The sequence below is a fragment of the Dermacentor andersoni genome, chromosome 7 (assembly GCF_023375885.2).
Source record: "Dermacentor andersoni chromosome 7, qqDerAnde1_hic_scaffold, whole genome shotgun sequence".
NCBI classification, from domain to species: domain Eukaryota; kingdom Metazoa; phylum Arthropoda; class Arachnida; order Ixodida; family Ixodidae; genus Dermacentor; species Dermacentor andersoni.
The window spans coordinates 102,885,699-103,029,877 of NC_092820.1; the positions used below are offsets into that span (position 1 = coordinate 102,885,699).

The 144,179-nt window shown below is 46.6% G+C and overlaps 2 protein-coding genes and 1 long non-coding RNA gene across 3 annotated transcripts; 2 read left to right on the top strand and 1 right to left on the bottom strand.

The window, feature by feature from the left end:
- The first annotated feature begins 7,485 nt into the window (after positions 1 to 7,485).
- Positions 7,486 to 54,340, top strand: LOC126534012 (uncharacterized protein C19orf47). The gene is made up of 9 exons (XM_050181225.3): positions 7,486 to 7,710; positions 12,537 to 12,739; positions 15,044 to 15,095; positions 15,508 to 15,621; positions 19,516 to 19,740; positions 21,064 to 21,152; positions 37,064 to 37,229; positions 39,145 to 39,321; positions 49,061 to 54,340. Exons 1-9 carry the CDS (start codon positions 7,689 to 7,691, stop codon positions 49,306 to 49,308), a joined length of 1,296 nt encoding a protein of 431 aa, XP_050037182.1. The 5' UTR covers positions 7,486 to 7,688; the 3' UTR covers positions 49,309 to 54,340.
- Positions 54,341 to 64,615: 10,275 nt separating this feature from the next.
- Positions 64,616 to 109,055, top strand: LOC126534741 (protein spaetzle-like). The gene is made up of 4 exons (XM_050181986.2): positions 64,616 to 64,752; positions 86,551 to 86,819; positions 103,496 to 103,717; positions 108,536 to 109,055. Exons 1-4 carry the CDS (start codon positions 64,651 to 64,653, stop codon positions 108,756 to 108,758), a joined length of 816 nt encoding a protein of 271 aa, XP_050037943.2. The 5' UTR covers positions 64,616 to 64,650; the 3' UTR covers positions 108,759 to 109,055.
- LOC126534016 (uncharacterized) lies at positions 79,961 to 81,706 on the bottom strand. Its single transcript, XR_011895495.1, has 3 exons — positions 81,324 to 81,706; positions 80,649 to 80,793; positions 79,961 to 80,500 (listed from the first exon to the last, which is right to left on the bottom strand). It is a non-coding gene; the product is annotated as an uncharacterized lncRNA (long non-coding RNA).
- Positions 109,056 to 144,179: the final 35,124 nt, after the last annotated feature.

A 144,179-nucleotide genomic window follows, 5' to 3' on the forward strand; every position in this document is an offset into this window, starting at 1 on the left:
AGACACAGCAGGGCAAGGTTTTGTCGACAGTGATGTGTTTCATGCAGAGGTGATATCCTTGTTTCTGTCAACGGGGGCACATTGGTATGACATGGGCATAAAATACAGGTATTGTTGTATATACAGTATAATTGTAACAGGCGGCATTTAGTTTATTCGTCTAAGCAAAATACACTAGTTAACCAATCGGGATGTGCAAGACTATTCACATGGTTCACATCTGGAAAAACTACCTGTGCATCCCTCTACCCGACAATATAATTTTTTTTTTCTGATGTCCGTGCCTCATTCAAAATAAATTGTAACTGTGGACGAACCTTCTGTGAATGTAACCGCTGCCAGAAAAATTGGAGAGAATGTCTAATAAATTCTTCAGTTGTTCTTGTCAAAATGTCCATTAGCCAACTCTTAGCGTAACATTAGCAGGGCTTACTGAAGTACTTTTAGACGCCCACAGCTATAAAATGTCTTGATCAACACAGCTACTAGACCTTTGAATGATCCGTTCAAGACATCTTTTAGACATCAAATAGCTGCTTCCGTGTTTCGTGGGTAGAGCAGGGTAGTAAATTATTCAGTGAACGATTAGGACTTTATAGCGTTTCGCATCGTTAAAGCATCACCAATGCTAATCCTGTTGCGCCATGAGCTAACAAGTAATCAAACCAGTTTTATGACTTGGTGCCGGAACTGTAGTCCGAGCAGCACGAAAATAAATAACACCCGCCGTGGTTGCTCGGTGGCTATGGTGTTTGGCTGCTGAGCACGAGGTCGCAGGATCGAATCCCGGCCACGGCGGCCGCATTTCGATGGGGGCGAAATGCGAAAACAACCGTGCACTTAGATTTAGGTGCACGTTAAAGAACCCCAGGTGGTCGAAATTTCCGGAGTCCTCCACTACGGCGTTCCTCATAATCAGAAAGTGGTTTTGGCACGTAAAACCCCATAATTTAATTTCTTTAACAAATAGCCAATCTCAATAATTCCGACAAAACATACCTAATAATTGGACCTCAGCTTGAAAGTAGACGTAGCGATGACGGATTTTACCGCTTGTATCATGCTTACAGGGCGGAGTAACAGTAACAGGCTCGAATTCGGATCGAAGCGGGTTGTGGGCACTGTATGGACGCTGCCATTTTGCCACGGTTAGCGTGTATATTTACGGTTACCGGCGGTAACTGCCGCACTAATTCTGAGAATACGACCTGTATGCGCAAAGGTCCTAACATGTCACGCGTCGCTGTACCGTATCATGTAGCGAGCAAAAGTAAAACGTTCTAGTGTAGCCGATAATCAGCCAGTTACGCCCGGAACTATATACCGCTGCGCAAGGATATTGCCTGTGTACGCTTCGCACCTTCGGCAGTGCTGCAACCGGCTTGTCAGATGGAGGTGGCGTTAAAGGTCCTCTCCTTTGGATGGGCCGAACACTGGTCTATGAAAAGCGAAATCTGTCAGTTCTTTGCTGCCATTTTCCAATCCACATTTTCCAATCCAGGTTCGTGAGGAACTCACTGAAAACATCTGCGGTCATCCACACACTTTCTTGTTCCCCTTATACAAACAAGGTAAACGTCCTGCCGATCGGAAGCGTCTCGGCTGTTTGGACTTGCCCATAACGGTCAGCTGCATTTTTTCTGAGCCGTTTGCATTCACGCAAAAAAGCATGGTCACTCTTTGTTTACTTTTTTGGCCTGGCAAAAGCTGGCAAGCCAGGCCCTTCATGCACAAGCTCCTCTCCGGCTGCAAGCTGGAAAAGAGCCCCACTTTGTGAGCGTTAACTACGTCGCATGGTGCGTAGTCCGAAATCAGCGCCGGCAGTGTGTTAAGCCAGTCGCTGACGGCTGACTCTTCCACTTTCTTCCCTTCTCGGCAAACAACTCTGTAGACATGTCCATGCATTTCTTTAAAACGATGCAGCCATCCCCCGGAAGCTTGAAAATTTTCAGTTCCAAGGGAAAGTGCAACGTTAGCTGCCTTCTCGCGTAGCACTTTGCCATCCACGTTGACGCCGGCCGCAGTAACTTCACGAAACCATGTCAGCAGGACCTCTTCCAGCTTAACTTGTGTAGCTGTCTTCACCTCTTTGACGTTCACACCGAAGTGCTGGGCATTCTTCAGCTCAACGTCTCGCTGCCCAACAATGATGCAGAGCATCGACGGTGCTATGCCTAACTTCTTTGCCAACTCAACACGTTTCTTCTTAGGGTTTTCGTCAACCTTCTTGAGGATTTCAATAGTCTCCTTAAACGAAGCGGGGAAGGGCAAAGGAGGCGAAGCTGTCGGGCAGGACGAGGGTAGGAGGAGGCGCGCTGGATTGACCTCCTCTGGCAGTTGCTAAGGGTTCTGTGTGCGCTATGTTCGTACCGGGTTCCTCTCGTGATCGAAAGGCCCAGCGCCGAGCAACAAGGACGGAGCAGCGACGCAACCGGCGGCCGGCCGAACGCGAGTCGACCGACCCCGAAGTCGTCGCCAAGCGCCGGGCACGGGCTGAACAAGTCCGGCAAAAGGCGCGGGCTTGGCTTGTCCAGGAGACTCCCGATAACTGCGACAATGCAAACATTCTATACGTGCAATGCACAAAAAGGAAATAGTGCCTATACGCTTGCGCGTAACCCGAGTTCACGAAGTGAAACGTTATTGAATATTTAAAAAAAATTTTAGTCAAGTATCTTTCCAAAATATGCAAAATAACCGGCAGTATTGGGCCTATAATTAATTTCATTCGTCTTCCCTTTCTGATACGGGCGCTTTACTACCAGTACCTTCAGTCTGTCCGGTATGATTCGAGTACTTACTATACCATTAGTTAACATCAGAAAATCTTCCTTCAATTCGTCAAAGCTACAAAAAATGATCCTTAGCCTAATCTTATCCATGCCTTAATTCTGGTTTATTGCTTGATATTCCTTTCACAATATCCCAAAGCTCCATTTCAGTTATTGGTAGTAAGAAAACCGACTGCAGCGATGACGTAAGCTCTGCTCTATCAACCATGCTGTCTTCTATTTAGCTTCTAAGGTCATCTTCAGAATTAATATAATGACTATTCAACTTCCGAGCTAGATGCCAAGCCTCAAGTCGGCCTTCAAAAGTTGATATAATTATCTGGTCATGGTCTTTCCTTTTTTGCCCCATGCATTGGCTGAATACCTACCACGCGTTCTTCGGATTCATTTTGCTGTCCCATAAATTATTTCCGAAATAACGATTCTTTGCTAACTGTAGCTTGGCTGCAATTTTGTTGCGCATCACTTTATATTCTTCTTTAATATCAAATTATCTAGATTTTTACAGCATTGCTTCCAGAGAACGTCATTTTCGTTGCTTAGTTCCATCCTTTCCCTATACAGGGTGCCCAACTGTCATGCACCAAGATTTAAAAATACGCAAATGCCACGTAGCTGGACAGAATCAAGGTAATGTTGTGTGCCGTCACTTGGAGATACTTCCGAGTATTTTTGCACATTCCGCCTAATCACATAATTAGTTTTAATTAATCTTCAACATTTGAAATAATATAATTATATGAAAAGTGTGAATGACAAAATTGTAGAGAAGCATGAATAGCTCCCGATACAGCTTTCTGTTGCTCAATACCAGCAACATAAAAGTGTTTTTCCAAGCGTGAAAGAAGCCCGCGAATACACGCAAAGTGCCTCGAGCGGCCAGTTGCGCGACAATACAACAAATTTATTTTTTGATAAGGATAAAGTAAAATAGAGTTGTACTGACTCGCCACGGGTATATAAATTTTATTAGTAGTTTTAGTTCAATGAATCAAACTGTGCATCGGTGTATTTAAAAAGCGTTTTTTTTTTTTCAATGTTTGTTTCATCCTCACATAGTCGCGCTTCAATCGCTGCTTCCATACCACCCTTGCTGATTTCAGCAGCAATTGGTTCTGAATCGCTTTTCACCCGAAACTTCGCGACCTGTTTGGATGGACTTTGGCGTACGTCCTCATTTTTCAATGCGGTCCGCCAATCGCTCGTGCCTTATTGAAGTTAATGTTTAGAAGCAAATTGCGGCAGAAATGCGTATATTACGACTGAGACGCAAGCTGCAAACATGATAGCTTTGGATTGTAATATGAATATCCGAGAAAATGTTAGGCGAAAAGTGACAGCATACGTAGGCTCTCCGCCTGGCATGTGCATTATTTCAACTAATTGAATTTCTCAAGGTAAAATGTGTCAGAAAATGTGTAAAGTATGACTTACACAAATCCTACAGAAATTATAGCAACGGATTGTAATTCGAATATACGGGGGAACATAATTCTGTGACGCGGAAACTCAAACACAAGCACCTTTTCCAACTGCCGGTTATGGGGAGAGCACGCCACGAAAAATCCCGACCAACTAGAGGCTAACAGCTCCGCATTAAAAAGAAAAAAAAGGCCTTTTGCAAAACGAGCGTTTGCTGTGTACAAAGAAAATGTGCGGACACGGCAGGAAAAACCAGCGCAAGCAATCGGTGAGCTCCACATGGACACGTACGACCTCCGCAACAACCATAACTACTAATCCCGGATCCCGGAGGCTTCGTGCTGCACCATTAAGGCTCCGCTTGCCTGCAATGATTTCAGGCTGCACCGACAGATGATGCTGCAGTAGACATGAGTGCTCCAGCACCCCAAGCTGTCACCGCGAAAAGAGACACGTTTTCGCTCACTACTTTAGTACAACATAATATTCCACGGAGGAAGGAAGGCGTAGCAGACGCTACGCAGCTGCTCTCGCTGCGCAAAGGGACACGGCACACTGTAGTAGCTTCGACGGGGGGGCCGGACGCGGGACCTACGGTGTGAGGCCTAACGGCCTGGTGCGAAGTGCCGCAAAAGAAGAGCCGGACTACTCGAGCCGAGGACCCCAAGAGAGAGAGAGAGTCTTTATTAGAAAAACGCAGATTTTTGCCGGCGCGTATACAACCGCTGGCATGCTACTATGTATAAGGATGGGGAATTGGATTAAAAGATTCCAGAGGAGAGTAGGAAAAGAAGAGAATAACAATAAATATGAACCAGACAAAGAATACGTTGATTCCGGTGAGGGGAAAGGAAACACATCAGGAGGAGTATTCTGTAAGAGTCCACCTAGTGGACTGTCCATTTCGGCCGCTGCTGATTGGCTAGGGCCGCTCGTCTCCTCCTCTCTCGTACAGCTGCATCCAATCAGCAGCGGTCGAAATGGACAGTCCACTAGGTGGACTCTTACAGAATACCCCCCCCCAGGGCGTGGCTTTGTCAGGGCACACTAACAGCGTTAGCCGCGGAGTGGCGACAGCAGTCATAATCATTCGAAACCGAAACTGGATACCAAAACAGGATATACACCGCCTCTCCCTTGAAAGAATAATGCGCCACTCGCTCCCCTCGCGTGAGAAGCAAGAGTCATGACTTGCAGAAGAATATAGAAGTGTAAGCAGTTATACGGTGACCAACGTTTTTAGAGAATCTAAAAACGTTGACGGTGACTAAGGTTTGACTTATGACCATGTATCATTTATACAGTTTTGTTGGCGTTGGCCAAATGAAAAAATAAATGCAATGGAACTGCGGCACAGTACATGCTATGTGTGATTAACTTGAAATGAGTTAGGACTAGACACCACATGTACGCACCGTAACACAAGTGTTTGGTGATGACATCTTTATACAATAGAAAATTCAACTACATTTACATATCACAGGTATTTCTTTCTAAGCAGACATCTTTGGCTTCCCCATTTTTAAAGGAAAGAAGCATACAACATGAAGACACTGAAAAGGAACACAAGTTCATGAACACAATTGCATTGAAGTTCGGAAAACACCTGTCTTGGGAGGACAAGAGGTGCATACTTGGACATACACGTCATACATGATAAGAGTTCACTGAGTACAGGAAGCAATGCAAACATCTGTGTGCCCCCTTGGACAGTACTGATGGGTGGCTCATTCGCTCTGAGCCTGAGTCGAGACGGCACTGAGCTAGGCTGTCGTGGATCGAAGACTGTGCGTATAAGGCACTTTGCACTGCAAGAATGTTGGGAATTCCCCCCGTGAGGATACGTACTACTTCTATACTATTTACCTAACAAGCATGTATAAGGAAAGACTTTTGGCGTAAGAACCGAATTCGCATGGGAGTATTGAAACCTCGTAGACAATAAACCAAGGCAGAAAGCTACTTGGAAACATAATCCTTAAACCGTACCACAGGTTGTGTATGACGTGTAGACCTACGGAGGACTGGTTCGGATTGTAGAGTAGGATCAGAGCTAGGAATTGTTACTCGTACAGGAACTGGAATGTGTGTCGGTGTCCTGAGTGCCTTCAGGAGCTGTGACGTCCAGGAGACCTTTCTACATGGGGTGATCGAACCCGGTCACGATGGTGAAACAGTCGTTGTAATAAAGTGGATGCAGCAGGAAAACAGATACCAGTACGAACTGGAAGAAAAGGTGGAAAACTATCATCAAAGGATGGATGTGCAGCCATGGAAATGACTCCTTTCATTTGTCGTTTTATCCTGACGTACTGTGTACTTCACCAGTTTAGAATCATTCCAACGCTTGCCATTTTCAAGCTGGAAAGTACTTCGACCTACTTTACGATAAATCTTGAACGGACCGGAGTATTTAGGACCAGATTTCCGTGAGGTAGGAACTCTAACAAGATCGCCTGGCTGAAACTAAGGAAATTTGGTTGCGCGAGGACAATTTACATACCTTTTGGTATTTTCCTGTTTTTGACGTACTCTACTCTGCACTTCCTGGCGCAACTTCGGAGAAGCAAATTCAGGATGAATTGGAGGCACGTTTGCGACGTCAAGACGAATTCGTGGTTGACGACCATGAAGCAGCAGTAGAACGGCAAAGGCAAGTAGCAAGTAGAGCAAATGGTCCCACCCGCGTTTCCAGTTTGTAGTAGCTTCGACGGGGCGGCCGTACGCGGGACCTACGGCGTGAGGCCTGCCGCAAAAGAGCCGCACTGCCAGAGTTGGGGGTCAAACAAAGAATGCGTTTATTCCAGTGAGGGTAAAGGAAATACATCAGGGAACACTTACATTTCAAAACCGAAACTGGATACCGAAACAGGATATTATACACACCAACATAGCTGCACTTCCGGCTTCAAAAACATGACGTCAACCTCTGTCATATTTTCTTTCTTTCCTCCATAATAATCATGATAATAAATGAAAGACGTAGTTTTGAGAGTGCTATTGCGGGATCACTCAGATCACTAGAACGAATTGCAGCGTAGCACGGAGCCACAGCTCGTGAAAGGGTTCATTTATCGAACGTACCTAACGGTCCAACATGCTCCCGAAATTGCTTCCGTCGCATTCAAGCAGCAAAAGCATAGCCTTTAGGATCCGCATTTTAAATGCAGAGGGCGTCATCGTATGAAGCGCGGACTTGTGCAAAGCTCTCGCGATGCCAAAGCTTTTTTTCTAGTTCTGGTCCCAGTTGACTTTTCGGCCACAAACGTTGGTGTGGCAGCGGTGCTCAAAAAATAACAAGTAACAAAAACTGGCGTAGCGGTCTAGCGTGGTGGGAATGGACTGAACGTTGTGAAGTTCGCCCGTTTTTACTAAACGGATTCATTTAGCCGCACGTTTCTGCGAGTGGTGCAAGCTCTCCGATTCTCTAGTTGGAGTGGACCAAGACGCTCCACGAGCAATTGAAACCAAAGCATGTCCTCCAAATCCGAAATGAGTACGTATCCCGTCTTACATTCGAGGCTCCCTGAGTTCTAAGAATAGGCTTCTCCGTTATTTTGCTGTGCTCTGCCGGTGAAGACGCACCGTGAAGTCAGACAGTTTATGATAACGTTTGTTTGTGTGCTGTTTCCCCCCACCCGCTGTCTGTTCGTACGAAGCGAGCGGCAAGTCTTCCGGTTGCGAGCGTAGCGCTTTGAGCAGCGCGACATGCCGCCGTATGAAAATGCACGATAGTGAGCAGTGCTGAACTCGTCCTGCAAATCTGACAGCGGCGGATGAAGCTATTCCTGCCCCTGTGTGCTGCGGAAACAGTCTTGTTGACGGCTGCCTTTTAGCGTATGTAATATGACACGGCTTAGCCGACAGCACTCCTCAGCGCAGTGATGGGATCTGAAAGCGCTTAGGAGCCGCAACAGCGGCGTTTAAAAGTGCGAGACGAGCCTTGTCGACAAAGCGCTTAGTGCGTGAGGTTTTCTTCAGTTGCTTAGTACGACTCATGGCTCATGACACTGAAAGCTAATGCGATGCTGTCGCGCTCATGCTATTTTCTATGCGACACGCTTTCGGCTTTTGTGGCGATTTCCAGTGCACTTCGCACGGGATAGCGCACCAGGCCTGCTACTGTTGAGGAGTACGCCATGCGTCGTTCAATTCAGTCAATCAATTTTCTTATTATTAGACATTTTTGACAATTACAAAGGAAATGTAATACAGAAGGAGGCCCCAAAGTAAAAATTGTCAGGGGGACCTCCTGTTATAACACGTATAAAGATATAGAATATAGGATTGGCAACGAAGGTAAAAACAGCATGAAAATACAATCAACATATTAGAAGTAATTAATGAAACATCTGGTAGTTCCAGATTACACAGAAATGAGCAAGAATAATTCTATATTGAAATACACATGAAAGTACGAACATTACAGTAACTGAATAGGAGTATAATGATTATGTGACAACAGTGCACAATCCAGCAATGCCACAAGACTAATTTACAGATGCCTAATATCTATGAACATAAAACGTGGCTACACAGTAATGAATGTGTACACACACACATTCCATTCCGTATTTCAGATTTCTGTGTGCTGTCATCGGCATGGCAGATTGTGGGTGCGAAACAATGTTAAACCGTGTAAAGGAGCTGAACTCCACCTATCTAAACCAGGATGTCGAACCAGAAAGAACATAAGTTCTGTTCTGGTTCAACATGCTCTGATTTCATTCTGGTTAAATTCTGGTTCAGAGAAATAAAATGATATAATAGTTTGTGAACCAGTTCCACACAGTCAGTCTTATCTTGCCTCATGGCAATAGGCTGCATACTAATATCAACTTGTCCGCATAGCGCATGTGCAAGTTTCATCAAGAGGAGGCAGTAATTTACGAATGAATTGCACAGGTATGGGGGAATTTTCACGTGCATAATAAACACCGTTTAATTAGTGCAAATCCCTGCATCAGCGTAAGATCTGTGTAGCTTGCACACTCATTACTTAGACAACAGTAGAGTGAGGTAAATTCCATTTTTCTTCTAGGTTTTACTACAGGACCGGCGAGCGCACCGTGGCATGTGATGTGTGGTGTCAAGCACAATGCAAAATCACATTGTATTACACGAATTACAACTTGGAACTTCAAGTCGGTAGTAAAGAAAGAAGCCAGCATTTGGCATTTCACTCAGTTTGTTGCTTTTTTAGAAAGCAGGTGACACCGATGTTTCTGATTGAGGCCCAAGGACAGTTTGTGCTGAGCCATACTTCTATCTTTCTTGCGCATCTGCACCTTGCATGTAGTCTTGCGCTGGCTAAGGGTGGAGAAAGAAGTCAAAAACTCGGAAGCACTCACATTACCCGTCATCGTGGCTTAGCAGCTATGGTGCTGCGCTGCTAAGCACTGTCACGGGATCGAATCCCAGCCACAGTAACCGCATTTCGATGGGTGCAAAATGCAAAAATGTCTATGTCCCGTGCATTGCAAGCACATTAGAGGTGCCCAGGTAGTCAAAATTATTCCGCAGTCGCCCACTATGGTGTGCCTCATGATCAAATCGTGGTTGTGGCGCATAAAACCCCAGAATTAAGTTCAAGAGCACTCACGTTCTGCTCTTAGCTAAGCACCAGACATGCGTTGAACCATAGCACATAACAAAAGCAGATTTTTGCGCGCTGTTTACAGCCACAATTTCCGCTCGCTGAGAAAGGGACGGCGTTCATTAGTGACCACAGCGTTATGGTTACAGTACGTCACGCAGCTGAACTACTTGATATCCCTTCTCGAGGACATGGTATTTTCCACTCTCCATGCTTATCTAATTTTACTAGTCTATCAACAAGTTGACCTAAATGCAGAATTGGGAGCGTCACCAGAAATGTTGATTCCACGGAGCCGCTGAAAGAACTTTGCGGCCGTGAAACACAACTAGCATGGCCAACTTCAAGCGTCTTTGCTGAGGTGGCCTTAGTTACCAGCACGTACCCGTCGTCCATCCTAATTATCGCGCGAAACGAAACTCGCGGGTAGAGTGCTAGTAGAGTGCTCCAATTGAAGTATAGTTATTCGAACAATCATGCCAACTGTTGAACACCCGTTGTCGCCTTATATGCTTGAACCATTTCATGCCAAACCAATAACCGTAACATTTTCCGGTTAGAGTTCCATTCGAGTTCAGGCATGTCCCAAAAATATCGGTTCAAGTTCGGGTCAAGATATGTCAAAAATGGTGGTCGGGGTCCACGTATTGGTTTGGGTTCGGTTCGATGCCCTGATTTAACCGTAAATACTCTGACGTCGCAGTATCTACTGAAAATGCTATCATTCTTTTCTATATTGTACAAACACACTTTGTGGTAACTTGATGGGGAATACTCAGACCTTCGCAATGCTGCTCAATTGCTGTCGACTGCTTGTGGTGTGACAGGAGTGTTCATTCCTTCATAAATTCATGTGTGAAGCACATGTGTGAAGGCACGTTTTCAAAGAAATAGTCTTATTTACTTAAGTATTGGTAATATTGGGGAGGGAATATTGAAGGTTTGGTGAATGTCACGAGATCACATTACAGGAAGCAAAATCACAGTATTGATTGCAAGTGGTTTAACTGTTTAAGAAAGACACTGAATAGTAAATGCAAGCTATCAGTTAAAGGTATAATCGTGTTCCAATTTCTGATATCCTAATCTTCTATCCAAGGACCTGCCACATATTTATGTTCCCAACGTCACCCTCATACCATCATCTGTTCAATCGAATTGCAGCGCAACTAACGAACACACGAGACTCCAAAGTAAATATCTTCGGATTTACACAGTTCTGAGGTCATTATCATAAGTCCTCTCTGTGCACGGGCCTCTTCTTTCAGCAACTCCTTTAAAGAAATTCCCACACTCATTCGGACGTCTCAGCCGTTCATAGGTTTTTGGCAACTTGTGTTCAAACGATGATGGCCTGACTCCAAAGCAACACTGCTTCCATGAACCAAACAGTGAAAGCTACGCTTGAGCTGGCCTATTTGTGCACTCTCCGTAACCATGGCTCCCCCACGGCTATACCTCACCTTCACCAGTCTTGCTGTTTGGCTGCATCTCCTTCGGCAACCGCTGTTCTTCTTGCAGCGGCTTTTCTTGCACAAAAACATAAACACCTTTACATGCCTTTTTTTTGCTTTCTCTCTGCACATTGCCAGCCTGCTGTGATTTGTGGCTTAGCCACTGGACAGTGATCCTGAAGCCACACACTGCACGCTGGTTTTAATGGTCATGGGAAAATAATTTTTACTATGAAAACATCACATCAGAAATTTAGAGAAGGATTAGTGCAGGTGATATGTGCAGGATAGACACCATTTGCTTTAGTCACACTACAAAATATAGCATTCACAAGTAAAGCCTCATTCATCATCTGGGTCCTGTCACTGTCACAGTGTCAGTTTTTATCAGGGGAGAGCATTTCCTTTCCGGTTTCTCAACATATGAGGCACCAGCGACGTTGGCCAATGCTCCCTATATAGCAGGTGACCTGTTTTTGAAAACAAATCTGTGAGGTAACACTCTTTCCTGACAAAAACTGATATTGTAATGGGGACAAGACAGAGTGGATGAGGGTTGTGTGATTGAGGCCCAATAGGACTAGTCTGCAGTGTATAAATAAATAAATATTCACCAATGATTCTGATACTCCCTAATGTGAAATCTGAGCGCAGCTCATGTATGTGTTTGCATTTCGCACTATATTGGTTGACGCGGACGATCTGTCTCATACAGCACATCGTTAACAGAACGAAGAGTGGCGCGACTGCCCCGCTAATCGGAAGCTCACGAGAGGCAGCGCATGGGTGACTCATGTGCATGATTCACAGCAGCTGCCGCAGACAGACCACTGCTCATGCAGTACTTTATCTCCATATAGAGTATCAGTTGACATACTTTCCACATGCCATTGGTGAACAGGCAGCAGCACACTACTCTGGTGCCACCTTGCATCAGTCGTCGCCGCAGAGCTCTTCTTGCGTTTGCGTGACACTACGCTTTCTTACCCTTTCACCATACTCTCCTCCTCCACTTCCTGCCTCATGCTTACGCTGTAGCCTCTTCCGCTTTCGTCCTCCCTCTCTCTTCGCTATTGCCGCTTTTCATCCCTCGCTGCGCTCTGTGTTTGCTCATTTTTTCTTTTGCTGTGTTTGTTTGCTCGGTTACGAGGGAAGGCGACACATGCCAATGCTCATCACAGGAACGGGCGCCCAAGAGCTGTGCTCTAAAAAAATAAACTCTAGGTTAAACTGGGCCTAGGTCTAAATTAACGTTGTGCTCTTCTGCTGCAGGCACCTCACAGTGGGTGCAGTTCTTCCGTGCTGCGGGACTGCCGCAGGATGTGTCGGTGCAGTACGCAGTGGTGTTTGGTGACAACCGCATCCAGTGGGGCATGCTCATGGACCTCACCAAGGAGTACCTCTTTGACATGGGAATCCACACCATGGGGGATGTCATCGCCATCCTGAAGCATGCCAAGTACGTCCACAGCAAGGTAGGCATGGGTGTTCGCACTGGAAAGGACATTGTCACGTGGTAGTAACGAGTGCTGGCCATCTGGCAGGCATACAGACAAAATGGAAGGACAACCTTTTTAGGGGGAGAGTTAGGGCATTCCAAGTCGAAGTGCACTCGCTTGTAAAATATTGCGTGGCACGCAAGCGCAAGGCCAGGTTTTGCAGAGCGCCATTGCCACCATCGTGTCTGTGCATCAAACCAAAGCTGCGCAGACGAAGTGGCATCTAGAGGCACGGCCTTGTGTCATCTGCTACATTCTTTGGACCTGCCAAGCCGGCGTTTCGGTGTGGAGAAGGGAACGTTCCTTTCAGTAGCACATTGTCACGGCAAACCAGCCTTGCGTATGTGTGCCGCATGTGAGGTGGTGGCTTCACCACCTCGAGCCCAGTACACTGCATCGACTAGCAAACACTTCCACCAGTACGCATAGCAGATGCGCAGCCATGCCTCTAGACACCACTGCACTTGCCTCGATGCACAGCAGATGCACTGGCATTCTGCAAAGTGCGGATGCACTCCACAATATTTTAATTCTGTGGCTGGGATAGCTATAAACACAGTCGGCGGTTGTCAAATTGAATAACACGGCTACCATGTTGTAGGGGGTGTCAGCATATATTATTGGATTACTTTGAGATAACTGTGCAATTTCGAGAATAGTAATTTTGCCTTATGCTGTGGCAGGCCTGTTTCTCTACACGTGGCTACAACGTTAGAGATGCACGAATGTTCCAGTGTTCCAGTGTTCCAAGAACACTTAAGTGTTCCGACAAGTCTCACAATGACTTAAGTGTCGAAATGCATATTGTGCTTGAACTAAATGCATGTGGCAGTATTGTGAAGAGCTACTGCAGCCTTGTCTAAATGTAGACTTTGTTTCAGTAGTGTAATAACTTTTACCTTCATAAATCGTTTAAACTTTATTATAGTCATCATTCCTGTCATTAATCTGACATTGTTATAAAGGTCATAATGTCCAATTCAAATCGGCAACACCATTCAGACTGTGGTGTACTTCCGCATGCTGACTGTTGCTGATAGGGTTGATGACATGGTAAGTCGACGTCGTGTTGTGAGGGGGCAAAAAAAAAAACAAGGACAGTGAGAGTGGCAGGGCCAAGACAGGGGCAAAGGCCGGATGCAACCTGGCCATCATGGAATGACAGTGTCCCTCAACTTAGCGATGAACAAGTGCTTCAAGGGCTACATTAGAGCCATATGCAATTAGCTGCACCAAATTGACAATTCTAAGATGCCAGCTGCTCTTGTAATCTGTACATCTTTTGTCCACCATGGCAAGGTGAGCTAATCGTGCCTTGCACGACTAATTCTGGCTGCACAACTTGCAAGTTGTTCTTGAATGCACTTTGTTGTGTCAGCATGCAGCTAATTCCGGGTAGGCATAAGTGCTAGGCATCCGGAGTGGGCCGACGTGGAAGGTAGTGGAGGCAAGATACTATGGCCAACACCAAGTGATGTGCTTTTATATCTGTGATTGGGCGTGGGTCACAACCCGAGGGGCCCACACTTGTCGACTTTATTGCCAGACTAAACAGGTGGCATTAGCTATCAAATGATAGCTAATGATAGAAGATAATAGAGGCCTCGTTCGTGGGCTCTGCCCACGAACGAGGCCTCCCACCAGGGAGCGTCCCGATGTGATTTTGTACCATTAAGGTTTATCACTCTCTCTTTCTCTCATGTTATTATGGTTTCGTCATGTGGGGTGACCATTATCCATAGTTGAGCTGCATGTTGCATTTTGGGATAAACAAAGTGTCATCTAGCTGGATTGGTGCATTACATCTTCACAAAAATTGCATCGGTAACTTTTACCAAAAGCAGACGTTTTCTATGTAAGTGTTGACATATGAAGTTAAAGAAAAAGTGGCTGTACCTTCTGGAAATTTTTTTTTACCATGTCCTACTGACAGGTTATGTTATGGCAATGCCTGCCTGACGCTGGTTAATTGTTTGAGAATGAAATATTAAGGACTTGAGATCAATTCTGGGCACTGTATAATTCAGCGAAGCAGTTGGTTTGGTGTCTGGTTTTTACCATCCTACTAGTGAGTTTGATATCAAGGGCAGTTTGATATCAAGGGCTTGGTTCCCTGTCATGGCACGAGGATGCTAACAAAACTCTGTTATTAAATTTCCGCACATCTTGAGACCTCACACATAGTCAAGTTAGCCTGGGGGCCCTGCGTTACGGCACCTATAACCTACAGCCTTTAGCTTTAAATATGTTAACCACTCAGTTGATGAATCTGCATTGCAGGAGGCGCAAGAGAAGCTGATGCGTGGCACACCATCGTCGGGGGCCCAGCTAGGTACGGACTCCACGGCCTTCTTTATTTGTTGACGCCACCATTATTAATTGGTATGCGAGTTTATTGTTACTATCTGTTGTGTCCTAATAGCAGGATGAATAATGTGTGCATATAATTGCCGTAAATTACTACGCAGAGCATAGGCTTCCCTGCTCAGGATCATCTTCTCAACAACTCAAACTTCACCATTAGGGGGCAAAGTGCATTGCCCTAAAGCCACACCATGTATATTAATGACACTGTAACTCTGTGTGCTTGCGCTGTCGGAAGCCATGCAGCTTTTGTAAAAAGCATGCAAGGAACTACACTTGTCGTAGACTTTAAAGGAATACTGTAAAGCAAAGAGCTGCTGCTTTCACAGCAGGGCCACGTGGATTGGTAGTTTTTACCCTGATCGTTTTCTCTCTAACAGCGGTCGGCATCCCACGTCGATACACGCCCGTCAAGGCATCGCCCAGGCCAGAACCACCTGTCGAGGCAGCACCAGTGAGCAGGGTCAGCTTTCAGAGCAACTATGCAGCACCTGGTGAGCTTGGAACCACATTTCCAATAGACCACCAGGGATGTAGCTTTAACTCAATACAGTCAACGTCCAATTTTTCAGACTTCCTAGGGACTGTATTTATAAATTTTGTTATTTATTTATTAAATATGTGACCACAAACACCTTGGTGCCTTTAGTGCGGTGCACTACAATGTAGATTGAATGGTGTACGTAGTAGCAACAAAAAAATTGGAAGATGCTTAAGCTTCGCCTTCAAGAGTGGAGCGCGATAGCGTTATCGTACCCCGTTCGCACCGCCCACTCAAACGATCTACGCGAGCCAAACGTCGCGATCGGCACGGACACCTGGGCCGCGACGCACCATGGAGGGGGACGCGATCATGGGGCGAGTGGTGCGCCACGTGTCGGGGCAGCGCCATACATTGCGAGGAGGGGGTCTTCTGTGTTTGCTGCAAGATGGCTCTGCATGTGCGCAGAGTGCAGAAGAAATGTAGCGGAAACGTACTTCGCTACTTGTGTAACTGCGACTTCTGTAATTTACATGCTCATAATTACTGATATACACCGCAGTATAACTTTCTACGGCACATTTCTAAGGCAACACCGCATTCACTAGAGGTGCTTTTGTCCCGCTTGAAGCATCGAACTCGTGGCTGAGTGGTAGCGTCTCCATCTCGCACTCCGGAGACCCTGGTTCGATTCCCACCCAGCCCCTCTTGCAAGTTGTGTTTTATTTATGAAGTGCCTTCCAGGATTTATCGCTCACGGCCAACGCCGCCGACGCAGAAGACACCTGCTTTTCTGCGACACGAGCTCCTTAACGCTGTCGCGTTAAAAATCATAATAGTCACACAAAAACACTCAAGAGCATAATACAGTCGCTGACTGATAAATTGGACACCGATAATCCAGACATGCTTGGTAATTTGGACAGCTTTGCGGCACCGCCAATGCCCCATAGACTTAATGTGTAAAGACAGCCAATATTTCTGACAGCCACCAGCTCTACATTAGATTATCTGGACTCCGTCTGCGGCTGTAGCGTATGCCAACTCTGCCGCCATTATCTCCTTTGGCAACCTCGACGAGACATCAAGTATGGCCTCAGAGATTACACACTAGCGGTAATCTCTGAGGCCTTGCCTTGATCGCCGCTCTACGCCTCTGAGATTTAATTGCAACTGCCGATCTTGGAGGCTTTGCCTGAATTGTGAGGTCGCATCATCATCGCCGGCGTCGCATCCTTTTCCGACCCCCACGCATGGCTCACTATCACCATTCTGTTTGTGGAGTTTTCATTGCGCACAGCGTTCTGCCACGCTGTGCTTGTTTGCTTAGTTTGTGTTCCAGACAGTGCACTGCTGGCTCCAACAAGTCCTTCTTGTGAAGTTTATAAACTAGCAGCCAGACTCCAAAACAGTCTCGAGTCACAGTCCGTATGAGTCCGACTGCGCATCTAAAGAGGCTGAACTGCCACCTACCACAACGAGCTCAAGTGCGGACATCATTGGTGACCTGCTCTGCTGCAGTGGGCCAATTCCTGCTGCCTTTGAAGACCTATTCGAAGACTTTGCAGATGTTGACAGTGCGGTTTCGTCGTGTGCCGACCTGAACGATGACGAACTAATTGAGCAAGTTCTCCCACCGTTGAACAGCGACTCTGACTCGGATGATGATGTGCCGTGTCCTCCGGAGCCTTCCACATGCGGGTCTGACTCGAGCCTTGTCCTTGCATCAGCATACAGCAAAACTCAAAACTGGCAGAAATACAGGCGGACTTGGTTGCATGTAAGCGGAAGTGTGGGCAGCAATGCATCGGCTACTTGTTCCATGTACGGGTGCCTTGAATCTTAAATAAAGTCATCTTTTTTTAATACATTAGTTTTTTTGGGCATTCGATATTTGGGGCTTATTTACCTTCCCTGTGTTGTCCGAATGATCGGTCGTGAACTGTACACGCAAGTCCTGAACGTCCATGTTAAGCTACTATAAATGATGTGACATGCATCACACTGTTTTGCAACTGACCCACAGCAAAGGAGCCCTTCTCGCTGCGTGATGAAAGCCCACTTTTAGAACCTCATCTAAAGGCCCAAGCAAAGCTCTTACCATTGTGGCAATGACAGCTTATTAAATGTGACACATCGTTTGTTCATACAAAGCACGCTCCAGAGGAACACATCTGTTTGCACTTTCTAGAACTCCAGCTAAAGTACTCTTGCCCGTAACTTTATACTGACGCATCAAAGTCCCATGTTGGCGTGTCTTTTACAATGGTTGGTCCATCATTCTCAGAGTCTGATGTTTTGCATCCGGAAACAAGTATCTTTCCTGAAGAGGCACACACAGTATTGTCATCTGTTAAATGTGTCAGGAAAAGCAACCTACCCAGTGTTATCATATTCACTCACTCTTTGAGTGTAGTAAGGTCCTTAATGTCGTTCAGCAAAAACAAAAATCCTGTGCTCAACGAGCTTTATTCACTTTCGTGTACTGCGTACATGTCAAACAAGCTTGTTGCAATATACTGGGTGCCCTGCCACAGAGGCATCGAGGGGAATGTGCTGGCAAGCCAGATGGCTACGTCTGTTAGAGCGAAAGCGAGCAACACTTTCATACCGGTCCCTGTGACAGACTTGAAGCCTTTTCTCTGCAGAAGAAATAGGACATACTGGCAGCGAATTTGGGACACTGAAACATTTGTCGAATAAGCTTAATTTTGTTAAGCCTCATTTGGGAAATTGGCAACCAACAACAAAAATACGGCAAACTGAAGTAATTCTTTGCCCATTTAGAATAGGCCATACCTATGGGACCCGCTTTTACTTGTTATCTAGTGGTGACCTTCCCGTCTGCTCTAGATGGGGAGAGACGCTGAGCGTCCTACATGTCCTGGTGGATTGCTGTGAACTGAAAGCTGAAAGAAAAAAAAGCAGTTTCCTTTAGCTTACAAACAGAATATTTATCTTCATCCAGCAATGTTCCTTCATGTCGAGTCATTCTTTAGCAGCAAATCATTTTTAAAATATTTAAATGATGTTCATTCATTACAAGTTCTACTCCCAATGGATTCGTAGCACAACCTCTGAACAGAGGTTACTGCTGCAATAGTAGCATTTATATGGCACATGCCTGCAAGGCCTTGCAACCAAGGTTTCTAAGGAGGCAGCAGTGCCAATGGCATGTACATATCTTAAAAGGCCATTCTTTCAAAATATATCTTTTATGTTCACTGGACACTTTAAAGCCATTGTCATAATTTTAATACATTTATGTTTCACGCACTGCACAGAGACTATCTTTAGGCCTATATACAGCCGTATTCCATCAATACTTTGCACTTCATTGTCTCATTAAATACTCGCTTGTACGGCACTCCTAGGCCAGACTTGACCCTTGTGCCATTAAACATCACATATCATTCTGAATAATCAGGCATGTTTAGAAAACTGGATATCCGCAAAATTGGTCATTGACTGTATGCGAAGGTCGTTGACTGTATGGTCAGCAAAATAAGTTGATACTCACCCATACTCGCAATAATTTTTGCAGGCCACTCGCTCACACTCACCTGCACTCGATCACATTCCTACTCGCTTTCCTAGTCCCTTCCATTCATATTTAGCAGCACCCACACACACTCGCACTCTCTGACAGTCACTCGCACTCGTACTAACATCAGCTAAAAATCTCCGCAACGGATATTCGTTAGTAAAACAAATGTGTTCGTTAGTACTCGCAATAACCAGCACTTACATTCATACTCGCATCATCTCGCACCCTTTGTCACTCACTAATGCTCTTATTGACCGTGCAATGAGTGCGCAAGAAGGATGATGAGTAAGTGTACTCTGAGTGAGCATGCCAACCTATGGCGATGACCCTGTGTCCTTGTGGCGCCGTGCATCTGTCCAGAGGCTGAGCCGCGTGCCACGGTGCGGCCGCTGACCAAGCGGCGTCTAGGCGACGAACCTGCTGCGTCGACCCCTGTGGCCACCAAGCGGTTGGGCATCGGCTCCTCAGCCTCTCAGCGAGTGGCGCCGCAGCCAGTCGCCCACACCGAGGGCCCCACGCTCAAGGTGGTCCTGCCCGCCGGCACCACTGCCCGCACCCGCCAGCTCCTGGCCGCCAGCCAACAAGGCAAGCGTGCATTTGAGGACCACAAGGGGTTGAGTCTGACCCTTTCTGTATGAACAACGAGTGCATACTTACAAAAAAAACGAAAAAGAAGTCCGATGACTGCACAAATTACCCACCGCTCACGTTCGAGCGACTTGCGTGCCGCCATCTTGGTCTTTGCTCCTGGCGCCTACTAAAACTTTGTGTTTGTGTACATGTACATATTCCTGACTGTGCTTGATTAGAGATGACGTGTTTGTTTCCTTCTCTTTCCCAAAATACTAATTTTGCACACCCTGCAAATTTGTTCCCGTGATTTCTCAGTAAGTACCCATTGCAATTAAAACAAGTCAGTTTCACCCAAAAGACAAAGTATCGATTGTGATAGCAGATTAGTAGACAGCTATACAAAGTAAGGATAGTATATTTATCGGCTGTGTAAAGTTGCAAACATTCACTTACTAACTAAATTAACAAGCACGGTGTCACGCGCATAGGTGAATGTGAACACACCTCGCTCGATGACCACGGAAGCTCGCTGTGATATCGCTGAGATGAAGAAGCGCGGTAGTAGCAGCGAGCGAATTGACTTTTTTGCTGCGTCTCGCATCAACGTGAAGTAAGCCATAGGAAACACATTGCAGATTGCTTTCAACTGCTTTGTCCCCGCTTTCCTCTCTTGCACCCACTAGATTGAGCCACGATTATTGCTGACTTTCAAGCTTTCATTTGCACATGCAGCATACAGCGTGTGACAACGGTGTTATTGCTCTTGGACTTTGTACGGAAAATCATGGCGACGCCAACGTCAAAGAATGCGCCTGGAGTGTCCATATATTTGTTATCACAATAAAACATAATTATATTTGCAATAATGAAACAAAATGTTTCGAGCACGTAATGTCGGGAGCAGATATCTAAAATTTGTCTTGTGTGTGACTGCTGCATGTTCATGTTCAAAACACTAGACTTCAGTGTGCTGTAAAATTAAAAAATAAGTACTCAATCATGAAAGTGCTTCCATTATTGTGTGCCTTATGCTTTGTAGTATTTATCCATGTACCATTTGTACACTTTTGTGCAGTCATTATTTGTCATTTGTGCTAAAAAAGCAAAGGGAAGTTTTCTTATCTGGTAAAATAATGAACCTGCAAAGAAATGTAATTGTATTTTTTATTATCATAAGGAGAAATTAAACAAGCCTGCCAAACTTAATCCAAGAATGAAAATGGTAGCTTTCAAACCCCTGATGCTCTAAAATGGGCATGGCTTGTACGTGCATAAATGCAGTATGTAATTTGAATGCATTCTTTCTGAGCCCCCTGTGTTGCACACCGCTCGCAGGTTTGTCAGCTGGGACACAAGCTGCTGGCAAGCGATCAGTGTTCGACCGGCTGGGCGAAAGCTTAGTGAGCAGCACGACCGACGCTAAGGTGCGTTCACCTTTGATTCATCACAACGTTTCTTTGTTTAACTCGACGCTTTCACGCATTCCTTGCTTCGTTTGTATCCAAGATGCCGCATGTAAACTAAAGGAGCAGACAGGATTCTGTGGGGGAAAGCTGAAGTGGACTTGATTTTTGAAAACGGAAAAACGTGCGACACTGAGCTTGTTGATATTGTATCTTGCATGGGCTCCGACCGAAAATTTTGACTCGACAGACAGCGCCAAAAGGTCTGAATAATCGGAAGCCCAAAATACGAGAGTCACATGAAAATAAGTGACCTTATTTCACTGGTGGCCAAAAAAGGATGGACACGTTCTCAGGTCATCACTTTCGGGGATACCTTCAATTTCACTTGACTAGTGCGAGACGCATCGGCATCTGCAAGTGACAGCATTCTTGGCAAAGTGACAAGCATGGTATCTTTCGCATGACTACTGCAAGACGCATGATGCCTTATGAGTGATGGTATTCTTAGCACAGTGCCAAGCATGCCATCTTTTGCGTGACGGATGCAAGACGCATGGTGCCTTATGAGCGATGGCATTTTTTGCATAGTGCCAAGTGTACAATCCTTTGCATGGCTAATGCAAGACGCATGGCGCCTTATTTATTTTATTTATTCAGTACCTGCATCGCCAATACGCCGTTACAGCGGGAGGGTTTGATTCGAAATACAGTAGCTTGTAGAAGGGTATTTATACACTCAAAGTGGGGTGAAAAGCATCAACAGATTTAATTAACACAACATCAGGCGGAAGAAGATTCAAGGCGCGTGCTGTCTGGACAAAAAAAGAATACCGCAAAACGTCACCCTTAAAACCAAGTTCCTTGACTTTCAAAGGGGGATCCTTTCTTAGGGACACACATGAAGGTGGTGTCACATATTTCTCTTGACTAATAATACCAGTATGGGAATGGTATGGTATGGTATGGTGAAACTTTAAAGAAGTCCTGCAGATCGTGAGTCTTCACGAAGCGGGCCGCTCCCACGTGGGAACTGGAAGGCCGAGCCTTTCGGCCGGCTGGACAGCCCAGAGTTGGTCAGCCAGAAGAGGGCTGCGGAGAACCGCCTCCCATCTGGCCGAGCTGTTAGCGATGATAGAGCGTGACCGGGCACACCGCCAGAGCATATGGTCTAATGTGGCTATATCTCCACAATCATGGCAGGTAGCGTTGGTGTAAGTATTCGGATATATTTTATGTAAGAGCGACGGATTCGGATAGGTATTCGTTTGTAGTAGACGGAGCGTTAATGCTTGAGCTCTATTGAGGCGCGGATGAGGAACAAAGTAGGTTCTACGGCTGAGATAGTAGTGTCTAGTAATCTCGTTGTAAGTGGAGGGCGTGTCCCTGTTCTCTGGGGAGTCTGCTTCCGATTGGTCGAGGCTAGCGCGGTGGGCAAGTTCACGCGCAGCCCCGTGAGCAGACTCGTTGAGGTTGGGAGGAGCACCCTTTATCTGACCCGGATGTGCCGGAAACCAATAAATGAAGTGGTGCGTGATTGCCTTGCCCCCAATAAGTCTGAGGGCCTGTTTGGAAACGGTGCCTTTTTCAAATGCTCTGACTGCAGATCTTGAATCACTATAGATGACATCCCGTGAGCTATCCAGCAGGGCTAGTGCAATAGCCATTTGTTCAGCTATTTCGGAGTCCCTCGTCCGAACCGAGGCAGCATTGGTGATTCCTTGCCGACCATCAACAGTGACGATGGTGAACGCCCGACGTCCCTTACAAGAAGCGGCATCCACAAAGCTGACCTGTCGCTGATCACTGTGTATTTGCCTAAGGAGGTTGGCCGCCCTTGCCCTCCTTCTGCCGCGATTATGATCGGGGTGCATGTTCCTAGGTATTGGCGCGACCGTGATGTTCTCACGAATTGACGGAGGAACGTCAGAGAACTCCTCCGCTACTCTATCGGGGTGATATCCGAGTTCCTGCAAGATGGATCTCCCTGCCTTCGTTGTTGTGAGGCGAGTTAGCTGTGCGCGCTCCTGGGCCTCTGCAATCTCCTCAAGAGTATTATGAATGCCAAGCTGCATTAAGCGCTCTGTACAAGTGTATACGGGTAACCCGAGAACCCGCTTGGTAATCTTCCTAAGCTGTACATTCAATTTATCCCGCTCTGCCCGTTTCCACCGATGCATGGCTGCCACGTATCTAAAGTGGCACAGAACGAAGGCATGCATTAGTCGAATGAGGTTATCCTCCTTGAGTCCATGATGCCGATTTGATACCCTCCGAACTAAACGAACAGCACTTTCAGTTTTAGCAATTAGCTTGAGTATGGGAATGATATATTTTATAAAATAATTTCAAATGCAGGTTTCTCCTGCATGTCTCCTGCAAGCGCAGGAGCAAACACACTTTTTAGCACTTGGTTCTATCTAATCTACGAATATTGTTGCGACAGTATACTAAATTTTGTGAGAATTTCATGCTGCTGGCGAAATTTTGCCTGTAAAGCACAAATAGTCACTAGACGTCCAAACTGTGCGGGAAAGACAGCCTCTCAGTCGGAAGGGGCACAGGTTTGCGGATAGCGAAGGTAGTTTTTTTTCTTATTGTCAGTGCCACTCCAAATTCTGAGTTTATTGCTTGAAAGCAAGTACAATTGGTGAGTTTATTGCTTGAACGCAATTGTGGCTGTGAGCTTACGGCCATTTGATGCGGTATATTAAGGCACAGGTTGGTGAGGACAGCTATCGGGAATCACTCAATTTTCCAAGTTAACATGAGCCAAATGCACAATGTTTTAGTATATTGGCTTACTAGTCTAACTTTGTAATATTGACAATGTAATTGCAATGTTCCAACATATCAAATTAACTCAACTTGCTAATAAGTGCATGTGCATATCATTGCTCGATATACGATTCAATATGTAAAGCTTAAGTATCTGTATTCGAAAATTTTGATATCTCAAACCTCTAAAAGATTATATACATATCTTTAAATTGCGCATATCTTGGAGGCCAGTTTAGCCTTGACTCATTCCCAGTGTTCTAGGACTTGCTTTGAGAACTGCGGCAACAATCTGCACAAGATAATAAAAATATAAAACACGTCACAATGTTCATTGCCGATTTTGTTTATCAAAGTCAAAGTAAACCATTGCCCCCCCCTGCTCCTTCACTGCAAGGGGTCCCCCATCACTTCCACCTGCTTACAAGGTGTCCCCAACACATCCATGGCCGAGAACCACTGGAGTATAGGTTCCACTGCTATGCCACTCTGGCACCCTCTTTATTTGTCCAGTTAAGGTTGTAGCTCTGTTCGTCATATATTACTGTGGCATGGAGCTGGCTCAAGGGGACTACAGAATCAAACAACAGCTTTGGATAATGTTTGATCACACATTGTTTAGGATAGTTGTCAACCATGCTGCTTAAAGATGCCTCATAATACAGTCGAACCCACTTGTAACACGATACCGGTTTTAATGACATATTGGTTATAACTATGAAAAGCTGCTGCACCGTGAACTTTTGTATGTTTTCGGTGGGGAAATAACCCGCTTACTACAACCCCATGCCGCATTATCAGTTACAGTAAAAGCTCGTTAATTCGAATTTCACGGGGACACTTAACGAGTTCGAATTAACCGAAATTCGAACTAACGAAAGTGATTTAGAAAAGGCCACATCTGATGACAAAAAAAAGTACAGCAACTCTGGGTACTTTTATTTGGAAAAAAAGTCCGTAATGGTTTTTTGCTTTTTTCCTCTGAAAGCGATCGCTGTCGCTTTATCTTCCAGAGCTCGAATGAGCCGAAAAGCATCGTCTTCGCCTTCTTCGAAACTGAAGAAAAGCCGGGCGTGATTCAGTCCGTCCATCACCTGTGCCAACAAAGGTCGTACTGGTGTTTCACCAACATCATCATCTTCATCACTCGCGTCGTCACCGTCCACGGCCGATTCTTCGTCTTCGCCGATGACTTGGGCGATGATTTCAACATCGGTCACGGCACCGCAGACCGCGGCGCAGCTGTCGACATTCACGTAGTCGCTGAAGTCCGTATCGCAGAGCACCTCCCGTACATGAAGCGGAGCGCGGACGTCCTCTTCAACTTCATTAGCGTCTGCGTTAAGGGCTCCGAAACCACAGTGGCGGAAACAATTTGCAATGGTTTCTGTGGTTACCTGATTTCAGGCACGCACAAGCACGTGCAGGGCTGTGAGCAGAGTCACGGTATAACTTCTCTCATTATCGGAGCACAGGAGCAACTTCTCAAGAATGTGATGTCTATAAAAACTCTTCAAATTCTTTATAACGCCCTGATCCATAGGCTGAAGAGCCGCGGTGGTGTTAGCCGGAAGAAAAACCAGCTCAATGGCTCTCAATTCTATTTCCACCTTGTGCGCCGAGCAGTTGTCGACGAGGAGGAGAATCTGCCTCTTGGCAAGCTCAAATTTTCGGTCGAGTTTCCTCAGCCACTGCTTGAAAAGCTCGCCTGTCATCCAGGCCTTCTTATTTGCTGCGTAGTCAGCCGGCAGCGTGCGGATGTTCTTAAAACATCGAGGTTTCTGTGACTTCCCTATCACAAACAGGGGGAGCTTCTCTGTTCCAGTCATGTTCGCCCCGAGCAACACCGTCACGCGCTCTTTGCTGCGCTTGCCGCCTGCGCACACGTCCCCCTTGTACGTGATCGTTTTGTCCGGTAAGAGTTTAAAAAACAAGGCGGTCTCGTCGGCATTGAAAATATCGGATGGTGCGTACCTGTTCAGGTGGTATAGTAGCGTACCATTCCGCCACACGGTGCAGGTTTCTGCGTCTATGGCTTTGGCTTCGCCGCACACACTGCGGAAAACGAGGTCATGCCTGTCTCTGAAGCGGTGAAACCATCCGTCCGAAGCGGCGAAGTCGGAGACGTTCAGACGTTGCGCGAAATCAGCCGCCTTCGCTACGATGATGGGGCCACTCAATGGGATATCCTGGCTCCGTTTTTCCTTGATCCATGTGAGCAACGCTGCCTCCAGGTCCGGGTGCTTAGCTGTCCGAAGCCTTTTCCGATCCTTGCCGAAAGTTTCAGCCTCGTAGGAGTCCTCAATCGTCCTCTTATTCCGGATGTATGTCGACAGCGTGCTTTTCGGTATATCGTGCTTCTTTGCAATTTCGTTCTTGCTCAGTTTCCCTGCATCAACTTCCCGCAGAATTTCTAATTTATCCTTCAACGTTTTGGCACGATACTTTCCACGTGACGACATCGCGGCACGCGAGCAGTGTCAGTCTGCGACGGACGCGTACAGAACAAAAGCGAGCAACGGCGCACTTTTAGGCTTCGACGTTCTGATCGCATAGGCGACGGAGAGAATGGCCGGTCTCGCGGTTGCCACCGAACGCACCGAGTATCCTGCTGTCCATGACGATGCGGCAGAGCATTTGCGAATAAATGCAAGTGCTGCCCCCTAAAAACACGCGATGATGATAGTGTATGTCGCGCCATCTGTCGCTTAACAGCAGAGACTGCAAGCTGGCTACGGCGGCGCGCAGTTCGAATTATCCGTGGCGGACCGGATTAGCATTCGAATTAACGAGCTTTTCAATACATGGGGCTCTATGGAGCATGGCCGGACCGTGCCAGTTAGTTCGAATTATTCGAAAATTGGAATTAACGAGGTGCGAATTAACGAGCTTTTACTGTATAACGATGAAGTATGGCTACTGGGTGTCTGTGCCGAAAATTAATGGAATGCGAAATCCTTGAAAAGAAAAAGTCAAATGCAAGCCGCTGCACGATCGCCTGCCACCCCAACTGCTGCCGTACGCTTCTCTCCATGAGAGATGCACAGCAGCTTTATGCGCATCTCTCCCGTCTCCCTTCCACCCCTCCAAGCACGAATGGGCTGTGCCATAGCCCTGCACTGTGCCACCCTCCGATATGCAAACGGACTGCGCCAGCTGTGCTGTTGGTGCTGCTCCGCAATAGCTTGCTTGGCCCTCACATTTCGTTCTTTATTCTATGCTGTCACCCTAATAAGTCACTCGTGCTTGTCTTTGTTTGTTGCGTCAAAGTCGTCCCTAGCAACATTGTTTCTCAACCTCGTCCAACTTGCTGCCAAAACAGAAGATAGCTGATCCGCTCGCTGTTAATCTGCAATACGCGATGTTGCCACTGAAAAGAAAGCGCACAGCTATAGATTTGGAAATGAAGTGCTTTTAACAAATCAGGAGATTGTCGCGAACGTGCTTGCATCGGATAGCGACAGCGACGGCCATGACGGCAGCATTGATGCAGTGGGGCAGGCTTCCTCAACATTGTCCCCGTGGGAGGCCCTGTAGAGAATGCAATCCCTCATGGGTTTGTTTTCGTGAGGGACCTTCTGCTTCACTACGTGGAGCACCTGGATGCCTTGGAGAAGGATGGCGGCAAGCTTCGCGTAAAGCAAGCGGTTTCCACGTGCAAGCCAGTGGGAAGTACGTGGTGAGATGCTTGTGGCGATCTCGCTTTAGCCTTTCTTCTGGATTTAGCAAGCTAAGATGCTGCCACGGCAACCTTTCCACATTTTTTAAAAGCCGCCTTTTGTGGCCTCCAAAGGGATGCCTTGGCCAAGTTCGTATGTTACTTGTTGCCCGTGACCCTTCTTCGCAGTTGTTATAGCAGTGCCATTCTTGAATGCCGACAGCCACGACTTTTTAACAACACATGATCGGAGCACACAGGAAACAAAGTTAAACAGTTAAACAAGTCAACACAATCAGAAGCTGGATGGAGGAAGGTGGTGCAGAGGAGAATTGGCCTCCCCGTCATTATACTTTCCTCGAAACAGCTGCGCCATCCCCTATTTTGATTTTTTTTTCATGCCACCCGGTTATAACAATCATCAATTATAACAATGGAATTTTCGTGGGACTTGAATATTGTTATAAGTGGGTTTGACTGTATTCAAGTGCCATTAAACTGATAATTGTTATAACGAGGTTGCATGAAAAGTAGAGGGATGGCAGAGCTGTTCTAAGAAAACTATAATGGTGGGGAAGCTAGCCAGAAACGGTGCCCCGAAGGCATCCAAATTATCGCGGGCATGTCCAGCCAAACAGAGCTAATATTGCTGTAACCAAGTGTAAAGCATTTTAAACATTTCAAAAGATATGTTCATGATTATGCTCCTGCCGAAAATTTACACTAACAGCAGAGTAGAGTACACTTAGTTGCTGCTATATTATATTAGCTCCGTGTTTGGTTGAGCTTTGTGCCACCAGGTGGCTACACCGAGCAGGCCATTCACGTTTGCACCTCTGTAAAACGCACAGTCCACTTGCGCTTGCGTTTACCTGATTACCGGACACACTAAACTCCATTGTGGTAGTAATCCTTTGGCTTGAAACGACGGCCGCAAACGCATAGATACTGTTCTTTAAAACTGATGGTAGCGCTAAAAGGACGGACACAAGATGAAAAGACGACACGACGACGAGGAAACGCTACTGACAACTGGTTTATTTTTTTTCGAAAAAGTTCTATATTTAAAAGAATCGCAACACATGCGCACAACCGAACTGCACCAGCCTTCTTTATCGCAATATCGAAAACATGCACGCGAAGTGAAATGATAAAACATTCGAGCACCAAGAGGTGAACACATGACCAATTGAAGACAGCCATACGTTACGGTTTTTCAAATCTCCCCAGAAGTGTGCGCTCAGCCGAGTACAAATTTATTGAAGCATCGCTGATGCACAGACCCTCCTTCTTTTGTATGTGGAAAGCTTCCAGCAACACTCTAGCTTTAGAGCTTGCACTTCTACCCAGAACCTTTGCTTCTTTAAACCGTGGCACGCACTCGCAAACCATCACATGCGAAACTAAATTCGCAAGTTTGTCTTGTTTTGTTAAGTTTTGAGAGTGTTCCCTTAAGCGGTCATTGAGGCAACGCCCAGTCTGCCCGATATAGCACTTGCCGCAGGACAGGGGAATAAGTGCTATATCGGGCAGACTGGGCGTTGCCTCAATGACCGCTTAAGGGAACACTCTCAAAACTTAACAAAACAAGACAAACTTGCGAATTTAGTTTCGCATGTGATGGTTTGCGAGTGCGTGCCACGGTTTAAAGAAGCAAAGGTTCTGGGTAGAAGTGCAAGCTCTAAAGCTAGAGTGTTGCTGGAAGCTTTCCACATACAAAAGAAGGAGGGTCTGTGCATCAGCGATGCTTCAATAAATTTGTACTCGGCTGAGCGCACACTTCTGGGGAGATTTGAAAAACCGTAACGTATGGCTGTCTTCAATTGGTCATGTGTTCACCTCTTGGTGCTCGAATGTTTTATCATTTCACTTCGCGTGCATGTTTTCGATATTGCGATAAAGAAGGCTGGTGCAGTTCGGTTGTGCGCATGTGTTGCGATTCTTTTAAATATAGAACTTTTTCGAAAAAAATAAACCAGTTGTCAGTAGCGTTTCCTCGTCGTCGTGTCGTCTTTTCATCTTGTGTCCGTCCTTTTAGCGCTACCATCAGTTTTAAAGAATGCATCACCAACTAGCCCAGCACCAAGTTTTATTGAAGCATAGATACTGGCTTCTATTGGATATTATTATGATATGCTCAAGCGATGCTCAAGAAATGAGCCGCCGCGAGAACGACGACGAAGTTGGTCGGTGCGCTTGGCGCGAGCGAGTGTCTGCCTGGCTGCCTGGCTCCAGTGTAAATAGCCTGTAAATAGCCTCTTCTGTCTGTGTCTTTCCACACGCAACATTCTGGTGGAGGTCAGCGATCCCCGTCCTCACCACGGAACTCAGAAGTGGTCGGCACACCGAGCTCGTCACCATGCCTCCCGGTGACGCGCCCACCTCTGCAACGGCTTCGGCATGTCCCACTGCTCCAATCGTCACAGTCGCCCCACATCGCGACCCAGGTGTTCTCTGGCCTGGAGGGCCAGGATGTTGACGACTGGATCAAACTCTATGAACACGCCAGTGCTAATAACAGGTGGGACCCAACGATTATGCTCGCCAATGTCATCTCTTATCTCGGCGGCACCCCACGCGTGTGGCACCAAACGCATGACGACGAGATAACCAGTTGGGACAATTTCAAAGAGAAGCTACGGGAACTGTTCGGCGACCCCATTGGGCGCAAGGCTGCCGCGAGAAAGGCTCTTGCGTCTCGTGTACAGTCATCTACGGAGCCGTACGTTTCCTACATCCTCGACGTCTTAGCTCTATGCCGCAAAGCTGACGATGGTTTTTCCGAAGCCGATAAAGTGTCACATATTCTAAAAGGCATCGCCGACGACGCTTTCAATTTGCTTGTTTTCGGCAACGTCTCGACTATCGACGCCATCATCAAAGAATGCCGTCGCCTTGAGCAAGCTAAGAGCCGCCGTATTACACACCACATCACACGGCTACCCAACACTGCTGCTACATCGACATGTGAGGGTCGACCACGTCAGACCACCACCTCTGACGACGTCACCAGTATTGTTCGCCGCGAACTCGAGGCCACCTGTTCGCCAGCTTTCTCCGCGACGCCTCCCGATCCGCCAGCAACCACCATTGCGATGATCCAGGCCGTCGTCCGACAGGAATTTCAGAACATGGGTCTGAACTCTGTGTGTTCCACGTCTCAACCCAACGTTTCCCGGTTCTCTAGCGGCCCTCTTCATCCTCGGCAGTCTTTTTCCGCCACATCTCGCCGCAACCCGTCCGATTGGCGTACCCCTGATGACCGGCCGATCTGCTTCCACTGCTGTCGCATCGGCCACGTCGCTCGTCACTGCCGCAACCGATGGCCACCAACTCCTCGGACATACACCGCCGCTTATTCCCGCACCGTTGGACCTTCCGTTCCCTATACCAGCCGCCATGAATCCACTGCCGCTGATGCTCCTGCTCCGAACCTTCGGTACAGCCGCTCGCCCTCACCTCGACGCCATCAGTCTCGTTCGCCCCAACCCGGTCGCTTCTCTTCGCCGCCTATCGCCTCCCGGATCCAGCCGGAAAACTAGGCACTGCAGCTTCTGGAGGTGAAGCTGCATTATCGACCCTGCCCTCAAATCCTCTGCTCACGTTACCCACGAACCGAAACCTTCTTGACGTTGACGTTGACGGCTATCCTGTCACGGCACTCATCGATACAGGAGCACATCTTTCAATTATGAGTGCTGCCTTCCGACGACGACTCAAAAAGCTCCTCACCCCAGCGCCGGCCCGCGTCGTACGCGTTGCGGATGGCGGTACTGTGCCTATCATCGGCATGTGTACAGCACGCGTCAGCATAGCCGGCCGCCACACTCCTGTCCTCTTCACCGTAATTGCTCATTGCCCCCACGACCTCATTCTCGGCCTCGATTTTCTCTCCGTACATTCTGCTCTTATTGACTGCTCTTCCGGTACCCTTCGCCTTGAGTTGCCGATGCTCGTAGTACCTTCTGACGCAGCCCACTGCCGCTTACGTCCCACCGGTTTTCTTCGCCTGCAGCCAAAGTCAATAGCCTACATTGAACTGTTGTCTTTCCCACCAGTTCCTGATGGCGAGTACCTCGTCACTCCTCTGCCCGACATTCCAATAAGGTATGACGTTACAGTGCCTCACAGTATACTTAATATTACTGGGAACCGCACTCGAATGCCTGTCTGTAACTTTGGATTGGCAAAGCAAATTCTACCGCAAGGTATTTGCCTTGCCACCGTTGATTGTCTCGACGACCAATACGTGGCAGCGTTATCGGCCGATGATTCTCGCGAGCTTAGCAGGCCCCTCGCGCCAGCCTCGGGTGCCGATCCCAATATAAAGAAAATGGTTGCAACGGACCTGTCCTCGGCGCAGGCTGAAGAGCTTTGCCAAGTATTATCGTCCTACCGAGATATTTTCGACATCGACGATCGCCCTTTAGGCCAGACGCTTGCGGTCAAGCATCGTATTCTTACTGGCGATGCTACGCCTATTCACCGACGACCGTATCGAGTTTCTGCGTCGGAACGCCGAGTAATTCAAGATGAAGTCAACAAAATGCTCGATAAAAACGTAATTGAGCCTTCTTCGAGTCCCTGGGCGTCACCTGTGGTGTTGGTTAAGAAGAAGGACGGCACGTGGCGCTTCTGTGTAGATTACCGTCACCTGAACAGCATTACAAAAAAGGACGTCTACCCGCTCCCACGTATAGACGACGCCCTTGACTGCCTGCACGGTTCCAGCTATTTCTCGTCTATTGATCTTCGTTTGGGATACTGGCAGATTGCTGTTGACGATATGGACCGCGAAAAAACCGCGTTCATCACACCTGACGGCCTATACCAATTTAAAGTAATGCCGTTTGGATTATGCAACGCTCCTGCCACCTTCGAGCGTATGATGGACTCCTTGCTCCAAGGTTTCAAATGGTCCACATGCCTCTGCTACCTCGACGACGTCATCGTCTTCTCGCCAATGTTCGACACTCACCTTGAACGTCTCACAACTATACTTGATGTATTTCGAAAGGCGAAGCTGCAACTTAACTCGTCCAAATGTCGTTTTGGCCACCGGCAAATTACTCTTCTGGGCCATCTCGTTGATGCTTCCGGAGTACAGCCTGATCCCGACAAAACTCGCGCTGTCAGAGAGTTTCCGGTTCCGAAGACAGCCGCAGACGTTCGAAGTTTTGTAGGGCTATGCTCGTACTTTCGTCGTTTCATTCAAGATTTTGCGGCAATTGCTAGACCCCTCACTAATCTTTTGAAGAAAGGCGTACAATTCTCGTGGGGTACTGCAGAAGCCGCCGCCTTCTCTCGTCTCGTTACTCTTCTCTCCTCACCACCCATTCTCGCCCACTTCGACCCTGATGCCCCTACAGAATTGCGTACAGATGCCAGCGGTCATGGCGTAGGTGCCGTCTTAGCCCAGCGTCAGCGTGGCCAGGATCGCGTAATTGCTTATGCGAGCCGCCTCCTCACACCATCGGAGCGCAACTATTCTATTACGGAACGAGAATGCCTTGATGTAGTCTGGGCGGTTGCGAAGTTCCGTCCTTACCTTTACGGTCGCCCTTTTTCCGTAGTAACTGACCATCATGCTCTCTGCTGGCTCTCTTCGCTAAAAGATCCTACAGGTCGGCTTGGTCGCTGGGCTTTGAGGCTACAAGAATTTTCATATTCCGTGGTGTACAAGAGTGGCCGCCTGCACCAAGACGCTGACAGCTTGTCGCGTTACCCTGTTGACGACTCTGACTCCTCTAATATTGCCAGTGCTTCTTGCGTATTCTCTGTATCACAGCTGCTTCATTTCGCCGACGAGCAACGCCGTGACGCCTACATCAGAGCACTCATCGACCGTTTTGAGCACTCTCCGGCCGATGCTACTCTACGCCTCTTCGTCCTCCGCGACGGTACTCTGTACCATCGTAACCTTCATCCGGACGGCTCTGAGTTCCTAGTTGTCATACCTAAACACCTCCGCTCCATCGTTATAGAAGAGCTCCACGACGCACCAACGGCAGGACATCTCGGCGTATCTCGAACCTATGACTGTGTACGTCGCCATTTTTTCTGGCCTGGTCTTGCCCGTTCCGTACGACGTTACGTCGCCGCTTGTGAAGTTTGCCAACGACGCAAGAAGCCTTCCCAGCTCCCCGCTGGTTACCTGCAGCCGCTCGACATTCCTGCCGAGCCCTTTCATCGTGTCGGCTTAGACCTTCTAGACCCATTTCCGGAATCTACATCAGGAAACAAGTGGGTTGCAGTCGCGGTGGACTACGCGACCCGCTACGCCGTAACCCGTGCTCTTCCGACCAGTTGCGCAACTGATGTTGCGGACTTCCTCCTACATGATATTATTTTGATGCATGGTGCTCCGCGTCAATTGCTAACAGACCGTGGCCGTACGTTTTTGGCCAAAGTCATCGACGACATCATGCGTGCCTGCTCAATACGTCACAAATTTACCACCTCCTACCATCCCCAAACGAACGGCCTCACTGAGCGCTTGAACCGCACCCTTACAGACATGCTATCTAAATACGTTTCCGACGACCACCGTGACTGAGACCTGGCTCTACCTTACATTACCTTTGCATATAACTCTTCCCGTCTCGAAACTGCTGGCCTTTCCCCGTTTTACCTCTTGTATGGCCGCGAACCAACGCTACCACTGGACACTGTGCTTCCGTCCGCCACAGCTTCAACTAGCGCTTATGCCCGTGATGCCATCGCCCATGCTGACCACGCTCGCCAACTTGCGCGCAGTCGTCTACAAGTGTCTCAAGAAAAGCAGAAGCAACGCTACGACCTCCGTCACCGTGATGTCCATTTTGTGCCCGGCAGCCTCGTGTTGCTTTGGTCCCCTTCGCGTAAAGTTGGCCTATGTGAAAAACTCCTTTCTTGTTACACAGGCCCATATCGCGTGCTCCGCAAAGTGACCGATGTCACCTATGAAATCGTTTTAGCCACGCCCACTACGTCCTCCGCTGTGACAACCAGGGACATCGTCCACGTCGCCCGACTCAAGCCCTACAACTCTCCACGCGCCTTGGATATTTATCAGCACCGTGATGGTGCTTTTGCCGCCGGGGGGTAGTATTACGATATGCTCAAGCGATGCTCAAGAAATGAGCCGCCGCGAGAACGACGACGAAGTTGGTCGGTGCGCTTGGCGCGAGCGAGTGTCTGCCTGGCTCCAGTGTAAATAGCCTGTAAATAGCCTTTTCTGTCTGTGTCTTTCCACACGCAACAATATCAACAGCCCGATGCGCTGCAGCCACTCCTCTCGCACGTTGCCTTGCAGAGGGACATGATGTCGCGGCTTGACATGTCACCGATTGTTAGATTTGCAGCCCACAACGTAACAAGGGTGAACCATGGTGCTCGCGAAAAGAAAGATCGAGACTGACACTGACCGTACAGATCGCGTCAACACGGAGCATGTTGTAACACAAGCAGACGACACTTGCTGCATGCTGGAAGTACTCGAGTGTAGTCGTAAATTGTTGTTGTGAATTCTCTTTCTATTACTTTCTTTTTACAGAAACAAATTAACCAACTTTGCAACTATTACGAACAACATCGTTTCACCATAAAGTTGGAAAAATTATCGATGACGTACCCTACTAGCTCGCCCTACTGACATCAGATGGAGGACATGCGTCAACACTGGTGGGGCAGCTGGAAACTCAGGGGAATGGCACTACTGCAGTCGGTAGGATGTACAATACGAAAACATTATAACAAATTTCACGCGTTACGCTGAGCGCTTACATGTCATTTAATCATCAGAAGGGCCTACCCTAATGACTCAGTACATTTGTACAAATCGTCAAGGCCATGCGCAGGCTTCGCCATGGCATCACTAGATCGTGTCAAGTGTTCATAGAGATGCGCGAAAGAAATGTTCACTGCAGTACACGCATAATAACTCGTTTATACGGTGGCGATACGTTGTGTTGCTATATTCATTTAACGCTAATGAATTACAGTTGACAGTGCTCAGCTGCTTTTTGTAAAAGTTATTCTACGAAAGAAAAATAAATCGCACGGTGGCGCTGTTCAGCACCCTGATCAGCACCTTGATCCCTACCCGCACTGTTTAGAGCTGGGGAGCTTAGTTGTAACCCAGGCCTAAGCATTTACAGCAATGGGGCTAATATGGTTTGTAACACAACACCGGTAGTGACCGCAAGCCTCATTCTGCCTCCTGCCACCTACTGACCAGAGACCAATTGCAGTAAGCATTGTCATGCCTCTGGTGGAGTTAATGTAGCATCGGCTCGATTATTTAGTCTGTAATTCTACCTTGCGAATAGAAATCGGCGCAATAAGGGCATACGATTCAGCAGGCTTTTCTTGTGTTTTGGCACCGTCCACCCGAGCATGTAGGGTTCATGTGTGTCTTAGCCGCATCCGGAGAAATGAGTATCCTGGGAGTTAGGCCAACACTGAGTGCTTGGGTCTTCAGGGAGCCTCGCTGGAGGCGACACACCTGTTTGTCCTCCGCTTCACGCAGACGGTGCCCACGAATTCCATAGCCCGCGGGAGATTGGTAGTTGCCGTTTCCTATCTACGTCTTCAATGATTCACTCTCACCTCTTCTTTTAAACCTGTCATTTCGGCTGTATCTCTTCAGCTGAAGCAAACAATATTCAGATATTCACATTTTATAAATGCTGCCAAAACATTGGTAAGCTTCTAAAGAATAGAAGCACGAACCAGCTGTATAGCCGGTGCACTAAGTTATGTTGTGTGGTACATGCTGCTCAACCACCGTGGATCGCTGTTTCGCTGGTTTCTTGACAGTATGAATGGGCCAAGGGAAAAGCGTAAGCGAAAGATCATCACATTGGAACATAAGGCTGCCATCCTATAACTGTCATGTCAGGTGTCAATAAGTTCCATGTGGCATACTAGAGGATACTTTTAATGTTTAATTAAAAGTTCATTGCATACATGACCATGTAACAGTTGGGCAAACTACGAAGCCATCTTTTCCTTTGCATGTTTAAAGTTGTGCACCCCACTGGGCACATACTGCAGCAGAGTGCAGCAATAGATAATAATGAAATAATTTTGGCTCCACATTCTTTTAATAAAGTTTGAGTGTATGCAATATCGAATTAATGCAAGCCAACTGCAGCGCATACATGACAATTTGGGCTTGTTGGTATGCCGTAACTAGAAGAAAAGCTTTTATTTATAAGGCTATTCTTTCTATTTCCCCGTGTGTGTGTGTGTGCTATGAGCATCTTATTTAGTTGTAACACGAAGCAGCATGCATGGTTTGAAAGGCTAGGCCTAAAAAACATGAACATGAAAGGAACAAAAAGAGAACGCAAACGTTGGTGTTTATGGTTGTCCTTTCCATTCATTTTGTGTACGTCTTCTTTATGCCTAACCTTTCAAACCACAAATCTTTACTAACTCACTGCTCTGTCTGTCGTTCAAAGCAACAGCGTAACCTAACACAATAACTTAGAACACTCTATACCTTGCCCAGCCGGGAAGCAGCACTGTCTTCCAACGCCTGGGACCAAGCACTGCCGAGGAGCCAGAAAGTGAGCCTCCAAAGACTGTGTTTACTACCAAGCGGCAGCTGCCTGCTCCTTATCAAGCCGTTCTGGAAGCTGCAGCCAAGCCAAGCCGTATCATCCAGCTCACTGCCCGTAAGAGGCCTTGCTGCACTATACATCCTCACAGCTTAACCCTCCCCTACTGTTGTCTGGGTGGCTGTGCTGTTGATAATTATATCACGAGGTGGCAGGTTCGACTCTAGGTTGCAGCAGTAACCCCATTTTGATGTCCTTGTACCAAAATACGGGTGCACTTGAAAGAACTCCGGGTCTTCATTAATCTGGAGCCCGCCATTACAGTGCCTCTCAGCAGGCACCGTGTTGCTTTGAAGCATTAAACCACATCATTCAATTACCACGACTATAACATGAGGGGCAACTTTCCAGTCACACAAAAGAAAATAATAGAACCTCGTATGTAACGCGAAATGAACGGAAAAAGAAACGGTACCTTTATTCGAGGAATTCAGAAATGAGTGCTTTTCACTCATCATTGTCGTCTCGGGTGGAGGAAGAGCTTTCCTTGGGCTGCATTCTCAACCGATCATTTTCAAAGATAGCTTCGCCTTCGCAGCATTTCGCACGATTTGGCGCCGAATGCATCTGCGACAGTGTTTCTACCACTGTGCAAAGCTCGCTATCTTTGTACACTGCCAAGAGCGCTGTGCCGTGCATTGCCAAAGAGTGCTGTCAGGCATGTACTTTGAAGGGTTCAGTGCCAAGAGAGGCAGAGTGTTGCGAAAGTGAAACTATATCCGAAAGCCATTGCCTGAGAATGTCGCCTCTTGTTGCTATCCAACTCCCAGATCCAAGTCATCTTGTGTGCCTCCAAGCTCTATTGAAATTGAGCACTTATTAAAAGAATGCACAGCCTGGAAACCGTACCATGACAAGATCCATGGAAGCTCTTTTGATTGGCCTCGTATTTAAAGGGGTCCTCCCACTGGTCCACCATCCGCCAATCATTGATTCATTGATCTTGAGCCGCAGCGGAGTTTCCCAGCTCCTCAGCCATCAAAATTGATAGCATCTTGAAGTGGTTGTCTGACTGAATGCCCTGTGCTGCCATAGCTTCGTGAATGAACATAGTCGACGCACGAAGGGCTGCAGAGTGCCGTAGCACTGTAACTGCACCACCACTCATCAGCACAGCAAGAATCGGCTCGATTCGGTTGTGACGACAAAGAAGACGGCTGACTTGTCAATGGATTGGATCGAAACATAAAGGTGCGGGTTGCCAACATAACGGTGAAAATGGGGATTTAGAATATTCATTTTAAAATAGGCAGTTTTGCTGTTATTCGAGTGTAGCACGAGAATCGGCTTCAACAAAAAAATCTCAAGAAAGCGTGTGTTACAGTCGAACAAATACGGGGGTCCCTCAGTACCAGAGTTTCCTGCAAATGTTACTGGAGTGAACTGTGGATTGAAAACATTCAGCTACCATAGGAATCATTGGTAGCACGTGGATTTGTCTAAGCTTCGCGCTTCTGGCTTCAAACGTTTTTGTAGCGTTGTTCATTAAACTTTCTTTTTTTCAATTTACAAGCATAGTTTTCTAAACACAGCAAGGCAATTAGTCTTGGTGTACATGAGTAATCATTGCGGGTTGTATTTTTTGTTATGCAATATTATGTTGAAAATGATCACTTTGCAAGGTCACAAAGCCGTTTGATGCCAAAGTTGAAGTTTAGACAAGTTCATCTACTAACTAGCATTCCTATGCTGACTGAACCCCATCATGCTTGCAGCTCCCATAAGCGCTAGTGCCCTAGTTCCCTCAGGTAATCTTTGTAAGAAGTACTACACCTGGCACGACGAATGACAAGAATGGAATTGAAATGGATCTTTACGACATGCAACCTCCGCATTCATGCTATTCGGAATCGCACGGCTTGTCATTTGTGAACCACAGCAGCTGCAAACTATGTGATTGGGTGAAGCATTGTCCCGCTTGCCTCCCGCACCATGCTTGATGCGATCAGCTTTTCCACTCGAATGTTTGCAGCTGCCAACACAGGCAGGCCACTGATGCGGAGGCAGGTCCTGCCACCAACAGCCTCGTCTCGCGGTGCTGCCATGAGCGGTGATTCTGGTGGAGGAGGAGTGATGCTGCGACGGTCGCTGACCGAGGCTACCTCGGGAAGGCTCGGGGGCTCGCAGGGACGCTTCACTGCCATTGCAGGTGAGAACCTAAAAGCAGTGTTGCTACAGCTGCTGATTTATCAGTAGTAGCTCTAATCGGTAGGCCTAACAGGTAATCGGTAGGGCTAATAGGATTAGTAGCATATCTTTCAGTGTACAGTTTACGCCCATTACAATGGACCCGCGTGCAACAGACTTTCGGATATGACGAACCATATTTCAGCCTTAGTTTGTTCTACCTATTTTACTAATGCAACGAAGTTCGCTTTTAGCGGACCACGCTACAACGGACTATCGGCTGCAGCAGACGACATTAGTGGGAATTTTTTTCAAAATCGGCCATATAAGTTAGACTTTTGCCGTGTCGATACGGGCTGACAACTTACTTGCGAGGGTCAGCCGACGATCGCGGCTCAATATCTTGCGTGCGAGGGAGGGAGGAAAGCGGGGAAGAAGCGCGCAATCTTTCACGCGCAAAGCACAGGGGCGGCCGCACAGGCAACCACATCTTGAAAGCGATCTGCGATGTGGACAAAGTGCGCCCAGTGCCGGTAGCTTCGTATACTGGGTGCTTTCAATATTTAGTCTGCGTTGAAGCGAGAGACAGCACAAAGGTCAACTCGCTCGCTACTGCTGCCGCACCTGCTTAATTTGCTATCGCAATCGATGTTTCGCCTTTCGGGCGAAGCTGCAACTTCTTTGTTTGTTTTTTACCTTGCACGCTCGTCACTCGCTCTTTGCAATAAAGTTGTTAGACATCGCGGCGAAAGTTTTGGAAGTGAGGCGTCTCGGAGATCACGGACTTCGGATAAAACGGACGTCTTTTGTTGAATTATCAGGGTCCGTTGTAATAAGTCACCTGTGTGAGATGCGGCAATGTTTTCCAAAATTTTTGGTTGTGCAACGGTACAGTGTTGCATCTTTTATGTGCATAAAACCGTGCTCACTTGTGCAAGAATTCTTTTTTTTTTTTTTTCGCTAGTACAAGAGACCCTGCATGGCACCATTCTGAAAGAAATTTAAGCTTGCTTTAACAGTGGAGCGACTGTGGTGGCAGCAGTAAAGTTTTGTGTGATATGGGCGCCTCCGTCATTGGAGGTAATGCATACTAGTTTGCCATTATAGTTTTGCTTTTATTAAAAAAAGAATGAAACCCTCAAAAATGACGAAGTAAATAAGAAGGAAGGCAAAAAGATATTTATTGTTACATTGCAGCACCTAACATCTACCCATTAAGGGAGAGGCTTCCGCGAACACCAACCATTTCGTTTAAGATATCTGAAATGTCCAAGGTAGGTTCATACCGCAATCATTTGGAAACTACAAAGTTTCAGAGCTATGTATGCAGTTTCTGAAGTTACAGAAGTATCTCAAAACATTTCACATTAGGTCTCTTAGGCAAGACCTGGAGAATTGCAAAATGTACAGGCATTGGGAAATTCATTATGGTGATTCCTGGATAGGTACTTCAAGGCAAGTCTGAGCCCTTTCTTTAGATTTCTGTAGAGAAAGATTTTAGCACATCACTAAATTTAGTGTTCTTGATTATACTTGCAATTGTCAAATATTAGTTTTTAGATACCTTTTAATCACAAATTCATGAGAAATTAATTGATAAAGCATGCTTGTATTGCCCTTGGAAATTTTATTCAGGCACAGGACAATAAGAAAGCCCTAAGATCTGATAAGCAGTTCCCGAGGTATTGTTGGCACAAGCAGCAACACTAGACAAAAAATTCATTTTAATAAAAAAGCGGCACCCACGTTTCCTGGCCTAAAATCACTGCAGAATAGCTTTAGATGTCTTTGCGCACTTTTTTCCTTTACTGCTGCTTCTTGCTTCATTTTCTGGCCTACCATATTTATTCGAATCTAACGTGCACTTTTTTTTTTCCAATAAAACGGGTCCAAGAATAGCCTGCGCGTTACAGTCGAGTACGACCCTAAATGTGTGTTACCATATCGCCATCGGCATTTCAAGTTGGCCACCTTGCACGCACTTCGAGCCTAGCTGCCATAGCTTTCTCTGTGCTGTAGTACGTGTGCTTAGGTTAGTGCATGTTTGTCTTCCCGTTTTTCACGTTTGCTCTGTCGGCATGGAAGTGCCAACTGCAAAGACATGCCGAGTTCATCACGAGGCTGCAATTAAAAGAAAAGTCACCACATGTGCAGAGACAGACAGAAATCTGGCCGCATCACGGGCGTCAAAGTTCCCGAAACTTGCGTGTGGGACTGGTGCAAACAGGAGAAGCTTTCCACTCTGGCGGCTGCTATGTACGACGTTGAAAGTGATCTGCGATGGAGACGAAGAGTCTACGCATCTAGGTGTACCGCGCTGTGTTCTCGTTGCTTTGTGCATGTAGAAGCGAGAGTCCGCACAAAAGTCAATTTGCTCGCTCCTGCTAAAACACTTCCCCACTCCAGCGTTTTGAGAAAAGATTTTCCGCGGTCATTGAGTGAGACATGTTTATGTTTGCTTGTGCGCGCGACACCACATTTGTTCATTTAGTTAGTAGGTGAATGTTTAAAAGATTATACGGCCGATAAAACTGCTATCCTTACCTTTCGTATAGCTGTCTACTAATTTGCTATTGTAATCGATGGTTCACATCTAGGGCAAAACTGCGACTTTCTTTATTTATCGCAACTTTAGTGTATTGGGAGCAAATCTTTCTTTTCAAATGAGAGAAAGTTGTATTCCTGTATCAAAGAATGAGGTGCGCGGTACTGTAAAGGACATTTTTTTTTTTAGGTTGTGGCAAACAGGTGCACGGTAAAATTGAGGGCCTGATTTTTTTTTCTTTCCTTTTTTTTTGTCACAGAAAACGGGTGGGTGTTACAATAGAGGGCGCAGCATGTTTTCTTTTTTTTTTCCCCCTTTTTTTCTAGTCAGAAAACGGGTGTGCGTTAGAATAGAGTAAATACGATAGTCCATGTGCAGGATGCGATCCCAGAGGTTTATGCGCTCGGGGCACCAGGCACACTTGACCAATGGTGCAGTAGATACTTTGCTGGCAGCGTCGACGCAATCAATATCTTGTACCAATAGAACAGAAGCTACATCGCCGGAAGGGTTGATGTAATCATTGTTGGCAGCCCGCTTTGCCAGCATCAACTTTGCCATGCAGACAAACTTCATGGAACGTTTCTGCACACCGAACCACTGAACGAAAGCGTGTAGCTTTGTTCCACGCACTGTGTCCAACCGCACATAGATTTGGGCAGACTACATGAAATTATGAAAGTACAGTGCAGTTCACTTATAATTACGGGTGTGCGAATACGGAATAGTGTGTTTTGAATCGAATATAGAATCAAGAAAAAGTATGCAAAATACTGTATTTACTCGCACAATGATCGCACTTCTCTGTAAAAAAAAAATTGATGCAAATTCAGGGGTGCGATCATAACCTGGGTTAAATTTCCCGCAAAAATTTAAAAAAGAAAACATTTTTTTCGTCCCGCATTTGCTGCTGGATGACAAGAGGTCAACAAATAGGTGGCTGCCGCCAGTGGCGTAGCCAGAAATTTTTTTCGGGGGGGGCTACGCCACTGGCCCCATGTATTTATATATATACATACATACATATATATATACATAAATACATATATATATATATATATATATATATATATACATACATACATACATACATACATATATATATATACCTATATATACATGGGGCCAGTGGCGTAGCCAGAAATGTTGTTCGAGGGGGGGGGGGGGGACACGTTGCAGCTCGTCCTCCTCCTTAAGAGGAAGCTTTAGCTCGGGTGCTCCTATTTAAATACATGTAGAAGGGGAATTCGTTTTTCCCTGCAACCACGTCACCGAATTTGAGGAGGTTTGTTGCATTTAAAAGAAAACGTTTAATTCTAGTGACTGCTGGTTTCGAATTTTTCATTTAGGTGGTCAATTATTTATTAAAAATTGGTCAAAATCGAAAATTTTCAGAAAACGACACTATCAAGTTTAGAACTCCGTGACTCAACAATGAAAAATGATATCACAATTCTGTGAATTGCATGTAATAGTACATCTACAGCGGACAAAATAGATATGTTAGACATGAATCTCAAAAAAATTTAGTATTGTGGAAATACGGCTTTTGCACAACCGTTGTACACAACGTAACCAATTCACGTAAGATACAAATTGACATATCAAACTTGTCCGCTTTCACTGTTATAATAGATGCCGTTTACAGAACTACAATATCTGTTCTTCATGCATAGCTATTAGTTTGTAAACGCCGTGCTTCTATTTTTTCAAGCTTTCGATTCTTTCAAAATATTTTAAACAAAATTCAGGCCCTAAATCAAAGTTATGTTTCCAACAGACACTAGAATTTAACTTTCTCTCTCAAATGCAACCAATTTCAATAAAAGCGATTAGCAGGATTATCTCAGAAAAGCGCTTCTGCGTTTTACAAGTATTTGAATAGGCCGCGTCGGATTGGGCCCGAGCTAAAGCTTCCTCTTAAACAATTTGTCGAGGGATCAAATACATGAATAATAACTGCATTGTCATTGCCAAAGATGCTGCAAACGAATTCTTGAACGCTACGCACTGTCAAAACAATAAAATATGTATTTTTTCATAAAAGAATATACTCGTATGTGCCAAAAATTTTGCCCAAAATAACTGATATCAATGCTTCCATATTTTTGTCTATTTATTAAGTAATGAAAATATCACACGAACTTTAGAACTATATCAGTTCGAAACCAGGAAAGCAGTGCATGCCGCTGATATGAAAAATTAAAAGGCAATGAACTGGACAAGTTGAGGACAAATATGTTAATGAAACTTTGTCATTCAAGAACTGTGCTTACATTCTTGTATGTATGCAATGGCCAGTGAAAAATCTCAATAACGCTGTCGTTTGTTCCGATGTATTACGCAGGAGTAGCTGTCCCCTGTCGTGTATCGTGAGTAATTGCACCGAAGTTATAGTCGCGACAGAGAGCACGTATAAAAAGCAGGAGTTCTGCAAGATATACGAGGGCAAGTCAAATGAATGTGAGCCAACAACGGGGTATTTTATTTAAAAGTAGTCGTCATGAGAATTTAGACATTTGTCCCACTGACTAACTAGTCGCGTGATTCTCGTCTTATAAAACTCCTTGGGTTGCTGCTTAAAAAAGTCTGTATCTGGTTCCCTTGAGCTGTTTTTTCGGTTGCCCCAAAATGTAGAAGTCGCAAGGTGACAGGTCTGAGCTGTATGGCGGATATTGCAGCGTTTCCCACTTGAACTTTGCCAGTTTTGTATTAACCACATAAGCGACGTGGGGACAGGCATTGTCGTGGAACAAGATGACCCCATTCGTCAATTTTCCACGTTGTTCGTTCTTGATTGCGACACGCTGCCGTTCTGGCATTTCACAATATCGGAAACAATTGATAGCCTCTCAAGATTTAGCCAATTCTATCAGTAATGGACCCTGACAATCGAAAAGAAAGTCAACAACACCTTTCCAGCGGAAATGATGGCCTTTGCGTTCTCTGGGCGTGGTAAATTCGAACGTTTCCACTGTAAGCTTTGCCATCGTGTTTCAGGCTCATAGTAGTGGCACAAAGGTTCACCCCCATCACAATTTCAAACAAGAAGTCCTCATCTTCATTGTGATACCCGATCAGATGAGTCAAGGCAGCGCGAAACTTCGCCGTCTTCTCGCGATGGATCAAAATCTTGGGGATCCATTGCGCGCCAAACAGCCGATAACCGAGAAGCTCATGAATTATGGCGTGAACCGAACCGTGACTGATGTTCAGACGGTCTGCCAGTTCATCGATGTTTATCCTCCGTTCTTGTTTCATCAGCTCATGAACCTTCGAAATTGTGTGGGGGGTGATTGCACGATGGTTTTGGCCCGGTCTTGGAATGTTTTTGCAACGTCCTTTGAACCGTTTGCTCCAACGCTTCACAGTGGTCAATGAAATACAGTGTTCAACGTACAAGGCAGCCATACGGCGATTAATTTCTGTTTTGGAAACACCTTCAGCTGTCAAAAACTTCGCGACACCGAGCTGTTCAATTTTCGAAGTGTCCATTATGTGACGCAACCATATTCAGCCCAGTGTATGAGAGCCTTAAAGAACATTTATCTTCACACCTGCGTGTCACTTTTGTAAATGAGACATGCCGTTCTCCTACGCGCATGCCTCGCAGATAATGAACCGAACCATTATTGCGCGGTTACAGTAGGCTCACTTTCATTTGACTCGCCCTCGTACATTAGAAATGCAAAGATACAATGGGATATACAAATGCGAAAATACGGCTTGATAAAGGACAAAAAAGTGTCACTGGAAACAAAGTTCACTGCATGTATACACAAAACCTCGCAACAAGATATTTAAGTATAAGTATAAGTCTCCAATGAGTCTGTGTATGTAAGAAAAAGTAACTGTGTATAATGCGTCAAACAAGGCAAACAAAGATGTTGCACAATCATACATTCACAGAATCCTAGATTCCGCCCCCATTCCATCCACTCTCCCCGATGTATTGCGCGCGACGGAAGGCTGCGCGCTTGCTCCCCGCTTTTCTCATTTGCGCACACAAGACTGAGCCACCATCGTCGGCTCACCCATTCCACCTCCCCTCCTACGCTTTCACTCGCACATACAGTATGCAGCGCGTGGTCACGATGTTATTACCCTTGGACTTTATACGAAACACGAGGGCGACGGTGACGGTCGGAATGCGGCTGGAGTGTCCATATCATTGTTTTCGCAATAATACAATAAACGTATCCGGCAACTGAAGCGTCCCGTCGCCCATTACTTTCCGCAAAAGAAGTATCAAAATCGAACTTTCACCATGCGACAATTCGCTGCGCCGTAACAATGTATCTTTTTTTTTTCTGTGGGGCGGAGGCACCGAAATGAAAAAAAAAGAAACGCATAGGAAAGTATGTTGGTCAGAATCGAATGCCTACTTCGGGCACCTAATGGGGCTACGGAAGGAATGCCGAAGAAAACATGAGACGCTTGGTCCACTGAGAACCATACGCATACTGCTCAGTATCCTACACCGGCGAAACAACTTTCCGGAAAGGTTCCGCTCAAGGAACACGGTGCAATCCTTCGATTCCCCACAGTGATGGCGGCGAGCGACCATTCTTTTTTTTTTCTCGTCTGCTAGCCAGAAAGCGTCCAAAACTCTGTCAGGTGAAAATCCACTCGGCCAGAGCAAACCGAACGCGCACCGTAGTGCACCGCGCGGTAGTCGGGGCCATACGAGAAAAACGTATGCGCTCTGGCTGGCTCTGGCAGCCCGCGGGTAGGGTAGCGAGAACAAAAAAAAAAATTGAAGCGGCTCAATGTGACCTCGCGAATAAAAGTCAAAGTACAAAAAATAAACAAGAACGTAGTTACTTCGGCTGGCATTAGTGTCTTTACATGGATGTTCTGGCGTAGGTTAAAAAAAATGTTGATATTCTTTTATGTGACATGACGGCACAAATGAACCACCCCAACGCTTCGTCTCATTGGACCTCACTGCGTGCTTTGCCAACTCGTCTGCCACTGCTTTCATTTGGCTTGTCTCATTGTATGTTCCGATGTAAGACTTTAGAAAAGTCAATGAACCTTTGGCGTCAAATGTTTATAACAACATTAAACCCACAAAGTTCCGCAATTCAAAATCTAAAGCACAACTTTGGAAATGTCAATGCACCTTTCACATCAAGAGCTTATGAGATTTATACCCATAAAGTTTCGCAATTGATATCCATGCGCTCCATAGATTCCGTGGCCTCAGTGAGATTCCGCGGCGAGCCCGCTCACCATCAAAGCGCCCTTGAAACTTTGTGCTCGGATGGGACTGCTTGGCGTTATGTGACTCCCGGTGTATGGGCGTGGCCACGAAATCCAGCCCGACTTCGCAATCTTCGCGGTCAGATGTCTTTTCGAGCGCCAAAAGGCATGCTAGACAAAATCCAGAGTGATTTCCGGCGCCGGGGGTCGCTTTGGTTGGCGGTCCATGGACAGCCCGAAACAATTTCGGGGGGGGGCTGAAGCCCCATAAGCCCCCTCCCCTGGCTACGCCCCTGGCTGCCGCTGTATGTAGTGCGGGACACCAAAACAAAAAATGGCAGCCGGCAGAGCAAGCTCAACATGCCGAATGCAATTTTTTTTATTCTCGTGAGTACATTTTGTGCATTGAAACTGTTTCTTCCGTATCAGTAATGAATAATATCGATAATATCGGCAAGTTTGCGGCAATAACGTTGCCATGTCCACTTTGAGGGAGCAGAAACAGATGGGCGCACTTAGCTGCCAGTGACATAGGAACACATAGCTGGCATGCTGCGGAAACAGCGGCATTTGTCTTCACTACTATCCTAATGCGGCACGTTTCCGCTAAGGGTGGGCGAATATCTTAGCTGTGTTTCAGGCGGCGGCGTATGAATAGGGTACACTTCTAACGTATCAGAGTAAACGTGGCCGCTATCGTTGCCGCTCGCGATTTGTTGCGTGCCCACGAGTGCAGATCAGAAGAACCGAAACACGCCTTTTTTGTTGTTGTTGCCCACAACCATTAGAAAGCCTACACATAATAAAGGCAAGTTTGGTTGTAGTTTTTTTTTTTGTCATGGTAGTGCGGAAAGTGATGAAAGGAATGAAATGGGGCATCTGCTTAAAAATGTTTAGCGCGTGCAGACCGCTTGGTTTGTCTTGAAGAGTGGTTCGCGTAGTATTTGACAGATGGTAAGCACAGTCATCATTAGCTAGACTTGGCACACGACATATTGCTTCGGCAAGTTCGGGGTGCGATCATTACACGGGAAATTTTAAAAAATTGAATTTTGACGACAAAATTCAGAAGCGCGATCATTACAAAAGTGTGATCATTATGCGAGTAAATACGGTACCTAATCTAACATCAAACAGTATTTCACAAAATAAATGCTTACAAATTTTGTGCAAAAAGATATGGTACTGCAATGCTCGGGAGTCTTTTAGCATTGCATAACAAGAATTTATCAAGCTAGCAAGTAGGTACATAGAAATCAACATGCACTCAAAGCTCGTTATATCCATCATTACCATTTATTGCAGTATAGTTAAACCACAAAATAATGAAGTATTTTACTTTTCATAACCTCTTGTCCATAGAATTCCATCTATTTAGAGCCTCAATATAATGAAGTTTGTATGCGATTTCAGTATAACGAAATTTCACTGCTACCGCAAAGGCATGCTGAGACAATAAATGGAAACATCTCGAGCTGCATGCACAATAAGCTGGTACGGTTTGTGCGGATGCAAAACGCATTATGTTCAATGGCTGCTGAGTCGGGGATTTCACTTTACTACTTTTAAAACGAAACTACTGTTTAAGCAGGTACGGTTTAATGAGGTTTTAGTGTAAACCCTTTTTCCTTCATTTTCTACAACCTGATGTAGGAGTTGATGGGCTTGGTGGATTCCAAGCCCTGAATGCCACCCTAGCCACGACAGCATCGCATAAAAATTAGCCAATGCAAGCGCACAGCAACGGGGCGCCGAATGTGATTGGTTCTTTGTTTGAATTCCTTCTCTGCAAATTTTATGCCGCGAAGTTGGGAACGTGGCCCTTACGCGGGTGCAGCTCTTCTACGTGTCTATATGACATCTGACAAAAGATGTGTGCTTGTGACAGTTCTTTGTAATATGTGTTACTGCATTCCTTTCCTGTGGTGTGCCTGGGATATTTTTACTGAATTTAATGTTCACAGTTTGGCATGTACACAAAAGCGAATGCCCATTTTTCCTTCCTGTTCAGGCGTCGCATCAACGAGGTTGGTTGCGGCTCGTGACCGCCTGGGACCCAAGTTGCGAACGTCGATGACAGCTGGTGTTGTTCGGACGACAATTCGCACGACAGTACCGACATCGGCTGTGGCCGCCACCCGGAAAGGAAGCGCTGTGGTTCTGACATCGAACCGTGCAGCCACGCTTTCTCGTGTGGGCTTCAGTGGTAGCACTGCTGCCCCACAGAGTGTCTTTTCTCGTCTAGGTGCAAATCGTTAGCAGAGTGCTGCTGTCTACTAATGTTACATTTTATCAACGGCACTGCTTCTCAGTTTTGCTCTCTCTCTGTCTCTCTCTCTGGTCAGTTTATGGGATTACCAAATGGCTTCTGGCCAGTTGTACTTCAATATGTCCACATGTTGATTGAATGCAAGTTATGCGGTAGGCAGCTGCACAGTTTCTTTGCATTCAATAAGCAAACAGGTCTGGTTCGTAGTGGTACATATAAATGTTTGCCATTTATTTTCACAATAACTTCAAGGCTAAACAGTTCGTTCACTCGAGGAAGTGATACTTTGGGCCAATTTGTATTGGGTAGGCACAGAAATAATCACCAGGCATGCAATGTGTACCTAAGCAGGAATGAACGTGCACAGGCTCGGTATGTCTGTGTTGTGCATGGAAAGCATGCAGATGTACCACACATCCTTGGATATACCAAACCTTTAACACCAGCACTGTGAACATTTTTTAAATTGATGCACTGAGCTGGGCATTTGGGCACCTGAAAATTTTACCAACAAACCATACAAAAGGCGTCTGATAGAAGGGACATCAGCGTCACTGGGTGCAGGTAATAAAGCTTAGGGCATTCCGAGCGACCTGAAAATTATTTGGCATTTTGCAATACGCCATTTTTCGAACATATTCTAAAATCCTAAGCATAAAGCTACTCCTGAAAATAAAACCTTTATGCTTTTATTACTAGCTCTGAAAATGTCATGAGGCCATTTTACTCCCCCACAACCTTTCCAGCTTCTGGTAGTGCAGCTTTTCCAGGCTATTGAGGCCCGATACACGCCGTTTAGTACCTTTCATCTCAAAACTTGAGTTTTCTAACAGTCATTGTACACATATTGTCAGCATAGAGTGCTGTGCTGTACTTTGTACGCAAAACTACTGCTGTGAACATTTCCGAGCCTGTAAGGCCAATCAGTGGAAATGGGTTTTCATGCATTTTCAAGCATAGTTTTCAGTTTATTAAGTATCACAGCCTATCTCAGCATGTCTGGTGCTGCCCTAGTAAATTGAAATAACTTGGCTCACATTCCTGCAAATGTGAACAGATGAATGTGACATTATCATGGCAGTAGGGCCTGAATATTGGAATGGAAAAAAGTGTATATAACAAGAGTAAGCAAGATGTGCATGGTCACGTGGCTCTTCTTTTATCTATACATCAAATTGTATGCAATTTCTTTTTTTTTTTTTTTTGAGAAGTTTGATTTCTCTGTCATTTAATGCTACTAATGGTGCATTGACGCACGTGCCATGTGACCACAAAAAGCCATCTGACCGTGCATCTTGCTTACTATCATTGTATGCACTTTTTTCCATCGCTGTCGTTAAAAAGTTGTTAGTCAGCGCTTTGTGTGTCAAATGTCTTAGTTCTCTACGTCCGTGTCGAAAGTATTGCTTTGCAACGCAGTGTTTCATCATGTCACAGAAACAACTAGCCCACTACGGCACATTATTGAAGATTGGTGCTTGGAACTTTGATCAGTGAATGCAGCATGCTCCCGGTTTCTGGTGATAAATGCTCGGTCGATTTTTTTGTATGCTAAGCAGGTCTTGAGCGGGCAGGAGAAAGCGAGACTGTCATGCATCCACCGACTCCTTCAGTCATTCATTGCATGGGCTACCATATAGGGCTTCCTCCACTCGAGGTCACTTGAAAGTAGTCAGAAATTGAAAATACAGCATGTCGACGTTTTATTGCTGCAGCAGGGTCTGTCGACCAAGAGCGCTGCTGTAACTGCAAATATGCATCCAGTGTCCCTCTCTCTCTCTACTTTTGTTATATGCATGTAATGTATATGATGGGGACAGCAAAGCCACCGATGTTGAATGACATCTGTCACAAATGTTGTGAGAGTCGCAAGGAGAGCAGAAAAGAGAAGCAGTACTTCCGACTTTTGCAGCACCACTTTTTTTTACATCATCGCGTCACATCATTACCGAGTTCAATGGAATTCCTGTTAAAACATTTCCGCACGCATTCCCATGATTGTATATGTTTTCCATATAGGCCACCTACAAATCACAGTGCCTGGCATATCATACTATCTGGATGTCGATTCACGGAAAACGTAAAGTTGCAGGGGTGCATGCAGAAATGTTTGAGCAAGGATAAGCAGCAGTTACACAATTCTGTCTTCTTTTTAATTAATTACTCCATTGATAACATGGGTGTGAACGGTGGGTGTGCCATGCGTGACTTCTTCGACGGTGTGTCGTGTTCTGCTACAATACGATTTCATAGTGTTCAGAAGAGCATCATCATTTGTTCATCAGTGTTGGGTAAAGCGGCTGTTCTTTCAACTGTGCACGAAGCAGTTCTGCTGCTTCAAAGAATGACTTTTTTTTATTTATTGCAGCAAGTGCTGTCACCGGTCTAATGTGTCCTGACTAGCATTTCAGCATTGTTGAAGTACCCGTTTAGTGCTCATTTGCACTTGAATGTGGGGCAGCCATTTTCTTTGCCTCTTAACTAAAAAGACTGAAGTCAGTTAAAAGCAGATTGGTAATGGGGAGAGGCTCACAAGATGGGTTTCCCAAGTAGGAGCAGTAGTTGACTGTCTTTAGGAGCACCTTTACAAGAAGGGATATGTATTCAATGTACAATGGTTCCTTTGCCTTGCCTCACATTAAAGGTGTGCCTGTGGTAGGCCTCCAGACCCAACACTACCATTGGGCACACAAGTACAACTTGGCTAGGATGGGGCATGTGTTTGTTTACAGGGCCCTAAAGCTTTGTAAAGATTTAAGAACTTAGGTGCAACATTGATTAACAAAACTGCAAGAGTCAACGTTACTGCTTTAGAACTCGCTTGTGCAAGTGCCAAAAGCTGTAGGAGACCGCTAGTCGCTGCCTCAATTTCTGAGCATCAATCTGTGGCTCTGGTTCGGTGGTCAGAGTTGCCTAGCAGTATAGCTTAATGTTCTTGTTCTTGCTGGGTTCACTGGTGTTGGTTACAATGCTAAGCACGCATACTGCAAGAGCAGCTTCCTGCGTGCAACTATTATCGCCGAAAGCAGCACTTTTAAATTTGACCGATGTTTGACCCATGCCCTTGGTTGGCCTCCAGTTCCTGCGCACCTTGGAAAGGTAAATTCATCGCACAATTGCACAAGCGCTTCAAGTGAGGGAATGCTTTGGACGTTTCAGCATGTACACGAGGCGCTGTGACATTTTTTAAAGGTTTCTTGCAAGAGTGCAAGCTGAAACAGTGTGACCATTTTGCTGACATGTCTTGTGCCTATAGTGCACTCTTGATATTTTATCTATCGGGCACAGTGAGGGACCTCGTTTTGTTTGCACTTTTCCTTTTTTGTAGATCTGATTTGAACAAACCTTTCGGTCTTCATAGAAGAAAAGAGGGGAGTAAAATCTGAATGCTCATGATGTGACAGTGATGCCTAAGGCGTCATGACTGATGCATGAGCCCTTCACTATGTTATTCCATTCATCACGAAAGTGTCATTGTTGTATATGTTTGTGTTGTGGGGCCCCTTCACACCTCAAAGACAAGCTCACAGCCTGGGGGTGTGGTCGTTCGATGTGTGCATACATGTCTAAGGGCTCTGACATGCCGAGGGCTTTGTGTGTGCTATAATCTATTGTCATGGTAAGTCAACTGGCACAAGTGTTTGAAACAGAGTTGTGCTCATAAATAGCATTCTGATGAAGGAGGTGCCACAATCACCAGTAACGTTAACATAAAGCCTTGATGCACTGAATTTTAAAAAAATAAAGTTAGGGAGAAACTGTCGGAAGTGAGCAGTACATTTTCTTTTTGAGTTTTGTTGCCGGCTGATTCTGCAATGTACAGTGCTACATTTATTAAGCCTCCCCACTGCATTCCCCATTTATCAGTAGCAATTTGAGTGCAACGAGTCTATTGAATTGATTTCTTATTTTGAGTTTGATGTCTCTTGTTCATTTAATTATTTCCTGCGTGCTTTAATGTGAACATCTTCAGTACACCTTAGTTTGGCTATCTCGCGAACCCAAGGCCCACAACTCGGTTGTCAGTAACTGGCAGGTTGCAACAGAGGTGCACACAGGGGTCCTGGGAATTGGTCCATGCTTGCATCTGAGGCTTGAGCCTGCAGGAACACTCAAAACAGAATACCGATGAAAGAAAGTGTGCACACGAAGTGGAAAAAATGCAAACGGAATCTACACCAGTGCAGAACTGAGACATTTTTTTGAAAGTATACACTACTCTAGTAATGGTCAGAACATGCACCTGAGGCCACTGTAAGCTCACTTGATAAAGAGAACAGAGCTTGCAGCAAACAGTTCATAGAGCAGACGGCAAAGCTTATTTGGTGAACTGAGCCCAATTCAGTGTGGTATCTGCCAAGTACTCCACACAATCTGATTCGCCTCAGTTTATAGTAGCGTGCATTGATTTTTTTCCAAAAATGTACCATTAGGCTAGTTGCTTTGATATATAAGCTATTCTCCAGTTCACAAATGGGACAACCGTCTTGTCTCGTGTTTTCTATCTGGTTGTCCCACTTATGCACTGGTAAATAGCATTGGTTGTTCTTTACAAGTGTATGTACAGTAAAGTGCATTTCTGAGTACCCATCTCACCCATTTTATGCCCCTTGTCTGTCTCTCGGTCCACATGCTTGACTGTCCAGCTGCACTATGCTCAAGTGGTAAACACTCTCCTTTGCATTAGCTGTTGCACGTCTGAAAAAAGCCGTGTGGAGCTTATCTGCAGACTTGAGGCTCCACTCTTTTCCTTTCTAGGAGCAGTACAATAACCAATTTTAGAAGAAACATTTACTATGTCTACTGTGGTTATCCAAATTGGGTTATAAGGTGTGTTGCCCGTTTCTTTATTGATAGGTCTCAGTATTCACTATGCTTTTTCTGCACATCGAGAGTTACCTTTCAGTGTGTGCCATGTGTGTGTGTGTGTGCAAGGTTGATGGAGAAACGGCCACTAAAGTTATATGCTTGTGTTCACTACATCCTTTATCGCGTTGAAAATAAATGCATTTGCAATGCGTACATGTCGTTTGTGTCTGCTCTGCATACTAATGAGGTTCTAATGCATTTGTTTATTGAGTACTTCACGCACTTTTCGGGGGCTAGGTATCTGTATGTATACGACCATTTTCCCGCCTACTTGGGTCACTGGATAGTCCATGGTCCAATGGGTAGCGCATCGGGCTGCTGTGCTGAGGGAACTGGGTTCGAAACCAACCATTGGACCAATTTGGGTCGCTGAGTGTGTGGCAGTGTATATGTATGTGCCATTCTTCAACAAATCTCTTTTACGCCGACACGGGGTCGCTAGATGCTGTACTAGGTAGGTACTGCTGCTCAGTGGAACTTTTTGATGCCCACTTGAAGCACCGGGTACGTGTCACTCTTCAATCATTGTCTTTGTCACCAGCATGGGTAACTGGGTGTGTGCCACTGGTAATGCACTGCTCTACCATGATCAAAAGGATCCCTTAAATTTCTGCGATGCTGAGTGGAATCGAACCCCACATCACAAGGGTTCCTCACAGACAGCAGCCCAACCCTTTTGCAAGCTGTGCTACGAGTGCACCGGGTATGGGCCACTTTTCAGCAAACATCGTTTGCACCGACGCATTAGCAAGCTGCACCATGAATGAGTGTGTGCTGCTTTTCAATTGACCTCTAGCGTGGGTCACTGCTTATGTGCCACTGTACGGCATGCCACAAGCGAGCGGACAATTCTTGGAGCTCACAGGCACAGGCAGGCCACGCTTCTCGTCTCGGAGGCCATGCACAGACTTATCGGCAGCAGCACCAGATGGTGCAGCGCGTCCACAAAGAAGCGGCAGAGGAGCCCCGATTGTCACATGACTTGTTTCTAAGCGTTCGCACGCACTGGAGCACCATGCGTTTTGGGGGCCGCACGTAGGTTTCGCGGCAGTGGTGCTAGACGGAAGTCCGAGAGAGGAGTCCCACTGCAGTACACGCCTCATACTTAACTCGTTTCAGTGCTCTGTTGCTATATTGATTCATGTGCTAAATGCATTACTGTCGACATTAAACGCAAAATGGGCTGTGCTAAATCAAACCCCCGTCATAAATATTCGGAAAAACTTATCTGAATCTATATTCACACAAGCGCCACGCGTGGTCTTCATAGTAGTGCCACTGAATGACCAAGCATGTCCAGAGGGAAGTGCGAAAGAGGAGCCCGGCTGTATACACGCCTCCTATACAATGGGTCTGTGGTGGCAATACATTGTGTCGCTACATTAGCGCTAATGCCAACATTCATCGTGAAACAACACGACACCAAGGCTAGTCTGGCCCACACTTGTTAGATTTGGTTTAAGCTCGTGAGGCATCCGGAACTTAATTTGTGGGTCCTCGTTTTGCAATTGTTGTGGATCTAGCTGGGTCTAGTGCTCAAACATATTTATTTATTTATTTATTTATTTATTTACAGATACTGCTGTCTCAATGCATGAGACATAGCAGGAGTGGATACACCAGAGATTAGATCAAAACAACACAATGAATTTGAAACGTAATTACAAAATGTGGTTAGACAATTCTTTCAAAAACTCTTCATTAGGTTTTTCCCGCAAGGAACCAGCTAGGTTGTTCCAAATTTCAACAGTGCTTGGAAAAAACGAATACTTAAAACAATTTCCAAAGACTGGAAAGGAACAATATTAAGTGGGTGTGAACGGCGCGTGGCACGCCCAGTGGGATGACTGAAGGAAATCGGGGCATCAATGCAACTTTGGCCGTGTACAATATTGTGCAGCAAAGTCATACGTTCAAGTGTGCGTCGATGAGCCAAGGGTTCTATTGATAATGCGCATGCGTGAGATGAGGGAGAAAAATTGCGGTCATATCGGCGAAAAATGAACCGTATTGCTTTCTTTTGTATTGCTTCAAGCTTGCTAATGTCAAGTGCAGTGTATGGTGCCCATACCACTGAGGCGTACTCTAGTAATGGTCTGACGAGGGATTTATAAGCTGTTAATTTACAGTCCTTAGTTGAGCATTTGAGGGTTCGCTTTAAATGTCCCAGTTTCCTAAGTGCCCTAGCGCAAATTGTTTCAATATGAAGATGCCATTTTAAGTTTTCAGTGAAGGTAACTCCCAAGATATTTGAAGGTAGTCACAGAGTTTAGGTAGTGCCCATTGTAGCTATAACTGAAATTGAGCGGCTGCTTTTTATTAGTGAACGTCATTTGTACAGTTTTTTGGTAATTAATACTCATTTGCCACGCATTGCTCCAACCACAAAAGGACGAAAATACATTGTTACATACACATATATTCGCATTTATATGCATACATATATTTGCATATGATTTAACAAAGCAGAGCATTCGTGGTCTTCGCAAACATGCAGTACGTACGTACTTCAGAGGCATCATTTAAAGGGACACTAAATATTACTATGATGTCAAGTTAAAGGGATAAAGCAATGCTCTAGAACGTCTAAGGCGTTAATATAATCGCGAACAGAGCTTTAGTAACCGAGAAATTGAGGTAAATGCGTGACACGACTTGAGATCTCCCAGTGACATTCCGGTACTAACCCGATGACGAAGGCACTCATCATAATTTATGTCACTAGTACTCGACTACTTGTATTAAAACGATCATTTAATTAGATTGTAAGACGGAAGAAAATGCTACTTGTCTACTTCTGTTCGATTCTAAGAAAAAACATTTTGACTTTACCCTTCAGTAGTACGGGTAGTCGAAAGGTTTCGTTTTCGCTCGACTCTGCGCCGCGCGCGCTGTGGAGTTTCAGTTGTTTCGTTATCGCGTCGTGCTGCGCTGGTTCTGCTGGCTCTTGAAACTTCCATTTGGAACAGGCAGCGAGAATGCCACGTCCATGTGATGTGGGATGCGCGAACGGTCCGCGGAACCTGGCCAAGGGCAGTTGTAGCGGCGAATCCAACGTTACTTATCACTGTGTGCCAACGAGTGAACCTCTCCGTTCGAAGTGGTTAAGTGCCGTACCTCTGCCACAGCGCGTTGGCAAAGAGCCGCAAAATCGCATAGTGTGCTCGCTGCACTTTCGTCCAGAGGATTACGAGCTCAACGCCGACTTACTGAAGTCGTGTGGAGTGCCTTTCAAAGCAATGCTGTCCCGTAGTGCTGTTCCGTCGGTCTTGCCTGCATTCTCCGAAGCGCAAGAACAACTGCAGGTCAAAGACCTGCAGTTGTTCCCTCGCCTTCACCACACCCTCTAAAGATAAGGTTTATTCTAACATGTGTACATATACAACAATTTATCATGCCAACGAGATGAAGCAAAAGGAAACAGACAAAGCATGTTTCCTGACTAGGCCTACATCCCGGTTCGTAAAAATACGGGTCAGCAGGTGGAGGTCGGCAAAGAAACGTTCAATAACAGCTCATTTCAAATATATCGCATGTATAAATTCGTCAAAAAACATTTACCAATTACATGCAAACCTTTGCAATACATGTATTAAAATATAAACAATTCCATCTTGTGTTAACAATATAATCAATTAACATAAGCAAATCAAAAGGTGAATATTTTCAAGTAAGACTGAACGATGTGCATAACGTTACGTGTGGAGTGTAATGAAGTACATCGCAGGTGGTAGGGGAACGAGCAGAAAAACACCGAAAAACACACACACAAGAACGCTTTAACTGGGTCAAAAAGTAATCTTACATTATTTTTAAAATGATATACAGATCTGCTCAATTGTGAAATTTCCACTACAGAAGGAAAACTATTACATATTTCTATTATTTGATGATCTAGTGATTCAGCGCCATAATTTGTCCTCGGTCTAATCGGAACAAGTGAGATTGTTCGCATTTAAGATATAGTGAATATCATGGCTGAGGTACATATTGCTGAGTGAAAAAATGTCTTGTTTAATGCGATGATAGATAAGTACCACTAGTTTACACTTGTAGCACTCAGTAAAACGCATTAGGTGAAAAACAGAGAATAAGTTATTATGGTTACTTTGCCTTCTCGTTCATAGATTCAATGCTTTTTGTTGCACGATTATAATTTTTTTTTTTTGCATTGGTCTTATTAAACGTGCCCCAAACTAAATTGCACTATGTGAGGTGCGAGTAAACAAATGAAAAGTATAGCTGCTTTGCTACAGAATAAGGAAGAAGATGGTTAATATGGCTGATAACACCTATGGATCGAGCCATTTTCATTTTCACTTGAGTAACGTGATCAGACCAGCTCATATCGTTGCGGAAGTGTACACCCAGAAACTTGCAACTACTATTACGTGCGATTTCTGAATAATCAAAATAGAGCTTTGGGTTGTGCTTTATTGCTTTGTTTTTTGCGGGGGATAGTATGAAATTAGTTTTCTTAACGTTTAATGTCTATTGGTTTACAATGAACCAAGCGTGTAATTTGTCAAGCCACATATTCGCTTGCTGCTCAAGTTCTTCTAGGTCTGAGCTAGAAAAGAAGACATTAGTATCGTCAGCGCATAGCATAATGTTCAAATTTGAAGAAATGCTTACGATGTCTTTTCATATACGTAGTGAATAGGCGAGGTCATTATAGGGATCCCTAAGGTACACCATATTTTAATGTTCCATGATCAGAGCAAGTGTAGTTATGTAGCATTGTGTACCGTTGTCTTCCAGTCAGGTAGCTTTCCATTAGGTCCTTGGCGATGCCACGAATTCCGTAAATTTCTAATTTTGTTAGTGGAATATCATCTTGGACCGACTCAAACTCTTTGCTGAACTCAAGAAAGAGACCAATAGTAAAAAGTTTAATTTCAATATTTTGAATTAAGGCATTTCCTATATAAAGTAATGTGGTCTCAGTCGACTTGCCAGGTTGGAAGCCATGTTGATGATCACCTATAACATTCTTGGAGGAAAAGAAACCTAAAGGACGCGTGTAAATTATTCTTTCAGCAACCTTAGGAAAAAAACTGGCACAACTGAAATTGGCCGGTAATTGTCCAATTACCTGCAGACGACATCACTCTGTCCACCACCCACGGCAGTGAGAAATAAAGAAAACCTTACAAACAGCCACAGACATCACAGAACAATACTCGCAAAGCATTGGTCTCTACTGTTCTGCGGAAAAGTCTTAGCTACTTCTCATGCGCCCCTCATCACGTAGTCTTACTACGGCTGCTATCACCGGTACTTTGGCCGGGCTCCCTATCCTGAAGATTGACACACCCTGGATCCTGGGCCTTTCACATCATGGACAACGTCCAGAACACTTTTACTATCTGGAAACTCAAGCGGGTGATGGAAGCGTTGTCACACCTCATCCGCAGAGTTTCCGGCAAACACTATGGCATGAAGGAGCGCGATTGGTGTCGTCTCATTCATGCCTTCATTATCAGCCGTTTCCTCTACACAATCCCATATCTCCGACTTAGACAAGAGGAAATCGCCGCCCTAGATGCTATCCTTCGTAAAGCCTACAAAGTGGCCCTACACCTCCCCCCTAACACGCAAACGACTACACTTCTCCAGCTTCGGCTCCACTACACCACACTTGAACTCATAGGGCACATTCACACCGGCGACTTGAGGAGGTCGCGCGACCATTTGCGACTCGCAATCAAAAAGCGACCAAAGGCGACTGATGCTCACACCGGCAAGCCCGGCTGAGCGCGACCCGCAAGTCGCAATCCCGGAGATTATCGTTCTCAGCGAGAACTCTCGGAATCTACGCGGAATTTTAACGCGACGCCGGAGGAGGCCGGATGTAGACACACGAAAGATCACTTCCGGTGCGCCGCTGATTGGTTTATCAGTTTTGCGACCACGGTCGCGCGACTGAAAAATCGCGCAGAGAGCGACTGGCCCAAAATGGTCGCTTTTCAAGAAAGGCGACCGTTTGCGACCATTTGCGACTGGTCGCTTTGCGACCAACTTGGTCGCGCGACCACTGTAAGTCGCCGGTGTGAATGAGCCCATAGAGGCCCACAGACAAGCAAAATGCACTCGCCTATCGCATTCTTTCAGAGGACGTGACATACTAAACACTCTCCAAATTCGCATACCAGCAGCCAATCCCACACTCCTACCGGTCCCCCGCCCCATACACACTCAACTCATAGCAAAAGCCATCATTCGGAACACCCACGCCACCTATAATTCATCATCATCATCATCATCATCATCAGCCTGGTTACGCCCACTGCAAGGCAAAGGCCTTTCCCATACTTCTCCAACTACCCCGGTCATGTACTAATTGTGGCCATGTTGTCCCTGTAAACTTCTTAATCTCATCCGCCCATCTAACTTTCTGCCGCCCCCAGCTACGCTTCCCTTTCCTTGGAATCCACTCCGTAACACTTAATGACCATCGGTTATCTTCCCACCTCATTACATGTCCTGCTCATGCCCATTTCTTTTTCTTGATTTCAACTAAGATATCATTAACTCGCGTTTGTTCCCTCACCCAATCTGCTCTTTTCTTATCCCTTAACGTTACACCTATCATTCTTCTTTCCAGAGCTCGTTGCGTCGTCCTCAATTTAAGTAGAACCCTTTTCGTAAGCCTCCAGGTTTCTGCCCCGTACGTGAGTACTGGTAAGACACAGCTGTTATATACTTTTCTCTTGAGGGATAATAGCAACCTGCTGTTCATGATCTGAGAATGCCTGACAAACGCACCCCAGCCCATTCTTATTCTTCTGATTATTTCAATCTCATGATCTGGATCCGCAGTCACTACCTGTCCTAAGTACATGTATTCACTTACCACTTCCAGTGCCTCGCTACCTTTCGTAAACTGCTGTTCTCTTCCGAGGCTGTTAAACATTACTTTAGTTTTCTGCAGATTAATTTTTAGACCCACTCTTCTGCTTTGCCTCTCCAGGTCAGTGAGCATGGATTGCAATTGGTCCCCTGAGTTACTAAGCAAGGCAATATCATCAGCGAATCGCAAGTTCCTAAGGTTTTCTCCATTAACTTTTATCCCCTGTTCTTCCCAATCCAGGTCTCTGAATACCTCCTGTAAACACGCTGTGAATAGCATTGGAGAGATCGTATCTCCCTGCCTGACGCCTTTCTTTATTGGGATTTTGTTGCTTTCTTTATGGAGGACTACGGTGGCTGTGGAGCCACTATAGATATATTTCAGTATTTTACACATGGTTCGTCTACACCCTTATTCCGTAGTGCCTGCATGACTGCTGAGGTTTCGACCGAATCAAACGCTTTTTCGTAATCAATGAAAGCTATATATAAGGGTTGGTTATATTCTGCACATTTCTCTATCACTTGATTGATAGTGTGAATATGGTCTATTGTTGAGTAGCCTTTACGGAATACTGCCTGGTCCTTTGGTTGACGGAACACTAAGGTGTTCCTGATTCTATTTGCGATTACCTTAGTAAATACTTTGTAGGCAACGGACAGTAAGCTGATCAGTCCATAATTTTTCAAGTCTTTGGCGTCCCCTTTCTTATGGATTAGGATTATGTTAGCGTTCTTCCAAGATTCGGGTACGCTCGAGGTCATGAGGCATTGTGTATATAGGGTGGCCAGTCTTTCTAGAACAATGTTCCCACCATCCTTCAACAAATCTGCTGTTACCTGATCCTCCCCAGCTGCCTTCCTCCTTTGCATAGCTCCCAAGGCTTTCTTTACTTCTTCCGGTGTTACTTGTGGGATTTCAAATTCCTCTGGACTATTCTTTCTTCCATTAACGTCGTGTGTGCAACGGGTACTGTATAAATCTTTATAGAACTCCTCAGCCACTTGAACGATCTCATCCATATTAGTAATGATATTGCTGGCTTTGTCTCTTAACGCATACATCTGATTCTTGCCCATTCCTAGTTTCTTCTTCACTGCTTTTAGGCTTCCTCTGTTCCCGAGAGCATGTTCAATTCTATCCATATTATACTTCCTTATATCAGCGGTCTTACGCTTGTTGATTAACGTGGAAAGTTCTGCCAGTTCTATTCTAGCTGTAGGGTTAGAGGCTTTCATACATTGACGTTTCTTGATCAGATCTTTCGTCTCCTGCGATAGCTTACTGGTCTCCTGTCTAACGGAGTTACCACCGACTTCTATTGCGCACTCCTTAATGATTCCCATAAGATTGTCGTTCATTGCTTCAACACTAACGCCCTCTTCCTGTGTTAAAGCCGAGTACCTGTTCTGTAGCTTTATCCAGAATTCCTCTATTTTCCCCCTTACCGCTAACTCATTGATCGGCTTCTTGTGTCCCAGTTTCTTCCACTCCTTCCTCAAGTCTATGCTAATTCGAGTTCTTACCATCCTGTGGTCACTGCAGCGCACCTTGCCGAGCACGTCCACATCTTGTATGATGCCAGGGTTAGCGCAGAGTATAAAGTCTATTTCATTTCTAGTCCCGTCATTCGGGCTCCTCCACGTACACTATCGGCTATCCCGCTTGCGGAAGAAGGTGTTCATTATCCGCATCTTATTCTGTTCTGCAAAGTCTACTAATAACTCTCCCCTGCTATTCCTAGTGCCTAGGCCATATTGCCCCACTGCCTTGTCTCCAGCCTGCTTTTTGCCTACCTTGGCATTGAAGTCGCCCATCAGTACAGTGTATTTTGTTTTGACCTTACCCATCGCCGATTCCACGTCTTCATAGAAGCTTTCGACTTCCTCGTCATCATGACTGGATGTAGGGGCGTACACCTGTACGACCTTCAATTTGTGCCTCTTATTAAGGTTCACAATAAGACCTGCCACCCTCTCGTTAATGCTATAGAATTCCTGTACGTTATCAGCTATATTCTTATTAATCAGGTATCCGACTCCTAGTTCTCGCCTTTCCGCTAAGCCCCGGTAGCACAGGACGTGCCCGCTTTTTAGCACTGTATATGCTTCATTTGTCCTGCTAACTTCACTGAGCCCTATTATATCCCATTTACTGCCCTCTAATTACTCCAATAGCACTGCTAGACTCGCCTCACTAGATAACGTTCTAGCGTTAAACGTTGCCAGGTTCACATTCCAATGGCGGCCTGTCCGGATCCAGGGATTGAGGGAGTGCGTTACCGGGATCAGGCCGCACTCCAGGCCTGTTTGTGCAATTTCATCAACACGCGGACTTTTTTTTAATCCGGTGGAAAATTGCGCGGCACTGGAATTTGAACCACGGTCCTCTTGCACGCGATGCGGATGCTCTACCTCTACGCCACCGCCGCTACATTTCGACCCGTCGCAAAGCCCGTGCGAAAGCTCTGCACAAATACTACGGTTCCGAAGCTGACGCCATACGGGTGAACGGGGCCTGCGCGGGCGAAGATGCGGCAGTTGCAGACCTTGACAATACACTCCAACCCACCGCAACTCTCCACCTTCCTGATGCATCCACCCCAGAATCTTTGGAAACGGTGATCGCGCTTGCACTCACACACGCTGATGTCCAGTGCGTCCTTACCAATTCAGCAACAGTACTCCTAACTTTTCCACGAGGCCGAGTCTACGAAACCGCCCCGCCATGTGGAACTGATCTGGGTGTTCTCGCACTTTGCGAAACCCGGTAGCGAAGCCGCCAATGACCACGCCCGAGGTCTCATCAACCGGGAGGTGGCGGATTCGCAGTCGAGCTCTCCCCGGGAGCGCACGCACTCGTTCAGCGTGTGAGCCAGGCATACCGTGCCGAACGGCAGCTCCACCAATCCCTTGACAGTTATCACCTAATATTATGGCTCCGCCTTCAGACTCGCGCTCTTCCTTCCCGCTTCTTCCTCTCCCGCATCCATCCGGGAGCATACACTCACTCCTGTGCTCAATGCACCCACCCCTTCGCTACCCTTACCCACATTCTCCTTGAATGCCCGGTGGACCCTCCCCCGCGGGGCCCGGAGCTCCTGACCACCTGGGAGGAATGGGAGGCACTACTGCGCTCGGCGGACCCAGCCAGGCAGAAGATCGCCACTGGCCGGGTTGGCCACATCATGAAACTCCATGAACTCACAAACGCGTGGAGTGGGGTCGTGCGGGGACCTGGGACCTACGCGTGCCATAATCCCTTGGAAAATAAAGTTGCTTCTCTCTCTCTCTCAGGCCCTCTGACAACGAACTATGCTCAGGCAGCAAGTCATTTCCCTTGAGAAGCACCGTGTTTTATTCCTCCTTTGTCAGGGTTGCTGCTTTTCATTGTACTATTTTTGACGCTTTGTTGAGTACGTGATTGAACGATACGGGCAGCTGTGTAGGCTATTCTGAAGTGCTAGCGCTATATACAGCCTTTCTTCAGTTGTAATCCATTCAACACACACATGTTCTCCAAAGCGTTTTGTGGAATAAACTATTGAAAAGCATTCTTGGGGAAATTGTTCCCAGTCGTTGATGCCTGGCAAGAACGCCAGATTGTGAGCATGCATATTTATGCACTGGCTTGCTTTTCTTTTGAGAGAGACAGATGCGCCGGTTATGCGAAGTGCTATAACCAGATGAATCTCTGTGGGACGCTAATCCAGGTAAAATTAGTCAGCGTACGCGAAACTGCAATCTAAACAAAACATAACTGAAATACTGCACTAAATATTACGTGTTCATTTAACTGAATCGCTGTTTCACATATTCTGGAATTTTCGGCAGAACGCGTGCTACTTTTAAGCAAAAGAAAATTTTTTCCGCGGCTAGGCGGGCGTTAGCAGCAAAAGAAATTCACAAAATAATTTCGTAATGGCTTAAAATGTTCTAATTAACTTTTTATTGCTAACTTAAGTCACATGATGGAATTACGAAATTGAAGCCGACGAGTTCCGAGGTCATGTCTGCTTAGTAGAAATCTCAAGACTAGCTTCACTTTCTAGATGTCTTTCTCAAAAATCTGGCTAAAAATATGTGTTGGCGTCTAAGTTAAAATCGTCCCGAGCTGTTAGAGGCAGGCTTTTGGGAAACTGCTAACTAGAACGAGAAAATATTCCGTAGCGCATTTTCAAATCTCATATCTCAAAAGTACTGCTAGTAGTAAAATTTCTGCGTGTATTCACTATTCCTTGAACATAGACGACCAGAAATCTATGTATGTGTCCCTTTGGTTACCCGCTGTCAAACGTTTTTCGAAACGTGGGACTACCATGTTGGCAAAACAAAAAAAAATTAAGCGACAGTTATGATTGTCCTTAATGCGAAATTTAAGCGCAGCTGCATACGTGTTTTCATTTCGCGATATATTCGCTGGCGCGGACAATCTGTCTGGTGCGGCACATTGCAAACGTAGGGAACTGTGGCGCGACTGCCTCGCTAATCGGGAGATCGCGAGAGGCAGCGCGTGGGTGACGCGTGGGCGTGGTTCACAGCAGCAGCCGCAGACAGACCTTCGCTTATATAGCACTTTGTTTCCATATTTTGTATCGGTCGACGCGTTCGCCACATGTCATCGGTGAGCAGACGACGGTGCGCTACTCTGGCGCCACCTCATAGCGGTTATCGATGCAGAGCCCGTCTCGCGCGTCACTACGCTTTTCTTCTATTTCGCCATACTCTAGAGCTTTCTCCGCTCTCTGCCCCATGCTTTCACTGTAGCCTCTTCCTCCACTTTTCTCTTCGCGCTGTCTCCGATATCGCCGCCTTTCATCCCCTGTTGCGCTCCGCGTTCGCTCTTTCATCTTTCGCTGTGCTCGTTCTCTCGGTTAGGCTATTCACTGCGTGCTTGAAAGTATTCAAGCTATTAAACTGGGAAGGCTTAGGAGTGAGGATCAACGGCGAATATCTCAGCAATCTTCGATTTCCAGATGACATTGTCCTGTTCAGCAACACTGGGCACGAGTTACTGCAAAATGATTGAGTACCTTAACAGACAGAGTGTAAGAGCGGGGTTCAAGATTAATATGCAGAGGACAAAGACAATGATCAATAGCTTGGCAAGGGAACAAAGGTTCAGGATCGCCCGTTAGCATCTAGAGTCTGAAGCAGTATGTTTACCTAGGTCAATTACTCACGGGGGACCCTGATCTCGTGAAGGACGTTTACAGAAGAATAAAAATGGCTTGGAGCGTTTACGGCAGACATTGTGAGATCCTGACTTGAAGCTTACCACTTATGAGGCAGAAACTTGCAGACTGCCAAAGAAGCTCGAAAACAAGTTAAGAACCGCGCAAAGAGCGATGAAACGAAGAATGTTAGGCGTAACGTTAACAGACAGGAAGAGAGCGGTGCTGATCAGAGAGCAAACGGGAATAGCCGATATTCTAATTGACATGAAGAGAAAAAAATGCAGCTGGTCAAGTCATCTAATGCGCAGGTTAGATAACCGGTGGATCATTACAGTTACGGAATGGGTGTCCAAGAGAAGATAAGCGTAGTCGAGCACGGCAGAAGTCTAGGTGGGGTGATGAAGTTAAGAAATTCGCAGGCGCTAGTTGGAGTCGGTTGGCGCCGGACAGGGGTAATTCGATATCGAAGGGAGAGGCCTTTGTCCTGCAGCGGACAGAAAATGTGCTACTGCTGATGATGATATACATGGAAAGAGCGTGGCAGAGAAGAAAGAAGACGTGAGAAACTCGTTTGGACTTTTGCACAATGTCGAATGGGCACAGTGCCCTCTGGAGCTACCTGGGCGGCAACCGCCACATTCACCTCTAGACAGCTGTAATTATCCTGGACCTCCCGCAAAACCACTGCAGAAATTGCTGCGCTTGCATTTCTACTACACCCAAGTCCAGAAGGAAGCTGGCTAGAATGGTAAAGAGGAGGGCGGGGGAGGAGGCAGAGAATGGGGGAACAGGGGGTGTTGGTAGAACCGACGCAGTCCTATAACCATCTTGCCACTCTTCACTCGTAGTTTCCATACAAGGTGAGGGGGCAGGGGAATGGGAAAAGGTCACGTGAGAATACAAGGAAATGCGACTACTATAGACAAGACAACGGTTGCGGGGAAACTGGATTAAATTAAGTTCTAGCTACGGTGATATGACAACCCACTCCTCTCCCTTTAGACCACCACAAGCCCTCACCTTGCTTTCACATTCAAGCTCTTGTTTATGTCATTGTCCACACTTCCGCACTCAAGTTTTACAATGCTAAGCCAACTCACCCAAGTAGCTATTGTGTATCTCACGCAGCGCAAAGCTAGAGCCGTAACCTGGGCGCAATGATGTTTTGTCTGACTCGAGCTTTAAGCTGCAGCGACAGAGAACAACCTTTGGCTCTGCACGTGAGAAGCCCCCTCCCTTACAAAGCGTCCCAAAGAGGTCGTCTGTGAATTAATCTCGCTAAACATCACTCATTAGATTATTATTACTTATCTATATTCTGGCTTCATGCGCCACAGCCCTCGTGGGTATCTTCATCGAGTCAAATTCATCCGCGCCTTGGTCCCGCTTGTGCTACAGAAGAGGAAAGAAGCAGATGAGACAGAGAAATATCTGCAGTTTTTCGTACCAAACAATTTGGTGAAGATTCATGCGTAAGAGACCCCCTCGGTCTATTTCACCAATAAAAGTGTTCGTGTCTTTAAATCAGGAACTGCAAGCACGCTGTATGAATGTGACAGTCTGTAGCGACCGTCCGTCGCTACTTTGACTCCGATTCTCGGAAATCCAGTTTACCTCGCCGTGCCTCGCCGTGGGGGTCATTGGCCACCTGCTCTTTCTTGGAACCGAAGAGCGGCTACCCGACTGGGGCGCCACGACTGTCACTTGGCAAACCTGGCTGTACTCTAGAAGTCTAGAAGCGTACGGTGGTATGACATTATGAGAACAAAGAAAAACTGCGCAAAAAAGAACAAGACAAGGAAAGAACCACACGACACGGGCGCAGACTAACAACTGGTTTAATGCTCCAACGAAGTACTAGGGGATAACCTACAAGTACTAGGGGATAACCTTTCTGCTGTTAACTCGGGCTTCTCGGTTGACATTGAAGAGCTGTTCTATTCCCTTCCCCATGAAGACCTGTTCTGCGCAGTCCGGAACTGTATTGAACGATCTGGCGCTGTGTCTTTCCAGAATGCGTGTGGTATTTCTGTGGAAGGTTTTCTAGAGTTGCTTAAGACATATCTTTCTTCAACCATTGTGAGTTTTCAGGATAAATTTTATGTCCAAAAACGCGGCATTTGTATCGGGTCGTGTGTAGCCCCTGTTTTGTCTGAGATTCTTTTAGCCGAACTTGACCGCTCGCTATCGCGGGTACTTTCTGACGACCGCATCGTTCGTGTGTTCCGATACGTCGATGATTTTTTAATTCTTTTAAATTTAGACCACAACGACAACTTGACACAGGTGGCATCGGAGGTTTTAGCATCTTACAAGTCTGCTTTTGCCAGTTTTAATTTTACTGTTGAACTTCCTGAAAATTCTTGCTTGCAATTCTTAGACTTAAGGTTATTTTTTAATGACCCTGACCACCTCTGCTGGGCTTACATGCCTAGGTCGAAAAAAGCACTTCTACCCTTCAACTCGAGCCATTCGAAGCTGGTCAAGAGGGGGATTGCGTCAACGTGCCTCAGGGCTTCGTTAGTGAAGTCCTGCCCTCATAAGGCTCAGTCCAGTTTTGATGCCCAAGCTGATCGCCTTCGGTCGGCCGGTTTTCCGTTGGCCCTTCTTCGGGCTGTTGCCGAGTCCCTGTTGAAGTCCTTCCGATTAAGTTCAAAGCCTCGTGGGGCGGACCCTCAGGAGAGGAGGAAGTATGAAGTTATGCCCTATGTCCACAGGGTCTCGCACGGCCTGAAGAGGGTCGCGGGTAAATTCGGCATACAGGTTCTCTTTTCGGCACCTTGTAAGCTGTCTAGTCTGTGCAATTTAGTTAGACCTGATAGGAAAAAGAAAATCGAGTGCTGCACTAACCACAGGAACAAGTTTGTGCCCTGAAGAGCGAATGTCATCTATGAGATTCCGCTGAGTTGTGGCAACGTGTACGTTGGACAAACAGGCCGCTGCATTAATATTAGATTGTTAGAACATGCCAATTCCCTAGATGATTCTAGAGGACAGCATCTTCCTAAACATTGCAAGACCTGCAGGCATGACGGCAATGCTTGTACCCCACTTTCCGGCAGGACTAAGATTGTCGGACGCGCAAGGGATAAGAAAGAGCGTGAAGTAATCGAAGCTTTAGAAATCGCGAGATTAGGGCCTGATAAATGTGTTAGCGAAGCTTCCACACATTTGTACCGTAAGGAGTTGGCGTTTCTAGGCTTGACCACATGATAGCGGCATTGGCCTTTGTGGCTGGTGCGCATGCGTTCTGATGTTGGTGGGAAAGAGGCGTTGGAGCATTAAACCAGTTGTTAGTCTGCGCCCCTGTCGTGTGGTTCTTTCCTTGTCTTGTTCTTTTTTGCGCAGTTGTTCTTTGTTCTCATAATGGCTGTACTGTTGTATAAAGCCAGCTGTCAAAACTTGTATTCCTTGCCTCCGCTAAACCGAGCTCCCAACAAATGGTGACGTGGGACATTTATGTCTTTTTCGAGCACTAGCCATGGACGACGCTGCTCCTACTCTTGCTGACCGAGACGACACCACGATTGCGTCTCCTGTCATCGCCGCAGAGCTTCAGCTTCCCAGCTTCTGGCACAACAATTCTCGAGTTTGGTTTATGCAGGTTGACGCTGGTTTTCAACTCCGGCGCATCACTTCACCGACAGTAAAGTACCTGCACGCAGTCGCCGCGCTACCCTCCGACATCGCCGATGCCATAGACGACTTCCTATCGGGTACGCTTTCGGCCAGCGCGTACGATGACCTGGAACGCATCTTCCTGCAGTGCCTCGAGCCATCGCAACTGAGTAGGCTCCAACAACTCCTCTTCGAAGAACTCAGCCACCAACGACTGTCACAACTACTGCATTGTGTGCTTGAGTTACTAGGCGATCACTCCGAAAACAAGGGTAGCTTCCAATTTTGTGCGAGCGGTTCTTGCAACGCCTCCGTGCGAACTGAGCTCGCACGCGTGGCACTGGCGGGTTCCGACAAAATGAGACCCAGTAGGCTAGCTGCACGCGCTGACCGCATATGCGACTGCTCGTCAGCGGCACAGCTACCTATCACCACTGCGAAAGTTTCAAACACAGAAGACTGACTATCGCGCCTGGAGAAAAAAGTCAACCGCCTTACCAGTGCACTGCAGAAGCTGATGACTGGCGGCAACACTGACGACCAACTTCGGCGCAACCGTTCGGCTTCACAGTCTCGCAGTGCACCCAGAGACTCGCCGCAGCAGTTGTGCTAGCACCAACGTCGCTTTCGTGAAGTCGCTGCACTCAGCCCTGTTCGTGGACGGGAAACGCACCGGCTAGTCGCTAACGGCGGCATGCGACATCGGCCCTCGAGCAAGCCCTCTATTCTTCGTAGTCGACTGCATCGCCGGCACTCGCCTCCTCTTCGACATCGGAACGGAGCTGTCTATCGTTACCGCCGTGGCCGCCAATCTCCAACCCGGCAAGTCCACACCCACGCTCCATGCAGCGAACACCACTGCCATCGCATCGTCTGGGCTCCGGTCAATAACGCTATACATCAGACTTCGGCGCTTGCACAGATGCGTGCGTGTGATCGCCAACGTAAGCTTTGCCATACTGGGAGTGGACTTCCTCGGCCATTTCAACCTAGATGTGAGTGTTCGCGATCGGCGCCCAAAGGATAACGTCACACACCTCGATGTACCTGGCCTGCAGTCCGACTTCGCCTCATCTGGCATCCACACGTTTCGGCCGTTCTCAACGTATGACAAGATATTTGCTGAGTATCCACCACTCACGAAGCCCCGCAACAATGCGCTGGCCGTGAAACACAAGATGACGCCTGCCGGCTACGGAGGCTCGCTGGACGGAGGTTCGAAGTCTCCCGCCGTGAGTTCGAAGACATGCTTAAGCACGACCTTATTTGTCCTTCCTCCAGCAGTTAGGGTTCACTTCTCCATCTGCTTGTAAAGCAGGATAGTGGCGACTGGCAGCCTTGGGGTGATTACCAAGCTTTGAATTCCGTCACTACTCCGGATCAATATCCCCTTCCCCACACACATGACTTCGGCGCGCGTCTCGCAGGAACCAAAATAAACAGCAAGATTGATTTGGTGAGCGCGTACCACCAACTTCCTCTCGAAACCAGGGACACTCTGAAAACAGCAATCGCTGCTCCAGTTGGCCTATTTGAGTTTGTCCGTATTCCTCGCGGTTTGAAGAATGCGGCGCAAACTTTTTAGAGGTTCATGGACGAGGTTACACGCGGACTGCTGTTCATTTCCGTCTACCTTGACGACATTCTCGTTGCAAGTCGCACAGACGAAGATGAGAAAGTTCACCTTCGCCTTTTATTTGAGCGACTGGATGAGCACGGCCTGGTCCTAAAGCCCCAGAAATTAATTTTCCCAATTGAAACCCTGAATTTTCTTGGCAATCTTGTTTCACCCCAACGCATCAAGCCACTGGAATCACGGGTGAGGGAAATCGAGGACTTCCCCTCTCCAACTTTCTTCCGAAAGTTACGCGCATTTTTGGTGCTCATAAATTTGCACAGGCGCTTCATACCATCCTGTGCGCAAGTTCTTCAGCCGCTTACCGACCTGCTGCGTCGCGACTCCAAAAAACGCCTACCTTCCACTGGTCCACGGAGCACGAACACTCCTTCCAGGAAGTGAAAACGTGGTTGGCGACCACGGTGTTGCTAATTCATTGTTGCCCGACGCGCCAATTCGCCTAGTGGTAGGTGCATCGACCACGGCAGTGGGCGCAGTAGACTGCAGCAGCACGATGACACAGACTGGAGGCTACTAGGCTTCTTCTCAAAGCACCTCAAACCTGCAGAAGCTCGCTACAGCACCTTCGGGAGAGAGATGTTGACCATTTATGGCGCTGTCAAGCATATCCGTTCTTTTGTTCTTGAAGGCTGTAGTTTTTCTATCCTGACCGACCACAAGCCGATAACCCTTGTTTTCAATAACAACAGTTCTTCGTACTCAGAACGGCCGCGTCGGCAACTTTCCTTTACCTCCGAATTTTCTGCGGATATCCGCGGTATCTCTGGGGCCGAAAATGAGGCAGCTGATGCAGAGGCGTGGATCGGCGCTGCGCCTGCTGGCCCGGTGGGTTTCCAAGCATTAGCCTCCACAAAAGCAAAGCGACCCCGAGCTGCGCCAATTGGCCTTTTCCAGAACTGTGGCGCGCCTCAAGCGGCGACTGCCAGAATCACGACTTGTGGCTCTCTCCACCAAGGCTGCCAACTCGAGGTAAATTTCCACGGAGGAAGGAAACTAAGGAGAAGCCCTGACGTCACTCTTTGTGAAGCAAAAGTGAAGCCGGAATTTGGCGTTGCTCATGGCGATGCTCCGCCTTTTGGGCCACCCTCCTCTCTTGTTTACATCTTTCGCGAAACCACGCCGCGCTACGCGTGGTGTCGCGCGCACTCGCGCAACATCTGGCAGAGCACGGTGCAGGTAACACAGCGCAACAAGACACGGTGACTAACGCAAACCCGCCCACTCAGCGCCATTGCCACGGCCCGAAACCTACCAGAGCAACACGTGTGAGCGCTCAAAACCATAACAACGCCGCCATTGTGGCCCAAAAGGCGTGGCCATACAACAAAAAAACCAAAAAAGCAGCAAAAAAATGAGAACCTACTACGTCATTTCCGCCACACTTTTCTCCTAGCGCGCGGAGGGGGTAGGGCCTCTCCTTAGTTTCCTTCCTCCGTGTAAATTTCCCAGATTAAGGTAAATTTCAGGTATGTGTGATGATAAGGGAAATCTTGTTAATTTGAGGGAAATTTTTGGCTTTGTATATAGCTGGAATCTTATAGGCAATTTATGTTTTTTTTTAGGTAACATTCGAATATCAGCGGCATCGACTACTTTTGGGTTATTCGCTCCAGCCGTTTGGCCGTTTGTTGTGCGATCATCTGGCAACACTGGAGCACTCGAGGAATTTTTTTCTCAAAAATTTTGCAAAAGAAAGTTAATAAAATAGGACTATGTTCTGATGAGGTGCATTACGTCTAAGCCAAAGATGGGGTTGCATTTATCCGTTTGGATATCCCGGTAGCACTTCACCTCGCCAATTTGCTTTGGCCATGGTTTTAGCCCGCAGAACTTATTTTTGCGAAATTTACGCGAGGTGTAAAGGCTATGTAACAATATTTCTCATCGTAAAAACGGAAGTGATGAATAAAACAACGAATATTTAGTAATATATATTTACTTGGGCAAGCTGGTGAAATTTCGATAGAAATAGGAAAATTTCAGGTGCCCGGTAGAGAAATTCTGAATTCGTGGGTTGGCAGCCATGCTCTCCACGCTTTCTTCGACTGCATTATCTCGGTTGTGAATGCCTGTGTTCGCGTGCTGTCGTGTTTCGTATTACTTGCACCGGAGGCATTAATGAAAAATAGCGGTAATGTTGTGGTACGCTATTCGGTAGTAGGTGAAGCTAAGCATGAACATCAACTTTTGTGCTGACAAGGTGAAGAAATTTTTAGGCTCAGGCGGCTCGTAGACTGCCGACCTGACACATGTGCCGCCTGTGGGTGAGCGTGTCATTGAAGCCCTTTTCGGCGCGTTTACGAGCCGTGGGCTGCAAAAGGGTTGGAAGTTTAAGAAGAGAAGTATGTTCGCCGGTTGGAATGTTGTTCTACTCGCCATCCTGCTAGATGTGAGCTTCATATCGTAGGGAGCATATGCCTCTGCTCAATGAAACCTGGGCATTAGAGACAAATCGTTGCCCTCTGCGAGGAAAACATGACATGTGTTGTACAAGCTTACTGCAACTGCGTTGCTGGGTGAGTCCTGAATCTCTCTTTTTTACTCATGCTACTAAAGAGTGCCACTTCCAATCTGCTTGTATAGGAATCATTGCGTCATTCCAAAGGCGTGTCGCGGTTATTTGTGTGACCGTAAGGCGTAGGCGATAAACTGCAATAACTTGGGCTGGTTGGTACATGTCTGTAGAAAACGGAGCAACAGCTCTTGACAATGGGACGTGACTGAGACAGACGGAGCGTTGCGACCACTGCGTTGCAGCGCTTCGTCTGTCTCAGTCACGTTCCGTTGTTCAGAGCTGTTACTCCGCTTTCTACGGCGTAGTTGAATCACGGGCGCATTTTACGAGGTGAAAAACATGTTTAACGAGTTCGTCGCTTCTTTAACTAGACGAGAGTGGACAGAAGTACACATCCGCTTGCCCAGACAGCATGTGCGGACTCAGTTGTTTCCTTCCACAGAACATGTGCGAACGTGTTACCGACTGACGAACCGAACATGCTAGAACAGCACGGGCTGGTCGATTGTAACTATCAGCCTTTCAGAGGAAACCAGTAAAGCCGTCGCACTTAGGATCGGCAACTAATAATATCTTTATTGTTCTTCCATGTCGAGGATTGTACTACGACATTCCTTTTGAAAACTAAACTGTCAAAAGAAAAATTTTGTCATTTATGCATTGTCTTAACTCGCAGGCTCAGTCAAAACTTCCAATACATTGCTGCTCTTCTTTTTGCTCTTGCGAGCATTCGGACGCCATCCTGCACCGGCATGCCTTGCAAATGAATGACTCCAACACAAGGTAAACACACTTGCCAAACGAAAATGCACGTTAATTTAAAAACCTCCCGATGTCGGAAACACCGCGGTATACTGTAAAGGTGCAGCATAGCCCTATACATGTAGGTGTGCGTATTAGCATTATTTGCATGTTAACAACTCTACTCATCGAGACTTCTGAGTCATCTTCAAAAACTAGTGTGTCATGGGCAGAAAGCCAACAGCAAACCCAGCTTGCAGCACAGAGCGTGCGTTCAGGTGAAAAGAAAATGACTTAATGAGAATGGGCACCAACCTTTAATCAATACTACAGTTGTACACATAGGCAGAAAGTCAATCGAATCATGCATCAAAAACTGCTAGGCTTCAAAGAATACTACACGCTTTTTTTATGCTTTCAGGTGACAACATAACTTTCTGCAAGCTTGTGGGGAACAAGGCCGTGCTAGCCGAGGCAAAGAGGAAACTACCATCTGGCTTCCAGTCAAAAGGACATTCTGCACTTAAGAACTTCAGAAAAAGGAGGGCTCAGTGGGCTCCACATTTGTTCTGGAATCGGTAAAGCGCTAGCAAACCAGCACCCGTGCACAACACCAGTGGAATCGCCGACATTGTGGACCTCCACTCAAGGGGATGCTTGGCATTGTTTGCCAACTACTGGACACAGCAGGTGCCACTCACATCTGCAGAGAGAGCCAAAATTTACATGGATACGGTCGTCCAGAGTAACAATCTATTATGGAAAGCTGAAAGAATTGGCCTGAAAAACGCCTGACAGAGTCTAACGTTCACAGAAAAATGCGCTGCATAAAATCCGATGGATTTGTTAAAGACATTTTGTATCCTCGCAAGAAAGACAACCTTGGACCAAGTGACCCAAGGCTGGATGGCCTCCGAAATTAAGCGGTAGCTGCAGAAAATTACAGTGCAATAATGCAGCTGTATGATAAAGACGTTGAGGTCTTTGGCACAGGACTTCATGCTCATGAAGTTCATCCCTTGATAGTGGCATCATCAGACCGCTTGGTCAGAGAAGGGAACTGAGACGGGGCTCCTCAAGGTAAAGTGCCTTTCCTCGAAAGCTGGGTAGACAATTACCGAGGCATGCCAAGACAATACATTTTGCTCGAAAGTGGTTGATTGTGTTGTTACATTAAAAAAAGACCATCCCTACGCTTTTTTCAAATTCAGGGACAACTAGTGGCCACCAGAAGACATGGTGCGATTTTGTTTTCTGGACGAACAGAACTTAGCTGTTGCTTAGTACCTTTGCGGAAAGAATTTATTTTGGCAGAGATGTGTGGCATAAAATGCTGCAAGCCCCGATATACTTTCACAAAGCTGCCATCATTCCTGAGCTTCTAATACCCGTGCCACACGGGCACATAAAATGGCATTCAGGAGTTAAGGCCTTAAGTTCCCGAATGACATTTTTTTCGGCAGAGCTGCCACACGACCAAATTTAATGACATTTGACCCAATGATGTCGATGACAGCGTCTTCTGAAGTGCGCAATATTAGGATATAAATTTAAAAAATAGATATGCATTTACAAGGTTAAACTGCCGTAATAAACAGTGAAATATAAAACTAAGCATACTATGGCACAGTTAGTTTGAGTTTCTTGCTGTCTTTTAGAATCGGCCATAGCAACTGTGGCCAATGTATGTCAAATCCGAAGCCCAGAGACAAAATGGCGCCTGCCGCAGTGACACCGTTGCAACGCCGACCTGAGGAAGTTCGTCGAGCACAACTTCTGACAGCTGCGTTGATATGTCTCCGCGCGAAAGATCGCGCAGAACATCGCAGGCTCCAAGAGCAAAGAGAAGCTCTAAGACGTCAGATCCGCGACGTAGAGCTTCAGATGTTTTCGAACACCTTCAACGTGGTTGCCGTCGCTACCATTTTGAGCGGAACAGCCAGAGCTCGATGGCGCTTTCCTCGCAGCCAGCGGTGGTTTGAGGACACCTTGCCTAATTTGGGAGAAGCGCACTTCAAGAAGTGTTTTCGCGTTTCTCCAGCCACGTTCAGGTACATCGTGGAGTCTTGTCGCAGTGACCTGCAACGTGTAGATACTGTAATGACCGAGGCCATTTCTGTGGAAAAGAGAGTCGCCGTCGCGCTCTACCGCTTGTGTTCAACTGCGGAAGACAGAACGATTTCAGAGTTGTTTTCTCTTGGCCGTTCTACAGTGAACAAAATATATAAGGAGTTTTGCGCAGCTGTTCTGCGAAACCTCGAGGAAGCCTGGATCAAGATGCCTGCACCCGCAGATATTGAAGACCACATGAGGGAGTTTTTTGCTATGACTGAGTTCCCACAAGGCATTGGTGCGCTTGACGGGTGTCATTTCCCGGTGTCACCACCGAAAGAACATGCTTCAGATTACCACAACTACAAGGGGTGGTGAGTTGAGATTTTTTAGACTATGCCCTCATACTTTTAAAGCAATAACTTCTCTCAGCGGTTGTTTACTATTGCATAGTTTCTTGACTATGTAGAGTTTGGTTTCTTTGAAGTGCGAACATATTTTCGAATGCTTGGAATTTTTTTGCATTTGATCGCTGTTTGAACATTCATTTTGTTCTTCCTGCAGGTACAGTATGATCCTGCTGGCAGTGGTCGACCACCGTTACCGATTTTGCTATACCAATGTCGGCTCTCCTGGGCGTTGCCATGATGCATTTGTTTATGGCAGGTCGGCGCTTCGGAAGCTAGTTGAAAGTGATTCGTTTCAACATCCGACAGCTGCCATCGAAGGTGTTCATGTACCTCCTATTATTTTATGTGATCAAGCGTTTTCCCTGACGTGTAACCTTCAGAAGCCATACGCAAATGCATTGCCCAACACACCTGAATATGCATTTAATTACAACTTGTCAAAATCAAGAAGAATTGTAGAAAATGCTTTTGGCCGAATGAAAGCCAGATTTCGCTTTGTAATGAAGCGCATGGAGTGCAGTCTCGATACTGCCAGATTGGTTATAAGGGCGTGTTGTGTTTTACACAATGTATGTGAGAATTTTAAAGAAAGAGTAGAACAGCAGTGGGAGCAAGAAGTAGCTATGTGGGATGCCACCCATGAACAGCCTTCTCACAGCTCGGAATCATGTGCCAGTAATGGCCAAGCTGTAAGGGTGGCACTGGCAAAGCACTTTTTTTCAAAAAGCCAGCAGCCCGCCCATCTAGGCTAGACCGGCTTTTAGGACACTTGACTTGTATCTACATAGGCAGCCATTTATAGCACATCTTTATTGCTTTTTCTTAAATTTCCTTAGATGTACAAACACAGATTTGAAACAGAACTGTTTGTTGACCTAGTTGGTGCTTGCTAAGACGTTTTTTGCTGCAATTGAACACACACGCATTGGTTCGTGTGTTGCGCCGCTGCGGTGCAACATATTCTTATCTAGTGTTGACCGCCTGCTCGAAGAGGCTTTGAGACGGGACAGCACTTTAAACATCTTAAAAGTTTTTAGATACATGGACGACTTTTTAATCCTTTTTAACAGACAAGGCTCATTGAAGCGCTGCGATGATATTTTAAACATTTTTATGGACAGTGGTAAAAGGCTTTCGTTTACACATGAAGTGCCACAGTGTAACACCCTGCAATATTTAGATTTAAGATTAACCTTTCATGACGGACAAGCTTGTTGGCAATATTTCCCACGTGCCAAGAAAGGGTTGCTGCTGTATAATTCATGCCATTCCAAAATTGTCAAGCGTGGAATTGCTATGCTCTGCCTGGAGTCTGCCCTCTAAAAATCGTATAATATAATAATAATATTCGGGGTTTTACGTGCCAAAACCACTTTCTGATTATGAGGCACGCCGTAGTGGAGGACTCCGGAAAATTTGACCACCTGGGGTTCTTTAACGTGTCGAAAAATCGTGTACACACACGATGCAGGCCTCGTTCAATAATCAGATTAAGCGACTGAAAGAGGCACGGTTCCCTGACTCGTTGGTGACCTCAGTCACCAAAAGCCTTTTACGGAAGGTTAAAGGTACCAGCGCCACAAGGGAGAAAGAAAGAGCCAGAGCCGCAAGACCTGCAGTGATTCCTTATGTTCCTTAGTTATGTTATGTTCCTTAGATTCCTTAGTGATGTTATGTTGAGGTTATAACCTCAAGAAGGTGGCAGGCAGGTATGGTGTACCCATTGCCTTTTCTGCCCCCGTCAAACTGGGTCGGCTCTGTTCGAAAATCACACACGAGGAGACCTGTTTGCAAGGCTGTGGCAAGAAGCAAGGCTGTGGCAAGAAGCATAGCACGTCCTACGAGAGATGCGCTACAGGCGTAGTGTATGAAATTCCCCTTGAGTGCGGCTAGTCCTATATAGGACAGACTGGACGCTGCACAAATGAACGAGCCACGGCACACAAACTAAATCTAATGAAAGATGGCGTGGCACATTTGCCATCAGCTCACATGCTGTTTGAAATCTACTTCTGCCAAGAATCCTAATCTCAGAAAACAGTGGTTTGTACATTTGCCTGCGCACTGTAAGGCCTGCATGTGCAAACCACTGTTTCCTGAGATTATGATTCCTGGCAGAAGTAGAGTTCAAACAGCATGTGAGCTGATGGAAGCGTACTATATAAAAAAGAAAGGTACAAATTGCATTAGCGATGCATCTATTGTGCTCTATAAATCAGAAACTAGATTGTTTGACCACTGTTGGAAGTGCCACCCGTGTTGTCTTTATCCGTCTTGCTTTTATGCGTGTTCAATTGCTGCAAAAAACATGTCTTTTAACAGATTTAAAAGTCTGTACTCGACTGGTTCTATTTTAACGAAGTGGTCAGGTCATACCATTGCTTCCGCTACGTTGTACATGGATACAGTATCTTGTTGTGGCCTCCTTTGTTGTAAAAGCAAGTAAAGCATTTCCCGTTTTGTGCAGAATACTTTGGCAAGGCTGTCGGGCAAACTTCCATTCCTTTTTGGCTGTAATTAGATTTCAGCCACCACTGTGCATACCTCGCAATTGCAGAACTTGTATGCACAAGAGCTTGTTGTAGGCAATTATGAAACCACATATTCTTATAGGAAGGTGTGAACTCCTGTACTGATGTTTTATTTTTGAACATGTCAATTTCAGTGCATGTAACATTTGCATTCTCTTTCATTCTGGGTCATGCGACTATTGAATGTACTGCTTCATTGTGAGAGGCCATGACTGACAAGTGAAATAAACAAAATTCAGTGGCTTTAACTATGAACTTTATTGACCTTCTAATAATGAACATTTTCTGCAACACCTTCGGGCCGTGGAGGTATTGAAATAAAAAACAAAGCACACACACAGAGAATATTTTAACGGGAAAAAAAATCCTTCAACACATCAATAAGTTGTGTGTCCCGCTTTGCTGCTTCTTCTTGCAACTTGAGCTGCTTTTTATAGAGTTCAAGCTCCTGCATTTTCAAGTCGTACCAGCTTGTCCGAAACTTCTTTTGTTCCTGGACAACTTCCCCCAGCACGCCGTCCCTGCATCTTTTTTTTTGGCCTGCAGCAGATCTGGGAGGGGTACAGCGGCTGGGGGTGGGCTGGTTGGAGCATGTCTGGTCTGTGGAATGCTGGGCAACCCTATCATCCATCGCTGTTGGCACTGCCTCATAGAGAATGCATGATGGTGGGCTGTTTTCGTCATTCCCTGGCGGTTCCAGGCTGTCTGATGGAGTGTTGTATGTCCATAACTCGCATGGCTCCTCACATGGCTCCCCCGTTTCCATGCTTCGAACAATCTGTAAAAGGTTGCAAAAGCATTGCTGACATGAAGAGATCCAATCACAGATACTGAATGTATACTTTATGGTCGTAAGAACCCAGCTGACACTTTGAACAGTTCGATACAATTCAACCTAGGGTGTTGAAAGATCCGTGCATGCTTACTTCGGAGACTGTGAGCTCTCCACAGCTGCTTTCCACTGCAAGACTGGCATCATTAGCAGGCAATGTTCCTAAGAACTTGTGAATTTTCCAGTAAAACTTCCATGGAACGGCTCCGGAACCTGTCGTTCGGTTCTTCGTGTGCCATCTAGTATGTAAAAAAATGAAAAAGACATTCATAAAAAATGACAGAAGCCATAAAACATGCATGTGCACACTGACATTGCAAAATTTTAGCTGTCATAGGGCATTATATGGGCGCTGACGCTTTCGAACTATTTATTGAAAACAGCGGACGGCACACTACAAAAGTTTCGTGACTAGGTCGCTTGCATTACATGCGCGTTACCGAAACCCATTGCGCTGACGGGAACATAACTGCACTACTGTTGCCCACATAATAGACGAGCACTGTTTTCATTTCGCTGCTTCAGAACACTCCGAACACAAGTCCGAATTCGTTGTTGCTCTAAGAACATATTTGGTAGTATTTCATATCCGACGTGTAGGCGTGTACGGGCTTTCCGAAATATTTACTGTGTTTCCCTGAATGCACCACATTTCAGCGAACATCCCCGGAACAGGCTACATCCTCCTCGCATAGACGCACACACACCTGTGCCTCGTGCACTACGCAACTCTCATTGCTACATAAGCGTGGAAGAACAAGACACATACCTGTATTTGTTCCGCAGGTTTTCCATTTTAGAATGGACTTGCGCTCGCGTCTTCACAATTCCGCAGCTCGCCAACGCGGTTGTAATTGCTTGATATATTTTTCCATTTCTCTTTTGGCCGCGAAGACCGCCCAGGTTCTCCTCCCACAGCCTTATTAGTACATCTGTCTCCTCGTCAGTCCAAGCGGCGCGGGAAACGGGACGTTCCATTTTATTTTATCACGTGGAGTCCGTGAACACAGAGTGCACAGATGACTGCACGTGAACGGCGTGCGAACGACGAAAGGCCACCGTGCCACAACAAAAACAACCCATCCTCACGTGACTTTCGTTTGCTTCACAGGTTGCCAACCCTTTATGCAGCTTCGCTAACTGCAACGATCCTTGTGTTCTCAAAGATTGCTTACAATAAATCAAAAGGTTTCTTCTCGTAAAAGTGCTGATTGTACTTGAAAGCTATGTATAAATGTTTTCTTACAGGTTTGAACGTTTCAAATACGTTACTTACACTAAGAAATGCGTACTCTCGACGCCGTGACTTGCGAAGCTATGGCGTGGAGAGTACGCATTTTTCAGTCGAATGAGTTCTGGCGAACGCATTAAATAACAAATGGCATTAAGGCGAATGACATTTGATTTGCTCGTGTGGCACCACGCAAATGACATTAAATATTAAGGCATTAGGAAGTTAATGTCATTTTCTGTGCCCGTGTGGCAGGGGTATAACACGCCGCACAAGGCGGTTGGGTTTCCTGCATTCCACTGGGGCCGGATATGTGCCTTTTAAAAAGTATGCTCAACACTGCCTGTTGGCCTAGTTGGTGCTTGCTAAAAGACATGTTTTTTGCCGCAATTGAACACACACAAAAGTGCCACATAAAGTGCCGCCCGTGTTGTCTTTATGTGTCTTCCTTTTGTGTGTGTTCAATTGCGGCAAAAAACATGTCGTTTATGCTCAAGGTTTTTACATTGCTGAGACGTCGGATGACCGAATGAAGTTATCATTAAGGAAACTGTAGTAAGCGTTGTTGTTAATAGGAGCGAGAAACAAGTGTTTGTTTAACCGGCCTCGCATTTTCCGACTCCGCATGGTTTATTTTTGGGTGAATGCTAATACTTGTAGATGTTTTAGTATTTCAACCGCCCAATAGTGGAGAAGAAAATCTGTGCTGTGAACAGTTGAGACTGCTTAATTTCACGCAGCAAAGTTCATACCTGACTACAACTGCCGTCAACATTAAATGTTGAAATTGGAAGCTCTTTATCTTTCTTTAAAAGCGTAATTCAGTTTGGCAGGCAGTAACGTAGGTGCAATTATATGTATGAATGCCAGTGTAAAGTGCATGTCTTTTGTTTGTGCGCATTTGCAGAATTAAATGTGCCCATTCAAACGTCCAAAAGTTTTCATGTTTTGGCAAGAACGACGTGCCAAGGCAAGAACTGATAGGCTTGAAAGCAATTAAGACGAATAAAATGTTTTTGTAAATGTATTGATGATTTATCCAAACACCTTCGTTCGATTGCATGTCACACAGTTTAGTGAAAAATATTCTGGTTCAATGACCGATAAAGTGGAAGCACTTTCTCCCTGGCACCTTGCAATGCGCATTAGTATATACACGCTTTTACAATTGTATGTTGAGGGTCTCATGAAACTTGTTTGTCTTCTATATTCTCTTTTTCCTTATTTAACAGTGGCCCTCTAAAGTTTGACAAGTAGGCGCACGTTGTAAAAACTGCGTCTGCCAGGTCCAGCATGTTTATAGCAAATGGTTTGTCAAATATGTGGAACTCTTTTATTCTCCTAATAACTCTCTCTACGTGAACTCCAGCAATGGCAACATGCCTAGTTTCCTCAACATCTTTTGCACTCATTTGAGCTTCGCCAGTAATGCGAAAAGGCATATGAAGTCAAACAACTCGTGGAAGAAGGTCTTCAACTTTGAAGCCCTTATCCACCATCACACCATCGCCCGGCTCCAACAATTCAAGTACACCTTACTGTTGTGCAATTTCTCTGTCACTGGTTCCTCCACTATTGAGAAGAAGACACAAAACTCACAAAACAGTCCGACGTTGCTCCCAATAGGCACTTCATCGTGTCTGAATGCTTGTAGTTAGAAAACGTTTGTCTCTGGACATACCCCTGATGGCATCTGGATGCGAATTTCTGTTGTATCTAGTATTATGCATGTGTTTGGATACCGTCTGAAGGGGTGTGAAATGTTGCACTGTATATAAGAGAGGGACGCAAAGCCAGTGATATCTGTGAGAAGCCTTTGTAAAATGAGAATCCATGTCGAGAAAAGGCGACTAAATCTCGACATTGGCAAAGAGAAATTTCTACAACTCTCTCTCGTCAGTATGCCTGTCCGCAGGCGTACCAAAACTGCAAACAACTGCTCTTTGGTGTTGTGCTTTTTTGTCTTCATTCTTCTTACGGTGTCAGTTTTGATGCAAGATTAGGTAAAGGTGGTTAAACACATCCATGCAACGTAGGCTTGTGTATACAGCATATCTTTTTCCATCTTCATATTAGAGAGACACATATTAGAAAGACATTAGAGACTTGTTTCTTCGAGCTCATGGTAGCCAATTCTCTAGGCGTCAGTGTTATTCTGTGCTGCTTTTGAATGCGACTCTAGTGCCAAGTTATCTTGTTCTGCTTTAGTAAAACAGGCATCAAGTTGAGCTTTTCTAAGGCTAGGCACATTGTAGGGCTGGCATTCATTCATTTCATTTAATCTATTTCATCGTGTGTGGCAGCACTACTTGCAAGACTGGCTGTACAATACTTCGGTACATCGTTAGCCTGGATTTGTTCATTTTCCCCAGAGTCAAAATGAATGTGTAATACAGGAATTTTTGAAAGTTGATGCGCTGCCTCGGTTTCTAGCGCTGGGCTGCCGTCGCTGGGGTGTGGTGAATCGTCCGTAACAACTGGCACCATTATTTATTTATTTATTTATTTATTTATTTAAAGATGCCTTACAGGTCCCTAGAGGCTTTGTGTTAGGAGGCAGTGTACAGTCAAAGATTATAACATAATATAATTGGAATGCATATGTGAATACATATGTGAGTACATATACAAAAAGTAGAGTGTAAGAAATGCGCTAACACACAGTAATGTGGTGTTACAATTGTACAATGGACCAACCGAATGCTTTTGAACGCGAGAGGTCACTGAACAATAAACTTCACACAGTAAGATATAATCAATAAAATGACAGAGCGAGCGGGACATATTTGGCTATAACAAAACAGTATTTAACGGATAGTAGCACATTAATAACGGGAAATGCAAGAAAAAGTAACATGTATAGGTTAGGTAGAGTTTGAAAAATGCGTTGCTAAAAGATGCCGGAAATTTTCTTGGTCACTCTCATAAGCGACGGCGTTAGGAAGGTCGTTAAAAAGGCGACTTGCTCTTGGAAGAGCGGAATGGTTAAGTGAATTAGTCTTTCCGTAGATGCGCATGAAATTGAACCGATTGTAGAAGCGTTGTGACCTGTAATGAGGAATTTCAAAAGGGAGAACTGATGGCGCCGTATTATGAACCTATTTATGAAATAATGGTAGCAGGGCTATATCAAGGCGATCATGCAAGGGCTGTAGTGAGAGGTCGAGTTTATTTTTGTGTTACGCTTTGGTCATAGTCATAACATCGTGAAATAAAACGCGCAGTCCTATCCTGAATAGAGGCGAGTCTCGATCAAGTACCTGTATTTCTGATGGGGAGACCAGGCGGATGCGGCGTATTTAAGCTGAGGTCGAACAAATGTTAGATAAGCTAGTTTACGAATATTTTTAGTAGAATTATGTAACTTGCATCTCATGTACCCTCATGATTTCGAAGCATTGGCGCATATGATGCGTGACTTCCTGAATGCTGGCTGCTCTGTGTGGTTACTGGCTTAGTATCTGAAAGAAAGACGTGTGGTTATACTACCGAGACCTGCAGGCAATACCCAATGTTACAATGTTTCAGCTAAACCTTTGAAAAGGTGTACACATGCTTGTCAGCAATGATGTCATGAAGTATCAAGAGAACTATCATTAATGACTGCACACTGCAGCCCGCATTGGACTGATGCAAGTACTGTCGGGCATGATTGTGGCGTAACAAAAAGTAGAACCACAGTTTTCGCGCAAAGCGCTAGACACACGAACCCTGCAGTTTATGAAACTGAGTCAGAAAGCTACATAAAAGCAAGCAAGGATGACCTCGGAGTCAGCGCAGCCGGGATGCTTTATGGGTAAGCAATCCGCGTTCCAGGCTAGTTTGTCGGCACCCACGAAGGCACTCCGCCAGCGGCCGCGCAGCACTTAGATAGGCTACAACACTGGCTCCACCAGCTTCGACCTACACTCCCACGTAAATGGACAGAAGCACACACGTGTTTCTGTGACGCCACTCTATCAAGCCACCATTGACTCCTTCCTATGAAGGCCCCTTTCGTGTGGTTTCGTGTTCAGAGAATACCTTTAACATTGAAGTTCGCTGTAAAGTAGAGAAAATGTCGCGCGAGCTCGTGAAACCAGCCTATCTTGAACATTAACTTTTCATTCCTTCCTCCATTCACGCCTAAGCCGCCGGCATCCTGGGGGGGGGGGGGGGGGGGAGGGGGGAGCCCTTGCAGCGACCATCCGTAACTATACGTTGCCCCTGCCTTGCCTCGCAGTGGGGTTCATTGCCCTTTGCTCTTTCTTAAAAGTGAGGTAGCTGCTCGATTGGGGCGCCAGCACAGGCACTCGGCAAACCTGCTTTTACTTTTGAATAAAGCCTGTCGACTCTGGATCACAAGCTGTCAAAACGTGTGTTCCTTGTCTCCGCTAAACCGAGCTCCCAACAAGCCCTTCGATTATGTTCCTCGTGTTTGGCGCAAGCGTTCCTGTGTTCTGTTGCTTTTACCGATGAAGAAACGTCGGATGTTTGTGCGGTTTCTTTGTCTGGTGAACTTGTACTGTGTGCTCCGTACAAATTTGCGGCCGTCTCCAACTTTGTTCTGTGGACCTACACCTTGTACCATGAGGCAAAAATCAGGCCAAAAAAAGGCATGTCTGTTTAAGAAGAACGCCGCCTCATACTAACACGCTCACACGCACAACTGATGGCATTCGCGTCATAGAAGGGACCGCCGCCGCGCTGGTCGCACAGCTCCGGGTGAAGACGATGAGCTGTGCACGGCACCATGCCCGACCGGCCCTGTCCACTGTCTGCGCAGGTCCGGTGGCTGACAGCACTGGCGTGCTGCTGCTTGTGCTGCTGCGCGGCGAACCAACCGTCGTCGACGGTACTGCACGGCTTCCAGACGATGCCCAGCGCGCTAGGAATCACGCGAGCCGGCCGCCCGCCGGTGACCACTGGCCGGCCCGTCGTCCACCCGACGCCCGTAGAGCAGAGGCCGCCGCTGGACGCACGCGGCATGCCGGCCTGCGCCGCCCCCAGGTCGGGAGACATCGCGTACTGCGTCGAGGACGACTCCTACCCGGTGTGAGTATACCACGCGAGACGCGCCCCTCACACTTCAGAGTACCGCCACAGAACACCTATAATACTTGTGCTGCGTGACTATGCGGTATGCCGGCAACATTGAACGGCGACGGCCATATACCTTCCAGACCGCCGATGCAACGGTGGGCAAAATTTTCGCGTCTGGACCTCGTGTTCCGTTCTACGGAAGTATACGTCGCCTTGAAGAAGACAAGTTCACTTGTCGAAACGTTGGCTCCTGCTTTCACTTTGTTCTCGAATTGCTCATCGTCTTGCATTTCTATCTCCCGCATTGCCCGTTTTCTACGGAAGGGGAATATTTATTTTTTGTTTCTTCAAATGGATATCATACGTGATTCTTTGATATGGATGGGTATGAACGTACTGTGTGGCAAGCGCCGCAACGGTGCATGAAATGTGCGGCGATGGCTGTGATGCTCGTCACGTCTCTCCGTCGGTTCATGGATGTCGTCTTGCGTCAAATGCTGCGTAATGCTGTAAGCATATCTGCATGGCTTCAGTTAATTCGTGTAAAACTCGTTGATTAGCGCACTGGACCTTGAGGTTGTGTTAGCGCTGAAAACGCAGCTTGAGAGCCGATCGCATGCGCAGTTGAAGTTCAGGTTGCCTTCAAGTCTGCGTGCCCCTCGACACATCGCAGAAGGCATCGAGGGAAAGGGCGCGTGCTCTCACGTAACCATGCCGCGGGGACGGGCATGACGAGGGGGGACTGTCGCACGTTAGCTTTCGCGCTACAGAGTTGCATGGCAGGCAGAGAGGAGGAAGAAGACGGGACAGTCACTCGATCGTTCGCATTTTTTCGCTCGCTCGTTCGTTCGTTCAGGCTGTTCGCTTACGTTGACGATCATCCTGGATGGTTTCTGCTCGATACTTTTGTTGGTGAATGCGTGCTTCTCATTTTTAGTCATAGAAATAACCCATATAAAGAACATAATACGCGCTGTAAAGAACTCGTTCACAGGGGTTCATTCGCGCGAGACGTAAGTTTATCTTGTATACGGTCTTGAGTAAATGTGCTTGCTTTGTGCTTTTAATATTTATTTTGGCTGCTCTGATATCATCGAACTTGCAATGCATTTGCGGATGTGCTACTTCATTGCGGAAGATTCTTTTGTTGTGCACATTTCCAGTACGTAAGCACGGGTGCGGTTTTCAAGCGAACCTCTATATATTCTTTTTAATCAAGCTACTTCCAGTGTAGACGCTCATTCATAGATAATTAACACGAAAATATGTACTTTAAGAGGAAGAGGTGTGTAAGGTGATGAGAAAACCAGATGTGAGAAGTTCAATCACAACATGCAATGCAGATTGGGCGCTTATACATTTTTGGAAGGGTACTCTGCTTTCGTTGTGCTGTTGGCATGAAACAACATACGAGGCTATTTCAAATCAAACCAAATCAAATTTATTCTCCAGATTACGTGCTGGATAGTTATTTTGGGCTAAAGCTACCTACTTAGTTTGACGCGACCCAAAAGACCAGACAATGCAGCAGTACTGCATAATATGTCCACATGCGCAATAATTAACATAAAATTCCAGCGATCGCTGGAATTCCTCGCGACCGGCATAGCTACGAACGGAACGACTGAAACTTTATTTTTATCAAGGAAAATTACCAGTGTTTGAGGAAGCTTTAATACAATGAATTTTATACAACCCTGCTATTGAGATTACCACGCGGTGTAATGCTTCTTGGCAATCTTCAAGCGTTCAGAATTATGCTATAGAAGAATGTATGCCGTTTTCAAGTTATCGTGGAGCAACGTGAGTCGAATAAAACGAACAGCGTACTTTAAAGGTGTGTACGTTGTTTTCAAGAGTGAGCCGCGCGAACCGAACGGCTAAAGGTTGTCGGTCGCACAAAAAAGCCCATTCACGCGACTGCAACCTGAGAAAAGTGCGCGTAAGTGATTACTACAAAAGTTATGCAAGAACCATCGAAGATGAGTGTCAATGTAAGTGAATAGCCCAACGTAAGCGAACAGCCCAAACGAGTGAGGCACAGCATTTCTTTCCCTCTTTCCCACCCCCGCAACTCGGATGTGCAAGGACTCATGCCCTTTCCCTCGGCGCCTTCGTATAGCAAGTCCTAGTACCCACCACCAACCACGCACAACGTCGTTCCTAGTTTGCCGTTCCTACACGGAATGCAATAAAAATTGGGAGGACGCTTAAGCCTCGCCTTTGAGGGCGGATCGCGATATCATTCAAAGATCCCTGACTGCTTCTCACGCTTCCCGGCAGCTGCAGTTTATATAAGCTTACCCCCGTATTCAGTAATGCGTCTTAGCTTGAAGCCCATGCTTGACTTGATATACATGACGCCTCGTCTAAATGTCTATAGACAATGAACTTACTGAAAATTCTATTCAACACAACATGGGGTAGCAACATGAAGTGTTTGATTAATCTTTATAAGAGCCTAATTTCGATCACGATTGGACTATGATGCCGTCGTATATAACTCTACCACTCCGAGCGCGCTAAAGATGCTAGATCCTGTCCATCATCTAGGTGTTCGCGTAGCCACTGGCGTTTTCAGGACAAGCCCTATTGAAAGCTTATACGCAGAATCAAATGAATAGTCACTCCACCTCGAGAGAACTTACATCAGCCTCACATATTTTCTAAAAATACACTCTAATCATGAACATCCAGGTTTTAATACCATCAACGCTATGACGTCTGCTATAATTTTCCGTAATCGTCCCTCTGTAAGACAGCCTTTCTCGCTGCGTGTGAGGGAGCTTAGTGAAGAAATGCATGTCCCACTCCTCGAGCACCGCCTAATGCATCCAACCAAGCTGTTACCTCCTTAGGAGTAGCAGGTGGTAGAATGTGACATATCCTTTCTAAAAGTTACAAAGCACGCACTGCCGAAGTCGAAATCCGAATGCATTTCCTAGAACTCCAGTGCAAGCACTCCTGCACGGAATTCTACACAGACGCTTCGAAGTCAAATGCCGAGGTGTCCTATGCAGCCGTTGGACCAACCTTCTCGAAATCCGATGTACTGCAATCGGAAACAAGTATCTTTACTGCCGAGGCCTACGCACTATAGTCGGCTGTGAAGTACGTAAGGAAATAAAAAACTCGAAAAAGCGGTTATATATATATATATATATATATATATATATATATATATATATATATAGAGAGAGAGAGAGAGAGAGAGAGAGAGAGAGAGAGACTCGTGAAGCATCGTGAAGGCCTTCATGTCACCCTGTAAGCACGAAAATCCAGTACTTAATGAACTATATTCCTGTGGAAAGCGCATCTATCTAATCAGTATATCATTATAGGCTGGGTACCTGGCCATAGGAGCATCGAGGACGACGTTCTGGCGGGCGAGATGGCCACGCCAATTCCATCGCATGCTGTTAACCCTACCGCTGCTGTCATTGTCAAAGATCTGAAGCCTTTCTTACGAAAGAAAAGGGGGAGACCACTGGCAACGCATGTGGGATGCAGAAAATAATGATAACCTGCACGTGATAAAGTCACAGGTTTTTTGGTCCTCCACAACAAAATCACGGCGAACAGATGTCCTGTTCTGTCGTCTGAGAATAGGACACACATTTTGAACTCATAATTTTCTACTTCCTGAAAATAAGCTTCCAACCTGTGGTAGATGTGGTGAAAGGCTGACCATCCTTCACGTCCTCTTGGAGTGTCAGGAGGCCGAAGCTGAGAGAAAGAAACATTTTTCTCTTGCATGCCGCTGTTATATCCCTCTTCACCCGGCCGTTTCTTGGTGAAGAACCGCTCTTTAACACCAAAGCAGTCCTCAGTTTTTTTAATGATGTTATCCTGCATGTTATAAATCCATTAAATTCGTGGCGCATTCTCTTTCCGGAGGATGCCGCAGTGATAATTGTTTTGTAAAACATGCATCCACGCCCTTGTGTTTCAAGGGCTCTAAGGAGGCAGTAATGCTCTAGCCAATTTTAGCATCTGGCATATTTTGTATATCGTATCATTCATTAGCAGTGCATCTTAAGGCTCATAGTACACGTCATGAGACATCGCCATAAAAATATTACACAGATTTTACGCACATTAGAGCGACCATATTTAAGGCCCTTTTACAGCCACGTCACATCGACTCTATTGAACTCATAGCTACACTGCGAACTCATTACAACGGGCATGGCACTCCTTGGCCATACCTGGCCCTTGCGGCATCAAACATCAAACATTTATTTATGACGCCTGCTGTGAACGCGCCCAAGGCGCTCACTGCTTTTCCTTTGGTGCGTTCGCGACAGGCGTCATTTAAATCAAGTCAAGCGTGGGCTTTTAACTCCAGATGCATTTCTGAATACGGGGGTTAATCTTTACCGGGAAACGCTGTCGCCGAACGCTGTGCACGAAGCCGAGCTTTCTGGTAGGATTGGCACGCGATGGATGGATGGATGTTATGAGCGTCCCCTTTGGAACTGGGAGGTGGGTTGCACCATGAAGCTCTTGCTATTATACTGCCTAATGTGCCACCTAGGTTTAAAATAATAAAGAAAAGGAGAAAAAAGCCCACGATGAATCCCCATAACCAAATGTACTGACCCCCTATTGCGAACTTTGTTTTTGTACGTCGCTGTTTTTCCTCGTTTCCCTACTTCCACCAATCTTCCAATCACCTATTACTAATCTCTATTGCGGACATGTTCACTTTCCTCCTGCTGTCGCTGAACCGAAGGGCTTCAAGGAGGCCAATGGTACCTAAATCGACCGCTGGGCAGATATTCTGACATTCTAATAAAACATGCTCCGTCGTTTCCCTAGCTTTACCACAGCAAGCACATCCTTCTTATTCCTTTTTATATCTGGCTTTATAGGTGCGTGTTCTAAGGCACCCTGATTTCGCTTCGAAAGTAATGAGCTTCCCTTTCAGTTATCATAAATTGTTTCTTTCCTTTGAGTTATCATAAATCCTTTCTTTCCTGATTTCGTTTTTGCCTCTTAAGTAGTTACTCATGGCAGTTTTTTTTTTCATTATCGCCACCCATGAGATTATTTCAGCGTCTCTGAATTTCCGTTTGACGTCCTTTCTTGCTGTGCTGCCCACCCTACAGGCCGCATAATTGCTCGTAAGCTTCCTAGTTCTTTTCCTCCACTGTGAATCGATGTTTTTCCTGTAAAGGTACCTCAACACTATCCCAGCGCATTTAATTTCTTCCATATTCATCAGTCGTTCTTCATAATCAATATTTTGGGAGCTTTCTTCCCTTCAAAATTGTCCAGCCCATATCTCCCTGTACAGCTTCATTTGTAGTCTTTCCGTGAGCGCCCAATGCGGGGTGGCCCACTGGCCTTTGGTTACCATCGAGTCCTGATTGTACCCTTCATTTTAAGCAGACAACCGCATTTCCAAAAGTCCTGGAACCATTACACCTTTTCGCATACCCCGGAGCGCCTAGTGCTTATTGTATCCCCGTAGCGCTCTGTGTTTCATTACGGCGGCATTTCTCTTCCCCTTTACTGAAAATAAGAAAGGCGCGATGCGGTGGAGGCCAGTGCCATCTGGAGATGTTGCAAGGAAACACGCGCGCCGCTCCATGGCCTCCGAGATCTGAGCCTCCGAGGCTATGGCCGCCCTATGAATGGTGGAAATGCTGGAAAAGGGGTGTGAGTTTAAGAGAAGAGTTTGTGAGAATTAAGTTTTGTCCTATACTCAAGTTATAATCCGATGCCATCCTGTCCGTAGATTGTGTTTAGATAGTACTTTACGATTTTTCTGACGCATTATGCTTTGATGAATTCAGCTATTCAGTAATGCCTCTGCGCCACTCAGATGGTCTGCGTGGTTGTGTTTCGAAATGATTTTTAGCCAGGCGACGTCCATCGGCGACATCTTTTTTTTTTTTTTTTTTTTTTGCGAAACGGGCTCTTTTCCACGGGGCCGCCTCTCGGCATGTCTGGATACCACGCGATTTCTTGAGCGTTCCAGCCTGCTGCGCGTGCATTAGTGTAGTGTTCTCGTGATTTTCTTACATTCTTTTTGTGTCTAGTTGAGGTCTTTAGCCTTTGCAGTGTTACAGTGCTAGCTTAACTTCGGCTAAGAAAATGGGAGCAAAGAGCTTGTGAAGCGTCTCGCACGCGCTGATCTCAAGGGAGTGCAGGATTTTGGAGCAGGTAGGATTGAGATTATGTTCAAGTCCAAAGCCGCCTTGAAGGCTCGTGAGGTTGAGGTTCGTTTTGAATATCGAGGAGTCCGCTCCAAGTTTGTCATGGTTTATGGCTACCCTCCGGATCTACAGACGAGGCTCTTATCAAAGAGCTGGAAGTCTTCGTGATGGTCCAGGGGATCTCTCCGACGAATGCGCGCCTGGGTTTCCTGAGCTCGCTTCAGGCAACAGGCGCCTCCGTATGGAGATGGTGCAGATCGTTCCAAACTTCCCTCGCCTAGGCGAGAAGATAGTGCAGGGCGAGGATGAGCGAGTCGTGCGTGTGTATCATAGGTGGAACATGGAAGGTCACCACGCTGCTGCGTGGGATACGCTGAAGTGCGCACGCTGCGAGCAGTTCGGCTACGTGACCTGCGAAGCAGCGTGCGTTCGATGCGGTGGGGACCACGCAGTCTCGGCGTGCACTGTGCGAAACTACTCGTCAGTAGCCGGGCAGTCATAGCGGTAGGTACCTGCGTTAGAACAGGTAGTTGTTTCGGTGGTAGAGAGCCCAACAGATGCGGTGGAGAATGGAAGGCTGCTTTGAGCGTGGTAGGCATCACCGGGGGTGGAGGACATTCCGCGGATTCCGACGCGGCCGCTCCCCTGTGTGTCACGGCAACGTGTGGATAGGGGGGGGGGGGGGGGGGCGAGGAGGTTGACGCGGCTTCGCTGCCGCCCCCGCGGTGGTGCCCGCCGCGCCAGCCGCTCTCTGTGGCGACGTGGAGTCACTGGCGGTAAAAAAGAAACGTCAACACCGTAGTATGGTGGCTAGAGCCACCATAACCGTAGGAAGCGCTCTGGATCGGCTTCCAGAGGGCGTCTGCGCAGCGGCCGTCCTTGGACTCGGGAGGCAGTGGCTCTCATGGCTCAGAGCTTGGTCTTCCCGAACCCAATCGCACTGCTGTGGCGATTTCAGACTCGGACTCCGATACTGAGGTTCCTCCGGAAGGTGATGGCAACTCTCCTTGTGAACACTGTGAGCGTCTCGACTGTGACTGCTCCGTATTGTCAGATAGGTCATGGAAGTCTACGGTCGAGGAGTATCCAGCCTTGGCGACTTCTTCATACGTAGATGTAGCTTCTGTTTTATTTTTCTTTAATGCGAGGGTTAATGCCTCAGGGCATACAGGGGTATGGGATGCGGGCGAGTAAGAATGATGAAATGAATGAAAAAAGATTTGCGGATCTAATAAAGTCCAGGAAGGGTCGATAATGTGGTTGCTGCGTCCAAGCAATGTAGTGGCCAGGATTATGCGGCAAAAGTCCCGCTGCTGCGAGGTGCCGGAGCCTTGTCGCCGCAGGTGGTGGATGTCGGCGTCAGCATTGCGTGACTTGCGGACTGGAAACTCAGGGCGGGGTTATAATTGCGGCCACTTACGAGTCACGACAGGAGTGAGGGCAACCCCGACCCGGATCCTCTGAAGCGCAAGCTCGTCTGCACGGGTAAGACTGCGGGGAAGGGTTACCGCACACGGAGGTATGAGAGCACGTGTGTGGCGCCGGAGGTGCTCTTTTCTTGTTAAAAAGAGGGTGGCGTCATCTAGGTGACGATGCTGAGGCAGTGACGATGGAGAGGTCGCAGAATCCGCACGGCTTTGGAAGCTCAGAAGGTCGCGTGAGATCCACTCGATAGATATTTGCTGCGGGATGCGTGCCGCCAGAAGATGGATCTGCCGACGTATTTCAGGGCTGTGAGTGACGCACCGCAGGAGCCATGTCACCTGGATGGCATCAGTGCGGATGACGACGTGGGCGGTGGGCACCATTGGAGAGGCGGCCACAGAGCACAACGCTCCTCGAAAAGCAAGGAGCTCAGCACAAAAGGAGGAAGGAGGCTCTTGAAGTTGAAACCGCAACGTCTTATTCAGGGCAGGTGCGCAAGGGCAATAAGGTGCAGTGGTCGTTTCACAGTTCTGGATGCTTGCATCAACGTAAATCACGATGGAGCCAAGCAGCAAGTGGGCGTCTTGGGCTATAATTCGGTCACGAAGCGACGCCACCGCGTGAGTTGATCTCGGGCGACGTATATCTGCTGGCTTGTTATCGCTCAGCTGTACAAAACTCCAGAGAGGAAGAACTGGGGATGGCGGTGGTTGAAGGGAGTGCGAGAAAGCGTAAGCCTTGAGAGCACACGTTGCATGCGAAAGACTGGCCTTACCCGCCGCGGTTGCTCAGTAACTATGGTGTTGGGCTGCTCAGCAAGAGGTCGCGGGATGGAATGCCGGCAACGGTGGCCGCATTTCGATGGGGGCGAAATGTGAAAACATCCATGTAATTGGATTTGGGTGCACGTTAAAGAACCCCAGGTGGTCGAAATTTCTGGAGTCCTCGACTACGCCGTGCCTCATAATCAGAAAGTGGTTTTGGCACATAAACCCCCATAACTTTTTTTAAAGGCTGGCCTTAAGCCTGCGAGTACTACGTCGCTGCTGCACCAGCTCATCTAGTCAATCCAGCTAAATACTAGCCTTTCCACCCTTTCGCTTTTTGTCTTTCCTACGTTTTCTTCCAGCTTTCTGCTAAATCTCTTGCATCCAATATGGCTTGTTCTCTTACCATAGTGCCATGTAGTAGTGACGGTGAATAATGCAGCGACAGATCTGTGAATGACAAAACGATCTTTTATTGGGAGAACTTGTGCGTACAAAAGCAAGTTACACCCAAAGCACAGCGACAGTGGCGAACACGGTCGGTGATCGTCAAAATCTGATCAGCGGGTCAAGCGGGTCAAGCGCGTCGGCTTTTATAAATGAGTCATAGAATCTCCCAGAGAAATAGCTAGTGTCCGCGCGTGTTCCAGAAAGTACTACACAATTCGCATCGCGTATACATGCAATTAGACTACACAACGTTCGGTGGCAACAGACAGCAGAAATACCCATCGATAACATTCGAGAAACTTCCGATACATACAGGCGTGTCCTGCATTGACCGATAACATTTGTTACGTGATGAAACGCGGTCACTGGACAAAGATGAACAAGTACACGTGTCAATAGCGACTTTCACCTGTAGTGGTTTGTCTCGGGGTTCAATACAGTTCGAGGTTGTCAACTTCGCTAAGTCGAAAAAGGTATATATTCTCGTGCTTCAGGAAACTTACGTCCGCAGGCCATGCCAGATCAGCTGCTTTGACAGAATTTTTTGCATGAGGTCTTTCTGGAGCTATGGCGAGTCGGGCCGCTGAAGTACGGCCATGGCCATTATTTTGATGCCGAATTTTAGTGGCCTTGTAGTGTGCCATGCCAGGGATTCCGAGGGCCGTATCCTATCGGTGGATCTTGATTCTGGCATTCGAATTGTTAACGTCTACGCTCCATGTATAGGTATATGTCAGAGAGCGTTCTTTGCTACATTGGGTCCTTACTTGGTAGGCCCTTGGTAGGCCCGTATTTGAGGGCTATGGGGCTGCAGCCCCGGGCCCCCAACTTTCGGGGCCTCCGCTCAGTCATTCGAAAAAAAAGTTGCTGAGCATGCTTGCTACCCTCGTTGTACATGTACATAGGTACATTGTAATGTACGTATGTACAATTGTACATGCGTTTTTGTTGGATGTGCACCGACGTGTACGTCAGATAATAACCGTTAACTAATACTGGAAATCACGCCAAGAAACGAGTTTCCCCAACCCATAAAGAGGATGTATATTTTGTCACTGATCAGCGAACGTAACATGTGGGCTTCAAAAAATTCAGCGTTTTAAACCATTCGTCATCATCATCATCATCATCGTTGTCATTAGGGCCCCAAAGATGCTGTTAGCCCTGGGCCCCGAAATTTCTTAATCCGGCACTGCCGTCAAGGCTCAGTTTGGTGGGTGATTTCAACTGTGTATTAAAGCAGGTCGACCGTGTCTCCTTAAGAGGCACTCCAAAATTCAAGGATAGCGCTGAAGATGTAGTACTGCGAGAGCTCGTTGATGAACTGAGACTGGTCGATGCTTGGCGAGCACTCTGCCCTGGGAAGTCAGGAATGACTTGGACGGGGCAGAGGGAGAGGAGCCACATCAATCGGTTTTACTTCTCATCATCACTGGCCCTCAGCCTGCATTCTTCCTGGTTGTCTCAATCTGCTCTTGGCGACCAATGCTTCCTTATTCTGCGGTTGGATAATTCGAACTTGGTGTCACAAGGCAAGAGGCCATGGCGTCTAAATCCACACCTCCTAAAGGACAGGCAGGCAACCGCAGAGGTACCGGCCATTCTATTTCGCTCGCTCCACAACATAGAGAATCTAGAAGGGACAGAATGGGATCAAGTGAAGGTCAGCGCGCGTTAGTGCTTCAGGTCTTGGGGCAAGCGTCGAGTGCGCGAGGAGTGCGAAGAGATCAAAATCGTCCCTGACGTGATCCTCCTACTCTCGATGCCACTGTCCTGCGGGCTAGGAGTTGCTCCAGCACTGACTTTACTCCGAAATGAACTTCGGATTCTCCCGCAGTGACGCTGAGATAGCTTGAGAGCTATAACCCGAGCGCAGCTGTCGGAAATGAAAGCGTGGGGCAGCAGAAATGTCCTTCGTAGGCACCTTTAGAGGAAGAGCACAGCGCACTCTTCCCTAGTTGATCTAAGCAATAGTAGCGTAGTCGATTCACCTGATGGAGTTCTTGCACTGGTGAGGCAGTTTTACACTAACTTTTATGCTGAGCCAACTGCCACTTCAGCCGTTTTTCCGTTTCCTACACCAGCTGAGCCACCAGAAGTTTGTGACTCAGCTGTGGTTGAGGAGGAGCTTTTTTCTGTCTTTGAAGTCTATGAAGCAGAATCGCAGTCCAGGATCCGATGGTTAGAAAGTTGAGTTTAGGTTAAGTTTTGGAAGCAGTTAAGGAAGCCTTTCACATCACTAGTGTATAGTTTGCTCAGTGAAGGGACTTTGTCAGCGTCTCAAAGCGAGGATCTAATCGCTCTCCTTTGTAAGGAAGAATTGAGAAGCACCGATCTAAGAGCATGGTGTCCAGTCACACTCCTGAACTGCGATTACAAGCTCATAGCAAAGTGCCTTTGCATGCGGCTCACTCCAGTGCTTAGCATGTCTTGGGCCCATACCAGGGATGTTGTGTCGAGGGGCGTTCCACTCAGCTTCACGGTTTAGCAGTATGGGACGTTCTCCTGTGGGCAAATGCCAGGAAACTTCCAGGCATTATCTGCTCCTTCAATCAGAGAAGGCTTTCCATATTATTAGCCACAGGTACATTTTTCGGGTTTTGGAAGAGGCTGGCTTTAGCATGGGTTTTCCGCGAATGGTCCAAGCTTTGTATTCTCGACCCACTTTTGCTGTTCTCATACAGGATCGCGTTCAGAGGCTTTCATTGTGGGTCACGGTGTGCGCCAGGGGGTTCCGTTTTCACTTACCATCTACGTACTTGCTTTTGAACCGCTTCTGCGGAGGTTGTCCTGTGACAGTAGAATCGGCAGGTTCCTACTCCCACGAGGTTCCCCTCCAGTTCCACTGTTCGCCTGTGCAAACGACTTGCCTGTTGTCGTCCGGGACGAGGCATCAGCGTGCATCGTCTTGTGTGTCACAGACGGTTACTGCAATACGAGTGGTGCAAGGTTGAATAGGTCGAAAAGTGCAGCAACGTACTTGAATTCCACTCCATCCAATCCGCAGATCGCTCATGGTTTATCCGTGAAAACGCGGTTGTGAATTCTAGGTTTCAGTTTCGATCCATACGGTTTGTCTCTGGATAACTGGTAGCACGCTTAGGAGAAGCTTGAAACCAGAATTCAGGGATTCAGCGCGTTGTGTCCATTGACAGCTCGAGCGATAATTCTTTGGTCACTCCTGTTTTCTTTTCTCATGCATGTAGCATGCCTGTGTCCTTTTCCAACCCGAGCCAAGCTTATCTTGGAGAAGGTTCTCTTTCGTTTTCTTTGGAAAGGGGGCAACTGGTTGTGTAGCTCGGCAGGTGCTTAAGTTGCTCAAGTATAAGGAAGGGCTCAGAATTTCTGACCTGGGCATCGTGGCTGCTGCACTGCATGTCAAATGGATACAAGTCGCCATTAACTCGGATATGCTCCTAACTCGAAGCTTTACTTCCTATTTTCGTAGTAGTCAACTCCGTTTGTTTTCCCAAAGCACATTTTTCTCACTGTGTGCCTCGCTCAGGTTCCCCGTCCACCATTTATGCGGCGGCTGCCAATTCTCGGATACACCTCCGGAAGGTTCACCCCGGCATTGACGTACTTTCGACTCCAATTCGACAACTACTCGATACCCTCACCCCATGTCTCCCTCCGCATTGCCAAAGGTACGATATGTCCTTTCAGAGGCCAAGCTGGAAGCTCATTACAGTCATCTTCCTTGGCGCCAGGCGAGCCACGTTCATGTGCCCCCTCGCGCGGGGTTGTCTGCCGGAGAGCTACAGACAATTGACAGCCATCCCGACACGTGCGGTGAGCCATTTTTGTGGTAGTCGTGAGGATAAGGTTAATTTTTTTTCACAATGTTTGCTTTCCGCAGCTCTTCCTCAATAGATAGCTAGTATTTTTAGCCTCCGAGGTGTTCCATTTGAGACTGTTCGTTTCTTGCACCCTTTTCTTAAGCAAGTGCTCAACCAATTCGTGCTGCTTCTTGTCGAGTGCTCATACAAAGTTTGGTTAGCATACTGTGGTGCAGTTTTCCGGGGGGGGGGGGGGAGGGACGTCGAGCATTCATGAAATGCTTGAAAAAGCACAGAAAGAGGTCCTGTTCCATCTCACCCGGGAGCGGCATCGCTTGGGTGAGAAGTTTCTCGAAGTATAGGCTCGCCCTGCCACGATTTTGATGAGTCAGGTGGAAAACTACTAAGTTATGATGCTTGCGTCTAAGGTCTCCTCACTTGGCCTGCTCCAGTTGATCCATGGGTTCTTGTTCGTTTTACTGACACTCAGAGACAGGACCAGTCATGGCGCACCCTCGTGGAGTCGCGCTGCACCGCGGGCCGCTTTGGTGGTCTCCATAGTTCTTTACCCTGACCTCTTCTGTGTTAAGGCATTCCAAGGGTCTGTCTGGCTCAAGTCCTGTAAGACGGACACGCCTGTTTATGTGCTGATCACAGTAGCTCGGTTTGTGCCGCTCCACAGCAGCCCTCTTGTGCGGGAAGGACCGTTGGCCCGAACCAAGGCCTCGCCCAGTCAACCCGGGTTGAGGGGCCGCGCCGAAGTCAATGTACCGAATGATGCTGGGTTGTTGAGTACATGAAAGCTCTGGGATGCGGTACCTACGGATGTCAAGTCCTCTCCCCATCTGACAACGGCGCTATCGCGCTGCACCTCCCAAAGGGAAAGGGAAAAAGTTGACTCGCTTGCGTGGTGTGTCCGTTGCCTTGTCGTAGTCACTCAGGCCGTCTGCCGGCGCCGGCGCACTGATCTTTCCAAGGCAATGATGAGGCTGTATTTGAGAAAAAAAAGAGTATGAAAAAGAACCAGGTGAAAAAGGAGCTGGTGCTGACAAATTTCAACTGGAAGAAAGCCGAAGAGCAAATTCCTAAGCGCACAGCAACATGGTTAGACGAAGTTCCCGTTAGGCCGATTATTGAACTAGGACCAAAACGGAAGGAAGCTTTATTGAAATCAGTAGAAAAGAAACTTAAGAGGTACACGAACACTAGACATCTGGCGACAAAGTAGAATGAATTTAATTTATAAAGGTGAGGGGGCAAAAGAATTCACTCCTATAGAACGTTGACCATTACATCAGTAATATACAGGTTAGCAATGCAGGCGATTAAATTAAAGCTGCATGCATGGGCAGAGAATAATGGCATATTAGGAGAACTTCAGAATGGTTTCAGAAACGGTTGGCATCTGGTAAGAACTTAATTGTCCTTACTCAATGTATTGAAATATCTGGAGTAGAAAGGAAACCGTTATATATAGCCTTTTTAGACATTACAGGAGCGTATGACAATGATCGGAACATTTCGTGCAATATTCTGAAAGCGGAAGGCTTAGGCGACGATTGCGTACAGGTTTTGAGAGAGATTTACCTAAAAAACACCGTTTGCGTGGAATGGGAAGTGATGAGGAGCGAGGCGAAAGTTGATATCAACAAAGTTCTGTGGCAGGGGTGCCCTTTATCCCCGCTGCTGTTTATGATGTACATGGTAAGGATGGAGAGGACGCTAGAAGGAAGTAATGTCTGATTTAATCTCTCCCACAAAAAGGCGCGTACAGTAGTAGAGCAGCACCTTCTAGGTTTGTTTTATGCGGACGACATTGTGTTGCTAGCTAAGAACTAAAGAGATATGCAACGTCTGGCTAATATCTGTGGACAGGAAGGCGAGAACTCAGGTCTGAAATTTAGCGTTAAAATCGGGTGTTATCGTATTCAGTGAAAATAGTGAACATACAGTGTCAATTCAGGGCCAGGAAGTACTTCGGGTAAAATAATATAAATACCTTTGTATATGGATAAAGCGAGGCAATAGATATATGGAAACACAGGAAAAAACAATAACAGCAAAGGGGAAAAGAAATGCGGCCATAATGAAACACAGAGCGATATGGGGATACCATAGGTACCAGGTGCTCCGGGGTATGCGGAATGGTGTAATGGTTCCAGGACTTAAATTTGGTAATGCGATTGTCTGCTTGAAGTATAGCATACAATCAGAACTCGATGGAAGCCATAGGTCAGTGGGATGCCTCGCATTGGGCGCTCACGGGAAGACTACAAATGAATCTGTGCAAGGTGACATGGGCTACACAAGGTTTGACGTGAGGGAAGCTCAAAACAAAATTGATTGTGAAGGACGACTGAGGAGTATGGAGCAAAGTAAATGGGCTGAGAGATTGTTGAGATATTTTTACAGGAACAATATTTATTCACAGTTTAGGATATACTAGAGAATTTACCAGCAAGTATGCGGCCCGTAGGGTGGGCAACACCGCAACAAAGAACGTCAAGCGGAAAGTCAGAAAGGCTGAAATAATCTCATGGGTGGCGGCAATGGAAAAGAAACCTGCCATGAGTAACTACTTAAGAGGAAAAAATGAAATCAGGAAAGAAACAATTTATGATAACTGAAAGGGAAGCTCATTACTTTTCGAAGCGAGATCGGGATGCCTTAGAACCCGCACCTATAAAGCGAGATATAAGGAAGAAGCATGTGCTTGCTGCGGTGAAGCTAGGGAAACTATGGAGCATGTTTTATTAGAATGTGAAGACGTCTACCCAGCGGTCGATTTAGGCACCACTGAACTCTTTGAAGCTCTTGGGTTCCGCGAGAGCAGTGGAAAAGTAAACATGTCCGCAATAGTGATTAGTAAGAGGTGATTGGGCATTGGTGAAAGAAAAGTAGGGAAACGACAAAAAACGCAGACGTACAAAAGCACAGTCCGCAATAGGGGATCAGAAAATTTGGTTGTGGGAGTTCAAAATGTTATTTTTTTCTTTTTTTTATTGTTTAGCCTAGGTAGGACATTAGGCAGTGTAATAGCAAGAGCTTGGTGGCGCAGCCCACCGTCCCGTTGCAAAGGGGACGCTCATAACATCCATCCCTCCATCCTTGTGTATTCTTCGTGGGTTTTGTTTTTCTTTCCTTATCTTTTTTTAAAACATAGGTAGGACATAAGAAAATATAATAACAAGAGCTTGGTGATGCGACCCACCACCCCGTTCCAACGGAGATGCTCATAGCATCCATCCATCCATGTATGGTGACGCGACTTGACGAGCGGCTGCAGGCCGCGGGTGCTTTTGTCACGGTTGTGACAGTTCACCCCACAACAGTACGGCCCTCCTTTGCTACACGAACGTCGTGCCGCCGCTGCAGCCATCGCGAAACAGCAGCGAGAGGAAAAGCACTTTTGCAAAATATTAGGCAGCTTTAGTTCGGCGTCGGCGACAGCTCTGCGTGCGCAGGAAACCCGCAGAGGCGAGAGTGCGCGTGTGCAGTACGCAGCGAGCACGCACGGTCTCTTGCGTGGGCCCGCAGCTCTTCAAAAGCTGCGTAGCGTCTGCTGCGGGCTCTGCGAGCCTTGGGGGACGTTCTCGCGTGTTCTCGCGCGTCCACGTGAGCGCATTTCTCGATATGGCTCTTGCCGAACAAATGACTCTGGCTTGTGGTTTGACTTCGTGGCGGCTGATATTGGCTACACAGTTTCAGAAGCTGGCACATGGCATCGCTCATTAACACACTACCGGCTGCTGCGCGTCCAAGTCAGCAATCCCCTTCTCAAACCTTTGCGTCCGGCCAACTATCGCCGTTTCGTGCGCGCTCGCTTCGCTACGTACGCACGGCCTCGCGCGCTGCGTACTTGAGTGGTTGCAGACGCCTAAGTGAGACTAGGGTGTACTACTGAAACTGTTCATTAACCGCGAGGTCATGGAGGCCCAGGCGCACTGATGGATAGTGACGCGGTTCTCCGCTAGGGAAAAAGTGGCGAACGCGTTCGTCGGCAAGCTTCTGCTTGGGAGCCCTATGGCGGTGCGTGTCCCGGTGACTGAGCAGGCCGTAACGCCGAAGGCCCCACCGCATTCTGACACATGTCTCCATCGCAGGCAGATCGTACGGACGGTGATACGGAGTCTGAATGTGAATATGAGTGACGAGGTGGTCGAAGAGCGGGGCCTTCCGAGCCACGAGGACGGCATTGACCAGAATGTGTGCCCTAGCAGGATCAAGACCATCTTCCCCAAGACCGCGCGCAGCGCCGAGGGCGAGTGGCTGTACGTCATCAACGATGTCACATACGTTCAGGCCATCATCGTCGAAGTCTGCGTGTGAGTATCCTAACATGGCCAGGGTGGTGCCAAACAAAAAAGACTGCTCGAAGTGACAGCGTCACTCGCGAAGCCTGACGATTAAGCACGTATACGACCGCACGTGTAAGGTTTAGAAGCACGCAAACCACGAACTTACACTTGGTACTCTTTATACTTCTGTTTACTTACAAATTTTTGGTATAACGCCCATGCGCCTCGCACTTGGCGCGCTCGCGAATGTCTTTTTATTCTTCCTTGTTTTTCTTTTTTCTGCATCAACTTGAAATACTAATATCACATACAGGCTTGAAATTTCCTCCTTGCGGTACTCAGCACAACCAGAATCACCTACGATCCCAACGGCTGTACAAGTTCTTGAAATGAGTGCGCGGGTTGATTCACCCCAGTAATCTTCTTTTGGGTCCGATCAGAGCTCAAGCATTTACAGTGAGTAGGGAGAGAGGCGGGTATTCGCCCCTAATGCACCCGGACGCTTGCAACGTTCTCTTCCTTCTCGTTCCGATTCTCTTGAAGTACGGTGCAGTGCTGGCGGCTAACGGTCGCGGCCGAACGACATTAGCTGTGCGTTGCTGCAGGCGCGAGCCTCTTGGCCGCAGTGCGCTGCACGTTCTTCCCAAGATGCACACAAAGGGCAAAAGGTTACCGACACAGTATGCTCAGCATCGTGTGCAATCAATCAATCAATCAATCAATCAATCAATCAATCAATCAATCAATCAATCAATCAATCAATCAATCAATCAATCAATCAATCAATCAATCAATCAATCGATAATTTATTTATTGTGCCAGGGAAAAACGATATTGTCTTAGGGCAGGCGCACGCATACATTACAAAACAAAAACAAAAAAAAAGAAAGCAGCTGAGGAATATAAGCAAAAAAAAAAACAATACAGAAAAAGAACAAGTTTGAAAAGAAGAGTACATGCAACAAGAGGCATGGCGAATACGAAATAAAATGTAGAAGGGCAGTTCAACAATGTGCGAAACTATGACACAACAACGCGTAGCTCGGAAAAGAACAATGACAGCGAGTTATGCAAAATATCGGGATCATGAAAATAAGCGTCATCGAGGCTCAGTATTTCCTGGACGGTTGAGTGTTGGTGATGAAAGGCAGGAACATGGAAAGCTCAATGTCCTCTAGCGTCCTTGCTTGTCTTACGAAACATGACACGACTGAGGATATTGGGGCACGTGAGGACGCCGTGAAGGAGTTTGAAAAAAAAATTAAAATTTGGAGGACGCTTAAGCTTCTCCTTTAACAGCCTAACGCGAAAGCATTCAAAGATTCCTGACTGCTTTTCATGCTTCACAGCAACTGGAGCTTATGTAACCGTAATATTTACTGGGAAATGCTGCCGGCGAGCGTTATGCACGAAGGCGAGCTTTCTGGTAGAAACGCGGCCTCCTGCGTGGGTCGATCTCCTGTTATTGTTTTGCACTTTAAGTATTTCAATCTGGGAAGACCTAACATAAGAGGCACGCGCTGTCGATATTTCTTTCATGATATTTGTTTGTGGGCTGTCATCCTGATGATCCCGAGGAATAACTTTGTATAGAGTGAAGGGCAAGGTATGAGCAACTTTGGCAGTAGAAGAGTAGTTGGGTATCCATGGTTCGGAATGCTTTCTCGTGAGTAGACGGCCGACGCTGGAAGCGGGACGCCGACGCCGGATTTTCCGCGACGCGGGGTCCTTAACGCTATCGCGATAAAACAGATCAGCGTGACTACGTCGCCAGCGAAGGGCACTGATAATAAATGCGACAGTGCTAGAAAATGGTACGGTGTATAGTCAATCAATCAGTCATTCAATCGATCATCTAATCAAGCAATTTCGTTAGCGTACCCAGGAACAACCAGGCGCGTGAGAAGTGGAATAACATTCACACAAACACACACACTTGTATATATGAGCAAACATGACTAAAAGGTGCACATTCTTCTATACAAATATTGTTTACAGTATATAACATACATAATACAGCTGAACACAGAAAAAATAACGAAATATAATATAAACATCAAAAGAAGAACATTGACTGAGATTTCTGAAAATCTGGACATCAAGCACACGGTACCCTCCACTCGCAACAAGGACGACACATACATACCAAATATCATCATCAGCAGCAGCAGCAGCAGCATCTTCATCAGCCTGGTTACGCCCACTGCAGGACAAAGGCCTCTCCCATACTTCTCGAACTACCCCGGTCATGTATTAATTGTGCCATGTCGTTCCGGTAAACTTCTTAATCTCATCCGCCCACCTAACTTTCTGCCGCCCCCTGCTACGCTGCACTTTCCTTGGAATCCAGTCCGTAACCCTTAATGACCATCGGTTATCTTCCCTCCTCAATACATGTCCTGCCCATGCCCATTTCTTTTTCTTGGTTTCAACTAAGATGTCATTAACTAGTGTTTGTTCTCTCACCCAATCTGCTCTTTTCTTATTCCTTAACGTTACGCCTATCATTCTTCTTTCCATAGCTCGTTGTGTCGTCCTCAATATAAGTAGCACCCTTATCCTAAGCCTCCAGGTTTCTGCCCAAGACACAGCTGTTATACACTTTTCTCTTGATGGATAATGGCAACCTGCTGTTCATGATCTGAGAATGCCTGCCAAACGCACCCCAGCCCATTCTTATTCTTCTGGTTATTTCAGTCCCATGATCCGGATCCGCGGTCACTACCTGCCCTAAGTAGATGTATCCCCTTTTTTCTTTTTCAGCTTTGTTTGACCACTAGTGAGCTTCCTGATGAATGGAAGATTGCGCGCGTTTTGCAGATTTTAAAGAAAGGCCAGCAAGCTTAACATAACAAGTTATAGGCCCGTGTCAATTATATCTACTTGTTCTAATCTTATGGAACACGTCATAGCTGGCTATATAATGCCTTTCTTGTCTAACTATAAAGCTTCGTCTCCTTATCAACGCGGATTTACCGCGAATTTACAACTCAGCTACTCACCAGCGTACATGACTTTATAATGACATTGGAACACTCAAGGTAAATAGATGCATTCTTTATAGAGTTTAGCAAGGCGTTTGACGAATTGCCACATGCGAAAGTAATACATAAGCTGAAATTAACCGGTCTTCCCTGCTACTTATTGAAATGGGTTGAAGCATACTTGCATATCAGAAAACAATTTGTTGTAGTGGATTATTGTGCGTGTGATATGCGCCCTCTTTCTTCTGGTGTGTCTCATGGCAGTGTACTCGGGCCCTTGCTTTTTATGCTTTATGTGAATGATCTCATTGTGTTTTTGTCTGATTCGGTGAGCATAAAACATTTTACTGATGACTGTACTATATAGAAGAAGATATTTTGTGGGAGCGATCATGTTGTTTTACAGGACCAATTGTTGAAGGTTGAGCAGTGGTGTCGAACTTCGGATATGGAAATCAACATGCAATAAACAGTCTTATTAACAGTTACACGTAAATTACAGCCTAGTTATTGCTATACTCTTTGCTACCAAGAAATAGCACAAGTTACTAGCTATAAGGATTGAGGCGTTGCATTTGCTTCCAGCTTATCCTAGTCAGGTCATGTTTCGTATATGTGTGCATCTGCATTTAAGAAGTTGTGTTTCCTAAAAAGGAAACTAAACAAAGCTCCAGCAGAGCTAAAGTTACTAGCGTCTATGGCATAAGATTGAAAATAGAATATGCTTCCGAAATTTCGGATCCCGAAACTAAGCAGGATATAGGTAAACATATGATGTTGCAAAGGATGGCTATCAGATTTATTTCTGGTAAGTATAGAACGTGTGATTCCCCTACTAAACTTACGCAAGAACACGAGATTACAGCATTACAGGTGCATTGAAAATACGCTCGGATAGTGTTCATGCATAATATGTTGAAAGGTAAATTTGACGTATCCATACCTTCATATGTAAAATCCTTAGGCACCAGAAACTCTCGACACAATCATGACCATGCACTGAAACCGATATTTGGTAAAACTAGTGCATTTAAACAGAGTTTCTTCCCACAGACAATTTCTGACTGGAATGATCTTCCTTAATCCATTTTCGAGGAGGCTGACTTTCATACGGCACCGAAAATATTGTTGTTTTAGTTTGCTACTTTGCTTGTTACCAAGTACATATTATACGCGTAGTGATGTAATCCTTCTTGATTGTTTATGGCGTTATTCATTTGCAATCGCTATTTATACTAATTGTGTTTAAGTTCCCACTCCTGCTTGGGCACGTCATGGCCTGCAGTATTGTGAAATAAATAAATAAATTAATTAATTAATTAATAAATAAATAAATAAACGGCCTGTAGTTGAGCTCGAAATCTGGGCACTTCTACGGCATTCACAGTACGACTTCTGCATTTGCAGCTTCAACTATGGAGCACAATAAGTATTTTTAATACTTGACTCGAGGGCAAAATTTTCACGCAACGCGGTGAAGCTGCTTATGCACGAGCGTAGTGATAAATACTATGACGAGCACCGTACGCGGCACCACCTGTATGTCTACGTACGCATAGCAAGTATAGCAAAATTTGTGCACTACGATAAGCTTTCACGGCAGGCTGAATTCTCGATTTCACCACTAGCTCGTTGATTACTGGACGTGTGCAACGGATAAGCCTAATCTGTCGCTTTTCTCCTCTTCCTCTTTTTCATTCTTAACGTGCACTTCATCTTCGCCCATGCTCCTGTTCATCTTGCTATTTTCGTTGATCTCGCGTTTCGTCGTTTCGTGAACATGACCTCGGAGTCGCGTGTAGGCTGCAACTTTTAAAGTAAGAAACGCACGCCACTGAGCTCACCACTGTCTTTCCCGCAGGCACGAGGATTCGCCGTGCGACTTCGCCGTGCACAGTGGCCTTCCGTCTGGTTACACGTCCGAGTGCGAGCAGAAGTTCGCCTTGCGCAAGCTGCTCGCGCTGCACCCGACCGAAGAGAAGGCGTACGGCGAGACGTTCCGCTTCCCGTCGTGCTGCGTCTGCTACATCAGGTCCCCGAAGTTGGCGGGACGCAGCCTGAAGCCGAGCCGCCGCCGCAACTGAGAACAGCAGTGAAAAAAGAGCATTTGATAAGATGTGGACGGGGGGGCCTGATTACAGCTTGTCCCTCTGGGTTGTTCTATAGGGCGTCATCGTTTCGAAATTACGAGAATATTGGAGCTCGATACCTCGTGGTCTCCATGGCCAACGGTCGTACGTGGTGCAGAAAGGTACGTAGCAGCCAGATAGCCCCTACCGCCTCAGTACTGCCTGATACATCGTGACAGTGATTGTGTGAGAACAGTCTATCTATGTTATTGTTTTCACTGTCATTAAAATGTGTCTCTGTTTCTTTCGCTACCTCTAGCAAGCATTGGTTCTTCTTAACATGTAAGGGATTGATAGTTTACTGAGATGCAAAAGGGAGTTGTATTAGCTTATCCCTCACCGAATCAGACATTCGGATAAAAAATATCGAAATAAAATGTAGCGCCCAAAGTGCCTTGGTGTTCCGTGTTTCAACACAACTGCAGTCGTGTGCTTTCTGCAATCCTGTCATACTTTGACAGCCATTCCTTTTTTCATGACAATCATGACTGTTTCATGACTGTTAGTACCCTAATAGTCATGACAATCGTAGTGGCCGACAGCAAGTGCGCTTGTAAGAACGAGCTGCGACGACCGAAAATTAATTGTGCCCAATATCTCCGGCGTCAAGAAAGCTATCGCGACGACTTGCGCTATAGTAATGTATGATTTTACTATGCGACACTCACCAAAGCAAAGCAGAAAGCGAGCTAAAATGGCGTCAGGCAGACGGGACCTGTGGACCAGGGGTTTTATTCTGGAGACTGTCAAATTCTGCAATAGCAGCAATTTGAGCCAATCAGCGAAGCCGTAGCAGTCCTCTTGGCAAATCAGAGCAGAGAAGATGGCAAATTTGACAATACGTGGTGTCAAAATCCATACCTAAGCGAGGTTGCCTCTGAGCAACAGAAACAAATATCGAAGGCAATGGTTTTGTCAACTGCATGAGGTGGAAGTCATTGCCGAGTCCGAAACATGTCATGACCGTTATTTTTTTTAGACATTACTAAGAGGGACGTGCATTTTAAAGCGAAGATTTCTTCTTTGTCTACCCTCTCAGGTTTGGCGGGGCTGCTTGCTGGCTGGGTCAGTGTCTAGGCGGATAGGTTACTTGATATATATATATATATATATATCTATATATATATATATATGTTAAGGTTATATTTGCGCCGATTGCAAGTGATAGGGATCAGGCTTACATAACCCCTGTATGTTGACCGACAAACTAGTGTGCCAGTACGTGCACTTCCTTGTTATACGTAAACACAGTCACAAAATTGCTGCATTAAACAGAAACATAAAAATGTCCGCTCGCAGTCGTCTGTAAAGCACGTCGACGTCTTTGTAGAATAACGCATTATATTCAATGATTTATTTGATGTACTTGATCTTCCGACTAAGCCATTTGGTATGTGGCCGTGGGTGTTTGCTCATTCCTGGCCAATCCGTGAGAGGTACATAATCCTTAAATATAGCTAGATATGTACCGCCTCCATCGCTATGCGATGAAGTTAGAAAGGCCGTGCAAGACACTACCAGCAAACAAGTAGCAGGGGAACATGGAATAACAGTCGCTTTAACCAAAGATGGAGGAGATACCATGTGTGAAAAGCTTGAGGCCCTTTATACGCATAGCCCCATGACTTCATGTGTAGCAGAGAGCTGGAAGAATGCCAATATTATACTGATTCATAAGAAAGAAGGTGCTAAAGAACTGAATACTTATGGGCCAATTAACATGCTTTCAGTATGGTATAAAATATTCACCAATATTATTTCCAATATAATGAGGCCAACACTTGACTTTATTCAATCAACAGGCTAGCTTCAGGAAGGGATACTGTACGATGTATCACATCCACGTCATCAATCAGGTAATCGAGAAATCTGCGGAGTACAATCAACCTCTCTACATGGCTTTCATAAATTGTGAAAATACATTTGAATTAGTTGACATACCAACAGTCATAAAGGCATTGCCTAATGAAGGAGCACAGGAGGCATACATGGATATCTTGGGAAATATCTACAGAAATTCCACAGATACCTTAGTGTTCCACAGAACGAGTGGCAAGTTACTTATTAAGAAAGAGGTCAAGCAAGCAGGTACAATCTCTCCAATGCTATTCACTGCATGCTTAGAAGTATTGGGAAGGCTTAGGAGTGAGGATCAACGGCGATTATCTCAGTAACCTTCGGTTCGCGGATGAGATTGTCTTGTTGAGCAACACTGGGGACGAATTACAACAAATGATTGACGACCTCAACGGAGAGAATGTAAGAGTGAGATTGTAGATTAATGTGCAGAAGACACAGATAATGTTCAATAGCCCGGCAAATTAACAAGAATTCAGGATCGCCAGTCAGCCAATAGAGTCTGCGCAAGAGTACAGGAGTAGGTTTATCAAGGTCAATTACTCAAAGGGGACTCTCATTATGAGAAAGAAATTTACAGAAGAATAAGATTGGGTTTGAGTGCATATGGCACACAATACTAAATCCTGACTGGTAGCTTACCACTATAATTGAAAGGAAAAGTGTACATACATTTCATTCTACCAGTGCTAGCATACGGGACAGAAACTTGGAGATTGAAAAAGAAGCTCGAGAACAAGTTAAAGACTGCGCAAAGTGCGATGGAACAAAGAATGTTAGACGTGGACGTTAAGAGAGAGGAAGAGAGCGGTGTGCATTAGCCATCAAACGGAGATAGCCGATATTCTAGTTGACAATAAGAGAAAAAAAACGGAGATGGGTGGGCCATGTAATGCGTAGGTTGGATAACGGGTGGGCCATTAGAGGTCCAGAATAGATGCCAAGGGAGGGGAAACGCAGTCTGGGACTGCAGAAAACTAGGTGGGGTTATCAAATGAGGAAATTTGCAGGCGCAAGTAGGAATCAGCTAGCGTAATACAAGGGTAATTGGAGATCGCAGGGAGAGGCCTTCGTCCTGCAGTGAACATACTAATAGGATGATGATGATGATGATGATGATGATGGTGGTGGTGATGATGATGATGTGCCGCCACGTACTTTCCTGAGCCTGTCCCTCTCATTGCCATTCTTGCTTCTACAGGCGTCATACATCACTCTCGTCTTCATGACGTCGTTGCATAAACATATGACACTGTCTCTCGCCTGATTAAAAACTGTTAATAACAGCCTTTACACTAGGAAAGTGTTCGTGGTAATAATCGAGTGCCTTCAGCGAAGTGTCCAAGCAGGCGATAACAAATCATAAACAAAACAAGGCCAGGACGTACAACACATGACAAAATATGACAATCCAATACAGGCACCATGATCCAGATATAGCAATTAGAGACACTATAAAAGTATCACAAAAATGTCTCTAGACCCATAGCTTGTGCTTATATGTTAAATAGGCACGATAAAGACGTAATGAATAAAATAATTTCGCTCAAAGTTTCGGTATTTAGTCATGACTGTTTTTTTTTTATGTTTCCCTTCAAAACGTGAACTGCACTAAATTTTGTTTTTGCAGGAGGCCGACTTGAATACGGTACAATTTTCATGACGTTCTTTGCAGTAACTTTTTTTTGCAAGTGATAGCTTCCCTCAGCTGCTACTCCCAGTTGCTTGGTAAGGCGGGTGTCGCGAAGGGAAAAAAATATGCAGACCCATTGCAAGTGTTGGGATCTGTGTGAAGTGGAGCTCAACTAAAGCGGTTAAGCGCCTACGACTAACGTCGATTTTGTTTGCTCTTATCTTACGCAACGTGTACTCTCATGGAATGTTTATGTGTGTCCACCACAAAGGCCTCAACTTTATTGCCATGCAGTGCTTTTGCTTATGCACTGCATCATTCATAAGTTATGTAAAAAAAAATCGATGGCACCTAAGCACATCTTATGTGTTGTTAATGCGAAAGCAATGAGGTCCATTTGAACACCGCTAAGCGGTCCTTCGAGTTATGAACTCCTCGCGGGCAAGCAAGCGCCTTGAGATGCTTGGCCAACGCCTCCTGGATAGCACAAGGCAGGTGCACTTCAATCCGCGACGTCATGCTGCCCTTACGCGACTACCATATAGAATCTAAAGGGGACGCTCCCAAGTAAGTCACGGTGATGTTGACGTCACCGCTTTCGGCCCGCCGGGCTTGGCAATGGCAATTTCGGTCCAACTAATGTGACGTCATAAGGCAGAGGGCACAGGCCTGTTATCTAGGAGGCGCTGGTCTAGCCCAGTGGGTGAGGCACTCGGCTTCTGAGCGCGGGGTCATAGGCTCCAAACTGACTACTGCCAAATTTTTTGTTTTCGAATTCATTCCGTTTCATTATACTGTACTGAAGGCACTGGGCAGTGGGCATGGTGCTGGTGTGCTGGTGCAAGAGAAGACGACGAGAAGTGCTTGCTTCCCCGTTACGATATAGCGCCGACCTGTTTACGCCTAGTGCTACAACCTATATCTAGTTACCCTTCTGCTAGGCGAACACCCCCATTGCATTTGGTGGAGGTGCCGGGGTTTCTCTTCGACATCCTGGAACTCCGCAGCCGAACGCTACCACCAGCTGTTGCAATGGATGAACCGGGACCGTCCCAGGCTGCCGCTCCCGTGCCCCCCGCCATCGTCTGTTCTGGCGTCATCCGGCAGCGCGATCCGGCTATATTTAGCGGCACAGATGACCACGACGTGGAAGACTGGCTCGCCGAATATGACCGTGTAAGCGCCTATAATAAGTGGGACGACCGCGCCAAGCTCACAAATGTCATCTTTTACTTGACTGACGTGGCAAACCTATGGTTCCGCAATCATGAAGCCGATTTTACCAACTGGTCGGCTTTCACGGCAACTTTGGCGGAGGTCTTCGGCCGTCCCGCCGTTCGCTGGCTTCGCGCTGAGCAGCGCTTGCGTGGTCGAGTTCAACGCCAGGAAGAGACCTTCACTAGTTATATTGAAGACGTGCTCTCGCTATGCAAGCGCGTCAACTCATCTATGGACGAAGCTGACAAGATTAAGCACGTCATGAAAGGCATCGATGACCAAGCCTTCCAGATGCTCGTCGCGAAGAGTCCGCGGACGATTGCCGAGGTCGTACAGCTCTGTCAGCACTACGACGAGCTGCGCAAGCAGCGTGCATCAACGCGCGCTGCTCAGCAGGACACCACGGATCTATCTCCGTTGGATTTCGGCCGCGACGCTGCCGATATCTCTGCCTTAATGCCGGAGATAAAGCAGTTCATCCGTCAGGAAGTGGCACGCCAACTCTCTCTGGCGAACAGCACACCCGAGCCGTCGACAACCTTGGCTCCCTCGCTTCGCCACGTCATTCAGACCCAAGTTGCCGCGGCGCTGCCATCTGCCCCTCCTCCGCAGCCTGCAGCTGGACCGCTCACTTACGCTGACGTTGTTGCCCGGCCTTACGCTCCTCCGGCTCCTGATGCCTACCGGGCCACTGGCACCTTCCATGTGCCGCCGCCACCTTCACGCCCGATGGTCGTCCCTTGCTCGGCCGCTGGAGCCCCTGTCGTCAACCCGTGGCGTACATCTGACAACCGGCCAATATGCTATTTCTGCCATTTTCCGGGCCACGTAGCACGATTCTGCCGCCGTCGCAGCCCCCGTTTACCTGCCAGTGGGGGCGCCTCAAGCTACAGGCCTGCTCGACTTCCGCGTCAGGACCCATCTAGCCTTCCTCCGGACTCATCTTACAGTCGCCTCCCTTTCGATGCACGCCGGTCACCTTCCCCACGTCGCCGATCCATTTCCCCGATGGTTCGCCGACCCAGCCCGGCCCGTGAGGAAAACTAACAGTCGCAGTTCCAGAGGCAAGAACTGCGTTTACGTCGAACATTTCAAGGCCTCATTCTAACCCGGTGAACGAAATTGAACTGTCCGTAGACGGCGTCACCGTACACGCACTTATCGACACCGGAGCCGCCGTTTCTATTATTAGTGAGAAGCTTTGCCGCAATTTGAACAAAGTGACCATTCCCCTTACCTCTCTTTCTCTGCGTACGGCAACCTCGCATCGCATTCAGCCTTCAGCGTCGTGCACAGCCGGGGTTGTCATTCAAAGCGTTATGTATGTTATAGAATTTGTCGTCCTACCTCGTTCCTCACACGACGTTATTCTTGGATGGAATTTCTTATCTGTCAATCAAGCTCTTATCGACTGCGCTCGTGCCGAACTTACGTTATCCGTGCCGTGCTGCGACCATGACGACCATTCTTCTCCTAAAGTTGTTGCCGCCTCTGACATCGATATCGCACCTTTCTCCGCCGCTCTGGTTCCTGTGTCATGTAACTCTGCTGCGAACTCATCTGTTCTGTTTACACCGTCGTCCACTTGTGCGCGCCGCCGGAACTTTCTACTTCCGTTTGCTGTCGTCACTTTTTGCGACGGTTCTGCTGCCCTTTACGTGTGCAATCCGTCCGCCTGCCCATCATCCCTACTCCGCGGCGAGTGCCTGGGTACCGCTGAAGCTTTCGATAGCGTTCTCCCGGCCACCATGTTTGGCGACACGGCATCACTTCCGATTTGTTCCGTCACTAATCCTGCCGCGACTGATGCCCCTGTACACGTCTTCGCTCGCGCCGTCGACGCAGAACTCACACCTGCGCAGCAAACAGAAACCATCAAACTCCTCCAACGTTTTCGTTCCTCATTTGACATTGACCAACCATCCTTGGGTCGAGCGTCCGCAGTCGTTCACCGTATCGACACCGGTCAGCAAACACCATTGCGCCAGCGTCCCTATCGTGTGTCGGCTGCTGAACGCCGTATCATCGACCAGCACGTTGACGACATGCTGGAGCGTGGCATCATCCAGCCCTCTAACAGTCCCTGGGCATCTCCGGTTGTCCTCGTTAAAAAAAAAGATGGCTCCATTCGGTTCTGCGTCGACTATCGCCGCCTTAACCGAATAACGCGCAAAGATGTCTATCCTCTGCCGCGCATCGACGATGCTTTGGACTGTCTGCAGGGAGCGGAATTCTTTTCGTCGCTCGATTTGCGCTCCGGGTACTGGCAAGTGCCAATGGCAGAGGCCGATCGTCAAAAGACAGCCTTCGTAACGCCTGATGGGCTATATGAATTCACTGTCATGCCGTTCGGCCTCTGCAACGCGCCTGCCACTTTCGAGCGAATGATGGACACCATTCTTCGAGGGCTGAAGTGGAAAACGTGCCTCTGTTATTTAGATGATATTGTGGTTTTTTCCACCGACTTTGGGTCGCACCTCAACCGCCTCGAGCAGGTACTTGCGTGCCTCTCCACTGCAGGACTGCAACTAAATTTGAAGAAATGCCACTTCGGCGCTCGTACACTTACTATTCTCGGCCATGTAGTTTCAAAAGACGGTATCCTTCCGGACCCCACAAAACTTAGCGCCGTATCCGAGTTCCCTAAACCAACCACCATGAAAGAGCTTCGCAGCTTCATCGGCCTGTGCTCCTATTTCCGACGCTTTGTCCGTAACTTTGCCTCTGTCATTGCCCCCTTGACGCAGCTTCTCACCGGCCGTTCTGACCTATCAGCCTGGTCCTCGGCGTGCGACGACGCATTCCAAGAACTACGACGCGTTCTCACCTCGCCTCCAGTACTGCGACACTTCGATCCCTCTGCTCCAACTGAGATCCATACGGACGCTAGTGGTGTCGGGCTCGGCGCTGTTCTTGCACAACGCAAGGATGGCTTCGAAGAGTACGTCCTCGCGTATGCCAGCCGCACCCTTACCAAAGCCGAGGCGAACTACTCAGTTACTGAGAAGGAATGTCTGGCCATCATTTGGGCTATCGGCAAATTTCGTCCTTATGTGTACGGGCGTCCATTTGACATCGTGACCGACCATCATGCCCTATGCTGGTTATCTTCACTAAAAGATCCAACTGGTCGGCTTGCCCGTTGGGCATTGCGCCTACAAGAATACGACATCCGCGTTGTTTATCGCTCAGGCCGAAAGCATTCAGACGCAGACGCTCTATCCCGGTCACCCCTGCCCTCTGGCCCTGTCCACTCGTCTATTTCTACCTGCGGTGCCTTCGCCCTCAACATTTCCGACATGCCATCAGAGCAGCGCAAGGACCCGTGGATCTCTTCGCTTATTGACTTCCTGTCCAGCCAGTCGCCAGCACCGATCTCTCGGACGCTTCGTCGCCAAGCCACGCACTTCATCATTCGGGATAACCTGCTGTACCGCCGCAACTACAATTCCAGCGGCCGTAAGTGGTTGCTTGTTATACCCCGACACCTCCGCTCCGACATCTGCGCCACGTTCATCGACGACCCACAATGTGGCCACGCTGGTGTATTAAAGACATACTCTCGCCTGCAGCTTCGGTACTACTGGCGCGGTATGTACCGCTTCGTTCGCCAGTATGTCCGGTCATGCCACATATGCCAACGACGCAAGACGCCACCTCAACATGCCACCGGCCCCTTGCAACCTTTACCATGCCCCGCGCGCGCGTTCGACCGCGTCGGCGTTGACCTATACGGTCCGCTTCCCAACACTCCAAGCGGCAACCGCTGGGTTATTGTTGCTATCGACCACCTCACGCGGTACGCTGAAACTTCAGCCCTAGCATCTGCCACAGCAAAAGACGTCGCCAGTTTTATCCTTCAAAATCTGATTTTACGCCATGGAGCACCTCGAGAATTACTGAGCGACCGCGGTCGCGTTTTCCTCTCTGACGTCCTTTCAGCATTGCTAAAGGAGTGTCGCATCATTCACCGCACTACCACAGCATATCATCCTCAAACTAATGGGATGACCGAACGTTTCAACCGCACCCTTGGTGACATGATGGCCATGTATGCTTCATCTGACCACTCGAATTGGGATCGCATTCTACCTTTCGTCACCTACGCTTACAATACCGCCACGCAAAGCACCACTGGGTTCTCCCCTTTCTTTCTCCTTTACGGACACGAGCCTTCATGCACTATGGACACGATTCTACCTTACCGGCCAGATGCTTCGAAGTGTACGACTGTTTCTAGAGCGGCTGCTTACACCGAAGAATGTCGCCAGCTCGCTCGTTCGTTCACATCCCAGGACGAGTGGCGCCAAAAGCTTCGCCACGATTCATCCACTACGGCTCCGTGCTTTGCGCCTGGCTCGCTGGTCTGGTTGTGGGTGCCCTCTACTCCTCCAGGCCTTTCCTCCAAGCTGCTCTCCAAGTACCACGGTCCTTATCGGGTACTGAAACAAACATCCGCGGTCAACTACCTCATCGAGCCACTGGAAACGCCTTCCGACCAGCGTCGTCGGGGCCAGGAAATTGTCCACGTCTCCCGGCTCAAGCAGTGCCATGACCCCCCTGTGTTCTCCTGTCCTTAAGTCGCCAGGATGGCTACTCTTTCGGTGGGGAGTGATTGTACTGAAGGCACTGGGCAGTGGGCATGGTGCTGGTGTGCTGGTGCAAGAGAAGACGACGAGAAGTGCTTGCTTCCCCGTTACGATATAGCGCCGACCTGTTTACGCCTAGTGCTACAACCTATATCTAGTTACCCTTCTGCTAGGCGAACACCCCCATCGCAATACATTCATTTCTTTATAGTGATTACCGAGGCGCTGTCAGAACGCAGCTGAAAGCTTGCGCGCGCAAGGAACGCGCGGATAACGCAGGCGTGCGAGAGCGAGGGTGACGTGGCGTCGCGGCAATACCCTCTTCCCTCACGTGACACATGGAATGCCAACGCGCCAGCAGGTGTTCCGATTCGACCGCTCTGCTCCATCGAGGCGCGCTCATGACGTGACGTCGCAGCCAATGGGAATTCAGGTGCCGTTTCTCGCTTGTTGGGACCACAGACAGGCCAACTGATGTGCTTTCGCATCAATAAAAGCTCCAACTTAGGCAGATCCATAGTGTGAGACGTAGACGCAGCCAAGTCACGAGGACGAAGACAATTTATGATGCCTGTCGAGGGAAAAATTGTGATGACAGGTGTATACAAAGAGAAATATGACAGTCACCAAGCAACATTTTGGGATTCTGTACCTCTCATGTCACATCGAGACATGCCCAATGCGCAGGATTGGCCAAGAACGGGCACACCTCCAGTGGCACGTATCGAATGGATAAATGAACATAAATCCAAAAATCTCTGAAAAATAATTCACCGTTCCAAAAACAGATCGGCGAGCTTTAGAAATATCGCTGAGACCGCATTGCACGTTCAGGTTTTATTTGGGAATCGTAGAGGGACAGGTCCATTCTGGACAGGTCCATTCTGGAGAAGTGACCAAGAACGGGCACACAACTAGTGGAACATAATGAGTGCCTAAATCAAAGAACACAAATTAAATTCAAGAATTCCTTATGCAGAATTCCCCATTCACCAAGTGCGCATGCAAGCTTGAGCAGTATACGAGGGTTGTATGTGCCACTCCGCGAGTACTGTCAAGCGACCTTTGTGTGCACATCGAAACATATATATGTTGCAATACTGAAGAAAATAAGTTTCCTGTTTTTTTTTTTGTAGAAATGAACGAAATAGCAGTGCAGGCTGACACCTCTCGGCACATGAACGCCCACGTCTGTATATTTTATATTTGCCGCCAAGGAGCTTTGGGCGAAGGCGAAACGAATGCGAATTTCAAGAGCGGTGGCCGACAACATGAATTCCCTTTTATCGCGCAAAACACACACAAAAAAACATAATTCGGTAAAACCTTTCTCAGTTAGGAAACAATAAAAAGCGCCATTAGAAGCGCTGTTTAGCGTATTTTTTGTAGGACAACCTCAATGTTCCATGGCTGGCTAAACATAGGACAAAAATTAGTTTTGTTGCGTAATTACCGTCCATATGCCTGTCTAAAAACATCTTTCGCGTAAAGCACTGCTCCTGGGCACATAAGTGGCGCGAAATTTGTATTTTTGTATGCAGCCGTTCTAAGGAAAAAGAAGATCCCGAATTTGAACTCATTTGCACATTTTAATGACTTGTTGAAAGTGGAGGAATATCTAAGAAGCCATGAATGCAATTTAAGGTGTAAAGCATATATTCAGTCTCGTGAGAAAGAGGTCTTTAGTTTTTATTACCGGAATGCAGTTTTTGGGAACTCTTTTTACGGCGCATAATTTCGCGCCCTAATTACGAGAATGTCTCAGTGGCACTTGAGTGGGTGCCATTTTTTTTTGTTGTTCTTTGGGAGGGGGGAGGATATTTTGGGGGGGGGGGATATTTCCCGAAATGCCGTAAAATTTTAGAACGAAATCGCACAAGGTCGAGTGCCAAAGCTGGTACAGTTGGCGTGCGATGACCCAATTGCAGAGCTATACAACGTAAATGAAAAAAACAAATATACGTGAGGACTTCTGTTATACATAGCACCAGCTGGCGGATAGAGCGTTGACGCAATTGAATTCTGTATATCGTGTCAAACATAGCTCGTATACGTCTCATGTAAAGTTACACGTTACAGGTACTGAGTGAGTATCACGGGAATCAAGGCAAACCTAGTCGAAGGTGGCAATTGGAAATATAGATGATTGTGATGATGCAGGCGGTGATGGTCTTTTTGCTGCTGATGTAGGTGGTGGTAACGGCGCTGAAGACTATGATGATGATTACGACAGAACTGTGTCCCGCAAGCGGTCCCTGATCTATGGCTCTAAATAGGAGTCAAGATCTTTTTTGTATACCTTGTATACGCACGTTTCCTTCTGAACGCTGTTTACACTGCGTTCTCGCTCTCTCGCTAGTAACGACCAAATGAAAAGAAAAATAATGAGGTTCGCTGCGTGCCGTTCATTCAAGCGACGACAGGGGAGGTCAGCGGCGACTGGGTTTACGGGTGACGCCATCGCGCCAAACCGGATATGGTCGCGCACGCGGAGGACATCTCCTTGCAAGTGTAAATAAAATCAATAATTTGAGAACGACATTAGCCCAGCTGCACAAAATGTCGCGCTCTGCTCTCGCTAAGGGCATACGCGAATCCGTGGAAGCCGAGGAAGGTGCCCGCTTTCCAGACGTCTGGATCGCAGTTCTATCTTTTTCTTTTTTCTTCTGACCTCGGTTCATTCGAAAGGGGAAAGAACTGCTCGCTCGAGGATCGTCGTCCTCCGTTGCCCTCTGCTAAGGACTGTCACGTTGGTATACCATTTCTACAGCAAGGTGAGTAACACATGGCTCATGTTATTCCTTATGGTCTTCTGACAGTTTATTCGCCTAAACGGCCCCTAAACCACCGTTGTTAATTTAAAAGACAATCGTCTGCTCATATCCTGGAATTTCGGGACCTTTCTTCACAAATCGTGGCGCCGATCGAAGCGAGACATCAGTTCTGATCCGTCTGCTGCAGCACGCCTTTGCAGCGCCCAGTCGCACGCCAGCTCTTCATCGCGGTCTCGCATGCCTGTCGTTGCACTTCTCGCCGCTTGTCCTTGCACTGCGCGTGCGCTGGGGACAGAGTGGGGCCGAAGAGCTCGGAGTCCCGATAAACGGAAGTTCATGGTGTTGGCAAAAAAGAAAAGAGCGCCATCGTGACGTTCGGCACAGGCGTGGTGTCTACGTGTCTTCTAGAGAAGCCCGGGACGAGGATGGACCAGTGCTTTCCGTAATGTACTGCCAAGTAGCAGACCGTCAGGCTGTTCACTTCGTTCGGAGGAAACGGGTCAGCACGTTAGAACCTCCGGCTTGGTAAATCCGTTGCAGCCTGTCCACACTACACACTGTGCCTGTAGAACCAGCCGCCGTAGTTCAGTGGCTTTAGCGCTACCGAGCACGAGGTTGCGGGCTCGATTCATGGCAGCGGCGGCTGCATATTGATGGGCGCGGAATACAAAAACAAAACAAAGAAAAACGCTGGAGCGCCCTGCATCGGGTGCTCGTTAGGGAACCGCAGATGGTCAAAATCACCTACTGAGGCGTGCCTCGTAATTGGATCGCGGTATTGGCACGTAAGGCTCCTGAAATTAATTTACGTCCATTTGTAGAACTTAGACCTATACTGTAAGGAGAAAGACTGCGCCGTCAGTTAACCGCTTCTGAGAATTACTGCTGGTCCCACATTCAACTCAGTTTATGGGATTCCTCGTAGTTCTCGAATAATTACGTTCACTGTCCCGAAAGTCAGCGGGGAGTTCAAATAATGACGCTGCTGCTCCGCTGCGCTCACTGTCCCGTGAACATGCGCTACTTTTGCGGGCCTCGTGAATGTGTTCATCATGTGTCGTTTACGTTTGTTGTTTCCGGATCTACAGCTACGCCTACAACCTGGCTTAACACGATGCAGACAAATGTTGCACCGCTTGTGGCTTGGCATCGGTATTTGCTAACTTCTGTAAATTGGAACGGCCGACAGCCCCACGTGCGACCTATGCAGCTGTTGCGAGAGACACGTCTTCTTCGTGCCTGCCGGAGCTGTATTGTCGAGTGACAAGCGGTGTGTTTGGTAGACAAGAAAGTATTCCCGTATCAGGACAGAAAGTCCTAGGTCAGTGCTTTCAACGTAACTCCACGCAGAAAGCTGAATCTTTGCTGTTCAACTTCCTATAAGGCTTACGGACCCATGCGATAGGCTACCGCTTCAATGTGCTGACGCTTTTACCGCGACAGCGTTAATGGTCCTGTGCCTTACAATATCCGGCGTTGGACGTCGTCTAAGCAAAAAGATTTTAGAACCACCCATATTCAGGTCCTCCATGTGGCGCAAAGAAGGCAGCCCGAACTACCTCTGGTTAACCTCCCTGCATTTCTATGCATTCTTTCTCCCTCTCTCAAGAATGGTAAAAACAGTTACTCCCGCGGAAGAAAACACCTGTCACCCTTTTATTCTTGGAATGTAGAGGGGCACTCGATCACGTCGCGATAGGCATTTTCACGATGAATTATCGTAATGGAGACACGATGAGCAAAAGCTAAAGCCTCCTACATCATTCAGTTGCTTCACGCACAAGAAAGAATTATAGCAACAGCCGGGACTAATTTGTAATGAAGCAGCTTGCGCCTCCTGAGTCGATAATAGAGGCCACGTTCCCCGACGTTAACAGCTTTGGGGCTAAGGGTGCGCGAATACTCGAAATTTCGAACAGGAATCACATACGTTTCGATTCGAAGTATTCGATTCGCGTATATGACGCTGTGTGTGTGTGTGTGTGTGTGTGCGTGCGCGCGCGCGCGCGCGCGCAAACGCAGAGATGTGTCCCACTCCACCCTTTTTATTGGGAGGAGTGGGGGAAGTCACGTTCGAGGAATGGGACAAATTGCGCATGGCCCGAAACGTTTGTCTACTCGACATTATGAGGGGGCAGGTCAGCACTGGACACAAACCGATACCTGAGTGTTTTCGTTCCCACTGCCGCTTGTGCCACTGGCAGTTTTGAGAGATGTCTCCGCTTGACACTGCACATACATCCGGATGGCACGCAAGGAACGCCAATACTTCTTCTTTCACAACCTTTACAACGATATCTTTGCAATCAGTGCGTCTGACCTTGCCTTCAAAAAAAAAAAAAAATTGGGCAGCATTTTACACTCCTGTAACACATGAAGGCGAAAGCCTGCGAATTGCATGGTCAGAGGGGTCAGACTTCTTGCGGTAAACGTGTGGCGTTGTAGGTCGACTTCCTCAAGGACACATGCGAGCCCTTAATGCTCTACCTAAGGGTCCTTTCGTTCCCTCTTTCTTTCCGTCTTTCTGTGTTTCTCCTTTCTTTCTTTCGTTCTTTTTTTTTCGTTTCTTCATTCTTATTCAGTCATTGCATTTTTGCTTGCTTACGGGGTGTCAGTCATTCCTGATGGTGATATTTTCTGCATCACTGATTTTTTGAATCCCTGAACTAGACGCCGCCTTTTCCGGGTATTAGCCACTGCAACCAGCCACTGAAGGTTTTTGCCTTAAAAGACTAGTATTAAAAAATCCTATAAGAACAATAGTACAATAAGGATTATCTTTGTTTAACCTTCACTAGCGAATATTGATGGAGTCAGAGAGGATTAGGTCACTCTCTAGCTCGATTTCTTCTGATGCCAAGGAAATGAACTCGTCGCTCGATGTGCTATGCTAGCTATCTCTTGAACGTCTGTATTTCTTTACCACACCTTTCGCTGCCATAAATACTGAGCAGTTTACTTAACCTGCCGTAGACGGGCTAAGATGTACTTGGGCTCTGAAAAGGATTTGGGAGAAAGTTATAGGTATGGCAAGAATAAAAAAGCCAGTTGTAGAGAGTAAGAGAGAGAGAGATCAAGGGTAGGAAAGGCAGGGAGGTCAACCAGAACAGCATCCGGTTTGCTACCCTACACTGGGGGTGGGGGAAAGGGGAATAGAAAGAGGAAGAAAGGGAGAGAGGAAGCACTGAGTACGTGTGGGAGCGACACCATACACAAGGACACTATAAACGGTCTGTTAAGCCCGTGCACTTCAAGTACCGCACTAGTGCTCGAATCGCTTTTCGAGCCAGTGACGGGTGTGGCCACGGTCCGAGTATCTTTGACTCGGTGAAAGATCTCGAGTCCAGTCTGCGTAAAGTTGCCCGCAGAGAGAGGCGTTGGACATCGTAGCGAGGGCAGGTGCACAATAGGTGCTCGATGGTCTCCTCGCACCCACAGGAGTCGCACATCGGGCTCTCGGCCATTCCCATACGGTAGGAGTATGCGTTCGTGAACGCCACTCCCAGCCACAAGCGACACAACAAGGTTGCTTCGCCGCGGGGAAGGCTAGATGGCAGTTGTAGCCGTAGCGTGGGGTCCAGTTTACGTAATCTGCAATTGAATCCACTTGAAATCCAGAGATCTTGGGACTTCTTACGCGCAAGTTGGCGAAGTTCTCTGGCAGCGTCCGACCTCGCCAAAGGTGTTGGACGCGTCTTGGTATCTTCGTGGGCACACCGGGCAGCCTTGTCAGCTAGGTTGTTGCCGACGATGCCACAGTGAGCAGGAATCCACTGAAATATAATGTGGTGTCCACTTTCCAGAGCCTGGTGGTGCAGTTCCCTGATTTCAGATGTCATTTGCTCGTAAGTTCTGTGACGTAATGCGGACTTGATGCTGTGAAGGGCTGCCTTAGAGTCACAAAATACGACCCATTTCTCTGTAGGCTCTTCGGTGATGTACATCATAGCGGCATGGAGAGCTGCAAGTTCTGCCGATGTAGATGTAGTCGTGTGCGACAATTTGAATTTAACTGTAACGTTCTTGGCCGGAACGACGAATGCGGCAGTTGAGCTGGTAGGTGAGGTGGAACCATCGGTATATATATGTATGCGGTCATGATACGTCTGGTGCAGTAATATGAGCGTAAGTTGCTTCAGAGCCGGCGATGGATGATTGGACTTTTTTGTAATTCCAGGAATAGCAAAATTCACTTGAGGCTGTCGCAGGCACCACAGGGGAGAGGAAGGCTTCGCCGCCGGTGTAAATGATGCCGGTATGTACTCATGATGAGCGCTAATAACTCGTGAAAAGGTCGCTTGAGGTCTCTCGGCTGGTAGGGAGGCCAAATGATGGTCGGGGATCCTTGACAGATGGCGAATGTGCGCTCTGAGAGAGTCGACAGCTACATGTGTCTGGATTGTATGGTCTCCTGCGATGGCGATTGTCGCTGCTGTTGAGGTGCACCTAGGCAGCCCTAAACACGTGCGTAGGGCTTGACCTTGTATGCTCTCCAAGGCGCGAAAGTTCGTCTTGCATGCATTTGACAATACTGGTAGGCTGTAACGAAGGAGTCCGAGAAACAAAGCCCTGTACAGCTGCAACATAGAATGGACTGGTGTACCCCAGTTTTTCCCGCATAGAAATCGGAAGACCTGAGCAATGGCGACTAGCTTCTTCCTCAGATAGACGCAGTGAGGGCTCCACGAGAGGTTGCGGTCAATGATGACGCCCAGAAAGCGATGCGTCTTAACATAGAGTACAGCTTGACCATTGATGGTAATAGGATACGATGACATTTGTTTCCGCGTAAAACAAAGTAATGCTCACTTTTCAGTAGACACACTGAGGCCTTGCTCTCGGAGATAAGAAGCCGTCATGGTTGCCGCCCGAGAGTAAATACGTGATTAAAATAAGGACAATGTCATGCAGAACAGTTAGGCAGGAGTGGGACTGCATTCCACTCTTCCCTGCATTGCACTTCGCCATTCCTTCCAAGTGCAGAAAACCGAGCAATATCGCGTTTAACGGGGAAGAGTCGCATCAGGCTTAAGAACAGTGGCAGAATACGCTCCGCAACTGCACGATTTGAACATTTTTTCGTCGGCACCTATGCTCTATTTTATTTTTTCTCGCTTGATAGTGGTAACAACTGGTTAGTTATGTTGGCAACCGAAAATACAAGTTCCAGAAAGCGGCCGCGCAAAATTAGCTATACGAATTAAACTATATGTAAATGGTTGCGTTATTACGGGATTCTTTCTAAGCGGCGTAGCTCCGGCGGGTAGTAAATATACTTGAGCTGTTCCACTTCACCCACCCGCTCATACCTCCCACCTCTACCCTACGCATGTTTTACCTCTCTGTGTGGAATAATTTAATGTTGCGCCGATTTTAAAGTTAGAAGTATTGAAGGTCATGTTCGCGGCAAAGCGCAGGCAGTGTTTGAAATATGTGGGTTAACTAGAGACTGACAGAAAGTTGCTCAATATTCGCTTATCTGTGTTTACAGACATCATACAGAGCGAGTAAAATATTGGACCGCTGTCGCAGGAGAAATAAGTGTGTCACCGATTTTTATATTTAGTGAGTCGAAGATCATGCTGATGAGCGAGAAATCTTTTTTCTTAATTAGCGGCCTTGAGAATGATTACTCAATGCTCGTTTTAGCGTGGTTACGAGCATTACACGATGAGAGTAGAATGTTTAGCCGGCGTCCTGGAAGAAAGGAACGGGGCGCAAATTTACAATTGCATGAATATGGGGAGGCGACTATTCATGTTGCGCGGACGTGCAAGCAAAGCGTAAAGTGCAGCGTGAGGCAATAATGATCGTAGGAAAGATACATAGAGAAAGAAAATTCTTCAGGGAAGAGCACTGATTAGCCAGCCCATTTTTGCCTACATGCTACTATGCAGGGAATGGGACGAAGGAGAAGAAAGGCCCTAGAGGAAGACGGGCCGAAAAGAAGAAATAGCAGGCCTTCTGATTTTATCGGCAGCAGGATAACATGAAACCGGAGACCTGGTTTTTTTTCCGACAGACCAACTCGGCCTAACTTTATCGGGTTCGTGTAAAAGTTTCGAGGTGATGAAGGTAGGTAATCTTGCTAAAACTTGACGGTCAATGCAAATTAAAATAAAAACACGTTCTTAATGAGACAACGCGTATGGGTCATAGTTTAGAGAGAAGACCCATTGAGTCAGCATATATGTATATATATATATATATATATATATATATATATATACACTGGCAGAACCAATCTCACAACGATTGTCCATGGTAATGCGTTTATCATTGAATTAATATAGCTACAGAACCTGTTGCCACCCTCTAAACGAGTTATGTACGAAGTGAGTACTGCCAGGAGACTCCTCTTCACTTGACAATGTAATTACTAAGGACAAGAAGGCGGCATCCAGCGCCCCCGCCACGAAACCTGGGAGTGGCCTCCGAAATGCGTGGCGCGCCACTGCGCGCGCACGCTTCGAAACGCGTCATGCTGCAACCGGGCTCCTCTCTCGCGCTTCTCTCTGGACAGTGCGCCATCTAGTGGCGCTACCGAGAAATCCTCGCATGGCCTCCGAGACCAGAAGAGCGGTGCGCCGGTGCACGCTAACGCTCGGGGTCTTCCTCGCCTGCCGCGCGCTCAGTGGCAGATACTCTATGGCGCAGGTTGGCAACAGCTCGATTGAAAAGCGGCAGATAAGCAGTGCATTTTTTGGACGCAGCCTGCTAAAGCATACGGTCGCTGTCCTTGAAGCACTCTTGTGACGTGGGTTCGATGGCGCTAAACATCGGATACATTTAAAGGATCTTTTTTCGTCATTGTAGAGTGGCACATTCCCAGTGGCACGTCCGTGGTTGCCGAAGTTGACATTGAAGAGGTTCGTTGAAGTCAAGCACAGACCGAGCGGCGAATACCCAGTGATCCAAGTCGGCGTGAAAGAGTTCCTTCGAATAGTGTTCTTTGCCCAGCCCCGCTTCTACAGTGACCCATGTCGGCGTGATAGAGGTTCGCTGAAGAGCGGCACGTATGTAAACATTGCCACATACTCAGCCACCCAAGTTGGTCCGACGGTTCGTTTCGGTCCCTGTTGCCTCAGCAAAAAAGCCCAATGCGCTAACCGTTTTACTATGGACTGCCTTAGACTACCCAGTGACTTGGGTAGGCGGGAAAATAATTAGATACATGCATGAAAGACCAGCCCCCGAACAGTGCGTGAACTATCCTAGAATGCTAGCGCATTAATACAAGGATTTCAAGGCTTTGTGCTGTTTAGATGGGCATGACCAGGGGCCCAGCATCCGTGTGAATGTCAAAGGGCCTTGGTCGTGCTTTTTCATGATAATTTTATAACGCTGTCGCTCTTCTCTGTTAGCTGGGTACTCAAGAGAAGGCTGTTCGGGTAGGCAACGTCTAGTCAAAGCCGGCGACAGATTGTCTAAATTGCTTCCAAGAGCGCTCGTGAGCATTATGGAAACGTTACCCATGTTTTCACGATGTCGTGTAAGAACCAAATGTGGCACCAAGATTAATGTGTTGAATTATCGGGGTCGTGCGGGTAAAGCTTAATGTTTGTGAGTTAATCGCCGGCTTTTGCAAAACGTTAGTAATACAACTTAAGCGTTTGAAAGCAAGTTTCGCTGGAAACTTGGTTGGCATTCTGCGAGGTCATGCAACTTTGATGTCTGTGCGTGCTTGTGTATGTGTGTGTGTTTAATTACTCCTGCTTTTGAAGGCCGCAGTTGTGTGAGCAGCATTGCCCGGATGTGCAACCTTGGGACGTTCCAAACATCCGGTCCCATGACTGGCGTCATCGTTGAGGCATGGCCGGTTATCACTGCCGCGAATAGCATTTTTGCAGAAAAGACATGACCTTCGTAACAACTTTAGATACTACGTATTTGACATACAACTGCTCTTATTTTGTTCCTTCTTTACTATGAATGTCATAACGATACTGTATTCTGTATAATTCATCCATATCATAAATTATATATATGCAACTGAACGGGCATACTCGTCCAGTTGCACGTGGCCACTAATATAGCCTTGTTCGGGAGCAGCTAAAGCAAGTTGAAAGGCATTTATTGTGCTAACACAGACATGTTAAATTGTGGTCATCGCTAGAAATGCGTTTTCGACTTAGAGAAGGAATTTCTTACGTAGAATTGGCAAAAGTCGTCATGTTTGAATGTGTTCGTACGGCTTGTCTGCACTTTGATGATCCATATATAAAGAAATATACTAAATTATACAGTATACAATACTATTAGGTGCTTGGAGTAAAAGAATAAACGCAAAGTGCCATGTCAAATACACATATCACAAGAAGTCAACAACCACTGACACCAAGGACAACACAGGGAAAATTATTTGTGCTTAATAAATTAAAATAAAGAAACGATAAATTGATGGAAATGAAAGTGGATGAGAAAGCAACTTGCCGCAGGTGGGGAACGATCCCACAACGTTCGCATTTCGCTTGCGAAGCTCTATCAATTGAGCTACTGCGGCGACATTTCCCGCTTCCACTTTCTTGGGTATTCAAATTTAACTCGGTTAACCACCTTTCTTCTCGTTTATGTCAAATACACGTGACATCTAAATATGATTACAAACGCCATGTCTTTTCTCCGAAAGTCCTATTTCTGAACAGCAGTATAGGACGTTCTCGTCGGGAGCTAGATTTAAATGTGTAGCGGTATCACGAATTAATTTTTAACACCTGATAGCTACGCTCGGACATGCAAGTTGAACTATAGTCTGGGAATCCAAATACACATCAATTGATCCTTTAATGGGAGGCACGGCTTTCTTTTGTGCTTCGAAACATATGCAGTACGTCGTCGTTATTGTCCTCCGCCACTTGGGACCATAGTTTCCGCGGGTGACGATCGGAAATGCAACTTCGTGCTTAGCATTAAAACTCCCAAACCGCATAACCAGCCTTCGCAAACGAAACCGTAAAAATTTTCCAAGATTTGAGATGCGATACCGCATTTCTTGCAAAAAACGACAAATAATTGCTGAACACTTTACTACAGATGCTATTTCGACAAATGTTTTGTTGTGGGGCTACAAGTACCCTACAAATGCCGCAGCTTTCATCTATATCGTTTCATCGTTATCCTGATGAGAGCATAGAGAAAGAAATTCAACCAGAGGGGACACTCGGCGAAAACTGGCAACAGGAAACACGTCACGTATAGTGTCAACCCTATCCGTTAGTTGAAGCGAGCATCGGGAAAAAAAGAACGTGAATTGAACTTACAGAGAAAGTTTTATATATATATATTTTTTTCATTATTTCCCGCTAAAACTAAAAAGTTTTGCGTATAAATGAATTGATACTTCGCGACTTATTTTTCTTGCGCCACCTAGCAGCAAGCTAGCGGCACGCCAGACGCGCCATATGCATGCGTCATTCACCAGACATGCCACCGAAGCGAGAGAGGGCGGCTGCGCATGTGAAGCTCGCCTACTCGGCGACCCGTCTCTTTTGGATGTAGCCCGCTTGGCGGGCTCCCGGCGTTTTCTTGCGTTCCGTCTGCATTTCGACACGGCACCGCTGCTCTACTGGACTACAGCAAGGTGAGGAATTTCGTTTGACAGTCTGCGACACACTTCAAGCACATTTAGGCTTACTGCACAAAACTGAACCTGTGTAGTGACGCAATTATCGAAAAACAGTTCCGCCGTCCAGGCCTAGTTAATTTGAGTTAATCATTCGCACTGGGAGATGTTTGCGACGCTTTCTATGAGCCCAAGCATTATTATAACTTAGTTCGGTAGTTTCTGAGCACTCTCGCCGCACCTGGCTTTGCGACGAAAAGCACATCGGCCGTGTGACGCAGTTTCGCGCGTATTGAATCTTACCGGGACAAGTTTGGGCGCTTCCTCCGACCCCGGACATTATAGTAACTAATTTCGTTACTTCTTGGGGTACATTTCAAGCACAGTGGCCGCGCTTGGCGTAGTGGTGCCGTTAGCGAAAACCAGCTCAGCCGTGTGCCGTATTTAGCTTCGCGTGTACTGAATCTTACTGGGACAAGTTCGTGACGCATTCTGTGACCACAAAAATTCTTGTAATTCATTTCGTAATTTTTGGCATACCTTTGAGGCATGCTCGCCGCGCTTGGGGTTGTGAAGTTGTTAGCAAAAAAGCAAGGCGGCCGTGCTGAGTTAGTTTTGCGTGTACTGAATTTTAGTGGGACAAGTTTGTGACGGTTTTTATGGCCGTGCAACAACATATACCTTATTTCGGTGCTCATGCTTGTCGAAAACTCGACGAGCGATTGCCAAGAGTGATAACACGGGAGGTTGTTGCTTTCGCCGGCAGGACGCGTAAAAGATAACGTAGAGGAGCTCAAGAACTTGACATTTCTGTCTTCTGAGCGACTGAAAACAGAATTTGCGCCCACGAATCTGTCTTGAGTGCGATTAGAAAGCATTCTGCGAGAGCGTAACATGGTCTGGCTGAGAGTCTGTGTTGTAGCCAACTCTGTGTACTTGGCGTACCGTCGCGTCGATTGAGGCGAAGTTGTTTTGGAAACGCGCAGTCATCAGTGTATTTGTGCTAAAGTGCAGGAAATGCCCGGAAAGGGAGGTATGCTTGAAAATCGGATGTTTTCTTCAGATTTTATGGCATCGTTTAAGAGTATTTCCTACGAAATGTGTGTAAAAGTGAACTTGCCGCTCATTCCCCACTTACGCACGTTTTGCCTCTACACGCAATATTCCCGTTAGGTCAATATTCCAAAATGATACATACTTGTAATTTGCTTTTTTTTTCAGCTGATGGCATCCGGTGGGGCTTCGTACGGCAACGACTGCTGCTTACCCCGTGCCACAACATTAGATGAATGCACAAGAAACCCGAAACGAGCATTTATATAGAGCAAAATAAACATTTCATCATTTCAGAAAGCGTTTTGCGTTTTCTTTATGAAATTGTACGTGACACAGATTCGGTGGAGGCTTGTAAAGGTCGTTCGCAATCATATTTACTAAATAATAAAACGCTTCCGCGCCAACGCCGCGCGCAGTTCAGCAGTAGAAGCGGGAATAAAAAATGCCGCGCCGATCAACGGAGCCGGCGTTGCGTGTACCAGCTCGCGTTCAAAACGCGCGCGCCCAAAACCGAAACCACGTGTTATTACCATCCGCTTGGTGCGCTGCAGTCAATTCGGCCGCTTACTTTTGTGGGAGTGTCCGCTCTTCTTGAATCTCTTCCTCTATGGTGAGAGTATCGTTCCCCATTTCATTGAATGAGTGTCTAAGTTCTACAGATATTAAGCTTCTGGTTATGCCGAGCGTAAAGATCATTGTTCCATGATCAACAACGGGGCTACAGTGAAAAGCACCTGTTGCTTGTGAAACCTTCGAAAATACCAAGACCTTAGGCTCGTATTAAAACTTAGTGTTTACTGTTACAAATGCCCCAATGCACATTTCTTTTCTGTCCTAAAGTTTGTTATATGTTGTTAAATAATTACGTGTCATATTATGTAGTTTCGTTGGTACGCTAATCCGCAGAACTGTGAACTTCTGTTTGCATTCTTGGTCTCTTTTCATTACTTTAACTTATGAAAAGGCAAACCCACTGTAAATGAAGCAGAATGTGGAAGGTAGAAAGGCGTTTTACTTCATCACCTGAGTAAGCAGCATCCACAACGTCCTCGGTTATAGAGATCAAATGGACTTATACTTTGCCCGGTAAACGGTCGGAGTGGTTGAGGCGTTCTGCCAAGGCTATGCTCTTCACAATGGAGTAAAATCGCTGAACTTCGGACAAAATACTGCTCATTGGGAGTGCAGTGGCTCATTATGATGCGTATAGCAGAATTCATTCCTTTCAAACCGGTCTTGGAAGATAGATCAACACTAAATGGCTCGTTGCAATGGCTCATACCCTAAAAATGCAGCGTCTAGTCCAGTCACACAAAAAATCAGATGCAAAAAATATCATCCGGAATGCCTCATACCCGCGTAAGCAAGCAAAGATGCAATGGCTGAATATGAATGTAGAACCGAAAGAAAGAAATAACGAAGGAACGAATGAACAAAGAAACAAATAAAGAAGCGATGAAAGAAAGAGAGAGCGAAAGAAAGAACGAAAGCACCGTTACGTAGAGCATTAGGTGCTCGCATGTGTCGTTGAGGAGGCCGACCTACAGTGCCATACGTCTACTTCACGCTGCGGCTCGTTATGTCTTGCGAGAAGTATCACCCCTCCGATCGTATAACTTAATGCATTACCATGTGTGGAGAAGGCTTTTGCCTTCACGTGGTACAGGAGTGCAACATGCGGCCGAACTTTTTTACTCAAGTGTTGCCTCTTTGCCCTTCTTCGCGCACCACACAAATTGCGAAGCTTTGGGTACACGGTTGGGGGAGTGTATAGTGACACGTGTACATTGTTTATCTTTTTTCAGTGGCCATTTTTCACCAGCTAACAACTGCTACAATTGTTAACGGCTGTTGTTAAAGACTATTACAACGGTTACAGCAACTGTTTTCTCCGGCTAACAGCTCTTACTACCACGTGACAATAGGAAGATTAGATATGTGGTAGTTGCCGCCACCTTGCTGACTCGGAAGGTGGCCTGGGTTATGCCGGTTCTGAAACCTGGTAAACACAGATCTGGGCAGATGCGACTTCTTATCGACGGTTATCCTTGACTTCGCGCGTCGAAAATGTGATCAAAGAACTTGCCTGTATTCGGCGGACATGGTGCCTTGAGCATCACAGGAACATTCCAACACGTATGGCTATAACTTCCCAGAGCGATTGCCTGCACGAGGTAATGTCAGTGATTTACTGTGCTACACTGAACTAAAGCGCGCATATGCTTTTTCAAGAACACTTGCCACTTTGACCTTTACAAAGCGTATGATTGTGTGCTCCAATATTAAATTATTTCTGAGCTCGTGACTCGTACCTAATGTGCTTATATAAGCTTCTTGAGGTTTTCACCGGCGCTTCGATCGATAAGGAATGCAGTGCCAGCGTAGAACCGTTTGTTGGTGTCCTGAGGTGCCTGAGGTCCTGAGGTCGGCAAAAAGCGAAAGTGTTCCCACCGAGATAGCTTTAATCAAGAGCTGCGGTCTTGCCGGGCGCAGCGCATCGTAGGGCCCTCTGCCAGCAAGGCAGCACTGCAGCAAGCAGTGCTGCCTACAGCAAGCACTACATGTGGGCAAGTGCATGGAAAGCTCGCTACCCCCTCTCAAGGAACGGCGCCAGCCTCGGTTTCGCTGCAAATTTTCATTGACTTTGCTCGTATGCATAGAAGTAGTGCGGAATGAGTCGGCCTATCGACTCCTTCGCGGTGCCTTGGAACTGAGGCCAACTAAGAGGGCTCCTGGCGACACTCACAGGCTTCTCGAACATGGCGTCACCGGTAACGTTCAGTCTTTATGGTCGCTGCCTCACCGGTCTCGTGTTACGAAGGGATTGAACTGGTGATGGGGTGCCGTGCTACACTGTCTCCGCGTGAAATTAGCGCGTACTCCGACTTAGCCGTACGCGATCAGGCTCGCCGCGTCGCCGTTGTGTGTGGCCTTTAGGCCTCGCGGTGATGTTCAAGTGGCCATTCGCAGGAGTCTTCTGGACTCGCTACAGAGCGCAACACTTCGATTGAAGCACTTAAACGTCGAGGGTTTCCGCCCTTCGTATGGAGACACGGCGTTTCTGCGAGGACACTGGACACTCCGAAGAAAATTGTCCTGGCTCCTTCTGAACTCCTTAACTAATGTATACAATCGCTTGTTAGTGGCAGAGCTTAGAGGGTTTATTTCAGGATCTGCCCCAAGTTCCGGCGGGCCGACGTGAAATCGGGCGCAATCTGCGTCGGCTTTCGTCTTGTTCTGTCTCTCGCTGATGCCATGTCTTTTCCCACCCACCTCACACTACGCAGCTGATTGGCGATGCAGTGAAGGCCGTGTACGTTCACGTTAATTCCTAAACTGTGTTGAAAAGGCAGGGCTACATATGCCTGCCAACAACAGTGGCCCTCCTGCGTTTCTTGTTGCGTGTTATTGTAGTCTCTTCTATATCTTCCTTCACTCGTGGCCGGAACATTGCACACGCTCGTGTTCTAAGACACTGATCGGGGTTTTTCATTGCTGTTGTGTTTCTTCAAATGTTTTTTGTTTGCCCTGCGACAAGGAGTACCTTGTGCCTACGTAGAGACACCAACCTCCCCTTTACATTTGTGCGGTTAAATAAATAAATCCCGCTTGCACTCCATTTAATTTCATATAATTCCCACAGTCTAGTTGATGCGTGAAGCGAAACTGATACGAATTCTGCATCGAGATTCTACAACAATTCGGCAATGAAGGTACGGGAAGCATGAAATTATCGCACCGCATGCATGGACGGTTTCAGTGCGTAACAATTGGCGAATATGCGCGCCTCTTCGGCGCGCTACTACGTATCTGCGCCTGTAGTCATGGGAACGCGAGGGCCACGCGACGTGACTGACTCACGCGGCGCGCCAGACCATTGAGCATATACTGACGTCCTGTTATCGCCGCGGGGCCATATCGCGCGTCCCGGTGCGAGGGAACAGTTTTATCTCACCTTTATTCTCGCTTCCCTCCTCCCTCCTCTCACCTTCTCCCCCACCGCAGCGGTGACGATATGGCTACACCGGTTGCGTTTGGCGAAGTGCACGCGTCCTGCTCGGCTCGTTTCCAACGTCGACTGCACTGGGTGCCTGTGTCTGTGACCGAGTGTGTGTTGTTCCGGGAAGCGTGGACGGTTGAGTCGCAGCAGCGTTGCTTTTGTGCCGTTTCACTGAACCTGTGTCGCCTTGCCTGTAAGACAACTGACCAGCGGCACTAGTTGGATCTTCACAGCGCCGCATTCGCTACTTTCGGCCGAGGTCGTCACCTCCTCCTGCGGTAAGGTGAGTGGAAGTTTGGTTTCTCGGCTATATGACTACTTATTTTGCTTTACACTTACCCAGGTGCACCCGTATAGGTGCGTTGTGCGATAGCAGGAAGTTAGGTGTATTAAACGATCCGTGTGATAGTTACGCATGCGGTCAGCTCGAATGAAAGTGTACTCGTTGTCAATGTTGCGGTTATTTCCTAATGTTTCTAAGGTCGCGTTCTCGCACTTAGGGAATATTCACTCGAAGCAGTGCTCGCATTATCTGTGTGTTGCGGGCACCTTGACCACGAACCCGAATTACACAACAAGAAAACAACTGGCGAAGACGACCGCGAATAGCGATGACACGTTCAAGGATAACGCATTGCAGTTATGAAAAGTGCAATCAGTGCAAGCACACCGCGGATGACGTTCTAAAGGCGGGCGCTCGCCGGCGTAAACAGTCGCACTTGCGTCGAATGGAGTAGGGTCGGATCTCGGCGCGTATCTTAGCATAACAACAGCGTGTGTTTTGCGCCGTTCAACTCTACGTCGTACGGTTTGAATTTACACGGCTGTCGTCGCAACCGAAGGCTATTGCCGGTTGCGGCGACATCGCGATCGTGTTGGGCGTTCGTTGAGGCGCAGCTCGCAGCAAGGGGAAGTTGAATGCCCCGTCTCGATGCGCGCGCCCGCATACTTTTATACGAGAGCAGCAACCTCCGTCGCCGTTACGCATAGGAATGCGATCCGCCTGGTAGCAGTGTGCAGCCATAATTATACAGTATGGAATAGAAAATATGCGAATACGCAAGCATGCATGCGTTATCCGAGTACGAAAACACATGGTCAAGTTTCATGCAACTGAAACATATACTATGTTTTATTCTAATCGCGCATTCCGAAGGCACTGAGCTTGTTTTCCCGATTGCATATATGTATATATCCAAAGCACGCAAGGGGCAAGCTTGTGTCAGCCGTGCCTACCAGGCGCTTGTGTCGTCTGCAAGCCGCTATTTGGTTACCTATCAGTCAGTGCCTGTGGAAAAGTGCACTTGTAGAAAGCGTATTACTTAGTTATTGAGGGCGAATTGGGTTTTGGGCTTGGTCGAGAGGGCCGCGAGTGCTTGCACGATCACTCGGATATGTTTTACGCCTTTTGAGTCTGTCGTGCAGACGTGTTCATCGTTAAGTGAGTCACCAAACGTTCCGCCGGCGCTAGAGGTCGTGATTTGTCATAACTATAGCGCATGTCTGCGTGATAATAACAACTTCGTAAATGTTTGCTTCGCGCTGTGGTTGATGTGGGTGTTTCGGGGCTAAGTATGGGCTCACACCTTCTGCAGAGTCGTCGATGTATGTGTGCGCGTGTGTGTGTGCGTCAGGGCGTGAGATAACACCGCCGCAATAGTTTTCCTACGGAACGAGCACATGTTATTATACCCTTGGCACTAGTATTAGCAATAACAATAATAATAATCTTATTTCTGCCTCAAGAAATACAGGCAGGGGAGCTGCACGAAAAGCTGCCATAAACAGCTTGTCTAGGCGCTGTGGCCTATAGGCCAAAGCCCCTAAATACAAAGCAGCAGCGAAAGGCATTCCAAAGCAATTGATCACACACATGACGGCTTCCTGTTTAAATGAAAAATAACACAATAGAAAAAACATCAGAAGACAAAACAATATCTTATCCGCACTTATGTATGCACAGACCTAATTACTTCATCAGATGCGTCATTACATATATTTAAGACCATCGTCAATTAACATGCGTTAAATGACCGCAGGAATGACAAGAATAATGAAAACAATATAAATATAACAAGGAAATATCCTATATGAAGCTTATCCATACCTAAGGATTTCTCCGTGGTACGTTCTATGCATTATTTCCGCACGGAACGATTTCTCGTTTATTACAAGTAAACAAGTTGAAGTTGGCACATTCGTACGCGTTAAGAAGGGAAGAAAGTGTATGTTGAAGGCGCTGTTTCCTCGTATTGATGCGTGCTGTTGGCACTAACCAGTTTTCAGGGTGCCTGAAAGGGTAACTCTTTTTATTTTCTTGCAAGATTGGGAGATGCCGATTATGATTTATATTACTTTTTTTGTTTCTATTTTAAGGCAAACCCTGAACCGATACTGATACAAATAAAAGATTTTGACCATGCCAGTTGCAAGAAAAAACCGTTTGATGTTTGCTCCATAGTTTGTATTAAAGAAATTACAAAGAAACTTTTTCTGCAAAATATAATTTTTTGGCAAACAGGACGGCATTGCAGTGCCCCATACCAGCTGGAAATAGCTAATGTGAGAGTAAAATAATGAATTGTATAGAAGCAGTTTAATTGGCATAGGAAGCATATATAGAATGCAGCCCATCGCGCCAGAAATTCTATTTAATTACTTGACAACTTGGTCCACATGAGCTGCCCATGACATAGTTGAAGAAAATACTACCCCGAGACATTTATACTGGCCAACTACTTCTATTTCTTTGGAGTTAAATATGCCACTATTATGCGGACAAACCGGTTCATTTTTCGGCCGGAAAATTGCTGCTTTTGTCTTTTTTTCATTAACACGCATATGATTAGATTGTGACCATTTTTGCAGCGAGATCATCGTCCTGTTACACAATTGTACCAGTTCATGAATGTCATTTCGGAGAAAAAAATGCTTGTATCATCTGCATATATTATGGATCTGGCATTTGGGCAGAAAATGTTGAAAAGTAGTGGCCCTAATGGTACTGCCTTGTGGGACACAAGAATAAATTGATTTCATTTCTGAGTACGCATTATGTATGTCGACCGTTTCTTTCCTTTTAGACGAGTAAGATATTATTAGTTCTGCAGCCTGTCCTCGGTTTCCGTAGTACCATAGCTCCTCTAGAAGTAACTCATGGGTAACAAGTTCAAACGTTTTAGAAAAGTCGACAAATATTCCTATCACAAAAGCTCTGTTTTCAAATTGGGACAGAATGTATTGTTTTGTTCTAAAAGGGCTAGTTCATTAGATTTGATTTTCCGGAATCCGAACTGACATGGTGGGAACAAATTGTAGTTATCTATAAATTAGTAAATCTAGAGTGCGAAATTTTCTCTAATGCTTTACACAAGACAGACAGTACGGACATAGGTCTATAATTGCCTAAATTATTTCTATCTCCCTTTTTAAATGAAACAGTTACTTTTGTAGCAGGGAATAAGGACTTAGGTCTATAATTGCCTAAATCATTTCTATCTCCCTTCTTAAATAACACAATTACTTCTGTAATCTGCATTATTTCTGGAAATAGCAATGCAGCTAAACAAACTTTAAAGATGTGTGTGATCGTTGACGCTATGGTAACTGCAACATATTTTACACGCTTTACCTGAATGTCGTCAATATCTCGACATCTGCTATGTTTTACGCTGAGTGTAACAATTAATATTTCTTCCGTTGTCACAAGATCTAGAAATATTGTGATATCATTATGAAATTTTATGTACTCATATGTTTCCGACAATGATCCATCTGTTTTTATTTTTATAAAGTAATCATTGGATGTGTCTGCCAGCTAAGTTCCCATTCGCTCATTACCATCAATCAATATTTATATTGCGATCATGGCTACGTGCCTGGTTACGATGCAGCAGCGCGTTTAGACGGGTCCAAATCACGTCATAGCGGCCCTTCTTCGCAGTTTCTTTGTTAACCGATTTCGAAACTGTTTAAACAAACGCAGATCATCAGCCGCACGTGTCATTAGGAACCTTTAGTATAGCTTATTTTTATGCTTAATTTCATTCGGCAGTTCAGGGACGATGCACGGCTTGCGACGTTTTCGAGATTGTTCACATGTTTTGGAGGGAAAGTAGGAGTGTTGTAGCGGTTTAAAGACATCAATCCAACGTCTGTATTTTGGTGCGCCGGAGCCGAGACATGACCAGAGGCTCCACGCAAGGGGAGCAGCAGTGAACCCCCGCTTATTGAACAGCCGTATATATATATATATATACACACCAAAGTGGAGAGAGGGTGTGTTCCCTCACGTCTACGATGCATGTGTGCCACAGATATCGCTTACGTCACAGGTACCGTAGGTGCGAAGCCCGCGCTGCGCCAGATACGGTACAGAGATAAGTTACAGCATCGCTGATACGTTGGTGTGCAATACCTTCCGGCTGTTTTAGTGTTTGGGTTGCCGCATCCGTGCGCGAGAGCACTGGCAGACGGTCGCTGATAGGGCGTGTTGAGGCACCAGTCTCGATTTTAGGATGGGAGAAATTGGTAATGAACATATCTCTAGTAGACCGACTCACATTTGTTATTCTAGTAGGTAGTTCGCGTACATCCATAAAGGCATTCACAGCCAATACCACGTTAAACTCTCCAGTAGAATGATTATCACTGCTTATATCGATATTGAAATCACCTCCAGCAATAAGCGTATTACCACCGTCCGCTACACAACACAAAAACTGTTCATAGAATTGAAAAAGAAGGCTGAATTTCCGTTTGGTGGGTGGTAACAGACAGGGTAAATAAATTTAACTAGCACACAATGACATTATCCCATAATTCGGTGTAATTTTACTGAATGGGCACAGCATTTCCCTATTTTCATTCGCATCCAGCAGTAGTGCCACTCTCCCGCCACGACCAACAGGCCTGTTGAGGTAGTATGTCTTATAGTTTGTCATTTTATAGGCATTACCAACGCTAGCACTCCATCTTTCACTCAACATTATCATGGAGAACTTAAATTGAAATTCACTAAAGAAATCTGCTAGCGATTCTGATTTATTTTTTACCGATCGTGCATTGGGATGTACGGCTTTAATGAATGAGCATGAATAAGACTAAGCAATGTGGTGTAGGTCAGTCGGAAGGTGATGCAAATGTATCATTTTTTTTCCTTTTTACATACTGAACTTACGCAGTACTTATTTAAGCTAGTCCATGTCGTTTGCTCCTTTCATATGAATGACATTCATTCCTTCATCCTTGCGGACGTGGATTTTTCCATTCGTACACCAGACAAAACGATAACCACTATGTTTTGCCCTTTCTTTCTCAGTTCGAAGCAAGTCTCTGTCATATCGAATCCAGTTTTTCTGAATAGTGATGCGCGGTTCACTATTTTTCACTTTGTTCTTAGCTTTCAGCCACGAGTCTCTTGTTGTCTCTCTGGTGAATCGAGCGACTATTCTCGGTGTCATACCCTGTCGAGCAGACAATCTGCACATTGCTTGAATGTCTTCTGAGGTAGAGAGCGGTACTTCAAGTTTCGGGGTAATTGCGTTTAATAAGGACAGTAGATTTTTGTTGGATGCAACCGCAATGCCGTATATCTCGAAGTTAATTTTCTTGCTTCGATACTCGAGGTCATCAACATCTTGTTGCAGCTGTGTTTGCACTACTTGGGTCATGTCGTCGTGTACTTGTATAGTTCCGTTACTCTCTTCCTTAGCGCCTTGATCTCAATGTCCTGGCGGGAAACATGTATTTCAAGTTCATCTAACTTCTTAGACATACGTTGGGAAGATTCTTCTGTTTCTGTCCTTTTTTTTTGTTATTTCTGGTAACTTATGAAGTTTATCAATGATAGAGGCAAGCGCATGTGTGAAATCGAGATATAATCGTTGCCTTCTTTCTTATTCGTGTGAGAAACGTTTTTTCTGCTCGTGAGGCAGCGCCAGAATTGCTTTGCAACGTTATTTTTTTTATTTAATAGATTTCTCTGTCACGCCCACACATTTGCCGAAATGATATGCGCTTTCGCACTCCGTTCATGACACATTCGGCCCATCGTCACAAATAGTTGACTTACAGGACGAACACACGCTAGACACTTGTTTTTCGTGATCGGAAATTTCAGCAAAATGGCACAAAATGCGTTTAGACAAGCAGTCAATAATAGCAGTGGAGGCGGCAGCGGCAGTGACATTTGTCACAATTTGTGACATGTCACTAACCTGCAACAATAGCAGATTCGCCGTTAATGATGTAGGCACGTTGCTGCCCCCGCTGCCAATGCTCATGGAATTTCTCTTTTGACTACTCGGTTCACTAACGGCTGGCTAGAACGGGTCTGTGCTTTGATTTTAAAAAAGCAATGCAGCAGGAACTGCAAATACACGGTATATTCTAAACAAACTTGTGAGCTCATCACCTTTCATCAGGATGAAATCAGCGCAGAACGAATTTTTGTTGAATGTGAATCCTAAAATATGACCCAGTGAACCGATGCTCGCGTTAAAATTTTTAGAAACACCGTGGCCTCTTATTTTTCGACATCGCGAGATACTTTAGAGTAATATTGTCATTTTAATGCAACTAAATCTCACTACACATATGTCACATATGCAAGAGCAGCCAGCAAAGCAATCCGTGACGACACGAGCAGTGTAATTCCTTCGAAGATAGAGCAGTCGACGCCTTGGGCACACGGTCCTCGCCTAAACTGTCAGTCACCTCTGCCTCGCTGATTGCACGCGTCAGTGGACACCTGCTTCTCGTGACAGTGATGTATTTTTGACATAGTAGCACGCAGCTCCATTTCACATAGTGTGTCTGCACTTTGGCCGGAACAGCACTAGGCCCCCATCGCTAGATTCACGCTTCCTACAGTGCACATAAAAGAACCCTCCACACTCGTCCCTCACATTTCTACTGTGTTCCCGGAGGCGATCATTTACACACATCCCTTTTTGGCCTCGTCTGGTTGTACGCTTTAAGTTTTTCAGTCATGTCTTGCCAACACACCCAAACTGACACATTACTGAACTCTCATATATGGTCATACAAGATTATGTGGCATGTCTCATATGAGTATATTTGATATGGTTGGTATCGTCGTGCCATAAGAAAGCACTTCCAGAAACACACATTGACGATGAAATGCCTAAAAAAAATGAAACAGGAGCAAAGCGGCGCGTTTCGCAGCTGTTCCACTTCCACGTTATGGTCCTTTACACTTTCGACGATTTGTGGTTTGCGGAGGAGCCGCGGACGCAGTAGTTGCCGACATCGCTGATGCTATACGAAAGAAATCAATCAGCCTTGCCTTTATTTTCGGTGAATTTCCTTGTATAAAATATTGCGTTATATATGCACGGATCTATTCCGTTCACGCACTACAGCCAAAATGTGAGGCTCAGCAGGGTGCAACCGCAACAACAAAGTGCGAGATATCAACATATGGAAGTGCTACGTGCGTTCATGCATGCACTGTTTTGAGTGGCTGGTTGAGAGAGAGAGAGAGAAGTTTAATGATACGAAATACAGAGAGGTCGGCCTACTCTGTAGAGTAGCTGGCCTACTCTAGCCAGCTACTTTGCGTTGGGGGAAGGGGAAAAAAGAAAGAAAGAGGCGCATGATGGGTGACGATGACGAGAGAAGGAGGATGTAAAACATATGGCAAACAATTTGGCATGCTCAAAGCCTACAGTCCAGGCCGTGACTGGTTGATTGCGGATTGGAAATGTGGAGAACAAGCCAGAGTTTGCGCAACTACTCCCCCCATATATATATATATATATATATATATATATATATAATGTGCACGATTGGCGCAGTGAAACATTTCAATTTCAGCTATTTGGCCGTTCGCAGCTTAACGCGGGGCAGTCAGCTGCAATCACAAGGAATAATAAATAATGAAGTAAATAAATAAATGCAAACATATGATATATGTATCACAGACCTCACAGTAATACGCGTAGACTGTGGCAAAGCGTCTTCCGGTTTGGACAGACACTTCACACGTGATCTCATTAAACAAACGAATAAAAACGAAAATAAAATTTCGCACACTTTGCACCACATGCACGAAAAATAGCACACGAGAAATAAGCTGCAATATCAACGCCAAACAGACGTGTAAACTCAGCATTCCACTTGAATAACCTACAAAAACGAACCAACTATAGTATAAGGAAATAAAAAAAATTGTATACGTTGTATCAGGGGACGCTGCCGCTGTAGATAACGTATAGCATCCTGTGCGTGCTGCAGAGGGGCATATGGGCACTAGGGGTACAGAAAGGGCGTAACTAAATAGACACGTTACATTTATTCACGCGTTAGACAGCTGACAAGCCCAACTTACGCTACAGCTCGCGGGGGTATACGTGTTACGGTCTAACTTTGCAATGCGCACGAAGTAGTCTACTGAAACCAGAAATTTCTGTACGCCGGAAGCTTCAGCAGCGAGAACCGTCGCTTCAAACAGAGTCCGCAATGGTGAAGTAGCTGTTTTTTTTTAGTCGTCAGTGGTTGGTCAGTGTCGCTGGGGCGCACGTAATACGAGGCATTCCGCTTCGCCGTGCACCTTCGACGCTGTCACTAAATTTTGTCAGCGCCACTACTGCCATGGTCAGGGTCATCGGCGACGGCCCAGCCACGAGCATGAACTTCACTGTACAACCTGCAAATTGAAATTT

Excerpts from the sequence above, each read along its gene's own strand:
- LOC126534012 (XM_050181225.3), top strand. The coding sequence starts at position 7,689 with ATGTCCTCCAAATCCGAAATGA. Across the intron at positions 7,711-12,536 it reads GTCCTCCAAATCCGAAATGA|GCACCTCACAGTGGGTGCAG; the intron begins GTACGTATCCCG and ends CTTCTGCTGCAG. Across the intron at positions 39,322-49,060 it reads ACGCTTCACTGCCATTGCAG|GCGTCGCATCAACGAGGTTG; the intron begins GTGAGAACCTAA and ends CTTCCTGTTCAG.
- LOC126534741 (XM_050181986.2), top strand. The coding sequence starts at position 64,651 with ATGCATATTTATGCACTGGCTTGCTTTTCTTTTGAGAGAGACAGATGC. Across the intron at positions 86,820-103,495 it reads GAGGACGACTCCTACCCGGT|GCAGATCGTACGGACGGTGA; the intron begins GTGAGTATACCA and ends TCTCCATCGCAG. Across the intron at positions 103,718-108,535 it reads ATCATCGTCGAAGTCTGCGT|GCACGAGGATTCGCCGTGCG; the intron begins GTGAGTATCCTA and ends TCTTTCCCGCAG.